Here is a 142,138-nt window from a genome sequence, read left to right as displayed (position 1 = left end):
GAGGAGCGGGAGGAGGGGGACGAGAGGGAGGGAGGGAGGGAGGGAGAAGAGAGAGTGAAGGGGAGGGAGGGCTTGAAGGGATGGATCCAGGCTCCGCTGGCTCAGCGCGTGTCCAGAAGGGAAGAGCTTCGGCTGGGCAAGGGAGCTCACCAGCACCTCCCTACGGTCCAGCAGGACCCTGACCCCCGTATCACAACACCACATGTCTACCTGGATCCACTGGAAGCCCTCCTCCCCTCTTTGTGTCTCCTCTTTCTCTTTCTTCCTCTCCCTCTGTCTCCTTTTTTCTCTCTTTTTCATATTCCTCTCACCCTTTTTGTGTGTGCATACCTATCTATACCTGTGTGCACACTTGTCTCCACGGCCGTCTGGTGCGTGGGAGTCGAAATACGTAATGATCATGTGAACGGCTCCCTTGACAGCGTCTGAACCCCATGCGCACCATTCAAGTAGTTTGGCAGATGGTGAATTTATTTGTGTACCTCTGTATCCTGTGCTGGATGATGTTCAAGTCTGATACTCAAGCTTATCCCAACAGGAGGTTTGCAGGATTAGCAGTAGTAGTAGTAACTGCCAGCCTCCCACAGGAAAGCCTCTTCTCTTCTGTCTGTGCATCACCTACTTGATAGAGTTACCCGTGTTGGCTGGAATATAAAAACATCTTCGCCTTTCTCCGATTCATTTGCACTCAGGCACGACTTATAAGGCAGCGCGATCTGATGTAAAGCTCGCGCCAAAACCACAACACCATTAATCAAACATCACTCTGGAGGGAGATGGCACAGTGCTTCAGAGTGCGTGACGTGGTTATACAACTACTGGAGAGGTAGAAGAAGTTGTTTTTCTTCAACGGATCACTATGAAATACATGGTGATTGCACAATGTAATCGCATTACATAAGTTCCCTATAAACTTCCCTCTCACCATTCGACTTTGTCTGCCACATGGCACGAAAATCTACCAGGAAAATGAAGGCTGGCAGGCCGGCACTGTTACCGAGTACATTTACTCAAGTAATATTTCCTTTTTCTGCTGCTTTAGTTACTCCGTAGATTTCATGCTGTATCAGAGCCGAAGAATCACATTTGATGAAATAGTCTGTTTCCACTTTAAAGGTGCAATATGTAAGAATTTTAAACTCATCAGCAGAATGTGAAGAAAAAACAGGTATGATGTTTATGACAACTGTGTATTGTGTTGCACAGATATCTGCTTAAGTTAACATGATAACCAGCTAGCCCCATCCCATCCTGGTCCAAACCCCCTCAGTCCAGACAGCTAGGTGCAGGGCTAACTGAGCTAACTAGCTAACGGCAACTAGTTAGCAGCTGGTAATGGTTTAAATGGTAAGTTTATCTGCCTGGTAGCTTGTGAATTTCTCCTCAGATCAATAAAGTTTTATCTTAATGTTTGTGTTGAATATATGTTGTATTCAGGGTCGGGAGGGTTTCTTTAAAAATGTATTCAGATACAGTTACTTATTACTTGTTAAAAAATGTAGTCAGTAATCTAATCAAAGTATCACAATAATAAAGTAATGTAACTTGATTACTTTCCATCTCTTTTAAATCACCTCAATGCCAAACATACTGTATGCAAATAAAGACAAAGGAAAATAAATATCAATAAAATTACTTTTCATCTTTATAATGAGCTAAATTCTGTAAAAGTCTAGTTACAGACAACTATATCATTTGTTATTTCAAAATTGTAATCCTGTTAGTAATCCTGTAACTTTACTGGAATACAGTTACCTTTTTTTGTATCCTAATTATGTAATCCCATTACATTTATTCCCAAATCCTGTACACATTGTATTATTAAACTAAATCTGCAAAGTAACAATTAACTAAAGTTCTCAAATGTAGTGGAGCATTTGCCTCTGAACTGTAGTGGAGTAAAAGTGTAAATTAGCAGAATATGGAAATACTTAAGTAGACTACAAGTACCTCAAATATGTACTTAAGTACAGTACTCGAGTAAATGTACTTAGTCATTTTCTGCCAATGCTTGTGTTTAGTTTTTCTTCAGCTGTTTATCCTGACCTGTGTTGCCTTGACTCACATTAAAAGTAATTAAACATCATTTTCCTGCAATATCTTACAACTTTTATTTCGTCATTTCACTCAGACTCATCCATAACCCACTCACACTGTTGCCGAAAATACAAAATTCAGCCCCTTTTGTGATTCTCTTTGTTCTAATGCTGACCACATTCAGCTCTTACAGGAATCAGAGCACGCTCGGAGAGAATGGGAAGACAAAAGAGAACAGAGGGAACAGGATATTAAACCACACCCTGCATGTGAGCCAGCCAGACGAGCAGACAGAGCTGTGGTGATATTCAGCTGACGTTCCTACTTCTCGTATTCATGAATCTTGGAGGCCTCCTTCCCATGATGCACCAGAAGCTGAAAAATAGCTGGAAACTTGTCCATTTTGTTGAATTTTTCTAACTTATTTTTTTTTTTTGGCACATACCGATGGCTTGTAAATGCTGCATGAAAAAACTATCTTGCATGTTAAAATTTTCACGAGCTGCAGCAAGAACTTTATAGAAAACATGTGAATGGGATGTGGATATGTTTCAGTGACAGCATGTCATTTGTGGCTGTTTCTTTATCACATATACAGTTGCAAGAACGACACACATACAGATGCATTTTCTGCCCATCTGTGTCTCTGTTTTCCTTTTCCACACACACACATCTGTCTTACTGTACTGTACCGTGAAATCTTCTACCCTCAGCCCGGCCTTAAACCCAGCTATCTCAGCCAACTTAACCTTGAACCTCAAATCAAAGCAACGCCTAATCTTAACTCAAGAGTACGGATTGACCACGGTGACCTCGCTCTTGTTTGAAATCTAACCTAATCTCACAAGGATATAAAAAAAATCCATGCGAAGGGTTAACGCTGCCGCCTCGGAGTCAGAGTGCTATTGCATGTGTGAGAGGGAGGTGGCGCTTGAGTTAGCCTGAGAGAAGGGGAGAAGGCGAAGAGGGAGGGGAGAGCGAGAGGGAGGGAGGGGATAGAGAGAGAAACCATGGGAGCCAGAGGGACCTCTATACACACACACACACATACATACAGCCCATCATCATCTGCTCCTGGTGTGGACCTGCACTGACAACACACACATGCAGGAGCATACAGTTCACAAGCACATATGCAGGAAGGACGCGCTGTGTATCGTCAACTTGTAAAGTTTTGCATATAAAAACACTTACAATGATGAAGCTATCAAGTGGAGCCTCTCACACATAGTACATGCACACAGTGTAGGTACACATGTGCACTCTTTTATTCAGGGGCTCCACAAGGGGGCCTATGAGTGTTCCTCTTCAGCAGGGCAGCTCACTCTTCAGCTGAAGCCAAGCAGAGCACATTGCTCTCTATAGCTTCTCATTACAATCCTGAATACACCGAGGGAAAAACAGACCGAGGCTCTGTGCAGGCTCTGAAACGTCCTCAAAGTATAAAGTAGAAAGTATCCTTCTGAAGGACATTTCTCTCAGCCGTTTCTTTGCAGAGATAACTTGAACCTCACGTCATATTAACATAATTCAAAGACTATTGAACTTTTAAGGTAGAATTAGTAGGATTTGTCCAAGCTGTCCCTAAACACAAAGATAGCTGATTGATGAGTCTCATTCCCGGGAGGTCAAATACCGACACCACTAGGACGACTTTTCTCCCCATTCAAGTCTCCCTCTCTGTCTGTTTCGGTCTTCTTCCGTCTTTTACGTCTCGGTACGTCAGCCGTGCGTGACATGTTGCGCACTGATAGGTTGAAATCAGTCTCGCGATGTTGGGGAGGTGGTGTGAAATGGCACAAGATTTTAAAAAAAAAAACGATAATTCCCCTAAAACTCAAGAAACAAGGCTGTTTTGAAAATGTGTGAAGGAGAAAGTAAAGATATGTCAGAAAAATAAGTACCAATACCTACAAAATGTACTGAAGTACAGTAATAAAGTGGTTTTACCACCTCTGGAAAATAGAAACAACTACTGTACATGTATCAATTGTCTATATAGAAAACAATCAGCCTGATGAGTGAGGTAAGTTGAGGGTATGATGTCACATGTCAAACTGGAAATCCTTTACTTGTAAGCAGCAATGTACGGCATTAACTCTATTACTAATTCAGTCTTTTCCTTCCTCTCTTTCCTGTAAAAACTGTTGCTCACCGTTCTTTGAGTTGCACAATCATTTAAACTGAAACAAACTGTAAACTCAGCCTACACTACATTCGAGTCAGAGGTGACAGACTCCGACAGTCATTTCCAGTCACAGCGAACCAAAACACCCACTTGCAAGGTTATAGTAAGTGATGAAATATAGTGTACATATTCATATTCATTTTCAACTTGTTTTTATTCAGGGAATAAGTGCACAATAGTCAAACCTGCCAAGTGAGGAGAAATACTATCAGGACTTGCTCACAGGTTCCATGTAATAAAGCTGCCAACTCCCAGCCTCCAAGTATTAAACCTGATGGTTGTTTACCATTAAGTCAATATCTGTTTAGCTTTCAACAGATTTGCCTGCGGCTGGCCATTTGTTTGAGACTGTTTGCACAGGGACTCCTGCAAATAGCAATTACTGTGTGTGCATGGAGCCAACCTGGGGTCTCTGTTCTCTATTCAGGATGACGACGACTTAGATCCTTGAGTCTTTCTCTCCCTGCATCAATTATTACAGAGTGTGTATCTGAAGTTTTGTATTTTATCTTTCCATTACATCTCGCATTTCCCAGTTTGTTTGCAGTGACCTTCAGTAACTGTTGTCGAAGTTCTGCTTTTTCACAAATCCTGGAATCAAAGTTAGTAATTAGCCAAAGACTCTCCTCTTCGAGCCACTCGAGGTCTACATCAGTTTGTTTTTAAAGCCTGTGATGATACTGTGCCTGCTGTAACATTAAAGGATTGAATGTAGACGATAAGAAACGTTTGCCTTTATATTAATGCTTAAATCAAAAAGTTATGATACACTGGACGATTCCTTATGTTTATAAAGATAATCCTCCGTCTGCCTCCGGTGGACAGCCTGTAACTGTCTCAGGAGCTGTTTATCAGACGAGACCAGACTTTGTGAAGGTGCAGACGCACAAGTTAAATTCCTGCTGGTTAGATGTGGCACAGGAATACAATTTGGCCCCTGCACTGGTCACCACTTACAGTATTTAAATTGGCTCCTCAATGCAAGATTTGTCAAATGCATCTTTTTGCAGATGATATGGTCCTTTATTTTATACTGTATCATTTTTTAAAGGGGAATATACGTATTTTTAAACCTGGGCCCTATGATTAATAGTTTTGAAATCAGTGCAATAGATTGCCTCGGGATGCAGCAGCATGATTGAAATAAGTCCTTAATTCACCAACTAGACATAGTCTTGGTCAGAGTCCCTGTAAATCACCTCCTTATCTGTATCCCCTGTTGTCAAACTGACCTCAGTTGGTCTCAGATGCTGTGTCCAGTCCCAGTTTGGTCTCCAGCCATGTTCACACTCACTAACTCCCACTGTGACCCGAGGTCCTGTTTCAGACAAGCTCTCGGGCCACTGGCTCCACAGCTAACAGAGCTAATTAACTAATGTACTATTAGCTACAGCCGAGGATTGCTAGCAAAGAGCAGAAGATGCTGGTTACTCTGGGTATATGCTGCCACCTTTGTTTTTGGTGCTACCCTCGAACTTTGTCAATATTCTACAGATTACACCTTTAAGACTGCTAGAGAATGTATTTAGATTATGTGAAATTATTAGATTAGATTATTGTTTTTCTGTGGGACTGATTTGTAAAGCCAGCTAAGCCTTAGATCACCTTTGTAACCTTCAAGCTGTTAGTTCTTTAACTTTTCATTCTGTTGGCCTGCATTTCTACTGTATACTGTCATGATTACTGTGAGGATGGCACAGTTGTTCAAGAATGTGTGAATAAACGCTACCATCCTTGTTTTAAAATGTGTTCCTCATCAGTATGACCGCATGTGTCTCTTGTGTCAAAGAGGTCTTGTCTATTTTTGAAGTTCTTTATTTAGTAAATGCACAGAAATGACTTCATTCCAGACTTCTTGCTTCTTCTGCTTTGATTTGATCACTTGATCTGTCAGTCAAAGGTTAATCCTTTCTATTGACCGTCTGACAAATCCTGGCTTTACACTTGCGGGCCAGTGAAACTGAAAAACCCCTTAAGCCTTCAGGTGTCCACCGAATGTGAATAAAAACAAGTAAAAACTCACAGACGGGCTTTAATGGCATTCCACTTTGTGCTTATAACACTTTTTATGAGGTTCATTAAAAGACCAACTTTTGGTATTCCCTATTTTGGAAGAGTATTAGTTTCATTATCTAATAAAAAATATCACTCTCTCTATCTGCGGCATCCGAATGAGCCAGTATATCTTGATCAGTTTGTACTCTGAAAGCCATCGGCAGTTCAGGTGGTCTTCAAACATCTGTGTGCCCGAGGCACAGGACACTCCAAAACTATAAACCAGGTCACCGCAGGAAGGAATACCTCTGCGTCTTCTGCTTCCTGTGTTGGCTATTGCCATGGTAACACCCTTAATTAAAGTCTAGACCGGTTCATATGAGGGAAAAAAGCTCCCTAATAACAAAACATTGTTCGAGCAATTCAAATAAATAAGGATTTTTCACTTGTGAGATGAGATGCTGAACACAGGCTTTTCCATGCTGAGCAGCAGACGTTACCTAAGCAATCGTTCCCCCGCTCCCATTTTTACTGATGTCTGTTTTGAATGTCAATGAGCAGAAAGTGAAGCAGACAAAGCCAGTTGAGTCATTAAAGAGGATGTAAGGAAAGAACACCACGAACTGTCCAAGTCCACTTGTTAACATTTCACTGGACCTCAGCACCACATTACATGACCCAAATACATTACAAGGGCCTCATGTAGTAGTCAACAAATCACCTGACACCACAAATCACTTTCTGCCGTCACATCTAACATGAGAGCTGCCAAAACTTCCTGTTTTGCCTCTAATTCGACAGCCATAAAGTGAATTAGTAGCGCTGGCGACAAGATGGCAAATTAGAGGTGATTTCTTTCTCTGATCACAGCGGGTTTTACGCAGCTTTAATGTGAGCAGCAGGGGATGTGACGTAGGCAGAGGAAGGAAGGCTGGGGGCACGGGTGGCTGCATGCTTGGAGGCAAGTCTAGACACAAGAGGGATGCCGTGTAAAGTTGAGCGGAGTGGTACGCTTAAACACACTGTCACGGCTAATTTATTTCCATCAACAGCTTTTAGTGAGATTGACCAAAAAATGACTGACCAACCGGATCAGCCGAATATTAATATGACAGCAAAATTAGTCAGCTGGATTTCTTTGATTTGTAAAGTAAATCGCTCGTGACAGAGACTCAAGTCAAATCAGTGAGCGGAGGACATGATGCAAATGTTATCTGCTTGAATGCATTCATGTCTGACGATTCTCATGTTATCTGATTTCAGCTAAGAGGCTCTTAACATCACCCGGCATTAACATGTGTCTCAAGTGAGGGATCAGATCTTACTTCCCCACTAACACGTACATCAATGGTACAAACACACATGATGTTTTCTACACAAATAAAGAAATATCTTCATGTAGAACATTTGCCGAATCAACATGAAGGAAGAAATAGTTACGAATTTTTTGCAGACAGCGTTTCACAAATTTAATAAACTTTCTTCAAACTCCACTACTCACAAAATTAAGTGATTTTTCAAGGGAATCTGGTGGCATTCGCCACAAGTGACTAAATGTTACCTATATTGGCTACTGTTTACTGTATCTGTGCAATTTGTCATGTTTAACATCAACAAATTGTTGTCTACTATCATATATTTAGTTTAAATGGTGAAATCAGACTGGCTGCTACAGCAATGCAGCGAGAATCTGAAACTTTTTTCAAGGAAAGAAATAAATTAATGTTTTGCATTTAATGACGAATTTACAAGAAGGCACAAATGATTTAAAATTTGTTTTAACAATTTTGCAAATAGTTTTTTTAAGTTCCTCCTCACTCTACAACTCTTAAAATCACGCAATTTGTTAAGGGAGTCTGGGGATATTGTAGCCACTAGCTCAAGGGGTTGGCTCAGTTGAATTATAGCATGTTCACATACATCTGCTGCTTTTATTAGCAGGTTAAGAAAGCCCAAACGTGTAATTTACATTAAATTGATCCACATGGAAATGAGACAGTGTGTGATTGTTGTTGTTGTTGCTTCACCTTAGCAACCCTGCGAGGCTATACTCAGCAGAGCTCTTAGCTAAATGCTAATATTAGTGTGCTCTTAATGAAATGCTAACATGCTGATGTTTACCATGTACACCATCTTACTTGAGCATGCTAATATTTGCTTATTAGCACTAAATGCACTAGGAAACGAGTCATGTTGGACATTTGTTTTGTTTATATAATATCTAAAATGACCACGCTGTGACAGTTAAGGTATTTTAATAGTTTAATTGTCCTGGAGATTTCTTGTGATTTTTATTTCTTTGAGTCCAGGAAGCGCTTCGACCCTTACATTTATTAAAATGTAAACATTTGACAATATTTTAAATGCTAGAATAAAGCAATCATTCCCTGTTTGGTGTCTCATTTGGGTGTTTTCTGCCCAATTCCATCAAATCTTACGCTGCATTTTGGTTTCAAACAACAAACATGGGCCCCTTCAAATGTAGAATTAATGATTCCTCCTTACAGTTTCCTGTTTGTGTCCCAACTCTATGTTTTGACATCGTAACCCCAGTTGCGCAAATTCATCTGGGGTCACGACGACTTTGATACCCTCTTCAAACACGCAAAACTCTTGCTGCATCAGCACAGACTGAAGCAGCTCTTGGCAACAACAAAACACACTTGACTCTTCATCATCGGGCGGAGAAGTTTTGCAGAAAGAAGGAGATGGGAGACAGAAAACAGATGTGTCAAATTTTTGACATCTGATTTTCAAAGGCAGGACCAGTGAGTAACTATTATATCGCTGGTTGCCTTTAATTTTGAGCATCTTTTCAAAATATCACGTGTTTGTTGAAAAACATAACTCCTAGTCGTACCGACAGTCCAAGCCTAATTTGTGATTTATCCGATTCCAAGTGCTTCTATGAGGAGAAACTCACCATAAAAACTAGCAAAAATAGTGTGCAGCTTCAAAGAGGATTTATGGACAGGCGAGCTGTTTGTGCCAGGTATTGTGAAACGCTGACCTGTTGCCAAACACTTAACGGCGGTTTTACAACGACTCACTGATACCGAATGTTATTTAAATCAGATATTTCATCCGTGTTTTGTGTGAAAAAATTCTATAGCCAGAAACAACATCTGCCCATTTTTCTCTTCCTGGATCTTCAGAGTGTCTCGAAGAAGGAATGTTACAGAAGGATTATGGGAACACACCCCAGTGGGTGACCTGGATGTTTTGCATCTCACGCCAGTGGATCATTTAGTTTTTCTTGACTTTGACTGTGGTTCAGGTCCAAACTATTTGTAGTGTCTGTTTTTCCCTATTCACATCTGTGGAAACACAACGACTGTTTGGAGACTTTCATCCAAGTAACTTTTGTTGTAATGCTGACAAAAGCAATATCAAATCACCAGAGAACAACAAATAAACGAAATCGTCATCTTAATCAACATTGTTCGTGGAGAACGTCAATCTCATTCTGCATAAGGTGAGAAATGTGACAAGACAGCATCCAGACGCCGTAGACAATAATTGTTTTTTGGCCATTTAAGGTTAAGTTGTAAAAATGAAATGGACATATTATCACCTTATAAAGCTTTTCAGGTGCACATGTTAAAACAACATTTGTCTATTTACCAGTAGGGGAATATAACTAAGTAAAGTGTAACTTTTCATGCCTTTTGATGTTTTTTCCATTACAATTCACATAAAATTATTGTACTTTTAAATCTACTACATGTATTGCTTTATTTTTACACACAAAACATATGAAAAAACTATAATCCCAAACCCTATTAATTGATTTTGTTTTTAATAATTGCATTGTATTAACAAATGTGAAGTTTGGACAAAAAATAAACATTTTTTTAACTATTTTAAAAACTAAATAATCATTAGTTGGTGCCCAATAGAAAATATGAGGTCAGCGAACCTGGTTGAGGTAACGTTTTCAATGCATGACTTTTAGTATTTAGTATTAGTACTCTTACTTATGCAGAGGATCTGAAGACTTCCTCCGCCGTTGTTATTTACTCAGTGGCGGGCTCAGGATGTTTAAGGGGCAGCGGGCGAAAAAAAGGAGAAGGGCACCAACTGCATGTGGTGGGGCACCAGGGGCACGTGAAGGACACCAGAGTGGGCACTGTGTCGTGTTTTATGTGCCATAGGTGAATCCAAGGGGGCACTTTTGCAGCATGGGGGCACAGGGGAGTTAAAGTTTGCTTATATGTTACAACTATTAACTTAACAGATGTAAGTGAAAGCGTTAACCTTTTGATTTCCCTCGAGACCCCGACCTCCACCCCAACTTAATTGGAAGGACTGACGTACCAAACTCATGCAGAATTAGAGTTTGGCACGCAGTCTGTGCTACGTGCAAATGAAGCAACATGATTGTTATCAGAGCTTTTGGCTGAAAGTGGCTGCTGCTGCTGTGGAAACAAGGTCGATAAGAGCAGTGAGACTGAAACACAATAATGAGCTGAAAGATGGTTAAACACTGAGGGGAAGTGCATTATTAACATAAATTGTACTGATGACTGGAGCTTTGGGATTTAATCATTTAGCTTCCTAGACTAAGTGTGTGCGCCTGTTTGTTTCATTCTCAATGCTTTCACTCTCGAAGCCTCTGAGTCTGTTTTTGGTCTAACCACTTGTTGTACCTTTCCCTATTTCCTTGAATTTTAATGAAAACATGATGTTGTGTGACTCAGCTGCTCTGTCAACCATTACCTAAAACTCTCAACGGGCACAGCCTTTCATGATGCAGACATCTGAGCTACAGACTGCAAAATGGCAGAATGTACGACAACAGATATCCTCAGTGTATTTGTGTTTACAGCCTGCTAGAGGTGCTATAAACGCCTCTATCTCGTTCTTAAAGTTATTTCTATCAGGGTTACCGTTGGAAGGTGGAAACATGGTCTGCTATTGCGGTCATTTTTCTCTTCTGTAGTACACTATGAGGAGGACAGACATTGCAAAGCCACGCAAACTTGGACGTGAAAATGTGAAGTATGTGGAAAGAATGGGGGCAGACTCTAGAGTAAACTCTGACTGCTCCAAGAGCAACTGAACGATCCTCTGGCCTGCTTGTCTTTTTAAGAGCTAGAATATCCAGATTCAACCAGTCAGGCAGAAATCCTGGGCCCAATAAGTAAAAATCTTAGTCATCGGCTTCCAACCCTCTGATTCGCTGCCATACGCTGGCTGCTACAGCACCGGCGAGCTGGTCGGAGGTGGCCACTCCAAGAATATTTAATTTCATTTTACACTGAAATACACATGGACTTTTTTTTTTTTAAGTTTTGGACTGTTCAGGGCGTTTTGGAAAGCTTCATGAGAACACTGGAGAAAAAGTCTGACCACATCTTATCCGCTCCATGCTAAGCTGGTTTGCCAATTACCACAAATAAATTATCAAGAGTCTTGGAGAGAACAGATGTGGCCAAACACCTAATTGGCTCCACCAACGGCGCTTTTTTTTCCCCATCCCGTTGCGCCTTGTTCTGCAGCTTTACTTTCTCCTCTGCACCAGAAATTGGGTGCAGAATCCATCACTGTCTCGACCTTAACATGTGTCTCGCACATTACAAGCACTCGAAAGCTGAGTGCTCCCTCGTGTCGCTGTACAAACTGTTCCTACCACCTCCGAACGCAATATGGACGGGCTCCTACCGATCCCATTTCTGCCCCTTATGAGTTGTGGAATCCATTCCCTGTGCATGCATGTGTAGCGATAAGTGAGATCGGATATGGCTTGATGGTTGCGGCATGATGTCACCGAGGAATTGGGAGTGAAAAGTAAGCATACCTTATCGAATAGAAACACTCCTCAACTAAAATACCCAAACATTGTCTCCTTCTGTCCTCCTGTGTGTATTTGTGTTCACTTTATTCCTCCCGAGTTACAAACCTGCAGGTTCCTACCACACACTCTGAAGAAATAAACCTCGAAGCTAAAAAAGGAAGTTGGACTGCTACCCCTCTGGCACCGAAAATGATAAATGTGGATGAAACAGGAGAACCCTTTTCTCGGGACACAAACAGTCGGTGCCATCCGTCTGTCTTAGTGTCAGTCTGGCTGGAAACAGGCCTCCCAACGTATACAAAGGAAGTGTTTTGTCTGGTGAGGAGAGTTACCAGGCGCTCTCGGTTCAGTTCGGATAAGCGCTGGCACTCGAGACCCATCTGGCTTGAATTCGGAGGGAAGAAAGATGGTTGACCTTCTATTCACCAAACGCTCTGACACACGCTGCCTCTGCCAGGGCAGGGTGTGGACTGTGATGGCTTATGAGGGACTATGTAGGCCAGATACCACATCTAAGTGTTTTTGGTATGGACTTGTCTGAACAAGAGGCAGGAAAATGATCAAGTTGCAGAGGGTTTAACACTAAAGATCGAAAGCAACAATTAGAAAACAGTAATAACTGTAATCTTATTCTTATTCTGAAATCAGCTAATTTGTTCCCTTCGCCTCTCGCTCTCAGAGAAGGATCAATTATGAACAGATCAAGACAGGCTTCACTATCCGTGTCGTCGTTTAATGATTCAAGATGTTTTGGTAGAAACTTTCCAGTGGATCTGCTGAGAATTCAGCCAAATGTAACAAATGCTTTGCCAAGCGAGTGATAAAATCAATAGGGCCTGTAGTGGTCTGCTCGCAATAACCAGGCAGGAAAACTCGGCCATGGCGTACGTACAGAAAGTTCAAGGATCCCACTGAATCGGCAAAATTAAGACGGAATAATCCGGAGGCATCGGTAAAAAGTACCGAATGCACGGCTGACTTTCTGGCTGCTCCGGGTCGGATTTCTGAGAACTGATGGAGAGAAACCTGGGAAAGAAGAGAAGCAAGAGGAGAGTTGAACAAACATACAGATCTAAAATCCTATTAAAAAGTAAATGTGAAGCTAATTGACGTACTAATTACTCTTGTAACTCGTAACTGGACGGAAAACTAACGAACATCTGGCTTTTGTCTTCAGTTGGAAGATGCAAAAATTCCCAGGTCAAATGACTCTGCAGTAGTCACGGTAAATTATCAGCTTCAGCTCCGATCAGCAATTCAAGACACACGACACCTGGGTGGACATGCTAATTTCCCCCCCTTTTCCATCACCATGCTAAGAGGCACGCTAGCGTTACGGACGTTGGCACGTTGATAGTTTCCATTCTGTCTTCGTTCAAGCAGCGATCAGTCAGCGTTGAGTTTGAAAGAGAGACTAAAGTTAGAGATATAAAGAAAAGCATCGTCGACAGGTCAATGAGGCGTTGTCTCAGTCATGAGGGATGGCCACGGGCTGGCCCAAGAACAGTTTGGATAGTTGTCAGCAAAGTTCCCTGTTTTTCGGCACGTTTGTGACGTTAAATGTGAAATATCAGAAAAAGAAAAGGAAACAGCTCAAGACAAGAAATCAATCATCTAATTTTAGCAGGTTTATCAGGCTTAAAAAACTTTTTTAGGAGCTGATTTCCGTGCAAAAATTGTATAATTGTCTTATGAAATCTAATCACAGATCACAGAGATAAAACATGGAGGGTAAAGACAATTTTAAGAATATTTTTAAAGGAAAACACTAAATATCTACATGTGACAGCCGTTCATTTAGCTTAGCTTAGATTAGCTTGGCATAAACACGAGAATCAGGGGAAAATGACTAGCCTGGTTCCACCCAAAGGGATTAAAATCCACAGCTCCAAACGTGACTGATGAATGTGTTATACTTTGTTTCAGACAAGCAAAAACTTTGCGGGGTTATGCACCACCTCAAGCTGACGACAAGATTCCAGGAAATTGTTGCGGTAAATGAGCTGACTAGCTAACGGCAGCTACAGTTAGCAGCTATGATTGGTGTTGTTTTGACCTGTGTCTTTGTCTGTTTCCCAAAATGTCTATAACTTGTCAAAAACAAGCCACATCTCGATCAGTACAATGTTTCTAACATCTTCGACTTTCATTTGTATGCCATGGAAACTTGGTTCCTGACTTGAGGGGAAAACCATGCCATTTTTCCATTTTCATTAGGCTGTAATTCTTTGTTTACTGCCTGTTATTTTGCACAAACAATGTTCTCCTCCACCAGCCTCCTGCTGCGTTTTCCAAACGGATCATAAGCAGATAGCAGTTACGTATGCTGCCCTTCGAAATTCGGGAACATTTTGGACTCGTCTCGCTGACAGATTGTTTACAGTCCACGTCCTCTGCTCTCCGGTCATGTGCTGTTCGAGGTACTGTATTTTGTGTTATGCTGAAAAATACTGGAGATATTTGACATTTTAAGAAACAACTTGCTGGCCCCTCACACGAACATCTGTACGGGGCCGGACAGGATGTTGGAATGGTGCATTAAATATTGCTTAATATTACCATACATGAGTGCGTGGGTGTGTGTGTGTGTGTGTGTCCACACCTGCTTATCTCGTTATTTGGCAGTTGTGTTTCCTCCAAAGTAACAGAGCTGGCTCCTAAATGAACAGTGACTCATTACATTTTACTGTAATTTCATATTCTGAGTAATTAGCAGAGGGGATGTTTCAAAGAAACAAACATTCTCAGTAACTTAAGTCACTCTTCTTGCCACTCTCCCTAATATCATCACCACATTAGCGCTCTTTACATCCATAAACACTCTTTCTGGCTCCAGCAGTCGTACGTGCTGGCGATCGGACACAAACCCAGTCCCTAGTGGGGACGAGCGTCTCTGCCACGCTGAGCTGATGGTGCCATGGTGGGGTTTGGCTGTTAATGACTTTCCCAGTCAGACACTCTCCGCCTCAGGCCGTCCAAAAGACACCCGAGAGCTTTGGATCGCCTGCTGAAGACATCACCCGTTTTACAGCCGGTCTGAATCTTTCCACTAAAGCGCTTTTATATCCTCGACGCGCTCCAAAGGACGTAAATCTGCATCTCGTATAAATAAAAAGCTGCATCCACACAAAAATGGGAAAACAACAGCGAGACAGAAAGTGATTATCACATTGAACTATCATTAACCTTCGCAAACTCATTAATTAACTCAGATGAGTTGATGTTTGAGGACTTGGATGCTAAAACAAGTTGGCATTTCCCTCTTCCATGCCTTCTCTCCGTGTCACACATGATGAATTTCATTTTCCAAAACACACCTGGGGGGAAAAAAAATAGCATAAAATCAATCTTTTCTGTTTAGTCTGTTTCATCTCAGGCTTTTCCTGTCTTTTGATGTGTAACCCTGACCCAAGCCAAGCTTTGCATAATAAATGCCACTCAAGCATTTACTGCATCAACATTCCTGGAGATCATATCGAATTGTTCGCTCCAGCCCATCGCATGACAGCTGTAAAATCTGAACTGAGCAGTGGAGACAGATTCACAGTTTTAAAGACATAGAGCCGAAGGACCGGACACTCCCTTTAAATGTGACTGCTGTCGGATGAAGACTACTTGATTTAGGTTTTTAAAGCTGCAAACAGAAAAATAACAATCTTGATGTAATGTTAAAGACATCTATGTTTTATGTTGCAGAGATGTGTATTGAAGTTTGCATGCTAACCAGCTAGCCCCTGGCCATTTTGTACTTTGTACCACCAACACTCCCCCGCTGCTGCAGGATCCAAGTCCAGGCCAAGTCAGCTAACAGGACTGATAACAGTTACTGTAACTGAGCTGAGAGGCAGAGCTCCATGCATTCCTATATAAGTTGTTCAGTGGCTTCCCGGCTATAAAATTAACCAGGATCCTCCACATTGTGTGGCCCAAAGGGCGTTCCTGGGGGCTTGAACGGCAGCTACAGTAAGCAGCAGTTAGCAGCTATGTTTGGAGTTCAACCGATGACGTGCTAAACAGCAAGTTTAAAAAGTCCAAGGGGTCAAAAGAAATCACATAAACAAAGAGTAAACGTTAATACGTTCATATAAGAATGAATTAATTCTGGTGAATCCCTTAAATTCACATATTACAACGCTCACTGTCAGCTGACTAACACATCATCACACCACCTGGCTGCACTGATTCAGCGGCTTGTTTAAAGGCCTCGTATTCACCATTGGAGCTTTTGATTACTGGCCCCTGTGGCTGCTAACAGGAGAAGCCTTTGATTCATTTCTGTAGGGCAGTATTCACAGTGCTTTGTACGTCATGTTAATATCTCGTGCCCACATGCTGAGTGACTGCAGCACATCAGACCGCATCGCCATCAATGTATGAAATGAGCGATTCGGACAGGACGTGTCCTGTTTCACAAAATGCTGATTCTGTCCTGCCTCTGCTTACCGTACACGCTCTGTCAGAATGGATCAATCCAGCGTCTCAGTGGGATGGCATCATTTAAATCTGGATTATTAGTGATCACGTCCGCTATGCTGACCTCGGGGGATATACATGTTTGAACATGCAGAGGAAATGCACACAAATGCTTTATGTAAGAGAAGAAATTAGCTGTGTTATAGACTAGATAGATTCTGTCCACATTTGTGTTTTTCCAAGTATTAGACTGAAACTCAATACAGTGATTCAGCTTTCATCCAAAGCCATAATATATAAGGAAAGTTTTAAGTCGAAGAAAGCTGATTCCTCACAGCTGAAAAGAAATTGAAACCAGCTTCTTATTTGCAGTCTCTGAACATATCGCCTGTCATCGCAAAAAAGACTTCCATGCAGGAAATGTCCAGATTTTCAGGCTGGTTGCAGGGCTCCTGATAAAGTCACAGGATGTGTAGATAACAGATGTCTGGGCCAAGTCTTCCTCTTCCACGTGCTGGTCATTGTTCACAGTCAGGTTAGATACTTGAGACACAAGAATGGAGTTGGAGTTGAGAAGCGACGTCTACAAACGGAAAAGTATCTACATATGAATGCACTTAAATTAAATAACGAAGCTGGTAACACGTAACAATCCGAGTACATTGATTAACATTAGTTAATGCAGTAATAAACATTAGCAAACGTGCATTTACCGATGCTGTTTTCTGTTAACTATGGTATTAATTTATAGATTACTTAATTTTTCTACGAATTTCTCTTTTTAACAATATTGGTATATGGTTGATGATATTAATTAATAAACATGTAGCCTACAAAGTTCAAAGCTAATCCATTTTTCACAATTAACCCTTGATAAATGTTAGCAAGAGACGTTTGTTTACAGTTTCTTATTGTATTAAATAATTGTTACTTTATTATTTTTTTTACTGTATTGACTTATATTAATAGCATCCTTATAAATATTAAATAATGTAGAAATTAATACCTTAGTTAACATGAACAGAATTAGTAAATGATGACTAGACTCATTAATTTAACGTTACTTACCTGTTAGTTAATGTTTATTACTGCATTAACTAATGTTAAGTATTGTTCCAAAAAGTGTTACCAAAAAGCTATTTAAAAGTTAATCATCAGATTTTAGCCAATGAGTTCTGACATTTCATTTCAGCCGAGGCGTTCGGCCTCTTCTGCAACATGATTGGTCGTTACTACTTGGACTACAGACGGACTACAAATGGAAACCAGATCCTTGCCTACAAGTTTTAGATTCATCTGCAGATATCTGTTTATGAACATTATCTCATTTGTAATATTTTGTGCAGATTTCTTTGGAGAATGCTTTTTAAATGCTTCGATTCTGCCGGTCTATCAACACTGATGGAGTGACGGCACGATTACAAAACATGCACATGATGTTGGGTAACGGTGGAGGAGCTCAAACTGAAAATGCATCCCAGGCACAAGAGATCTGTGAGGAATCAGCCGAGTGCTGCTCAGCCTCATGAATATACAACGTAAAACTTTTCCAAAGACTTAAAGGCTTGGATGCAGGCATATAGATTTTCCATCCTGTGTGTTATTAATAATAATGGTGCTGGCAGTTGTACCCTATAAAACCGTCATTTAGACTTACTAGCATGTAGCATTTGGCAGGTACAGAGTTTCGTGGGTCATCATCATCATCATCATCATCATCATCACGCAGCACAGTTTTGTTTCCATGACATTTAAATATAAGATTGAGGGGAAATGTAGATATGTACATCCCCAAAGCTCCTTTCATTTCAAAACTTGGCCGTTAACGCGTCGGACTCGCTGTTTCTACCCGAACGGCTTTGGGAGGGTTGCACTCGTTTTGTTGGCAGACAAGGGAGCTGCTTGGCTGCCTCACCTCAGCCCAGTAAATCAGAAACAGACTGAAATGGAAAAGAAAGGAAAAATGCCCACCAAACATATCCAGACCCATACGAGAGATTAATGAAGTCTCTCGAACACTTACACAACTTGTACTGCTTTGCTAAACGAGGGGCGAACTGCGGACTGCAGATTTGTGGACTTGAGTAATGAGAAAATGATGTTCTGCCACAATGAAAGGATTATTTGACAGCACACCAAATGTTTATGTGTCCATCATATAAAAAAAAGGTTACCAGCAGTCGGGATTAAAGGAGGATAAAGCAGCTCTGGTCAAGGTTACAATTAGAGTTCGGTGACTCAAACCACAGTGGTTAGAATTAAAGTTAATGACGTTATTAAATAAGAAAAACAATTGGTCACTTTGACCTCTCCAAAAGCAGTCACACGGTATTTTGGTGTCAATTTAGTGCCTTTCTTTTAATTATGTGCTCTCAATGCAATCCTCTTGTGGCGTATAAATGTTTTAAAAAATCTCTCTTCTTTGTGGAAAAGCTACCTCAAAGTGTTGGAACAGAAAGTGTGGGCTTTTTGTTGTTAATTTATCGTACCGGTATTCCCACAACCTAACCTAACATCTGCCAATGGATGTGTGTAATTTCTTTTAATAAGCTTATATTCACGCTGACCTCCAGCCACACTAAAATTCACTTCTTTTTAGCAACTACAGTCATTTGTTTGACCTCTTACAACACTGGGTTACACAACGCAATGACAGTTTGTAGTCCCCTACATGCTACACACATAGAACAAATACACAGGTTATTATATTCAGAATAGGATAAGAATAATTAAATATAGTAAGACATACAGTTAAGATAATTTTTTGTGTTTTTTTTTTTTATTTACAATGTTGAATTTTAAGAAAAACGTTTTTTTAATGACCCTGGTGGCCATTAAGTGAACTGCCTCTGGCGTGCTCGCACTCCGTAGACGCATGCAAGCATCTTGGGCATTAGCCAAAACAGTAATGAGACATAATTAAGACTGATTTTGATAGATGAGATAAGTAAACTCTTCATTAACCTTAATTTTTTCCTCACAATGTTCATGTTTCCGTTCGGCCAGACATTCTCATTACTAAATCCGGTTGTTGTTGACGTCAACAAACTCGATAACCACGTTAGCTAATGTTGAACACTGGTGATTCATATCGAATTTTAAAATACTGTATCGAAATTAAAGATTCCAGTATCGTGACAACCCTAGACCAGACAAGCTTGTAACTACATCATCTTCCACAAAAAGTTTTACGCACCTTTAAGCTTGCTCGTCACTTATATGTGTTTTATCTGGCAGGTTGAAAAGTTGGTTCTTACGTGGGCTTTGTATTGAACTCAGAAATTGCAGTTTTACAAGTTTTTTTTTTACAATATAATCTTCTACAGAAGGTTTTAAGCACCAATGAGCATGCTTGCGACTTTAAATTATGTTTTATATGGCAGATAAAAATGTGATGCTTGTGTGGACTTTGCTGTGTTGTGGTAACCACCAATACTTTGTTGACCTAAGCTAATGTTAGCTAATGTTGCACACTGTTGGAGCTGTAGGGGAGCTGCGAATAAACGTCACGTCTTTTGTATTTCCATGCATAACTATTGTAAGTTCATGACATAGAAATCAATCCACATTCTGTTATAAGCAACTGAGTGATTACATAGCTCTACACAGTACTGCTGAAGTTTCCTTCACAGTAGTAAGTGACTTTAAAATTGAGGTTCCTCCTCAGTGAACATTTTTCAGCATATATTGCAATTGTATGTCCTGATTTAACAGCCAGTCGTCCTCCTTAACACAATAAACTGTAAGCTGTCATGTGTATTCATGCTTTGCCTTCTTCTACTGGCTCTCACTTTCAGTAAAGGTCAAAAGACAAATGAAAAATGCTTTCAAATATCCAAAATGTAACAAAATGGTTTCACTCAGAATGATAAATTGTCTTAATCACTGAACTGTAGAAGGTGGGGCGAGGTTATTCCAAGTCCATATTTTTACAGGCACATTGCCTTTAACAATGACTCAGTAGTACTGGCTCAACCCAAAACAAATATATTTTGTAATCTGTCTACAATATTTCTTGTAATCTTGATAAGCAGACTTTTAAAAGAATCAAGAGTTTACATAGAAATCCAATCCGACACTGCAGACGCTTCCCATCACGTCAAACAAACATGTCTGGAGATGTGCGTCGTCTTAATAATTACTGGCCTGCATCCACTACCCTTCATATCAAATCAACCAGATACGATTTGGTTAATTACTCGACGCAAAGGAAGAATGCATTCCGTTCTGGTCGTGTTGATAAGACCGGACATGTGGATTGGATTTCCAGCCCAGCCTTGCGGCGTACTTCGGTACACCCACTGATTCCTCGCAGCTAAATAATTCAGAAACGCATAAAGGTTTTAATTGGCACTAAAGACGAGAGAACAACCTGAATGAAGGAGCGGGATTTTGTCGAATATCATGAAAGATCCACATAATAATGAGGTAAAAATTCATTTGTTTGCAAGCTTCTTTGTGATTAATCAACTTTGAAGACTCTCTTTAAAAGTCTGCTTTAGCAAATAGCCCGTTCCACATTGCAGAGCTGCTCTTGTTGTTCATAAACCTAATCCCACTTCCACATTTAAAACCATGCAATCACATTAAATCAGCCCTCTAATGCCTTAATATTCAGCTTCCAGGCAGCTGTGTTTGACGAGGTATTTATGTGAATTATTTTATTATGTGAAGGCTGAACTGTGCAGACAGTGTTCCCCCCGAAGATTTGCGTGGTGACCGTATTTGTTCTTATTTTCTCCTTTATTCTAACAGCCTAGGATTGGATCTATAATAACACAGATCCTACCCGTCTTTTTTTAAAAACCATGCAATCACAATTAATCAATGCTTTAATGCTACGCTGCTCACCAGCCAGGCAGCTGTGTTTGACTATTTCACCATATCCTTTATTACAGGGTGTGATGTAAACTTGGCCGCTCGTGAAGCATTCTCCCCTCTTTCACTTCGCTTTCCGCCGAGCAGGAGTCTGTCACCATGGAGACTAAAAGTGCTGCCGGCCCTGAATGGCCACGTTTATACCAAAACACCACTTGAGCGAGTGTTTCCGTCGCCTGTGTGCCTTTTTTTTTTCTCTTTTTTCTTCTAGATCCATGTGGGGCCGAGGGGCGAGTGAGGAGGAACAGCGAATGCAGGAGTCGCCTCCCTGAAAAGACCTTTGTGTGGGTGTACATTATTATGACAACAGGTGATGAACGTTTCCTCTGGTTTACCGAGATGCCTTTCAGCGTCGTCGCCGTCCATATCCTCACAGGACCCGTGGGAGTAAATTGCAAAGAAAAATTGCAATCCACAGCCTTCGTTTTATGGCAGAATTGGACAAAAAGGGTCAAGTATTGGATGATTAACGGCTGCTAATGGGAACACCGCGGCCTTCGACTCAAAAAATTCACTAGCCCACTAATAGCAGAGAGGTTTTTCTTTATATCGCAGTAATGGTTTATCAGGCTGGCAGCGTGGTACTCGCCTCACCTCAAACATGAAAAATACCCACTAAAGCTGCCCGTTTACTGGCCAAGCTCGGTGCGTGCGAGAGTGTGTGTGTGGCCCCTCGTGACTCGAAGCAAAGGCTGTAAACACTGACGGGATTCCTCACACTGTGATTATCATATGAATTGAAGTATCAACACACAGCCTCACTTTGATTGGTCCAAATAAGGTCATTTCCCACAGTACCGCTGGCCCAGAACCCGATTGTCGGCCTGTCACTGCCATCATTGGTGCCTCCTCTCTGCATTTGTGTGTCTTTGTGTGTGTGTGTGTGTGTGTGTGTGTGCGGGGTCTGTTTTGTCCATCACGGCTGAGACACTCCAGTCAGAGATGGGAATGACAGAGCTCGTCCGCCTCGCTGCTGGTGAAACACTTAAAGAGTCTGGGATGGGATTTGTGTGTAAAATCCTGCACTGAGTACTTTAAAGGCTTCTGTTGGTTTGTCACTGATAATTACAAGCATATGACGGACAAACAAAGCTCTCTTTGTAGAGCAACGACACCAATGTGCAGCTTTACCATAAAGATATATTGCAGGGATGAGGCACTGTAGGTCATTTTGGTCGAATTAAAGCATGCTACGGGCTAATTTTGTCGCATTTTTCTGCAAAATGCGACTAGCTGAACCGTACTTCGACTCCGCTATGTGCCATCTGGCTTCACGGTTTCACACATGCAGCATTTCAGAGTCCATCACATCCCCCTCTGCTGCTAAAGCGAGCCACATCAAGGCTCCTCTCGCTCCGACTCTGTAAATGAAACATCATTTTAGCTCGTTATGGGTGAAGTACAGTTAGCCGTCTAGCTGACCACAAACGACATGCAGGGTCACCCTCGGTATATGAGAACATGACGAGGATTTTTTCCCAGTGTTGGTGACTGCGTGGGTTGCACAGCTGGCTTGTTACAGTAAAGTAACCATACAGCGATGGAGAAATGGGCTTTTTGATGAGAATGCCTGCAGTTGATATCCACAAGTAGCTGATGATACTGGAAAAAAAACAAACTACGGTTGACTGATGTGACTTTTTCAGGGCCGATACCGATAAAGATGATAGACAGAAAACCAAGATTTGGGACCGAAATTCATTTGCAGTCAAATTTAAACTCCAGTGATGAAATAAACAATACAAGCAATAAAAATAAATCAAGTGCAATGAAGTGCATGTATTGTTTTGAATGGCCAGATGGCATCAGGAGTATTTTGGGGCGCGTCAAACTGCCTTGACACTCGTACTCCGACCTTGTTTCGATTTTGAAGCTGCAGCTGGAGAGAGCTAAAAGGAAAAAATATTAACATAGGTAGAGAAACCGAGAGCGACCTTGAGGACCCACTGCTGCGAAGTCTCTCATCTGACTCTGCAGTTTTGGCATTTCAAATCTGATGCATTGAAAGAAGTGCTCAGATCGAGGCGCGTCAATTATCGCTCTCAGTATGTGTGGGCCTTTCTGTCCAAATCATCACAAAAGCTATCGCTGTAGTGATATATTAGTTTTATATATTGCACAAAAGACATTCAGTCTGCTCCGATGCTCAAAAGAGCAAGGTGTTAAAACAAGTCGTTCGTGTAGACGTACCCCGAGGCTAAATCTTTTATCTGAACCACACCCTTCGTCTAGTTTCCATTGATCAAACCTGCCTCGACCTAAAAGCTTTTTTACAACAGTATAAATGCTTTCGCCTTTACATTCTCATACATCTTTCCCCCTTTATGGCAACACTGACTGACTTTAATGAGCTTTAAATGGTTGTTTCACAACAATCATTTGTAATAAACTAGTTTTTGTAAGAGGTGTTATGAGTGGTCTTGTAGTATAGAAAGATTGAAGAGAGAGAAAAGATTGTTATCTTTTTACAGAAAAGAAGAAGTAGTGGGCAGAGGGTTAAAAATAGAGAGATACAGTGGATATAAAGAGGTGATACAGTGGATATATAGAGGTGAAACAGAGCGTAGACATAGCCGTGAGCTCTTTCTGGAAAATTGTGTATATGTGTGTGTTTGCATGTTGAGTGATGAGCTGCAGGTAATAGTCTCCTCACCCTCAGCATGTCAGCACAGGCAAACAAACCTATACATAAGTCCTCATGTGTCCCTCTTTAAATCACTTTATGAAACAAACATACTCAGCAGTCACGTCTAAAGTATAATAAAACAAAAGAATCTTAAATCCTGTTCACATATTGTCCGTCATGAAGACTATGTTTTGTATCACCTGCATCCAAAATAGGACATGCACAAAATTTAAAAGTGGAAAGTCTTGTTACGTCCTCAGATTAATGAGACCGGGATGATTTGTGAACTGTGAATACCTGGATGACAGCACCGCCCCCTTTGCTTTTGGGGAATCCTCGATAATTTAGAGCAACAGAAAGAGGTCTCAACGTCGTATGGACCCTTTGACCTCTCTCTGAAAGCTCTTCTCTGCTGAGCACAGGTAATAATACCTGCAAAATCCTGCTCATCTTCCCTCGTTTTTTCATCCTCTCTTGTAGATACACACATAAAACTTTAGGCTGCCTTAAATCTCACTTTTATCAAAATAAGTTTCCTTGATCCCGCTCCCTTATAACTCTTTCTCTTCTCTTCTCTTCTCTCGTTTTTCTTGTGTTTGCCTCTTGATCCTATCATACCCTTTGCTATCCTTCTGAAACTTCTGTCTTCTTCTTCTTTTGTTTCTGCAGTCGGATATTAATACAACACCTGAGAACAAAGATGAGTAGGGTGGCTGTAATTAAAAGTGTCTATAATACGACACTCCTTTGATTCATGCCTGAGGGAGGTTGGACTTGAGTTTCGGCAACAAGACTCAGAAATCCTCCCAAAGACTCTCCTGCAGAGGCCACCCGGTAACTTTAAGGTCACAGGTTAGATCTCCATAATAGCCACGTGTCACGGCAATACCGCCTCCTCACTCCATCGCAAGAGGCCTGCTTTCCATCATCTGCTGAAGATTGAAGGATGCAGATGGGCTTTTCCTCTTTCCATCCTATTTTTGTAAAAAATATGCCAGCTATGATCTCACAGTTTGTGTTGGACACCTGACTTGATCCAATACTCCACATCATGCTGTAATCTTCCTTTGCCTCTGACCTCTTTCCATGCTCCTCTTTCCCTCTCCTTCCTTCCGTCTGTAGACTCAATTTGACTCGAGTCTTCTCTAAGATTACTTAAACCCCAGGCGACACACGTTAGCTAAAGTCCTTATTTTGTACCAAAACCTGAAAGAGCTCAGTGTTTATCCGCCCAAAAAGAGGAGTCTTCCTGAAACCAAGATGGACCGTTTTGACACACTTGAGGCCACCACGTGTGTGGTCTGCCCTTTGCCTTCTGCTGGGAAAGACAGTCAAGTTGAGAAGGGAAAAGCCAGACAGGATGAAACCTGCACTTCTGCTATCTGATCCTTTTTAGTCATGAAGAGAAAGACCAAAATGTGGAGAGAAAACCGAGAGAGAGAGCGGCCGAGGGAGGTGGACGATATTTCTTCCATGCTACAACTCATCTAGCAATTGTTCGTTTAATCCGACGGTGATCAAACTCAAGACTTCAATAAAGCCACAACAAGGAGATCAGACAGGGATTTGATTGAAGTAAACAATCTGAGGATACAACAAAAGGTATCCACAGGTGTTTGATTAACATCCCTCGTCATCAAATACCGACGCTTGGGGTTCGAATTTTAAGCCTTAAACCGAACCAAGGCGCCGGTATTTGTCGACCTGGGAATGAGACTCAACAATCAGGTATCTTTCTCCAGAATCGCCCTCCCTACCTTTACATTTTCCTGACCAACAGCGAACAATCCCTGCAAGTGCAAACATCAACTTCAACAACTATGATCGAGAAAGACGTCACTCAAATGTGTCATTTCAGCTTGGGAATGCCCCTTTAGTAACTTCGGTTTATGACGCATATCTGATCGCTGACTGTATGGAAATTTCAGACTTCATTAGTGGTATAAAAGCGCAACTTAGTCTGGATTTACACAAGAATAGAGATTACAAATACAAAGGCTTTATCCATGTATCATCATTTCCATTCAAAGTTCAATAGCTGCTTTCCGTGAGCCAGAGTGATTAACAACACAGAAGCAGATAGAGGCCGAGACGTGCTTGCCAACTTAGCACATGGCTGCGGATGGAGACATTGGCTAATGCAGAAGCTAAACTTGTGACCTTCTTGCAACAGCATGACACAGTCTCTAAAAAAAAACAGTTAGCCACTCTAACGCCTTCCCGTCACGGTGATAAGGAAGAGGTCTGGTTCAACAGACCCCCCCCCTACCAGCTCTGCTCTGATTAGATCCAGTTTTGGCAGGTCCAATCTAGCGAGCAGAATATGGATTTAAAGACACTTTGCTCAATTTCATAGAGTGAAAATAAAACCCTTTCACACTGGATTAAAACCCTCCAACATCTGGCTTTTGTCTTCAATGGGAACACTGGGTTCAATTAGCATTCACCACCAGGTCAAATGCCTCTGCAGTAGTCACAGGTGTTTATTGGCCTCAGATGGCAGAGATGGAAACATGTTACCCAGGTGAACATGACACTGAGATGCTTTTCCATCCATCTCTGCGCAAACATTGACCAGTCTGCATTGAGTTTGAAAGAGAGACTGATGTAACAGATATAAAAAAAAGAAACCACTGTCATTGGCACATGCCTCTCTGCTGCTGACTTCTGTTGTTACTGTTGTCCGACGCATTCGTGACGTCAACAAGAAGAAAAAAAACAGAAAGGCAAACTTGTCTACTGGCAAAGAGAAAGGTGTCTATTGCCGATTCCCATGAAAACCAAAATATTGTGATACATCTTTATATTTTGATCGCACAGAACTATTTGTATTCGTTGCGTTAGATATTTCACGAAACTAAGATCATGTGGACAAAAGGATCAGTTCCCTCTACCTCCCACACAGTCCCCCACAAAGTGCTCCTTCTCTGCTTTTGGCCAGTAAACTCCAATAGACCCAATGGTCCATTAAGGCAACAGACCTAATCAAGATTTGGGGAATGGGGTTAAAACAGAGAAGGAGGTCTGCTGGGGGGGAGGTGCCCGTGTGAATAGATTAGACAAAAGTGTGAATGTGAATGTGTTGTTTTTCTGTTTTTTTTCTCTCTCCTTGGGACAGTCACTATGGAGGCTGAATGAGAATGAATGACAGAGAGAGTGTGAAAGAGGGAGAAAAGAGAGTTTGTGTGCAGCGATCTCTGCTCAGCTCCACACCGGACCTATCATTACCAGATGTCACAGTGAGGGTGGCTGCCAGCCGAATCACTGCTTATAGCCTTAAACTCAAACTCTCTGTCTCTTCTTCTCTTTCCTTCTTCCTTCTTTTCTCTCTCTCTCTCTCCCTTTTTTTTCCCCTTCTCCACTTCTTCTTCTTCTTCTTCTTCTTCTTCTTCTTCTTCACGCTGTTTTTGGAGCACGCACAGCGAGAGCGGGGCGACTTCTCCACCAATTGTTTCGGTCCTGAGAGGAGCTCGGCGGTCAGACCCCTCCCTCCTTCTGTCTCTCTCCCCTCTCTCTCCTCTGTCTCTCTCCCTCTCTCTCTCTCTCTCTCTCTCTCCTCCCCTTGTTGTGACAGAGCACACCTGCTTGATCTTGGCTACACGCGCTCCGAGTCCAATTACCCCATAGGCCCTCGCAGCCACCTCACAGTCTCATCCCCCCCACTCGACTGGATTTTTGGGAGTCAAGCCTCATCTCTCCTTCAGCTCCTCTTTGCCTTGCTTCTACTGAGAACAGGTAGGTTAATCCTTTAACTCTGGGGAAAAGTATGGGTGCGAGGTGGTGAGGGTGGGAGTGAAGAGTTAGGTTTCACACATTTTTGAAGAGATAGAGGATAATCTTGAGAGAAAGGCTTGTTTTTTTGGGTGGATAAACTGTTAGTCATGGTTGAAAAAGTCACATTATTTGCTGATGATGTCATTTTATGAAGCTGAGATTACTGCCCGTGTGTCTTTCTATTAAACTGGATTTAAGTGTGTTTTATTCACTTTCTTCACGTGTGTATATTCTGGACATGTTGCCAGGTCTTGTTCTTAAGCGTTCCCGGTCCAATCTGCACGCAGCTAAGTCAAAAGAGCAGCGGCTAGCGAAGGGGGTGTGGTAGTAGTGCACAGTTGATGCTGGTACCTCACTCCACTGCCAAGAAAACGTACTCATCTGGCCCGTCGCTAACGTCCAAACAATCCTCCACTGAGTGCCGCGTGATGCTCTCAGCAGTTTTTAATGCGTTGCTCCTCCGCGGCCAAGTGTCTGGACACTTTGTTTGTTGACTGCTTGGATGTTTCCCATATGGAAGTGCATTCCTCGAGCTCGTGTTAGTTTTATAAAGTGAATCAGATTTGTAATGTCAACATGAACGACAAGGGGATGAAGGAGGGGAAGGCAGAGGAATTAGTTTTTCTGCATCCTAATCAGGTTGTTTGTTGACGTCAGTGGAAAAGAAATCAGGATTTGTTGCATTAATTTGCTCCCTTTCTCTCTTTGTTTAGTTTTCTCTCATTCTCTTTTCCTTCCCCTGCGGTGTTTGGGCAGTCTACAAGCAAATGAGGGGGGAAAATAAGCTGAAACAACAATGAGGATTTCTTTATGTGCATGTCAAGACTCTGATTTGGAAAAAGTTGTTTCTGCAGCTCCTCACACTTTCCATTTCAGCAGTTCATTTAACCCCAATCTCTTATCTGTCTCGACTCTGCTGCCCTGTTTCTTCTCAGTGTGAACCTCCTCTCCTTTTTTTTTTCCTTTTTTTTTTTTTTTTCTGCTGCTGTGTTTTCACAGGAGCTAGAACAGGACCCAAATTGCTAGGGGCAACTTAAAGTGAGAGAGCTTTGAAGAGGAGATGAAGAAAAAAAAAAAAAAAAGCTGTACCTGGCAAACGCACAGTGCCATTAATCCCGTAATGGTACAGCTTCCTCTATCAAAGAGAGGTCTGAAGGCTTCCCGGCAAGCCACCACACAACTCTCAGCTAACTCATTACATCCTTTTTGCCAGCAGGGAAAAAACCTAATAAGGCTCAGCTGCTCTGAAAGAACCAGAGTGGGAAAAACTGAGACAAACAAAATAGAAATGTGGGACTTAAGATTAGAACGGAGGCTAAACGTGGCATACACACTTTTTACTAAAATACGCTCAAGAGCTATAAAAGTGCTTCCACCAGTTCATATTTTTGAGTCGAGCTGAGCAGATGTTGAGCAGGAATGAGCGAGCGGAAGGGTTGGAGGAGACAAGGCCCAGATTTGCACTCAGGGGCTGCATTTTTTCCATCTGGACTTCAACTCTCTGGGTCACAAAGAGGCAGAAGAACAATGGGATTGAATGGACATCAGCCATGAAGGCTTTTTCCCCCTCCCTCACTTCACTTCACTTCTGCTCACTGGAATACCAGAAAGTTCCACATGTCGGTGTTCCTCGCCAAAGTTTTTTAAGGGTCAGACAGAGAAAGAAAATACCATAAGCTATGGGTGAAGGAGGGAAAAGAGCACAGAAAAAGGGAGGAGGAGATGGAAAGAGAAGAAAGGGAGAGAAGGTTGGGCAGTTCGTCCACGTCTGTGCGGCGCAGACTGTTGATAATGGGACTGAGGTTGATGGCAGGCCGACAGCTCTTCTCATGGAACAGATGAAATGCGGTTTAACCGCTCACTGGCTTTTCTCATGCTATGTCTACAGACAACAGGCATGCTTCAGTAAAGCCATCTTTACATAATCAACATGGCTCTGACACTTAATATCATTCTGGAGGAACTGATTGTAGTGGTCAAAAGATCACAAGGAGTGTCTTGGGCTTTCTTGACGCCAGACACGACTCCTATTACAAGAATGTTTTGGCTCTGAAATTGTTTGTTGGCCGCGTCTTCACATACTTTCAGATGTTCTCACTCACAAAATCCCCCGATATATCAGAAATCTGTTGACGACCACCGTCTCCTGCCAGAGATTTTGGCGTTACTATCAATCACTCTTACATGTCCGAGCGTATGTGTTTCCGTAAACCACGTGGGAGGAGCGCTCACGTTAATTTGCTGATCGGGTTAAAAGGGCCACACGTGTTTAAAACGTCCTGTGGCCTTGTAAATACCTTCCAGTGATTCATTGCTGACAGACGCTCTGCAGAGGCAGACGCAGGCCTGCGGAGAGTTAGAAGGGAGAGGGGTGGGATGGGATGGGAGTTGATGTCTGTTTCATATTGTTCCCCCTCAGTGTGAGACACGATTCGCTAAAATCAAGACACCATGTTGCTTAATATTCAAGTCCGTCCCTTTCATGCCGCAGAAGTTTTAATGAAAGATTCGTCAGGTTCGGTTGATATGGTAATCGCTCCGGTGTCTCATTGATTTTCTAAGCCTGAGAGTTTCAGTGAAAAGGCAACGACAAAAGAGGAGAAAGTGACAAAGCAAAGGAGGGAAAATTACTTGACTCCCTCATGCGAGCTCTGCTTCCTGTCTGGGAATCATTAGTAATGCTGGGGCCAGACCAGGGGGAGAGAGTGAAGGGGAGGGAGGGAGGAAGGGAGGGAGGGGAAGAGAGAGAGATGAGACAAAAGAGGGACGCAGGAGAATTGACAAGGATGCCGCCGCCACAGGAAATGTCAGCCTACACCCCTTTTTTTTTTTTAAGTCAGGCACCGGGATGATGGATCGCAGGTTTTTAAGAGACACCAGAGAAGAAGATGGAGATGGTTGGGGCAACATTTACCACATGTCCTTTTCTGGGAAGTGGTAGATTGTAAATCTTTTGAAAATACCGACCTAACTTTCTCACAGATGCTCGTGCTGTTCCTACTTTCTGATACATCATGTCTTTAGCCACCATAGTCCCATGTGGAGGCATCTGCTGACCAACAAGGCCCTTTCAAACCCTTCGAAAGGCCTTAGATGTTTGAGGTTTAGCATGAGATGAGTCACAGATTAACTTAAGAACTTTTCATTAACTTCATCACCGCTCCAAAGTTTCCCAACGGTCACCATCGAGGCTAAAATTGCCAAATCCATCAGAAGCGTCCCTCCCCAGCGTGAGACTGTGGGGTGAATGCCTCAAGTTGACCTGTGTTGTTGTTCACACTTCGCATTCCTTCGGTGGTATTTTCAGTGACAGGAAACCAGACTGTGTACCAATTTATGCCACATTGTCACTGATTAGTGTCAGTCCACTTCTTGAGAATAAAGCCTGTCCTATTTCCGTCTTGTATGCTGGCATACAGCTGGAGATGCGCACCATCAAGAGAGCCAAACCAGGGCAAATGTTTGGGGCCCCTTTGCTCGGGACCACTCAAAACTGACAACTATAAACTGCCTTAAGCCTCCTATAAAGACACTATACCATGCATAGCTGCTATCTCCACCCCTAGAATGACCCCTGTACAGCCGTGCCAAGATTTGATACTGACCGTGTCCTCCGAATGAGGCCACGCTGAACGGATACATCACGAACACAACTTTTAGTATTTGTTGTCTCCAATTGGTAATAACTGTAAGAAACAAGTAGAGATACAAATCAAACAACTACAGAAACACGTCAATGTTTCATCTCAGCAAGATATACATTTTAAGAAAGGGACATAACAAGTCAGACCATGTTTTCTAAGCTGGTTTGATCTCCATGATTCCTCGATAAGGAACACCTTTGATTCAAGGGCACAAAGTTGCATCTTCTTCTTCAGACTGGAAATGCTGATACTGACGATGTCGAAGTTTGTCCGATCGGGTCGTGTTCCAGCCTGCACACATACACAAACACCGTGTCATGTGTGTTCAGTAGATTCTTCACGTGTGTGTCTGCGTGGAGGTGGGGGCATCGCAACCTGCGGCGCCTGTGGACACATCTGAGCAGACTAATAATGAAAGAACCGACCCTCTGGGCACGGCAGGTTGTCTCATGCATCGTCTGCAGAGGTTCATCCCAGCTGGGAAAAAAGCCTTGAATTTCAACTCGTGATTTCACCACTGTGAACAGCGATAAATATCCACAATGTACACCCCTCCATCTCTAAATGCCCTTATTTAATCATATCAATACCACTTATAGAAGTTTATTCTGCGGCTGTGGCCACAAATTGAGAGTTAATGTCCCCAACGATAATCCCTAAAAGTCTCTCGTACTCCTTTTTCCTGGTTTTATTTCAAAATCTTGTTCTAGTCTCATCATCAACAACTCCTGGGTCTGATTATGACTCACAAAGTCGTAGTAATGCCGAAGCCATTAAATGCTCATGGAGCTTAGTTTCAGATCGCTCTCTTCTTCTTTTTGCTTCTTCTTCGTCTGGCTCACATTAAAAAGCTGGTGAAACGTTTATGGACGAAGCTTGACGGATTGATGGCGGGACACATGGAGGGTCCGTCTGAAATCCTCCACCGGTGCACATGTGCATGTATATCTGTTTATGTGCTTGTGGCCAAGGGTCAAAGCCGGGAGATAAGGGTCATTAATCAGCGGTGAAACCTCTGTTACTTTGTGTGCATTGCTGTTCGCCGGCTTTGTAGATAAACCTGAAAGATCCAGCCTGCAAGAAGTGCCAGATGTAAGCAGTTCGGGACACAAGTACCTCCATGAGAAGTGACTTTCAAAACCTTTCCAGTTTTGGCAATTAATGCATCGTACTACGAGACAAGCCCAACTCATCTGGCATCAAAGCCAGAATAAAACAAACCATCAAAGGCATCTACAAGCATTACTTGACCCTGAAGTGCTTTATACCCTAAATCCAAAGTGACGGCAGAATGCTGAAGCCAAGTTTGCAGACAAGGTTTTCTTTGGATTGAGCTTTCGGCTACGCTTAGATAAGAGATCCCGACATAGCCAAGATTACTCAGTCTGTCGAGGAGCCTGGAACAACGTGTCCTCTGGATCTACTGTATGTTCAGACTCTTTGTTTCAACGCCTCCCACTGCGTACTCCATGTTTCCATGTGTGTTTTTTTTATTGCAGGGAAAACTGCATCCAGACATTAAACATTGTGCGCTACGGTTCCAGGCTCGGTGAAATCACCCTTTTGAGTGTTTCTCAGGTTTTTCTGCTTCGTAGCAAACAGGGCAGGAGTGAAAGAGGAGCTATCCCATCCAACACAGCTCCCTCCTGAATGGAAGTGACTTCAAGCTTGGTCGTACTGTATGCAAGCACTGCAACCACTGGACCGAAGCTGTACAGTGTGTCAAAGTGGCGGCTGTTTTGTGGACAGCGACTATAATTACTGCTTGTGTTGAGAAGTCCCCTCTGAGGCGTGATCCCTGTGACCTGACGTAGCCTGAATTTCAACTACATCAGCACATCGCTTTCTCCCGCCGCCTCTCTCGCTCTCAGGGAGACACACTTGAGAGCATTTGAAAGACTTAAACCTGTGCATTTATTTCTTTTACTCAATCAACTTTGCTTTAACACGCTTAAAAGCACAATCTTTTCCTTTGTTCAAACCTAAAATCATGCAAGTAGCACAATTTCAAGCACAGATGCGTGCACATTGGCCGTATAAACCAGCCCGGAGTCACTTTCAGCTCTGTCCAACTGATGGTTTTGGGTCAGTTTCGTCATCCTGCTCATGATGTTAAGGTCAAGGTCCACTAAAACGCCAGCTGCGCCCAAATCAGTTGTTAGCAGCTGTGGCTCAAATCCGCCCTTCAATTATTGTGGCACCAAAAGGAAAGGAGCGACTCCTGGCTACGCGTATGACAAGCAGATTGCTGGGTCCTTGAGACTGTGCATGCATTTCCCTGTGCGAGTGTGTGTTGTCGTGTAAGAGGTCAGGGAGTTTTGTGGATCTCCACTGTACTGTTTGAGTTCGAGAGAGAGTTGTGTATGTGTCATCTGGGTTGTGGTTGTGTTTAGAAATAGACGACTACATAAGGCGGCAGGGTTCTCCCGGTGACAGTCGCTCCTCCGGTGTATTTTGACACACATGGACGATAAAATACTTTAATGGCGAACAAATTATCTCTGTGATTCATTACTTTTGAACACAAACTGTAGTTTGGTGGTATAAAGTGGCAGCCGTGATATTTCCCATGATGTGTATCAGTGTCAAAGTTAAAGCAGATGTTGCTCATGCAGCAGTCGATGTTGTCTCTGTCTCTGTCGCAAAAGCAAATTACATAGGCTGTTATAGCATCCAGATGACTCGACAGTAAACAAGTATCCTTTAATGAACCAACAGCAAAACATTAGTACACAGTTTCATCTTATAGTACAATGATTTCCAAACAGGGGCACTTCTTCAGTCAATCAGCTGATTAAATAAAATTAACACGCACATACTTTGATTAAAAAAATGTAATATAACGTCTAAATATTGCATACTGTGACTGACATTGTTTGAAAGCTAGTCAGCTGGCGAAAAAGCTAGAATAAAGTTGAAATATAATCAGAAGTATAAATACTTAATGTATTTTTGATAACATAAGCGTAGGTACCTCTACTTTGTCCCTGCTGACAAAGTAATATTGTGTAATTTTCTCATTTTCTCCACCTCTGCTCTCTCACCTTTCACCTTCTGCCTTAAACTGACCAGTCAGAGCTTATTTGACCGGCCACACTAAATTGTTGCACCCAAGTGTTTAACCCTCTGGCCCTCCACCTCTGACCTTTGCCCTTTGACCCTCTGGACCTCAATCAACGTCTCCTGTTCTGTCTTTCTCCCTCTCTGCCGTTGATTCACTGCCACAAAGTCAGAGTATGGTATTTTCAAAACTAATCATAGACGGACTATTTTGAAAATGTATCCACCCAAACCTTTTGAACTGTGTCCTCTCGTCCTGCAGGCTCCCTGCTAGCGGCACCATGAGGTCAGCCTGTCTCTCTCTGCTCCTTGTCACTGCGTGCTGGGCTCTGCCGCCCTTCCGCCAGTCCGGCTTCTTAGACTTCATGATGGAGGACGAGCCGGGATCAGGTGATGCAGAGGTGCCAGATGTGAGGTTCCATCCCATGCCTGAAGGACCCAAGTGCCCCTTCAGATGCCAGTGCCACCTGCGCGTGATCCAGTGCTCTGACCTCGGTAAGACGAGACGCCTCCCGCTCATGGTTCATAATGTGCAGAAGCCAACACACTCTCTCGATATATGTGGGGCTCTTTCTTTGCTTTTTGGACTTCAGCGCCTGTAATTAAATGCTTAATATGGAGCATTGTAGCATTAATGGATTATTAACCGGGCTGATTGTTCACACAAAGGTGTAATTAGTGGAAACAAAGGCAAAACATGTCCAATACAAAAGGAAACGGGTTGCGGTATCCTCTGCTTTACATAAATCCTCAGGATGAAAAACGCTGATCAAGCTTCAATGGTAGTAAATCACCTGAGTATTCACACTTTTGAATTTACAGTCTCCGAAACTACTCTACGCCATTATCTGCAGATACAACAACCACCACCTACGAGCTCGCAAAAGGCCAAGTTACCCTGACGCTAACGGTACGAATGAAAACAAGCGCGGAGGTGTTGCCTTTTCTTTTGCAGGAATTTAGCCATTTTAATGCCGGGGAGCAAAACAAGTTCATCGGTGACACTAATTTGCAGGGGCCTGAACAATGCATCCTGGGATTTCGTCAACCAGGAGGACTGTGATTGGTTTAATGAAATACAAACAAGCCCGAGCGTTATTTCCCCTCTAGCAGAACGATAATGGGCGAAGTCAAACCTTCCTCCAGACTGACGCTGACACAGTTTCAAGCTAAACTACGACGCTTTGTCATTTTTTCCAAAGATCCCTAGATTGATCCCTAAAATGTGTCAGCGGGACTCGATTTGAATCGTAACGTTCAACAGTTCACATCCATTTTCTTGGTCCGCGCCTCCATTTCGTGTTGTGAGCTGGATTCCAAACAACTGAGCTCACTCTGGTGGATCACATGCTGAGGCCAGTTTTATCGCAATTTTATTGTGCCATGAGTGACACGAGCGGAAAAAAGTTCACAAACTGAGCAGCGTGTACCGTCAACCCAAACCCACGGGGTCATGTGAGGGTTACATTATGTTACGCGTTATTGTGATGTCCTCCAGAGAACATGACACCAGTGTTGATATCTTAACAGCTGACAGATGCTATGAGCTATACTCCACTTCCTGTAACAATTACATTATTTTCCTTTTCTGGGTAAACAGCGTAGAAGATTAAAGGTTATCATGCGCCACTTTTAACAAGTTTCTCAATGTAAAGCTTACTCACCGAGCTCCAAGGGCCAGATTTATGTCGTCTGCTTTTTCATTCAGCTCAGTCACAACAGTTTACTCGATTGTCATCTTTGTTGTTTGGAGCTTATGCAGTCTGTTTGTTTAATCTGATACACAGCGTACACAAGAGCTTGAGTCATCTCGCAAACTTTGAGATAGAAAAGCCCCCCTGAACTCGTTTGTTGTTGAGTATTACAGGAAAGTGCTTCGCTCTGCAGTCGGGTTTGATGGTTTTTTTGGCTCTGGTTTTGTTTGGAAAGGAAGGGGCGCGAACTTCTAGGAGACAGACGGACGGAGGGAGGGAGGGAGGGAGTGACACAGATGGACAAACTTGGAGGATAAAATAAAAAAAGAGGAGTGGACGAACAACAAGCTCATAACCACTTTAGTTGAGTAAGCTCAAAAAAGGGTGAGACGGTGACATAAAAAGCCTTCAGAGATTCAGGACAACAATTACAGATAGACAGACAGGCACCACGGATAGGCAGGTGGCTCAGCGGCTGGAGCCACAGACAGGCAGTCAGAGCCACAGACAGCTGGAGAGAGTGATGTTCAGGAAAAGGCCGGTTCCATTACATCAGTCCTGCAGCCGGGGCCCCAGTCGTCGGCAGCGCGTTCCCCCTGGAGAGGCAGCTCCATGGCTGGATTCTCAACTCCTGCATCAGCACTGCTGGCCCCGAGCCTCCATCTGTTCCCCAGACCTGCTCGCATGCACGCAAACACACACACACACACAGGATTGAAACTTATATGCATGAATTTGGACACACACAGGCCTGAGCATGACAGAAGAGTCTGCTCACCACCCCTCAGCACCCTTTGTAGCTGGCAGGGTGACAGTAAAAACATTCAGGAGGGAAAATGTAGCCTAGAGTACAAATGAGTTGTGATCATAGATAAGTTCAAACTCTTTCTAACAAAGTGGACAAATATAAACTGACGCAACAGCCTTTTGTTTGTTTTATTTTTTTTAGATTAAAGGCTCAGCCAGCTTCTATAATTAATTAACTGTCTTTTATAAACTGTGATTGTGTAAGGTGTGCGGTTGGAGGGCGTCACTTGTGAACGGCCTACCCAAAATTTCCCAACTTACCCAATCCCATGAGGCAAACAGGCCTCTGCTGATGCAGCGAGATCAACTCGACTTGGCCCCGGCCGCAGCGCCAGACAACAAGAGGACGTTACATAAACGCTGTCATTAATGCTTGGAAGTGCTGAACATGAGTCCGGTTCAGTCCAAAGCAATCATACGCTTGATGTCCCAATCACACTGATTTAAAATGGAGTGATTAATGGTGACTATAATAGTTGGTGCAAGACTGAAAAGTCCCATTTTTCCTTGCTCATTTCCTGCCAAGAGGCTAACAGCTGAAAACGGAGATGCTGACCGAAGCATGACGTTCAAACAATTTATATGCACTCGTCAGTTCATGCTATTGGCGTCAGGCACTGATTTTTATTGCAGTGCTAATCAGTTTTATGTCATATGGCCAAGTACTTGTCTGAAAAGCTGCGCTCATTTGTCACTAAATCAAAAGATCACCTTTCTTTGTACAACAGCTCCTCCAGTTTTTATTTGAAATGCAGGAATAATTTCTACTGATTACAATAAATCCTGAAAATCCCATTAAAATGAATTTGCGCTGGAAGCTAGTTTATGTTAGCGGACTCTATTTCTAAGCTAACGTTGCAGACCGTCAACAGGCACTGGGATGAGGCTGTCGTGCCTGGAAATAGTCAATAGCTCATTCGTGTTTTCCACTCATTTGTCTCTAAATCTTCTGGTACAGGAAGCAGTTTCAAGCTGTGTTTGTCATGAGATCATTTATTCCTGCTGTAAACTGTTGTGAAGTGTCTTCTTGTAGCAGGAAATGCAACAAATTGGATGCAAAAGGACATCAAATCTGGATGAAAATGCTTTTTCCTCACAGTCTGTTGATGATTTCAGTTAATTTTTTGAATGTTTTAAGCTAAATTTATTACATATTGCACCTTTAATATGTTTGTTTTTTTAAAGAAAACTTTGTGTGACCCTGAAAAAAACCTTAAAACTAAACAATCAGCCTCTTTGCTATGCTACAAACCCTAACGGGGCCATTTTTAACTTTACGATGACTAGAAAATGTATTTTTAAAGGGAATTCCAGCTATGTGGCAAAAATAAAAAGAATATTCACAACTGGAGCAGTAAATGCTGAGGTGGTCTGACTTTGAGAGACGAACAATAAAAAACAACGTGTGTGCAAGTATAGAGGTATACAGTGTGGCGCTGTAATGATGGCGGTGACCACAAACAGCTGTGATGGTTTGTGGGTCATCCACTGCCGAGTTGGAAAAAGCTGACAGAAAAGCAAACCTAGCTGTAAGTAATGTTTGGGTGAGCTGAACAGAGGTCGTCACAAGCTTTCAGGACAAAGTGTGTCCAGACACACGTACGTAGTCTGGAGATACAGAGTGTAAGCTTCTTTGTTAAACAGTTTACTCTACGCCTCTTCCTCTGAAATGTAAACCAGCCCATGCTGAATGTATTTTTTGTGTAACCACGGATGCAGAAGTGCATACACCACGACTCCCAGCTGTCTCCGCTTTTTTTTTTGTTACAAAACAGTCCACTCAACCAAACAGTCTTTCACTACAGATGCCATTTTCTGTGTCACATCAGCCATGACGTGCCACGATAAAGTCCAAGCAAAACGATTCAGAGTGAGCTCAGTGTCCAGGTATGCAGTCGCTTACTTACTCCAAAGGAAATTTGTTTTAAGGTCCATTTCCACCATATGTGCCTCAGAGCAGAATGGGGTTTTATGGTGACATTCCAACGGGACCGGATAACTATTTGATCTGCTCCGAACCCCTATCATTGAAGCTTTGTGTAGCATGCTACGTTGACGATGCAGGCCTTGTAATTTCACGTGTCGCTGCCGTAAACTCACTTTCTCTTTCCTGCCCATCCAGGTTTGATTTCTGTCTCTTAATGTATGTGCAGCCCATAACAGTTTACAAGAGCTTAAAGCCCCGGAAAATCTAATTTACTTCCCCGTTGCATTAAATATGCACGACTAAATAAGCAAAGTTTTAATTCAGTTCAGTTCCTTTTTGCAACTGAGCCCTTCCCACACACTGATACGACAGTCTATCGATCAGTAAAACTTCTCTAACTTTGACAGGAAATTGTGTCCATTGCTTAAAGTAAAGAAACTTAATGAGAAAATATATATTCAGAACCTTTGACATACAATAGACCTTATAGTATCCATTTCCTGTTGAGGTCAGAGTGTGGTTAACCTCGGCTGTCATTACCTCGCCTCAAACTCAGTTTTCCATCGTCCATCATTCTGACGGATTTATTGCATTTTCACGCTTCTAACCCTCATACCCTTCTTCTAATTAAACAATCTCTCACAAAAATTCCTCCATCAGGACTGAAGGCTGTTCCTGGGGACATCCCCGATGACACCACCCTGCTGGACCTGCAGAACAACAAGATCACGGAGATCAAGGAGAACGACTTCAAGAACCTGAAAGGACTGCACGTAAGAGACGTTATACTTCCATGTGTGCAGCTGCACGTCTGTGTGTTGTTCTTAAAGTTATGTAATGTGTTCTTATGTAAGCATACAACTCAGCATGAACCCTTTACGATCCCCATGAGGACACGTCTTGTTTTTAAACGATGCATTTATCGTCCCCCGACTGTTCTTTAAAGTAATTTCCCATTCTGAAACACGGACTGGAACCTTCCTGAAAACTTCCATCCAAACCCTAACCCTAATATTTTACCCTAAGTTATTGGGAATGATTACATTTTGACAGAGCTTTTCCAGCCTTTAAGGCAAGAGCGATTATCCGTCCTCCCCCTGTTCAAAACTAACAAATCTCCCACTGTAAGTCCTCAGCCAAACACCGCAGGATTATACTGCTTACTAGTCCGACTTACCACATGTAGACTGTTGGTATAAAGCCTGTTATTTGGCGCATTTCCCGCTATCTGAGTGTACTGTTTTTAAAATCCCCATCCCCAAGTGAAGCAACAAGAGCAGCCTTCAAGCTAGTAACCTGAAACCTGAAACTGGCAAGTTACTCTAACACCAACCTGTTTGCTAACGGCACAAACATATACATGATAGCAGCTGTTACCGTCAGCTGTCGCCTCCCTCGACATTATTTTGCAGGGGCACTGTCCTTGCATCCTACGTTAAGCGCCGCCAAAGACGATTGTGATTGGTTTAAAGACATGCAAACTAGCTTTTTTTTGCCAATTTCACCACAGATTTGTTGTTCACAATGTGCATCCCGTCCCCCATCAGTGGTCCCATCAAAAATCCCTTTCGCCCCCCGGTGGAAGATCTATGTGCCTTCCAAACGCTGGGTCTATCGACCCTGGGCTACAAGAAGCCCCTGGGCTACATCCTCCTCCACATAGCCACCCATAGCACCCTTTTCCACCCGTCCTTATCATCATTACACCACCACTCCTCCAGTCACCAGGTGCATGGAAACTATTCACCCGTAGGCTTTAAACCCTCACAGCTTCAAACGCCTCAAAACTTTGCAATAAATACCTCTGTCTGATGGCCAGAGCTGTTTCCAGTGCAACTGGCCTCTTAAGGGAACTGACCACATACCTCACATTGCCTTGTGTCTGCTTACATGAGAGTGGAATAGCAGGAGAGAGATTCCTCTGAAAATGCATTAGCGATAACTCCCGAGTGCACTTGAACTTGGCCCTCCATCTTGAGAGCGCAGACGGGCTGGAGTATCTAACATCTGCCGAGCTCAGAGTGTCTTGTTTTTCGTGGATTCTCATCTGGAAAGAAGAGATTATTTTTTTAAAGGGCCCATGGTGCATTTGTAGCAGCGAATGTCTCTGAGAAAGAAAAAACAGTGAAAGCCACAAAGGTGTAACGTTTCAAATAAAGTTCAAGTTCCATAACAATAGAAGTTTAAACACTGATGTGGATTTAAACAGGAACAGACTGCTGCAGTGTGTTTCACAACCACAGAGTGCTCTGGTATCCAATCTCACTGCTGCTCTCCCTCGTAGGCTCTGATCCTGGTGAACAACAAAATCACCATCATCCACGCCAAGGCCCTGAGCCCTCTGACCAAGCTGCAGCGTCTCTACCTTTCTAAGAACATGCTCAAGGACGTGCCCGCCAACATGCCCAAGAGCCTGCAGGAGCTGCGCATCCACGAGAATGAGATCACCAAGATCAAGAAGTCCTCCTTCCAGGGCATGTCCCATGTCATCGTCATGGGTATGGAAATTAAAACATATTTATTTGGATAGCACAAGCAGTTTGAAGAGGTATGACAGTGGTAGGTAGGTCACATCTTCAGAGGTACGTCCGTGATTTTGCCATCATCAAATGGCGGCCAATGATGGTGGACAATGAGAGACTTTAGAAGACGCAAAGGTCAGTTCCTCTGAAGATGAAACCTACGGCAGGAAAATAAGTTGTAGATGTGATGCTGCGTGCAACATGCTACAGAAATTAGTCGAGGATTTTCTTCAGTCATGCTCCTAATTTTTCCGAGGCAAACAATGAACCCACTTGAATGGGGGAAAATAAGTGTTTCCAAACACATAACCTGCCTCTGGTGAACTTCAGCAGCTGTAACAAGCTGCAGCCTTCACCGAGGGAGGATGTTAACAGTCATTTTGTCCAGACGTTTTATTTATTGGTTAAGTAGGTTCTTGCGTGGGAATGGGAAATCTGATTGATTTTCATTTGGAAAGACCAGAAGGAAAGTTTGCTTCATGACATTTAACTGTTGAGACAAGATTCACAAATCACAGTGTGGAAGTGCTGAGGCTGCTACAGGCTGTGGTAGCCTGTTAATGCGTAATTACACAACATGTGTTTTCTTTTGATTTCAACCAAAGAATCAGATTATTTGTCCTTGATCCTCCTTCCCCTCCTTTTGCTCCACTTTGACAACTCATCTCTGACTGTAAAACTTCCCGTTCCACACATTAAAAAGTGTCATTGCCAGGTGTGAATACAGTCACTTTTGAAAATGCAACGATATGAGAATCACGCTCCGAGACAAATCAGGGGAATCTGGCGTGGAGAAAGGCTCCGTTGAAAACACAAGCTAATCTCTTGCCAGAGACTTTGTTTACTCATGACTCAGCTCGATGTTCCCGTAACACACCAGGAGAGGAATTAACTTCATAGACGTGATCAATTACTGCTGTTCTCTCTTTCCTTTTCTTCTTCCTTTTTTTTCTGTGCTCTCATTCGTTTTTTTTTTTCATTCATTTCTTTTCAGAACTCGGTTCCAACCCTCTGAAGAGCGCAGGAATCGACGCCGGTGCTTTTGCCGACCTGAAAAGGGTGTCTTACATCCGCATTGCAGACACTAACATCACAGATATCCCCAAAGGTAACGCTCTTTTATCTATATCCACAGAATTAATACCTAAATAAGGAGAATTTGGCCTAATTCATGTTTTGATCTGGTCAGGCTCTGCCAAAAATAACCATCAAAGAATGCATGCTTGGATTTAAGTCTGCAGTGAAACAATGAGCTCAATGTGAAAAAACACACAAATTGCACCGCCTAGAAATGCAAAAGTAGGTCAGGGTGGGAACAACTATGGTGTATTTAGTAAAATGATACATGGACTAAGGATCTTTTTGGAGTTTATAGACTTAGAAACAGCCACTCTTTGATAATTGGTCTGCACTTTTTGAGCTGAAATTAAATGCTACACATTGCCAACCGCCTGTTTTCAAGCTTAAGTGGCTTCATAATGTCATGTAAGCTTCTAAGGTAGATGTTACTTAAGTCATCACCATGTTCCCGGTAGTAATTCTTGTCTTGTGGTTTGTCAGGTCTGCCCAGCTCCCTCTCTGAGCTCCACCTGGATGCAAACAAGATCACCAAGGTGACAGCTAGCAGCCTCCAGGGCCTGAAGAACCTGGCCAAGTAAGAATTATGATTCGTGTTCACCTTATAATTTGATTTTAAGACTTAAAACACACCTAACTATGGCTGAAAAGCAACCACAATGGACGCAAATGCCAATTACAGTGCAGTTGTGCACTGACGAGTCATGTCTACTGTTGACATAGCCGACTGTGTTTACTTTTACTTTTGAAATACAACCATTATAATGTTTATCTGTATCAATATGTAGCACAAGTAGGCAGTCAATCAGTTACACAGCTCTTTCAATCCATCTACAGTATCTACCTCAAGTCGATATAATGCTAACATTAGCTATCATAAGCTACTGGACAAGACCAACTGAGGCTGTGGTCGTAGCAGACTGAACTGAATTCAGCAAAAAACATTTTGTTGCTCGTGAAATTCAGCTTTTGTTTTGTTCAACTTGAATAAAGCCTAAGCTATCCATCTAAAGTTTGCTAACATTAGCCATATGCTGCCGCTCATAACAAACTATAGTAAGTTTGGTTTTAGTGTGACAACACACAGCTGTATTTATGTGTTATCGTGTAATTTTAAGTTTATTAATGTCAGTTACTATCTTAAGTTTGGTAACATTAGCTGACGTTAGCCACCACATGCTAGGCTACTGGTCATACCAGACTAAGTACGGTTGTAGTGTGAAAACCCCTGACTGTTATTAGCAAGTTGTATTTTGCTGCTAATGAGTTCAGCTTTTCATTTTCTAAGAGCAGGAATGTTTTGTTCAAACTTGAAAAAATTCTCTCTAAAATGTGCTAACAGTAGCTAACGTTAGCCACCATATGCTAGGCCTACTTGTCAAACCAGATCAAGTAATGTCTAAAGTTTGGCTAACGTTAGCCTCCAGGCCTGCTGTTCACACTATGACTAAGTAAGGTTGTAAGTATGTAGTGCTAATGAATTCAACTTAATATTAGTAAAAGAAAGTTTGTGTTATTCCATCTCTCGTCTCTCAAAGTTACATAGTCTTGCTTTAAAACTTCATGTGAACATCCATTTCTTATGCTGTTGTTACCTCAGTTCTTCATGCTGTTTTCATTCTCTGGTTTGACTTGTATTAACTTTACTAGGAGTCCTCGTTCTTAACTGATTTACTGTAACTATAACAAAACCTAAGACTTAAACAGCAGCTTTGGAATAATCAAAATAACTGGTTAGCTCGGGAAAAAAGTGGATAAACTGTGTTTATAAGATCACTGCTTGGATTGTGCCAAAGATGGCATACCAAACAAGAACAAAGAAGGCTTTGATGAAGCATTAGGAGAGTATGTTGGAGAGGATACGAGAGAGGGATGGTTTTTCTTTTCCTTTTTCACTTTATTGAGAAATAAAACTGGTAACGACCTCGATGACAGGTGTAGATTCTTGCTGTTAGGTAATGATAATGTTGGCAGCTGGAGACAAACATTCATGTAACTATCTTAGTTTTCTTGCATTCCTGGTTCTACACATTTGCACATTTCCACGTCTCATCTTACTTGATTTTTCCTGCAGGCTGGGTCTGAGCTACAATGAGATCAGCTCTGTGGAAAATGGCACGCTGGGTAACGTCCCCCACCTGCGAGAGCTGCACCTCGACAACAACGCCCTGACCGGCGTTCCTCCCGGCCTGTCCGACCACAAGTACATCCAGGTACGTACTGTTCTGATTGCAGTGATATCAACTCTGGTTTGATCGCAGGAACGTTGGTTTTGTAACCATTTAGTTCCAGCAAATTACCTCTGCATGGGCATTATAGTTATGTTTCTCATTTTCGTACAGCGTGACCACACACAGCTCATTTTCCCTGATCTGAACCATACGGGAAAGGTTTACTTTCGCATTTTTTTGCATTTGGTTTGTTTAGGTTAACACTGCCCCGATTACAAGTCAGCCAAGGCTTCCATAACAAAAGTCACATGGATTCACTTAGTTTGTTTATTGGGTAAAGTGTTGGTAGCCTTTAGGACTATAATGTTACAGATTTTAGCAGCAGGGGGGACTGTAAACAGACTCGATCTGAGGCCATTTAACTTTAATGTCATAATTTCATTAAGCTTCTGAAGCTCGTGTAACCGCTGCATCAAACCCGTCCCCAATAAACCTTTTGCGAGGTAATTTCCTGTAGTTTACGTGGATTATTAGTGCAGCGCAGCACTCCTTTCGAACATCTTTTTGCTGTTATTTTGTGAGTGCCCAAGCTTTAATAGTTCGATGTGGTTCTACTGAAAGCAGGTGTTTAGTAGGGTCTTTATTTCAGGAGCTACGCTCCCAGAAGGACTTAATGAGGTGCTTACTTGTCACGTTTTTGTCATCTCTTCATCTTCTGTCTTCTGTTCGATTGTATGTATATGATGGAAATTGCGATTCATTATGACTTTCTATAGCGTGGTGTTTTTGTAATCTGTAATTAGCATTACATTGTCCGTCCCAGTGACTTTGTGGCACTTCCCTCCATTCGTTCTCACTTCTAGGATCCTTCTCGTCCCCCTCGGTGCTGCTTAGCTGCATGATTGTTTCAGCCACTCTTATGTTCATATATGCTTTTTATGTGCGTCTGTTTCATACACATAAAGCTGTGCTTGCACTTAAAGGTGCACTATGTAGTTTTTGGAGAAGAAATTTCAATCAGAAGAGACACGTGTCCTTAACGACTCTGTAAGGACACTCCCACACAGAGTTGAAAAGCCTGCAACTCCCCTCCAGTTAGTCAGAACTGAAGATGCCTTTTGCTTTGTTTATATGTGGCGGACCCTGCCACCTTTCTAGCTTCAAACAGTGTTCTGGGGACCTTATTTTCCTCAGAGAACAGTTTTTTTATTCAGTTGGAAACATCAATATCTCTGAGTTTTGTATCATTACCTCATTAATATTGTTAATATGGAAACAATGAGTTTGAATTTCTTCTCCAAAACTACATTGTGCGCCTTTAAGCATCAAGCGGCTCTGCAGTTAAACAGAGAAAGAGAAAAAGAATAATTTTAGCTGTCTTGACCTGTTATTATTCATTTGGTGACTTATTATTATCTTCTTAATCTGCTTTATTTTGGAAAAACTAAATTGTTGCTGTGCACATCCCACTCAGCGACTGAACGCTGTCATTATTTAAAATCCCTTCTCTAGGTGGTCTACCTCCATGCCAACAAGATCTCCGCTGTGGGAACAGGCGACTTCTGTCCTCCCGGCCTCAACAGCAAGAAGGCCATGTACTCCGGCATCAGCCTCTTCAGCAACCCCGTGCCTTACTGGGAAGTTCAGCCAATCACCTTCCGCTGCGTCTTCGACCGCTCCGCCATCCAGCTCGGCAACTACAGGAAGAAGTAGAGCGCGTTTCCCGGCCGCGCCTCCGACGAGGAAGTGTGTTTGTAAATGAGTGTGTGAAAGTTTTTGTAAGCGTGCGTGTTCGACCGCAGCCCCGCAACACTGACCCCACCCCACCCCCCCTTACCAACACTGCCTCGCCCACAAACCATGATGTCATTAATCCACGCACTCATTTCAAAACTTAAGTGGACATGGACCTCAAACACAACATATCATTCATTATTTAGCTTCAAGGTTAGTAGACACAGCTTACAAGCAAGCAGACACCAGCATACTATGGTGATGCTTTCACACACACACACACAGCACATCAGTCATAGAAGCAGTTAACCAACGATGTAACATATTATTGTGTATAATATGTGGACAAATTAAAAATTTAAGAGGTGATCACTAAAAGAAAAGATTTGAAAACATCCCAGTTTGGCAAATTTTCTCGACATTAAGTATGAATTATATAAGAGAGCTGACCTGTAGAGCAGGCGGCGAAGGGGTTTTAACTTGTGTTTTACGATACCGTTAACAGCTGGTATACTAGAATGTACTAGATATTACCTGTGTACTAGGACTAGCATTCAGAGTGTAACACTACCACGCTGCACTCCGTGAAAGAGCTCCGAGTTTCTATTTGTATTGTGCTCAATTCAAGTAGAGATAAAAAAAAAAAAGAAAAGAAAAAGCAACCAAGACGTCTATCACATTTTTGATTTCTTGTGCTTACTTCAGTGTTGATGATTTTTTTTTTTTTTTTAGTCTCTGGGTTTTCTTCATCACATTCCAGCTCCATCTTCATCCCTCGCTCCTCTCCTGGTGTATGTTTGTTCCATAAAAATCGAGGTGAAAATAGCTTCTCAAAAAAAAAAAATGTAGAATAAAAACCATATATGTTTTAAACAGAAGCCATTCCCAAAGATTTATATGCATGCTCTTATTTGTTTTTTTTCCTTTTCAACTTGAACCTGGTGCTTTCTGGAATCTCTTGTTTAATGCGTGTATGTATTTCTCTCCATGTTTCCCTTTTAGTTCCCTTTTTCTTTTGTTTTTGTTCAAGAGTCAAGAAAAAAATTGGAGGGTGCACGTGGACTGGCATGCCCACTGCAACCATGTTGGTGTGAATGTTGTATGTATAGACGCTGTATATAAATGCTGTATAAAAAAACCTCTCATTGCTTAAAGGCACAAGCACTTACCATAGCTCAGACTTAATATATCGGCTACAAAAGGTGTTCCTCTTTTTTTTTTCTTCCCGGAGCAGGGGCTCCAGCTAAGGTGTCCTCAACAAAATAAAAATACTAATGGAAAAAGTAGCTGTTTTTGATGGATGTAATGAGCAGAACTTGCATTATTATCGATAGCGTGCATAAAGATTTGTGCTCCCGGTCACTGGATGGCACCACCGCGCAAAAACAAAGAGGGGGCAGCGGCTTCCTGGCGAACAAGGTCAAGAGGAGGCACAGGTAAAGTGAACTGAGAAACAGGTGAGACACTTTCACCAATACGTACAGTGTAAAGTTTAAACCTTGGATTTACAAGTCAGGAAACAGATAAACTCAGAATTACCAAGTCAAGGAGACTATTGACTTTTAAGTGAAGTCACTTTGTCAGATTTTACAGTGTATATTACATTTCCTCTCACACCTGTACTGTAAATATGAAGCTACAGTCATCAGCTGATTAGCTTAGCTTAGCATAAAGGCTTGAAAACACAAACTAGCCTCGCTCTGTCCAACAGCCAGCACTTCTAAAGCTCACCTATTAACATGTTGTACACTTTAAGTTTTAAAAGCTGACTTAACTCAGTAACTTAACTACGTCAGGAAACCGATTACCTCAGAAGTACCAAGTAAAGAAGAGCTAAAAAGTTTCAACAGCTTAAAATTATTAGTCTACTTTGTCAGATTTTACACATCAAGTCCTTCAGGTACTTGATTCTCCCAATCAAAGATATTGACAAATGATGGACAAATAATTTTAAGTTGTTTAAACTTTTTAGTTTGTACAACTTAAAGGTAATAGTCTACTTTACTTGGTACTTCTGAGGTCAACTTTAAAAATGTACAGTGCAGTAGTTTTCCTGCCACATTTCAACCCATATACCAAAACGCATCTGCAAAGCTGGTGGCTGCTGTTTGAGATATAAATAAAAATCTGGCTTTAAGCATATTGAGGCCTCAATATGCCTCATGAGCACAAAGTCATTAACCAATTTTCGCTTTTATGGAAGACTTTATGTGGTTTCATTCGAACAAATTTCTGTTTTCTTGTCATCTGGTAAGAATGAGTCACATCGCAGATGTTACAAGATGAAATCGAGGCCGTTCTTCGTCAATGTGACTAAAGAAGATTATAACATGGAGGCCGGTCATCAAATTTTGGCTCAGGATATGAATTTCATGGAGCGAAAAGTGTCTTAGCTACTTTTTTGGGGGAAGAATTGGTAATCAAATCGATGAGTGTCCTGTTATAACCACTGAAAAATGAACAATTTCATTCATTCGTTCCCTCTGAGGCTTTGAGAACTGTATTTAATGGGAAAAGAAAGAATTATATAACCACTAAGTGACATACAGTTTCTTTTTCCAAGTGCAGTTTTCCATCTATTTTCTATATTCTCTTATCCTTGGAAGGGCTCCGGGGGCTGGAGCCATTCCCAGCATGCATTGGCTAAGAGTCAGGGTACAGTCCATGACAAGCTGCACTGTGTACATTTACAGGATACTATATGCATCTATATACACAAATAGACAGACAACGCATTCATTTTAGCGACTCCAGTCCAGCGTGTCTCTGGTTTGTGGGAGGAAACCGGCGCTCCCTGTGGAAATCACACCGACACAGGAAGAAGATGCAAACTCTGAACGTGCGGCAGGTTTGATAACACAATATGTGGGGAGACGATGTGAATCGCTGAGCCACAGAACCAAAACATCCATGAGTGAAAAAAGTCAAACGTATGGCAGAGTAATCCGCTGCCCGTGCGGCCTCTAACTTATATTAATGGCTTTTGTGGACTTAGGTAAAGAAAATATTTGCACAAGGACCATTTCTGGCCTCTGAGCCACAGGTGATTTATAATCCCTCAGTCGTTTAAGAGGCTGCAATGGGAATATTTAGGTTAAAGAAAAAGAGAAATGAAACTCCCTCGAGACATGTGGTGGTTGAGACTGCTGCCTCTGGAAGCAGGTTGTTATTTTGTCTGCTGGTCGGTGTTCGTACGGATCCAGTTCTTCTAACCTTGTGTCTCACATTGTATTGTAGTTTATGGAGTCCCAGAAGTGACACGTGTCAATAACATACTATCTAATGAACAAAATATGAGAGTTAAGACATTAGGTTGTTTTCAGCACAAACGTTTTTAATATCTTGCTTTTCCTCTTTTGGCAGGACAGTGTGGACCTAATAATTTATCTAGGTGTTGTTTTTCCCTTCAACACAACTTTACTTGTAACTGTTTTCTATTTTTAATCGAGCAGTTGATTTAACTTCTACTCCTATTATCATTATCATCATTATTAAATTCTGTTTTGCACATTTTCTCAGTTTATTTATTTTTTATTCACCACTAGAAACACACCTCGACCGTTCAGCTTCTATTTTTATGCAACTGTTTTTCTATTTTTCACAGAAAAGGTGATAACAAAAGTATTAGTGTATTACTGGCACCAACTGTTTATTTATATATTGCCATTAAAACACCCCTTTCCATTTCTTTGTTTTTTATTTACCTATAATGTCAGACATGTACATAGACCGGCCAAACAATTCATATTATCATGTCAGCAACAGCAAAAATGGGATCGATGACTGGATGTGTGCTATTGTAACTGTTTGCTAATTTAATTAATAATACCAAAATTGTTAGTGTGTTACTGCCACACACTGCTTTCTTCTTCCTTCTTGTTAGACCTAAACCAATCAAAAGATTCCCATAATCATATCAGCAACGACAAGAATGGGAAATGTCAGATAATGTGAAAATATTGGGAGGAAATTGAGGTGAAATTGTCTGGATAAAAAAAAGTATAAATAAATGATTGGTTGTGTTTATGTTTTATTTTATTTTATGAAAAATGGGTTGTGAAGTTTGTCACTTCTGGGACTCCGTAGAAAACCTCCCTCATTTACTTAAAACCCTCACTTTGTGGAGTTAAATTACAAATAATCCAAACGAGCGACCCCAAAAAAAGAAAGCAATGAAAAAAAAAGAAAACATTTAAGAGTTATGATTGGCTCAAAATCCTCCCCCTCTGATATGACTTGGGTTTTTTCTTTTAGCAGGCGAGGACAGACTGAAAAGCATCAGTGTATGAGAGCTGGCGCTCATCCCAGCGCCTCAGAGTCAGTTCAACACAGCAGCAACATGAATGTACTTCAACATGTTGCCCCCATGTGGTGGTTATTAGTACGGCACGCTCTGTCGTCCGTCTCTCCGCCTTAAAGCACACACATGCATGAGCACGGTGCAACCTGATCTCCTGAACAGACGTCTATCTCCTCCACCATAAGCACTTAGACTTATTGCTTTAGGCCCGTTGCCAGTGTTTGTGTGTGTTGTTGGTGCATGTGGACTGAAATGTGTCTGCAAGGTTTCAATTAATGTGTAAAAAAAAAAGAGAAAACGAGATGATAATTCTGGGGGGAAATGTCTGCATATACATCGACTTAATCCGGAGCATATTTGCACAGTCACTTATAGCTTTGTGAGTTTTCACGTGCACATGTGAGTGTGTGTTTGTGTGTGTGGGTGGGTGAAGTGCCTGCCTTGTGGCGCTTATGCAACCAAAGTAACCTGAGCTGCTCCACCATGTCGACAGCGGGGACTGGTGAGATTCTGCAGGAAAGCAGATGTTTCACAGAGTTTTGCAGACGGTTAGCTCACACTGCGACTCCGAAGTTTTAATCAAACGCAGCAAACGCTGATAACTGTGTGAGTACCTGCGATGGATTTGCTGTGGTGATCGACACCACAGCAATGTGCTGAGCCCTGCAATTACAGTTTCTGAGCGTTTTACACAAAAACAACACATTTTAGCTGGAGTAGTTCGCACTTAATCCCATAATCCCTTAAAGGGATTGTAAGAAAAGGTTAGTTTGTGTGCTACAGGTAGGTGTTTCGAACATTAGAGGAACAGAGGTCCGTCGCGTTAAGCAGATCTTCCAGTCTCGTTGTAGTGCCAGGCCTCTCCTGTCGCACATGTGAGCCCATGCGCGGAAAGGTGAGAGAATGACTTGGCCCGCCTGCGGATGAGTCTCTGTTTTAAGCACAGTGCTTACCACGCGGCCACATGGTAGGAACAGAAGGTGGTGTCTGGGTGCTGTCTGAGATTTTATTAGAAGCCTCTGTGTGTCGGTGCCAAGAGGTCCAAGAATATCCCCGTTTGCTAATATGCTTGCTTGGATCTCCATCTGTGCAGCTCTTGTCAGAGCATGTGCACGCATGTCTTAGTTGTGAAGTTTTTTTTTTTTCTGTGCTCATGTGCTCTTATCTATGTATATGTGGATGCGACTGTGTGAGGTGCTGACAAGGAAGAAAAATCCAGGGACGATGGTTTGCTCTGCGATCTGACACGTGCCTGTTTTTATCTCTTATGTGTCGTCAATCCAGCACTGACTCACTGTTCCTGCGAATCATGCAGGGAGGCAGAAGTTAAAATCATCGGATGGTAATGTTTCGATTAAAAAAGCCTGATGCAGAATAGATAAAGATTAATTCCAACAACTGACTGTATGAAGCTGCATGCTCTGAGAAGGAAGCCTATATTATAAATACAAATGATCAAATTATTGTAACTCACAGCGACAGAGGCAAAAGCATAACTATCTGGTGGTTGCAAGCTTGTAATTAAGCTATCACTAGCTCCATGTGTTGGTTTTAAGGGTTAGGGTTGTGGCGATGACGTATTTTTGTAAGCGAACCCAGAAGTTAGCATCGCTCAACGTAAAGTTTATGGGATTTTTCAGTTGGATTTTTGATTATCGTCGAAAATAATCTATGTGGTAAACACAAGTTTGTGATACTTACAGGTTTTGTTCAGCAAGATAATCTACACAGATGAACACCTATTTCGGGATTTTCGAAGCGTAACTTAAATCGCTAGAAGTAAAAAGACCACCACTGTCTTACTACACAATTACTAGACAAGTTTTCTATAAACTGATGAATCTCCAAGATGTAAAGTTAAAGTTAGAACACTTTTTAATTAAAGTCGACCTGTAAAGACAGACTAGTGAGTAGATGAGTCTCCGTGTTCGCTATGATGACGTTTAATGTCCGTGACGACCTCTGTAGTCTCATTTAGCCACTTGTTAGCAAACGCCGTTTTTAAGACACGTTAGCATTTTATAATTAAATTGCGGTACATTTAATGATGTATTTTATGTCGATAGACAGAAAAAGCTGTATGTGCTAGTCAAGGCCAAGGCTTTTTTACATAACCTTTAACTGCAAATATATATATATATATATATATATACTGCTAGCTTAAAGCCTTAAGTTCAGTTCAGTTAGCTGGCCTTGCTAACGTCTTACATTAGAGTAGAAGAACACAATGTTTAATCTGTTTCTTACACTTTTTAAACTTTTTTTTTAAAGGCATATAATATGACAAAACCTTTCATAACCCTTTGAGGGTCTGGCGCTCGGACTGGCTGTGAGCATTTTGTTTGGCAGTATTTGACGGTAGAGTTGCTTTACTGTTTCTTTAAAGTTAGATTTTTATCAGAAACCTCAATCTTTAAAAACAATGTGGAATGCTTACATGAGGTGGACCTTGCACAGATTGATACCACAGCCTTTGCTAACTACAGTCACATTAACTACAATCAAAGATATAATGGAGGATATGGCGCCATGTGAGCCTGATTTTTTATCTCTGTGCACAGAAACACGAGCGTTTCCAACTGTAAATAAACCCAGACCTCTGACTTTTTTGTTCGAGGTTCCATAACTCGGTGTTATTTTAACATTGTCGTAAAAAAAAAATAACATAAATTATGAGAACAATAGTATTAACAGTGAGAACACATCTGAGGGGAGGCAGCAGGCTGACTAAGCAGAATAACAGCCTCCACAGTCAGATCAGTTTGGACCGGCTCCACTCTGGTCTAGAAAACCACAGCCAGGAACACAGTTAGAGGCGACCAACCCCCGAAGAAACAAACATTCGGGGCAAGTTACAGATGAAGGGCACACAATTGTGTGTACAGTGGAAAGAGCTCTCTTTCTCCTTTATCTGATGGTTTTTGTGTGTAGTTTACCTCATAGAGAAATAAATATATCCCGCACCACTGCCGCTCTCATTGCATCCATAGAAATGCAATAATAAGTATGCAATAATAAGCCTTGTTCCAGTTGCCACGTTTACGTTAAATCCACATTTTAAATCCATGTTCGGAGTATAAAAGACCTTTTTAAAGCTGGAAATTACAAGACGCAGTCATAAGGAAGTAAAGAACAAAACATTACAACACTCAAACTCCATTTTATGAGAAACTAGCAAAGCATCACCAACCCAAAAATGAGTGAATAATGACAGAATTTAGATTTTTGGGTGAACTTACCCTTTAAACGACAAAGCATGAAATGCAAGGAAGTAAGATGGTAGATAATGATTGAAAGTATCCTTTAAATTATGATCAGAAGTCGCCATAGTGTATCATTTTTATAACAGAACAATAACAAAAACATGATATATATGTGATATATTGCTTAATGCATCTTTAAATCATGTCAGTAACATTGTAGTCTTGCACAGGGAAGAACAGGCCTTCTTTGACATGCTGGTGCAACAATTACTTACTTTAAAACTTACTTTAGTGAACATTTCTTTGACCTATGAAAGAAAAAAAAGGGAAAATAATGATGGATCAAGTCTGTCTGGGTCAGCCACTCAAGTCACATGTAAGGGAAACAGTTGAATCGATGTTTCTGCTGTCATCATTGTCCGCGAATGTTCTTATATAATTCATTACTTGGCGCCGCTACTGGGAAATTAAACAAGTTACAGTTGAGTACAAACAAAGTATTAGAAAAACAGGGTTGAAAGCCAGTGTCTGCCATCTGGTCTAATGGAAAGGATATGAGAGCATTCGGCAGACATCAACCGAAGAGAAGAAGCACAGTGAGTAAGCACAATGACAAAATGTCTGTTTTCCAGCCTGTACTCTTCAAACAGTCTGGAACAGCTTAAGTCTGGGTTCTCACCAAAACACTGCCAGTAACAGAGGTAAAACCACACCTACCTCAGAGAAATAAATATTTTGGGCAGTTTTCTGATGAAGGGCATGAATGTGAACTGTGTCTGGACCAATAAAAATGTGTTTTTATTCAGTATTCGATCGGTTTATCAATTATTTGCCTTTTGAAATGTGCACGGACGGTATCCAGGGTTATTCTTTTACATAAAGGGTTATTACACAGCTCTCCAGCGCTCCTCGTTCCCCTTATGCATGTTTAACGTCATCGCTTTGGTTTATTGGCACACAGCTTTACTGCCTTTGTTCAGTCTCACTGTTCTCATCAACTGCTCCAACAGTAGTAAACAACTTTATTGGCATAAAAAAAAAACTACTCTACCTGGATATAGAGCTTGACAGAAGGGTTGATATTTTCCAGAAACTCCAGATGAATGCTACCGTTGGTCTGCGTCTGCTGAACTTGTAAATTTCCATCTGTTCACCACAATAACTTGATAATAGGTCAGTCTAGTGTTCACATCTTGCTGTGCTGTTCCCAGGATGCCCAATGATCTGTTAATGCAGGTTTACAATTAGTTGTGACACCAGGCGGGGCTTGTTAATTACAATGAAAGCTGCACATTTAACTTGGCCTTCCATTGCTTTGCACGGGGCACAAGGCATATAACTGTTAAACTTCTGGGTTTAGACTGTCCTAATATACTTTTATTAACAGACACCAGTAAAACACAATGAGATGACACTCCTGTGTCAAGTGTTGTGTGCCTGATGGTCTGTATTTGTGAATGCAGACACTTCTTGATAGGAAAACACAAATAGCGTATTCACAATGCCTTCTTACTTGACATGTATCGAATAAACTGATTTTATATTGCATGTATGAATCAGTTTGCCTGATTTTCCAAGCTAGAGAAATAAAAACCAGGCCAAATTTTGGCACCAAACCCAACAAGTCCAGCAAGTTTATCATAGAACAAGTACATCAATGGCACATACTGTAGTTTGACAGTCTGATGTTAGCATGACAGGATATTGCAAATTTAAGCAGTAACCTACAAACTCAGCCTCCATCGCAGAAAACTAATGAACGTGCACTCAGATTTTGGTGTTGATTCACAGTGGGATTAATAGCACTACCAGCCCCTTTCCAAATATACTGCTCATTGAAAAAATAACTTTAAAAAGTCCGGTTGAAAGTGGCGTTTGCTTTCTCCTGGCCGGGAATTTTACTCTTTTGTACATTTTTCCGCCCGTGGCGAACTAGAACCAATAATCAGCAGGGCCACGATACTGGAGGATCACCACTGTTAGACACTTTAATGACTATGACTGAGTTATACTGCATTTTACTACAATTTGGTTTGAGACATTTACAGAATATGATAGTATTTATGATAAAATACGTGTTGATGAAATGCAGGAACTCAGTACACAGTGGGTTTCAATGTCTGCAAACACCTTTGTTATTTCTCAGTTAATGGTGTGTTAGGTGATTTTTTAGGGGCTCTGAACTGTTGACCCAGCAATGCTAATGAGCTGCTCACACGGCCTCTGGGGCATCTCCTGTGACACCACAGTCATCTATCACTGATGTCAGTAGTGACGCATGAGTGGGTAGAAAAGGGAGTTGTCTTTTTATCTATTATACAGAAACAAAGTTCCAGAGACAGAAATGACTCACGGAAACAAAAGAAACTCAAAAAAATGATATACAGGGCTTCATTTAATGCTGCAGAAAGAGATGCTATAAGTTTGTCCAGATGACTGTTGGAAAGCACCATTGGGTATCTTGTTATGTAGGCTTTGTGTACTTGTTTACCAAAATCACAAACTGTTTTGGTGTTCATATTCCTTCCCACCGCATTGTTTTTCAGTGTCACAGTTAGTGCAACAGTTTTACATCAGCATCTTTTAGGCCACTCAGCACCAGCCTTACCCTTCCCCTCATGCCACATGCTTCTTACATTTTGTGACACTCTGTACTCTGGTTAAATCAACGTGGGGGGCCATGAAAATAAAATGATTCGCAACAGTTTTTTGCACCGCTGCTTTAGTCGCACAAGCTCGGCTAGACTTACACAACAGTAAGAGTTAAAAGTGACACAATAAACAGCAAGACATCGAGTGAGTTGTTGGCAAAAGATAAAGAACAAAAACCCAATGGCACTCAGTAGGGTGCATACCGCAGCCATGGCCCAACAGTCCCATTTTATTCAATCGGGCCTTGTCTAAATATATGTAAGTTAGAGATATTTGGATCCATATCGCTCATAGATACCAGCCACTTGAACACGCCAGGATCCGTGTGTTATTCCCTGAGAAGTTAACAAAAAGGAGAAGAAAAGAAAGTGTGACAAAAATTCCTGGATCCACACCAAAAGTTAATTGGGTCTTTGGAAATGGAAATCCGCTTTGTAGTTTTTGTGTTATCCTGCTGACAAACCAACCGACAAACAGACACAGGCAAAAACATAACCTCCTTGGTGGAGATAATAAGGTAATAAAAAAATACGATTTAATAAAGCTTGCAGATGTGAGCAAGGACAAAACAATTCTAAATTGGCGGTCGAATGACTCAAATTTTCTGAGATAAAAAGGCTAAAAAGAGCATATTTTCTTACACATCTTGGGAAAGCAGATATCTTGAGTTAGTGAGGTATGAAAGTTTACCACACACATGAGAAATGCATCCAAGATGGACCCTATGTGAGCTGAGCAGCAGACCGCACTGCGACCAATTGAATCCAGCCGTCAATTCCCGGCATGCTGTGATAGTGTGATGGACGTCTACCAACAAATGGGAGAACCATTTGGCTAATTATCTCCCCCCCAGCCCCCTGCTCCAGTTGCATCTGTCAGATCAGTAAAACCCTACCCTGGTCCATTTCCCTCAACTGTCTCTCCATTTGTATATAAGGGAGAAGAATGTGGAGGTACGTGGAATAATTCATAACAAAGACATATGGGATCAATTGAATGTGCTTCAACCTACAGTTACCTAAAGTGCCATGCCTTTGTTCGAAAAACAGAGGAGAGATGTTTGCGTCAAGCGTTACGCAAGTCTTCTCTGGCCGCCTCGTAACCTTTTTGTCAGATTTTCCAAAACCTTACTCACAGCTCGAGAGGTACGGCTGAATTTATTCTTCTTCATAACTGGGGCGTCTGGGTTAAATGGCTGCCAAAGATCGTTTTCACATTTTTCCACACTTCTCCTACTCTTAAGATTTTTCCACAGCCTGCCAACCTCAACTTCAACTGGAGTTTTAAACTTGGGGGTGGTTGTTTGGAGGATAATTACAAGAATGCACTAGAAGTGGGCTGTGTTTGTTAAGGGCATAAACGCTGGACAAGGTGGAGGTATTATACATTTTTTAGCTTTTTTGAGGTAAAATATTGCTGTTTCTTGTTGCACCTGCTCTTGGTTAGTCAATAGACGTTTTTGGATGATGCTCCCGCAGACATTCATACTGATGACACCTTCAATTTTATATGACGACCTGACTCCAGCCTGCTGAAGAAGAAGCCTCCCCCCTCCTCCTCCTCCCTTTTTTCCCTCTCTCTGTCTCTCCATCTAGCCTCCCCCCCTCTCTCTCCTCCCTCTCTCTCCTTCTTTCCCTCTGTGTTTTTCTCCAGAGACTTCCAGTTTTTGAACACCACACTGTTCTTACCTACTGGCCCTCCACCCCACGCGCACACGAAGAGAGAGAGAACCACAGGTAAGCTCGCATTAGGGGCACGGATTTGTGATTTCCTGTTTGATTATTCCTCTTTTATTTCTGTTTTCTGGATGGGATTATCAGCTGCCACTGCTGGGCTTTGCTAGTGCTGCAGCAGAGAAGACAAGAAATTCCAGTGCATGAAATAAAAAATCTTAAAAAAAGTTGGACGATTTGCACGTGATTCTGAGAAAACCAACTTAAATCTTACATGTTTGTAAAGATCTGCACCGCCCTTTGAGGACTGTTTCATAAATTTCGGCGACTTTAGACTTGGGAAAGCAATCTGTTGCACTTGGATCCAGCTTCTGTCTGCATTTTTCATGGGTCTGGAATGAATCACTCTGGTTTTGCATTGTCTGAAGGAATTTGATTTTCCACAGTCGTGATCCTAAACTCATTATACATCTGCTTTTTACTTCCTTCTTCCATGTGTTTGCCTACCAACACACTTCACTTGAGCGTTTCACACGTAAAACAAGATTTAAACATCGGTGTGATGTCTGTGTATGCACATATATTGTGTACTCTTGGAACATCTGTGTTGCATTATTGGTCCCATCGCTGGTTTATGTAGAAATGTGCCTCATGTATAGATGAAGTGGTGCTGGAAGCACTGCAGTTTGGTTTAAGCTGCAGCTGTAATGATGTGGCTCGAAAAAGATAATTGAATCAAGGAATCTAGGACTCACTGGACTCCAGTCGGTTTCCATGAACTCTTGACCGATTATATAATACTCTGGGGAGTGGGTGTGGTGATATGGTGCATGTAGGGGGTGGAGGTTGTTAGTTTGACATCTTTTGAGCATAGCCGTTTAAAAGTTGTGGTTTTATGGGTCTTTTGTCCTTCAGTTTTCTTTGAACAAATCAGATCCATTTATTACTTTTTATTGTGTTGCTCTTGTCCTGTCTAACTTTTCTATGTTATCCCCTGCCTCCCCCTCCCTTCTGTCTCTTGGATCCCCAGAAGCCATGTTTCCTCTCCGTCTACCCCTGTTGGCCGTGTTGGTCACAGTGGCCCTGTGCCAGTATTATGACTACGACTACCAGCCTAATTCCATGCTGGGACCCTCAGGGCCCAATTGTCATCAAGAATGCGAGTGCCCAATCAACTTCCCAAGCGCCATGTATTGTGACAACCGCAAGCTCAAGTTCGTTCCATTCGTCCCAACAGGGATCAAGTACCTGTACCTCCAGAACAACCTGATAGAAGAGATCAAGGCAGGTGTGTTTGATAATGTTACTGATACACTTCGCTGGCTGATACTTGACAACAACCAGATTACCAATGGTAAGGTCGAAAAGGGCACGATCGACAAACTCACAGTCCTGGAGAAGCTGTTCTTTAGCAGCAACAACCTGACAGAGCCAGTCATCCCTCCCTCAAAGTCCCTCGATGAGCTGAAGATTATGCACAACAAGTTGTCCAAGTTCCCCTCTGGACTCTTGAACGACAAGGAGAATCTGACCTCCATCAATCTTCAGTACAATCAGCTGACCTCCGATGCCATCGCAGGGGCGTTCAAAGGGCTGAAGAAGCTGCTGTCCCTGGATGTGAGCCACAACAAGCTGAAGAAGCTGCCGGCCGGAGTCCCCAGTTCATTGGAAATGCTCTATGCCGACTACAACGACATTGACGGTGTTGGAGCAGGATACCTGAACAAGCTGCCCGTGCTGCAGTACCTGAGGATCTCCCACAACAAGCTGGTGGACTCCGGGCTCCCTGCTGGAGTGTTCAACACCACATCGCTGGTCGAGCTGGACCTGTCTTTCAACAAACTGCAGTCCATCCCTGAGATCAACGAGCTGCTAGAGCAGCTGTACCTCCAGGCCAACGAGATCAACAGTGAGTGGCAACTGTCAATCTTTTCTTATTTATGTTTTACAATACCATCTTTATAAAAGCAGTCTTCAATGCTTAATGTCTTGTTTGACTATTGTTGAAAGGTGTATGTAGTGGTATTTAGTATGTCTTACCAAGGCCCACTCTTAACCTTTTCCGACTAAGGCGGTTCAAGTGCCAGTTCCTTCTCTAGAACAAGTTCTTTGTGTTTTTCCAGTCTGGTTCCAGAGTGGCACCAACACTTTGCTGGGCCAAAACAAAAAACTACTTGCGTCAGTAGTTGGGGGCGGTGTTCCCGAGACCAAGGACCAACTAAAACCGCTTATGACCGTCATTTTTAAAAAACAAAGCTAGTGTAGTGTGTTCTGACTTATCCATGGGAGAAAAACAAACGATTTTAACTATTTTCACTAATCAATGATGTGACTTAACATCGATTCTTGGTTCACTTCAGTCGAAATGAGGTATCTGTGTATCCTTAAGGTCTAGCAAAAGTTTACTTTCCTTCCTGTCCATAAATTTTTTTTTTAAATCATGCATTGTTGACATCCATTATTGCTCGCAGTCCTCCTCTTTAATGCCATTATGCAGGCACATTACTACAGTATGCTTGTTTATGCATTATCGCCACTGACTATCGATCAACAGAACAGGGTAAAACCAGATGCACACCAAAAGACATGGACTTGTAAAAACAGTACCCTTGACCCCCATTATAAGAGGGCTTAAAATTCGGTCATAACGATTGAGCATTTGTTTTTCTACCATATTGCCTAACCTTCTCTCTCGATTTCTTAATCTCCGTAGAGTTTGACCTGTCAAGTTTCTGCAAGTATGTTGGGATCACCAGCTTCTCCCGCCTGAAGCATCTGCGTCTGGACGCCAACAACATCACACAGAGCAGCATGCCCCCTGAATCCCCCAGCTGCCTGCGCCACGCTTCAGATATCATGTTTGAATAAGGCCCTCCCTCCAAGCCATGACGTTTCCATGACCCCCTTATCTACTACCATGGCACAGCTCAGCCCAAAGCTTTCTGGATTTAAATTAGTATCGCTCCTTTCGTAGGACACGCGTGTCTTTGCACATAAGTAGTATGCAAATCTGGGCTACTGTAAATGCATCTTCATCAATTAAATGTATATCAAGAGCTGGGCTGATTTGAGATACGATGCTGCAAATCGTTTTGCAACATAACATGTTAAATTTATCAAGAATCAAACAAGTGTTTGCAATATTTGGCTCTGAATATGAAGTATTCTGATTGTATGTTGGCAAATGAAATAGAAGGAAAAAAAAACAAAATATATAACAGTCTATGAATAGAGAATAATTCATAGTCAAACACACACTTTAAACATTCCTAACTTGCATTTGATTATATTGAATAAAGACACAATGGGGTAAACATTGACTCCCAATGTCTCAGTTCAATAGTAGTGTGTCATTTTGTTGTCTGTCTTGTATGTTCCAGTGTTTAGCATGTATAATAGAATGTGGGTACAATAATTAATCCATTGCTGTGCAAAGGACCAGCAAATAAGGACTGCATATTCAGATTTCAGTGTATAAAGCCTAATGTGATAAGTGATGAACAAATATAAGATAGCACATAGCGGTCACATTTGCAACATCTTGAATGAATCAAAGTGGTTTTAAGGGAAATACCAGCGTTATTTAGTCATGTCCTGCCTTCTCTTCTTCTTGACAGATTGATGTCTTTGAACTATGAGGTTTCCATTCTGAAATAAGCGTCCTATTCCTTAAATCAATAATGTTAAGTAGGACTTTGGTGTTTCTGTGGAAGTTGGTGTTCAAAAGAATAAAAATACTGGTATTGTCCTTGAAATGACTCAGTTAAACTTTGAGATGATAGTATTATGTTTTCTTGGACTCACAAGTCAAATTCTTTCTCTACCTGATTCCTCGCTGTTACTTTCATGCGCATTGCTGATTTGTATACAACATTTGCATTACTTGCATGCAACCAATGGTACCATTCTTTGATAATAAACTACAGCTTTTGCAGTTAAGGTGCTTTCATTGTTACGTTGTTGTTTACCCTGTTTGATGAATGCTACCAATACAAAGTCAACTTGGCAACAGTGTCACGTTGATTGTAGTTATGTTATTAGAAATATCACGTTTTGTTTTGCTAGTTTTTCATTTCATCGTCATGTCTTTTGTGGCCTTTGACTCAGTAACTGGATTTGAACTTGGATTTAATGTGAGGAAACCAAAAACAGTTGAATAAACTATATTTCCAACATATTTGTATGATATCGCTTTTTAAGCCTGCTGTAATCCATCTTCAGCATGTACGGAAACAAACTGATAAAGCCATCATACATGACTAAATGTAGGTTGAATATAGCTGAATAAACTTTAAGGACAACTTTTTAACCTGCCATCCTTTATAAAAGGTTTATCATTTGGAATAAATGGTTTATTATCATGAGCATTAATCCTAAATTAACTCTTTATAAATCTGGAACAACTTTTCTTTGGCTGGTGTAATAAATCCATATGTTACACAGTATTAAGTTCATAAAGTTTTCCTTGTTTTAAAGTGGTACCTTTAAGGTATGCTGTAAATAAAGTAACCATCTTTGGGTACAGAGTGCTGAAGGAAGTTAGCATCGCCCTGGTTCCCTGGACAAAAAGCCATTGGATTTTGGATAACTGTAGAAAATAATACGTTTATGATACTTACATGTTTTGTTCAGCATGATAATCTTCACAAATGCACAGCACTCTTGGTGACATTGATTTTAGAGGCGTAAATGCATTTGCTAGAAGTAAAAAGGAAACATTAACGCTATGCTACAAACAAACTGCATCATGGTTACATGACTTAAACATCACCACTACTACTTCCTACTACACTATATCATACACACCTTACTATAAACTGACCAACCTACAAGTTGGAAAGTAATAATAGTTTGCGACTGAGGTCCACCTGTAAAAATAGATTAGTGACGAGATGAGTCTCCATGTTCAGCCTGACTATTAGCAAAAATGCTAATTTGCTAATGCTTTCCTTTAGGTTTTAGGACTTATTCCGGTGGCACTCCATTCTCTGCAAATCTCTGCATTTACAGTATGTCACTGACAAACAAGCTGAAGCTCAATGAAAGGAGCCAACAAACAAAAGACCATACAGTCTCCAGTCAGCCTTATCCATGGAGATAATACAGTATATCAGGCAGTTATGATTACCTGCAGATTGCTACTTACTTGGTTAAGTGTGCTGTCTTTTTTGGCTACAATTTTCCTTACTGGCCTGAATCTTCAGGATGAAATCATAGTGACGTGTTCATAGCGTTGTGTTCCCGTAATTAACAAAAGGAAAATATTGAGTTTTCAAGATGAATGGAAGATCCATTTATTTAGTCTCCAGTGCCTGTTGCTATCTTTCAGATATACCGTTTACATTCACGGCCCAACTGTTTTTAAGGAGCCATACATTGTGGTCTCAATCTGTATCTTGTATTCCCAGGATTGCACTTTGTGCCTCTCAAGTCATTAATTTACAGTAATGACAGAGAACCCATCTCTGTTCTGTCCTGTTTCAATGAAGCTGCAGAGTGAGGCAAAATAAAACTACTGGTCCTGGAGGGATGCAGGGGTTGCAGGGTTTTGCTCAAAACCGCAGCTTTAAGATATTTTCTGTGTAAATCTAACCTTCCAACTGTCTCGGACAGAAACCACAAATGTCCCATGACGATTTAAAAGTATTTTATTTTTTCAATAAAGCTTCCCAGTTGAGCTTCAATACAAACAGTTAAAGTTTCCTTAAGAAAGGACAGTCCTTGTACTGTTTCAGTAAGATACATTTTAGGCTGCATATTTGGCTTGGCTGTGTGCTCGTTGCCCCCACATGTGGTCAATAGTGATAAAATTGTTGTCATTTTTCTAAAACCCAGTGTTTTCTTTTACAGCCAATACTGAACCATTTTTCAGTATGATTTATGCAGGTACAACGAAAGGGTTTGCATTAGCATGGCTATTTCCCTACAGAGAAAACCAAAGTTCTACTATTTTGCATCTCAACAGGACACTTTAAAACAATAAGATAGCAATTGTAGTGATTTCTGTTCAGATTTGTGGCCCTTTTGTGAGGATGAGGTGCTCTTGTGATTGTAGGAGTCTGAGAAATGTTTGTTTCCTGGTGTACCAGGGGGAAATATAATGATTTCTGCATTTACCAATATCAATTTTTCAATAAGAACAACCCAATAGCAAGAATAAATGTTGGCAATGTGCATTTCAGCAAACAACAGATACGTTTCTTTTTGGTCAATGTTCCACTTTATGATGTGACAACGCTGTGTTAACAATAAAGAATTACTTGGTTAGGGTTAGGCAAAGATCACATTCAGGTTTACCCTGTTATATCGCCACAAACTGGAATTTGTAGCAATGTTTTGTCAAAAATATCTAGTTTTGTTGCCACTCACACAGCTGGAAAATGTCGTCTCGTTAAAAATATCATGGGGTTTTCACGCTAAAAAGTGTTAAAACATCTTCTCAAACAGTGGTCTCTTGTCACAAAAACCCAGTGGTTTCCCTCTAACAGATGTCGAAATGCCATCTCAAGATGTGGTCTCTCATTCGAATGCTGCTTTCCAGTCTCTCATAAGAAATGTCCAGTGGTTTCACACTTAGAAATGCTGAAATGCAATCTTTAAAAATGGTCTCTCGTCAAAAATATCCAGTGGTTTTCCCAATAACCCATGCTGAAAACCCTTTATGTTTTGGCTTACCTGGTTCTATCGCCACAAACACAGCTGTTAGATGTCCCAACGTCTTGTTAAAAATATCCAGTGGTTTCATGCTTACGAATGTTTAAGTGCCATCTCAAGCAGTGGTTTCTCATCAAATAAATCCAGTAGTTTCCCTCTTAGAAATACTGAAACACCATCTTGAACAGTGGTCCCTTGTCAAAAATAACCAGCAGTTTCGCACTAAGAGACGCTGAAACGCCATCTCAAAGAGTGGTCTCAGGTCAAAAAGATCCAGTGGTTTCATGCTCACAAATATTGAAACACCGTCTCAAACAGTGGTATCGCATCCAAAAATTTCAGTGGTTTCCCACTAAGACAAGCTGAAACGCCATCTCAAACAGTGGCCCCTCTTTAAGTGCATCCAGTGGTTTCACACCAACAAATGTTGAAGGCCATCTCAAACAGTGGTCTCTTGTCAAAAAAATCCAGTGGTTTCCCGCTAAGACATCCTGAAACACCATCTAAAACACTGATCTCTCATAAATGGTTTTTTTTTTTTTTTCCTGGTAATTGCTGTTGAAAAGCCATTTCTAACAGTGGTCTCTTGTCCCCCCCAAAAATGCAGGGGTTTCCCACTAACTAATGTCATAAAGCCATCTCTAACAGCGGTCTCTCACTTGACAGCTGTCTCGCCTAGCTGTCGCGCCAACCGCCATCCCCTCCTCCTCGTGACATGAAAGTTAGGACATATAATCAGAATGTGATATGAGCCGTATCGCAGAAATGTTGGTAGAAATGAGAAACAGACACTTCAGTCCTTGAAGTGTTGTATTATATTCTTTAGTATGGCGACTAAACTAAACCAAATTGTGTCTACATCATCAGAAAAAGCCTTAAAAGTCTGCTATTCATTATCAGGTCATGTGTTCCAAAATGATCAATGCCCATAAAGTCTGAAAGCAACAGTAAAAAGTTATTTAACACTTAAGTTGTGCTCATTTAAAGTTTTGAAATAACACAATTTATGATCTTGTACATCATTTGGTCTCATCCCTTCCTTTCGCAAGACAATGAAGACAGATAAATGTCATCGCTGACAGAATAAAATGTTCCTTCCAGACCACAGCCTCCTGTTACATCCTCTGCAATGTCCTTTGTGATATATGAACGCACTGACACTGGATGATAAATCAGAAGCGAGTTTCATAGTCATTCCTTGAGTGTGTACTACACAATCGCTTCTTTTTACAGTATCGAGAGCGCAGTTGCGGAGCTGTGCACTAACTGTAACAGCAACACTAATCCTAGCTGATGTGCACCACATGTGCTGGAACCACTAGTTCCCGCTACGAGTATTAGTCAAGAGTTCCTTATTAAAGCAGACACTATTTAAAGACAGTAGGTTAGGTGATTAGATACGTGGCATTTATGGTTATTATCTAAATGGCTTCCAGATGTCCCATTTGATTCCTGCTGGTGTTTGCAATGAGATCCAGCTGTAAAGTTCTGTTAAACTTCAAATTTGATCCACTTGTGTGAAAGAAAGTCAGTCTGTCTATCAGAAGCTGCTGGGAGGTTATTTAAAATCCCTACACTTCCCCATGCCATCCAATACAAGTCAGGAGGTAAAGATATTAGCAGTCTGCTCACTTCCACTACCATTACAACATGCTACATGTTTGTTTTAACGGCTTTTTTCACATTTCACTTGTTTTTACACCGTCATTTGTACAGATTTTCAATCTAGGACAATTTCCTCCTCTTCCTCCTAAGTCGCCCTTATTTAAATCCTGAATGGGGCTCCTGCTGCTCGTGTCTAGACAAAAAAGTCCTTTATAAAGACCTAAGCCTCACAGCCTCCTGTGCGAGACGATAGGTGAAAGTATAATCAGCTGTTGCAGCCCCGGCAGCCCAACTCCAAAGATCGTCCTTCAGTCCAGACCATCTCCAGCTGTTCTGTCTCTTTATCTCTGTATTTATTTATATTCTGTGTCCATCCAACGTCCCACTGATCTGGGCTCTAATTTCTCTCTCCAATTTTTCAATCAACATTTCTGTTCTCTCTTAGTTGCTGTCGGACATTTCCTTTTCCCCCCTTTTATTTGAAACTCTCTCCACGTATCTTTTACGTTTCTCTTTTTCTCACCCTTGTCCCCAAAAGTGTGGACATGGGCTCCAGATGTCACATCTGCTGCCTTAACGCAGACACGCACAGAGCTGAGATGAGAAACGGGGTAAGACGATGGGGAGGGTTGACAGAGATAAAAAGTATAATCCCTCCTCAAAGGTTCCTCGTTTGAAAGTCTCAATATCAAAATAAATTAAGCCTTTTTGAACAGTAATTAATTCATATATATGTCGAGCAGTAATGACCAAATAAGAACAACTAAGAGACTAAGAGACTAACTAACTAAGAGAGCCTGGCTGTATCCTTGCGTTCAAGATTTGATCCCTGGTGCGGACAGTGGTGGCGCAGAATATGGCAACTTCTACCCTCATTGCATGACGCAACATCATTCCTAAAACCCATACATAATCATCGGAAAAGGAGCAGCTGTCTTCATTTGCTCAATAATATTTGAGCCATGTAATTAAGTCTTTTTATCCCATTCATGTGTGCAGGGAACCAACAGGAAGTTAGCTGGCTCGGCCAGGGAATGTATCGGACGTCCGTGTGCTTGTGGGCCCAAGACTGCGGAAGCATGAGAAAGCCACTGTCTTCGTAGCCAGTTCTCCTCGAGACATCCACAGTGGGAAACCAGTGAGGGATCACATCTTTGTTGTTGCACAAGTGACTCATACTGGATCGTCAAAGTGGCCACAGGGAGGGGGGCTAGCATGAATTTATGTGAAGGTCTGAGCCAATGGTGAATGCTAGTGATTAGCAGAAACAAGGACCATCTTCAAAAGGAGCTGAATATTTAAAAATACTTAGTGTGGTATCATCATTTACCCTGAGAGAAACATGAATGTCTAATTTCACAGCAATCTGTCTAAGAATGTCGCTTGGACCGCATTTTTATCTCCAAACCAAACCGAGTCTGAAAGAGTAGTAGCTGACAGGAACTCGACGGGCCTTCTGTTTTTTTATGTCTGGACCAAACGGCCGATGCAGTTAATGTCACAGATTTTGTGTTTCCCTGTCACGCAGTTGTGACCGTGGTCACAGCTCGTCTGATTTCAAACATATGAAATCAGGTCCCCGCATCGATTTTGCTTCACGTCCTTGGCTCGCTAAAACTTCATGAATGTTTGTCGCCTGGAAGTAACAAACAGCCTCTGTGTTGCACTTATTAGCAGTTATCACTTGATATCACTTATCAGATATTTCAGATTATTTATATCGGGACCATAGTGATGGCAAAACAGTCGCACTCTTGCAGATAACTTCCAAAGACAAAGAAAACCCATGAAACAACAGGACAGTAGGTAGGTGTGCTTAAAATAATAATGTACACACAGTTTGATTTAGATCTTTGTCTCTTTTGGGTTGATGTCTTTGAACAAATATTGGCAAACATCAAACCAGAAATGCACACAAAACTTGTACTAGTCTGATAAATGGTTGCCAGGTTTTCTGGCATTAAGAGTTTCCATGATATCTCACAGTTGAGTCACTATAAACATAGTTTAACTTTCACTTCTAAATAAGTGGTTAACTTTAATTGTGGTCTGGAGCTCCTGCATTACCACAGTAGACAGTGTCGTATTGTGAAGCTGCGTCTGGCAATGACCCCGTGTAAATTCACTACCATTACGTCAGTGGGTAATATATCAGTGATAGGCCTGATGGGAAAAACTACAAACAGAAGACTCGGCTTGTAAAAGAAAGGGAGTTTTCCTGTAAAAAGTTGGGTGTGAATGTCTGCAAACCCCTCTAAGCTCCTCGTGAGCCTCACCTGACAGCTTAGTAAACACTCCCCAAGGCCTGTAAACTGGTCATGCACCCATCCCCCAGAGTAATGGGTGAGGAGCAGATCATCCACGGCAGACCAAATGGTTAATATGGGTGGAGTGACGGCAGTTTAACCCTCAACACTGATGACTTCAATCTCAACAAAAAAAGAGGAAAGAGGCGGTAAAAACTGCTGGGCTGGCAGAAAAGCAGGCACGACAAAACTCTGAAAGGACATCCCAACTCACACACAACCGTCCTCCCACCAACGACACATGCTCCATCCTCTCTGTTTAACTGGTACATGTCCAAGGTGCAGCCCTTGGGGAATCAAACCAACAACAATACGAGTCTAACTGGGCTGGTTTGCAGCACTGACCACATCAGAGCCACTGACACTGCGGACAGTCGTCAGAGCTAATCAGTGGAGAAGCAGGGGAACCAAACCTCACCTGGCTGCATGCAGACCGCTCACACCAGCTGGAGAAGCAGGTAAAGATGATTTGCTTTTATGTAATAAATCTGTTTGAGAGATGAGGAGTGGAAAGCTATGACGAGGGACTGTGCAGTGTATTTTTCAGATGGTTTACATCTGATTGGAGTTATCTTTACCTTTGATGTGGTGCACCTTGCTAGCATCTGTCTCAGAACTTGCAGGTGAAAGTGGTGAAGCAACCTCGAGGCTTTGAAAGTGTTACCATGCAGTTTTTGTCTGTTTCTTCCAGTCACAGTTCACTTAAAGAGACTATTTTAATAGACACTTTTGGTATCAACAGTTTTACTCACACCTGGAAATGAATGAACAAAGAAAAAACAACTGTGGTTATTTTCAAAGTTTGCAAATGACACACATGTTTGGAAAGTAACTGTTACTTCCAAACTTGTTTTTTCCACATAATAATTATCCATAAACACAGTCACTTTCTCAGCTCGGGATGCAGTAAGCCATGCAGACTCTTTCCAAATGATTCAAAGTCATGAAGTGGATTTCAGCAAAAGCCATCTGCTGGAACCGAGCCCACAAAACCGATGCAGTGCAAATACAACCCGTTGTGTAATTAACATAGCTGGCTCAGACACAAAGTCCCTGGCAGGAAATTAGCATTATCATATTCCTCTGCATGTGTTTCTCCTTAGTCTGTCAGGCAGATTTTGACAACATTTGTTTTCAGTCATATTTATTCCATCTTGCAGAGATCTGTAAAGCCCTGACTCACCTTTTTTCAACAGTTAGGTCATTCAAGTGTAAATCTTGACACTTTATAAATGCCTATTGTGTTGTAAAGTGAGTGGAAGGGTGTAATGTGTTTCCATCAAATCACAGTTTTACTTTAATTAACTGTAACCATGGTTCAGTGCTTTACACATCATCAATTGCAGTTTTAAACTTTACTCACATGTCTGACACCTAGAGTACTTGTCTTAATACTTGTAAAAAGACAGACGTGTCAGTGACAGATGGACAACTTGACTCTTGATTTTATCCCAAAACATTTTACATGTCTGCTGGTTGGCAATAGTCTTAGCAAGGCTCAGTGGAAGCATATTCTTGGAAATTACAAGCTAGCTGTCCAGTTTCTTGACAAACTGAGCTGCATGCCAGTTGTAAGGTCAGCAGCCTCTGCGGTGTAACAGCATGCTCAGATACAGGACATTTGTGTTGTAGTTCATTATGGGTGTACTGGTATTAAAAGATAAAGGTAGGGAGAACAGTCGGCTATGCAAAGAAGGGAAGTCACTTAAGACTAACCTGCTAACAAGTCAAGCTTGTTAGGATGGTGCAGTGACTGATACAAACATCGCATGTCCATTCATCAAGTCAGTGATTTGTCCTTGACGCACAGTTCCTGTAAATGTGCTCAGGACAATCTTGTGAATGTGTGACTGATCATACGAGATTACAAACATGTGTAAAGGAATGACCCCTGTTCACAAATTCAGCGTGGCAATCACAGGAGGAGCTCTAATGGGATTGCACGGCTGATCATGGATAAGTGTTGCCCCTATCCTCACACAACTCAGCTGGGATTATCCCGTTGCATTCAGTCCACTGCCGTCATCACTGGAAATTAGCGCAATCTCATGCAGGGCATGCTGAAAGGGCACCTGACCTAAGCGAGCTTCTACAAAAACAATTTGCCCGATCAGCTTGCAGTTAAATCCCCCCCAGATTAGGTCTGACCTCCCTCCCATAACACTATTACATCTGTCTGAAGAAAATGTTTTGTACTCACGGAGAGTGCGTCACCTTTGTGCTGGACAACCTTGAGAAAACGCTCCCTGCTCTTTGCTTCCTAGCATCTTGCAGTTCCCTCAGATTTTGATGTAGATATTAGTGATGCTTCACTTAATCCAAAAAGTGTTTTAGAGTATTTCGAAGCCGCTGAGTTCACAGATCTGCCTTCAATCTGGTTCAAGCAATAGCCTCTTGGTATAATTCAAAATAAATTAAACTAAAGCCATGACGAGACTCGCATACCAAGAAATTATGGATCTAATGTGTGCAAAGAAAACCCTCAAGACTAATTTCTTCCATCTCAACTGTTTCTCACAGGCCAGGAAGGTCCAGGTGTAAAACATCTAGACACATTTATTGTCAAATAGTCCAATTTTGGTGATCATGTCCTTACAATGTTAGTAGACAGGATTGATGGCCTCTTGGATCAACGAAAAGGTGTTAGGTGTCCTTTAAAAGTTAAGCTGTATTTGTGTACATTTAGTTGAGCTGTATTTTTGTACTTGTTGTTTATTCTACAGTCTCCGTTGACTCCAAATACTGCAAGACCTTATAATTCGCATAAAGCAGATTAATGAATGCTGATCACACCGTGGACGGCGGTAGCACAAAATTAGCGCAAAGGTCAGCAAAGGACTCTGAGGGATTTGTGAGTGGAGTTAAAAAGAGATCAAGCATGCCCGCCAAGGGAGGAAGGGTTGTCCATGTGGAAGTCAGCAGACAATGAACAGGTAGGATTGCATTAGCCTGTAAGTGGGCCATGTCTCAAGTCTTGAAAAGGCTTAGCGTACTATACACCACCTCCAGACCTTTGATCTCGGGGGAATCTAATTGGCCAAGAGAAGCTTTGGTGTCATTATGAGTGACAAGCTGGCACGAGTTGAATGAAACACCAGTGGTACAAATAGAGGGAAGTGCGAGGTACAGCCTCATCATTTGGGACTACGCTTGATAGCTTGCTGAGAAAGGACGTAGACAAGACAGAACCTACGGAGTTTCAGGTAAGCTGGGTTCTTTGAAGGCGATGACATTGACACATGTGGGTGGTAGTTTGGTAGATGTTTGTCGTGCAGCTTTGGGTTTTATCTTTATGGAAGATTTGCGCTAGGTCAAGAAGTTGTGACCCTTGTACAGTGAAAGAGCAGGGGCGCGTCTCTTAAAACAGGTGTGCTGGCTTTGTCTTTGAAGTGAGGCCATCCATGGAAAAGCGTGGCCTACCCGAAATGAGTTCCAGACAAACGCGGAGTGCATCAAGAATTTAAACAAGCACCAGATGGCAGCTGAGAGGAATCAAGTAGTGCCTCGAGAGATGGGTGGATGGAAGGTGGAAGAGCTGACTACAGATTGTGTTTGATTAGATTCTCTTTTTTTGCGCTGCCTTGTTACACAGCATATAATGTGTCCCATCTTTGGCATCTCACTTTTTCTCCTTTACCCCTGTCAGTGGTTAGAACGAGGCCATCTGGCCATTCCTTGAATTGTTGTCTCTAAAAAGGGGAAGAATTCAGTTCTCCTCAAGGGAATCTGTGCATGCTTGCACATGTGTTTATTTGCATCAATCATTGTATCAGCTGTACAAACCAAAACAGATGGACTCAGAGATGTGCGGCAGGCGTAGCCATCCTCTACATGTTGCATCAAAACCTGATGAACAGTATGCATCTTACAACTGACATGCAAAGTCGTCATGTCTGAGCTTTCAGGTTATCCTAATGCTATTAAAGTTGACCTGGCTCTGCATCCTCTCTGTGGAGCTTTAACTGTCGTTGGCAGGCAAAGGAGTGACCCGGAAAGAGCAGTTGACTTTGCTCTGTTGGCAGCTGGCATTGGAGTTTAATGATAATGACATTAGTGGTAGAGTAGGCTGCGTACTCTGGTGGTGGCTAATTTGGGCCAGAGTTTTTACGAGTTCATTCGTAAACACTTTGACATTTGTTGGATGTTAGCCGTCAGATCGGAAGTGACTGTTGTGTGGGAAAGGTCTTACCAAGACTGTTGTTGAGATATGAATCACGAAACAGACAGTGTGCTCCTAATTACTCAAAGTTCCCAATCCTTTGCATCTTATCTGATCCTCTTTACCATTGATGTCTAGAACTTCCAGATGTCTCTTTGCCCTACCTTGTCTTATGATTAACACAGTGTAGCACATTACACAACTGTCTATAATGATATTTTGTCTTCCTTTCCATCATAGGTTGCACAGCGAAATGGCACTTCTCCTGAGTCTTCTCTGCATCTTGTGCCTGGTTGGGCCAGTTCTTGGCCAGGACATGCAATATGAGGAATTTATGGCCCAGATTCAAGCCTGTCCTAAAGAGTGTCGCTGCCCCGCTAACTTCCCTCGTGCTGTCTACTGTGACAATAAAGGCCTGACGAGCATCCCCAACATCCCTCCATACACGTGGTACCTGTACCTGCAGAACAATCTAATTGAAGTGCTGTCAGCAGATGCCCTACGTAATGCCACATCGCTGCGCTGGCTGAACCTCAACCGCAACAAAATCACGAGTGAGGGAATGGAAGCAGGGGTCCTTGAAGCAATGCCTCAACTGGCACACCTCTACATGGATGACAACCTCTTGTCTTCTGTGCCATCTCCACTGCCAGCCACCCTGGAGCATCTACGACTCTCTCGCAATCGCATTTCCAAGATCCCTGCTGGTGTCTTCGTTGGTCTGGATAAGCTAAACCTCTTGGACCTCCAGGGGAACAAGCTGATGGATGATGCGGTGACTGAGGTGAACCTGAAGGGTCTGAGCAATCTGGTTCAGATCAATCTAGCCAAGAATCAGCTGAGCAGCATGCCCCTTGGCTTACCACCAACCACCACCCAGCTCTTCCTTGACGGCAACAACATTGAGAAGATCCCAGCTGGCTACTTCAAAGGTTTGCCAAAAGTGGCATTTCTGAGGCTCAACCACAACAAGCTTGGCAGCGGTGGAGTCCCCAAAAATGTGTTTAATGTCTCCAGCATTTTGGACTTGCAGCTATCCCACAACCAGCTGACTGAGGTTCCCCTCATTCCTTCAGGCCTTGAGCACCTTCACCTCGACCACAACAATATCAAAAGTAAGTCATGGACATTTTCCCAAAGCAAATATTGCTTTTTTTCTGATTATACTGCTTAATATGTTTATCAGAGAGGCAATCTGTAATGCTATTACAGTCTCATGATGTTACTTCCCTTTGTGTTTTTACAGGTGTGAGTGGCTCCAACATCTGTCCGGTAGCCGTCGAAACTGTGAACGAATCTGTCAACGATAGCGTTCCTCGTCTGCGCTACCTCAGACTGGACGGCAACGAGATCAAGCCACCAATTCCCAGCGACGTCATTCTGTGTTTCCGTCTCCTCAGGTCCATTGTCATCTAAGGAGCAAACAAAACCAATCAGCGTGTTGTAAGCTAATTCCAACTTCGGACAACTGATGACTTCATATTGTGGACACTTCTCTGATAAATAAGATGTGTGAATCTATGCAACAGAAATGGTGACATGAGTATTATTTGCATGTTTGTGACAAAAAACTAAAATATCTGACGGTAGTTGGCACCAACTTGTTTTATTGCCACGACTTTGGAAAAAGTGCTTTCCAGTTCCAGAGAACATAGAATTTTCAGTGGAGTTTTAATAAAATCTTAAAGACAGTACAAAATTGTCAAGAAAGTGGTGGATCAGAGGCTTTATTGAGGCTGCAATCTGTTGACCACTAGCTGTGCCTTACGTCGGTACATCTGCATGTACAGTTCAGAATAAAATATGAATATAGTTTAGCATGACGGTGATTTAGGACAATATGTATGAATGGCGTTTGGAGCTCTTTCGGCACTCATGTCATTATGCTTCTTTGAGCAGGAGGCAGAGCTTATAATATCAATTGTATTTTTTTTATTGTTTCAGGAAAACCTTTGCTTTATTTGCTTTATTTGTAGACTTGAAGCCAACTTCATGGTCTTGGGTTCTAGGTTTGTGGTCTTATTAGCTTTTTTTTATTAATTACTCTATTCTACAAATAGACACATTTACTGTAGGTAATTTATTTTTTATTTAATATTGGCGAAAAATGAGTAGAAACCTGACAGTCCTGTGAATATTCATGGCCAATATTCCTCACTGTTTTGTATACAGAAATGTAAATGTAAAAACAGTCTTTAAAAAAAATGCCAACTCACTTTTTAATTCTGGTTATTATTTTTCTGAATAAACTGTGCAAGAGATTTCATTTGAATTGTCTTCAATTTGAATAAAACTTTTGAAAATTAACATGCGCCCTTGTGTATTTTTGTCATGTTTTAAATAACTCCAGCTGTTTACATGAATGTAACTTAATTATAATTATTTGCCACATATAATAACGACAACATTTGTGCAAGTCTTTCAGGATGTCTTGAATAATTACTTTAGGGAACTAATGTCATTAGGTCATCATTCTGGTCTCATTCTGTAATAACATGAGGCTTACTCCTCTAAATGGCCTCTAACATTACACGTTAGCTTGCCAGATAGGAAGCATTGTGCTTACATTAGCTAACCTAAGACGTGACTATACAATGTGATGTGTCCATTAAGATCATAGCAATTATATAATGTGAATGTACATCGTAATTTTACCTTTTAACAAACATACAGTTGATGCCTTTGGTGATGGTGTTGATGTCCAGCTGATGTTGAGGTCTACCACACAGCCTATTCCAGTCTTTACACCGGACAAAATTTGTCTTTGGTTTTGGGGAAGGGGTAAACAAAACGTGTTCCACATGGTCAGGATTGAGTGACGCTTTTAGAGGTCCTTCAGCAACATCTTTGAACCATCAGCTTCAAACCTTGAACCTAGCATATAAGTTTAACAGTAGACAGGAAGTGTGGCTGAGGTTCGTCCAGGTACCAAGCTTGCTCAAGAGCAAAGAGCGAAAATGGGCAGGACTCAGGAAGGGTCAATTATGGAAGTCTAGTTCATGTTACTGAATCCATCTTGCACACAAGCACACGGAGAGAATGGAAAGCAAACCAGACCCCCCAAAAAGGATTTTATTCTCATACCAAGTGAATTCATCATGTCACTGAAGTTACCGGTCTTGTGTTTGAACTAAAGACTGGAGAGATAAGTCTTTCTAAGATACAAAACAAGGTCATAAATGTAATTGTAGGTTCAAACGTGCCAGTGGTGTTGTGGCTGTATAAACATAGGGAATCAGACAAATTGAAAAGACAAATCCGGAGGGACATTGGCTCATTTCTCAGCATATTTGATGACCCATTAGCTTCTGCTAGACAACAGCTAACATTAGCATTCAACCACTTCCTGACTGTTCGATGCTGTTACACAATACCATGAAAAAAAGGCATAAATTGGCTCGAAAATATGAACCCATATCTTGGACACATCCAGCCGTGATGTTAGCCAGAAAGTGGTTGAATACTAATGTTAGCAAAAGGGCTATCAAATATATGAGTGATTATTAGTATTATGTTCTGATACTCAACAGATAAGATCAAGATGGCGAGACAGTACAAAAGAAAGATAAATGGACGCTCAGCTTCAGTGGTAACAAACCACAAGTTGGACAGAAAGAAGAAGAAGCAAAGAGGAAGGACTTTGAACTTGCCAGTCACATCAAGAAACGTCTACTTCGAGAATAAACGATCAGGCATAATCAATGTCTCTGCTAGCATAACATTTCCATTTAACTGTCAATTATTACACCAAAGCTCCCACAGATTGGACCCAACTCCGCAGGGCCTCTCGGGCTCTTTACAATGCACTCGGTCATATACTGTGTGCATCAATCATTGTGTCAAGATAATGTTGGGATGATATTTTATTCAGTTCTTTGCCTTTTCAGAATGCTTGGCAGAAGAAAGGCCCTGAATATAAATCCCAGCTTATATGGCAGGTGCAGAAGGATGTCTGGCACTCCCGCTACGTCCTTTTCCCCTCACTCATCAAAAGGTCTAGAGTTACCATGGGAGTGAGAGAGAGAGCGGTGGGCAGGTTGAGACAAAATCGGGGCCAAATAAAGCTGACAGGGTAACGCTAGCCAGTAGCTGTGTGTGTGTGTGCGTGTGTGTGTGTGTGTGTGTGTGTGTGTGTGTCCTATTTTTTGTTTGGACAATGGACACTGAAGACGATCTACAAGTGCATGTAGCAAGGACCACTTTCCGTGCGTATCTTCATCCTTGACCTCCCCAGATCAGCTCATTCTCCGGACAATTATGGTCTCCAGTGACAGAACTCAGATCTGTAGGTTAGGCAGAGCGTTTAGCGAGCGACGGTGCAAAGAGAAAGCAGCTTCAACCAAAAGGGAGGGCAGAGGCCTTCTTCCAAGCGGGGACTTCCTCTCACCACCATGCTAACAGGGGCTCCTCACAGAGCTCCCATTGTGTACAAGGGCCCCGTAGATCCCCCCCATACATGAAAGCAACACATGCCAGAGTTTCACCTCAGGAAAAGGCGGACAAATATTTCAGTCTGATTGAGCCACACTCTTAGAAAAATAAAGGATACTCTTGTAAGGGATAAAAAAGGTACTTTGCCATTGGGGGGCCTTTGCTCTCTCTTTCTCTCTGTGTCTGATGTGTGTGTGTTAGTGTTTGACAGGGTCGTGCATGTGTGTGTGTACAGTGTGGGGTGGGTGCACTGCGAGTGACCAAAAGCAATCTGCTCTGGTCCAATCAGTCTCAGTGCCTACCTTCACACATAAGCGGCAGGGCACTCAGGTCTGCCACAGCGCACAGACCTACACATACACACACACACACACATATACACACCTTTCACACACTAAACACACCAACCCTCCCTCTTCAAGGCACCCTGCGCGACCTCTCACCATTGGCCAAGTCCCGGAGCCCTCAGCATCTCCATCACGGCTGAAGGGACCATTCGGGAAAGCAGGAGACAGAGGTAAGCGTTCTTGGTGCTATCTATCATGCTTGCTCAGTGGCTCTCTGGTGCAGGGAGAGTGGCTCGACTTGCCCCTCCAAACACACTGCAATTCAGGGTTTGCATAGAGGCCACTTGGCTAATTGGTTGTTGGTGCAGCTGCTTTATTTTCACTCAGGGATTTGCTTTGGGAGCTTGGGAAGGGGACTGAAATGTGGATGTCTTTGTGGTCCTTTGGCGTTCTTGTTGGCTGATTTTGTAGGTGTGATTCAGGTGTGAGTGTTGGACAGGTGTTTTTTTGGATTAGTGACAGCCTTGGTGACTCATTTTGCAGTTTTGACAGCGTTGTTTTCTGATCAAGAAAAAATCATTTTTGCCTCTAGAAGTTTTGAAGTATTTTTGTCCATTTTTGCTAAAATAAAAAAAAAAGAAACTCAGAAAAAAAAAATTCAGAAACTGTGATAAGAATCTTATTTTTGTTAGGGTTAGGGTTACATTTTCTCTCAGAACAGAATAATGTGTATATTTGTTTAAACATTTTTTTCGTGATACACACACGTCAGCTACCAGTTCACCCGTAGCAAAGGGACGTCTGTCGAGTTTGTTTATGGCTTTTGCGGAAACAAGGTAGAATCACTGGATATCAGGAATGCCCAACGCGGAGCCAAGCATAACACGGAGGTAGTCTAGAGGCTACACACTCATACACAGTTTCAACACACTGTACACTGTGATGGCCTGTATAAAAGCACACCTCTGTCTTAAGTATAGTCCCTCTTTCAGTGTGACCATGCTGGATTTCGTACCCTCATGACAGAAAAGCCTATTTCAGCGAGGATGCTAACCAAGCATTTCTCAACAGGGTGCACTCAGTTCATGTTGGACACTTCCAAGACACAATGGCAGGATTGATTTGCATAATTTGCATAAGACAAAGATTAGATTCATGACTTAAATAGCCCTTGAACATGTGTTTCTTTTTTTGTTTTATATCTGTCCTCATCCCCCCAAAAATAGCAGCAGAGGTTTCTCAGTTTTCTCCCTCTGAAAGATAGGTGTGTTAAGACAGAGTGTGCATCTGTGCGAGGATGTGTCCTTCCAAGTGTGTGCGCGAATGTGTGTGAATGTGTGCGTTTGTGTTTGTGTGTGTGTGTGCGCGTGTGCGTGTGTGTTTGAGCACGCTCGCTGCTGAATGAAGCTTTTCCTTGCAGCCGTAACTCACTGCCATCCTGTCCACAAACCTCGGAGGAATTTGGAGTTTGAGTGCTGAGACAGGCAGCGACTGGGCCTCATAAAGGCCCTCTGTAAAGGGCGAGGGGTCGAGTAAGTGAGTCAGAAACCTGTCTCTCTCTCTCTCTCTCGCTCAGTCTTTTCCTCACTCTCTCCATCTAACCCTGAGGGCCAACATCTTGTCCACGTCTCTGCATCTTTTCTTCCCTTCCTCCCTCCCCCCTTGCTCTCCGTTTCTCTGCCCCGGCCTGGAGGACTCTCTTTCAACTCTTCTGCCTCTTCTTGGACTCGACACCTTCTATCTCACACCGCCTCAGATGTGGCTACACCTGCCATCAGCGTGCTATGAAAAATTCCCGACTGACACGTTGATTGATTCCTAAGGCTAAAGTCAGCTGTGCCGGCTAATTAAGCGGTAATTAACATATGCTAATCTGATTAGCACTTCCCATAAGGGATTCTCACTTTTGAACTAAATCACTCTCGTTCAGCTCGGCGGATCTGTGCTACTAAGGAAATGAACAAGATTATGAACAGGAGCTATCTGGGTCAGGGCAGTGCATAAAAGATCTGCGCTCAGTGAAAATCATACATGCTAATTTTAGATTCAAGCACAGAAAGACCCCTCTTGTCTGCGCCCTCATTTCAAGTTTCTTGCCAAGGATTTTCTTGCCAAAGCCTTTTTGGTGTGATTGGGAAAAATAATTAAAGCACCGGCCAAAAACACAGGAATCTAAAGCAGCTTTAACGGTGTGTTATTGGAGAAGAAGCAAAACCCAAAAACCTACAGGCTGAAAGCAGATTTGTGTTTAACCCTGCAGACTGAAGGAAACGTTCCCATGGTTCCTTATCAGATCAACTCTGACTTCTGACCTTTGACACACCACAGGCGAGCTTTGATTTGAGCCAAGATGGCTGCTCCCCGGAACAGTACGCCTCGAGCTACAACGAGGCAAGAGGCCCTCATATTTCGATCTGTCGAGCTGTCTGCACCTCAGTAATGAATTCACTGACCTTAGTGGTGTGACCCAATGTCAGGCCCTGGTCTAAGTACAGTAGACTGCTTATACAGCCCATATTTCATGAAGACGAGCCTTGTTGAAGTGCACCTATTGAGCTATATTTGAATACATAGCTGAATACATTTTTGTTCCTTTTTCAACTTAGCAACTTGTAAGCTACACGAGGCAAACGAGAACAAAAAACAAAGTGCAGACTCAACTTGTGACACCATGCAATGTCCTGTGCTGCATCTACAACTGTCTATCTTTCAATGGAGGTCCACCCTCTGACTTCCCTTCTCTCTGTTCCATGTCAAGGTGGACTATGAGGATGCTCGTGCGGCTCGTGTTGGGACTCTTCGTCCTCAAAGCGGTGGTGGCCAGCCCCAGATTTTCCCGACAAGTGGACTTGGACTCGTATGACAGCGCCAACTACGATGCGGATCTAGACAATTTAAATTCGGAGAACCAGGATATCTATGACTACGACGATGGGCTGACGATTGATGATCCTCAGGTAAGAAACCGAATCGGTCAATCAGTCAGCACAAGAGACGATGCTCCAAATGCTCTGGCCTTTGATTACTGCATTACTGAGGCAACCCTTTTCTTTGTCAGTACGACACATTCACTGCAATCAAAGAGATTCATAGTTTGTATTGGCAGTTCAAGTAAATGAATATTGCTGTTGGTGCTTCTTACTACAAAATCAACAGACTCCATTGATGAGATATATCAAATTTACTCTTGATGGTTACCAGTGCTCACTTTTTGGCTGAAGGACGCTTCAAACAAACATTTCATTGTAATGTTCACAGGGTTCTTGCACCTTCTTAAAGATCAAATTCATAAATTTCCAGGCCAAAATCCCTCAAATTAATTACCCAACATGGCATGGTTTGAGGTACGGATCAAGGTTAATTACAGAATTTTCATAAGAACTGGCAGGCTTTACAGAAGCTAATCGACTTGTGCTGTGTTACAGTGATGCCAGAAAACTGCAGAAAACACTTCAGACGGCAGAATCGGCCTATTTACGACGAATCCTCATACCTAAACCACTGAATAGGTCAATTGCCAAAACGACTTATACTGTATCACCGTTCCCAAAACCAACATGACGCCTGCAGCTTACCAGCGTCAGGCGCACCCAGCCTTTGTCTCGCACTTTGGTTAGGCTTAGGCAACAACACTAATTGGTAAGGTTTAGGAAAACATTGTGATACCTTCATTACGTATGTAATGTCAGTTAAGACATGTAATTAAACAAAACAAAGCTGCTTTTTGTAAGAGAGTTGATTAATACTGATGCTTTCAGATGGCTGGTGACCCAACCTACAATCCCAAAGCGTCAGTCTTTGACAAGTTGGGAATGAGACTCAAAATCAACATGAGCTTTAATGTACGAATATTCTGATATTCATAAGCATGTCCATTAGGGTGAAAGACACTGACCTGCTCTGAAAGTACAACAGTGCAAAGCAGACTAGGTTCCTTACGTAAGTTACAATGCTGCTGTGAAGAAGTTGAGCCAGGACGTAATATAAATCACCATTGACTTTCGTAAATGGATTTGTAGCTCTTGATGCTACTTTACCTAACTTCCTCCTTTGCTGCTGCAATAATTACTATGCCCACTGGAGGTCGCCGCCTAACAAGAAATGTAACTATGGGTTGTAATAAGCTGCTTTCACAGTTGATCAACTGTTCATTTTTCCCTTTGAATTCACAAACTTTTAAGGAACTCTGTCATCACCGTAAATGTGTAAATGTAAATGATGTCACATCAACATGATCTACAACTCACACTTTAAATCATGGAGGTTGATATTATCCCCAGAAGTCCTGATTTCCATCAGATTACACTAATCACAGCGTTGATGGCAAAATACTGGTTAACTGGCTGGTTTTGAACCGAGGTCACAAGGTTCATGGAGCAGACAGACATCCCGCTGATACTCAAAGCGGCCATTTGGAAAATGGCAAGCTGCTTTCCAATTTTATGCGAGATCGTAGCCAAAGTATTCCACTTTTATTCCTCGGCCAGTGTCCATTTAGGTTACATGCCCTCGAATCTCCACAGGCTGAATTCTTCTGCCTCTGGAGTAGTTTTCATAGAGTCAAGCGGTATGAATGCCCCGGTGATGGAAATGTTTTTTATTTGCCTGCAGCAATTGAGGAAGGAACAACTTCTAACCAAACATGTTGGTGTTTAGTGAGTGCAGATTGCAGAATTTGGAGCAGTAGCAGGTGTATAGAAGAAAATAGAGAGTATGGGATCATTTTGTTGTAAATGTAGCATGCCTTTACTGGTTACTCAAATTATGTTGAACATAGTGCTGCAAAATGAGCAAAACTCAAGAACTGCTGCACCTTCTGGGACTTCTTTTCTTTCCTACCACGGCTTTTAAAAGATGAGCGGAGAACAAAGTCGGCAGAAAGTCTGGATGATGGATTCCAGAAGAACCTTTAAATCAGCTCAAGTTGACTGTGATGTGGCAATCCTGCAGGGCACGCTGGCATGGCACGCTTTAGCAAGGCTTCATGTTCTCATTTATACCTCTTTGTAACAAGGAAATTAAGCCAAGGCGGTGTCAAGACGGCACGAGGCAAACAGTCCACATCGGATTTTCAGCAGGCTTCCAGCGATTTAAGTTGAACCTGATGTGGATTGAACTCACACCACTGCTGTTATCTAAACCCAAACCCACAATCAAACGCAGACTTAGCAGATTGGACGAGATCTCGTAGCTAGAAACAACATAAATCGGTGAATTATTTTGTCATGCACCGTGGCAAAAAGGTACAACCGCAGCCTGAATTTGAGTTTTTAAAATGAGCCGTGGTGCGCGAAGATTTACAGCCGAGTGTTACACATGACAGTGCTCGGTGTGGGAAAGTTGTAATGTGTTGCAGGCGAATGGCTTTGATAAAGTCTCTGTGTTTAACAAGCCTGGATGTGACACAGCACATTGCATAAGATTTTGTGGGAGTCTGTGGGAGCAGGAAGTGGAGAAACAGAACAATTAGAGTTACTGGAACCTTTCTCGTCCTGAACAAACAACAGCATATTGCACAGATCTGTCACTTTGTGTCTTTGACAGCACAGTCAGAGGTGAGAGGGCAGATCCTCAGATAGACTTGTTGCTTAATAAGAGAGAGGATTAAATGGATTTTATTCACACACACACATCAGATGTCAGGGGAGAAATGAAGCGATGATGAGCTCCATGCCTCTGGAATGCTGACTCTTTACTTTCCACATCCATCTGTTGGTATTTCTGCTCTTTCTCCTCGGGGCTTGTCTCTTTTCAGAGAAGTTAAGGCTCATCTTCAGTGTTATCCAAGCAGTCTGCTGCACTCAGAAAAGTTTAGACTAAGTTAGGCATCTTCTGATCTTGCATCGTTTCGTCTTGATTTGAATTTCAGGTTAATTAATTGCAGCTGGTAATTTGAACGTTTAACTGTATTTGTACAAAGGCTGGGCGAGATAACATTTACACCTCTACAATATATATTGAAATCCAGATGTTCAGACTGCGTCAAAGCAGTTTCTCAGGAATGTCCGAAGCTGTTTTTTTGTGCTGCAGTATCATAGTCATGTCTGTTCAATCTGACTTGAAAATACAGTGATTTCTGAGATAATGGATACCACTCTCAAGTCTGTGCGTTAGAAATGAAGCTACAGTCATCAGCCAGTTAGCTTAGCTTAGCTTAGCATAAAGACCGGAAATGGAGCAATGTTCTGTCCCAGTATACTAATTACATCACATTTATTAAAAAGTCGAAAAGCGACAGGTTGTCATTTAACCGCATAGTGTCTAGGCTAATTTCTGCTGCTAGGGATCCCTTAATCAAAACAAAACAAAAGACTTAAGTAGCGTGGGATCATGGGAGTTGTTGTCCTCACTGTTAAGCCACCAACACTGACCATATTCACACAGCGGCCATTTTCCTCTGACATGGCGCTCAGGGTGGGAAGCTCATCCGTCCTACTGCTGTGTTCCAGTTTGCAAGTCCCAAAAATAGATAGTAGAAAGTGAAAATTTGGAGGGACGTCTGCCATATTTCAAGGTAAAACTGCATATTTGATAACCTATAGTATTCAACAACTTCCTAGCTAACACAACAGTTTGATAGTATGACATGATATGACAGGAAAGGCGTAGATTAATTCTAAAATATCAACAGACGTCTTGGACACATTTATTTAAACCAGGAAGTGAAACGCACAGGATGTATTCAAGCAGGAATGTTAGCGCGAAAGTGGCTGAATGCTAACGTTAGCTAACGGGTTATCAGGGAAAGTCAGGTCCCTCCAGACTTTCACTATCTGTCATCTTTTCAGTTGCTGATCAATCAGGATGTGGTGAAATTATAACACTTTGTCCGATTCCTTATGTGTATACAACTTGCGACCTGGAATACAGTAGTACGATATTTGAGCTTCCCACCCTGAGGAAGAGGTAAATGGCCGCCACGTAAATACGATCTATTGCCAATGAAAATTGATTTACTCAGGCAAAAATGTTCGTAGATGAGGTTTATTTGCGTTACACTTACTTTCATTCACTGACTTCCTCCCTCAGTCTCTCACTCTTGACCAATAGCGACAGACGACCAACTGAAACACACCGTCACCTTGTAAGCCTAAAACTTAACAAAATATAGAAGAAAGGTGTCGTCCTTTTTTAGACATTTTAATAAAGAAATGTTACGTATTATATCTTTAACAGGTTATGTGTCACTATTTCTTGATCGCAGAAACTTCCTGAAGATTATCTGTCATTGTGGCCGGCGTTTATTTGTAGAGATGGACTGTTGTCAAACTTTTCATCAAACTCTCACTAAGAAGGTGGATAAATGTATTGCCCAAAATGTTGAACTTTTCCTTTAATCTACATCCTTTAAGCACAGAGATCCTGTTGGCGTTTGCTTTCACAGTGACGCATAAATGTGACTCAAATTTTGCCGCATGCCGTTTAATTAGACCGAAGACTTTTTCCTTTGTGGTCAACGCTACTTCAGCAGATCATTTTGTTTGCTGTTAGGGGAGCAGCTGCTGAACCAGTGTGAGATTGTTTTGGAAAGATTGAGTTGCTAAAACTTTACATACCTGGCTGAATGCATCTACTGACTGATAAACTTTAACCTACAGCAGCAACATAACATTTGGCGTCAGCCTGATGCTCACATTCACCGTCTCTCCCTGTTCATTCTGTATTCCCATGCTGCTTCCAGAGCTCTTTTTTTTTTTTTTCAGTATTTTTGGTTGCCAGCCTTTCGCCTCTTCTTTCCCCTCGGGTGTATATGTTTGCTTTGGGGAAAGGGGGAAATGAAGGGGAGAGCTGCAGCGAGCTAACTCTGTGCAGGACTGTTCAATGGCCCACCTTGTTGTATCTCAAACTGTCTCCCTGCCAAGCTTTAAAATGTGACTTTCAGTGCTGGCCATCTTTTCATTGCTGCATTAAAATTCTCTGCGTGACTTTTAGTCAGTTATACTTCTTGTAACCCATCTTTTAAAGGCTGTTCCTTTTTGACTTGCATGATTGTACTGATATGCATTTGTATATTTGGCCTGCTGACATCTGATTTCTGTGGTCGAAAGGGGCTGAAAAGACTAAAATATGGATTCTTGCAGCTACCATGTGAGTCTTGGTTCCACAAGGACCATTCCCTCTTTCGGAGGGTTGAGTCCGCCTCGTTGGCCATGAGAGAGTGTCAGGTGTTACCTGCGGCGGTGTGTGGGGGTTCGTTGCCCTCGTCTGGAGGACGATGGAACTGCAGGCTGATCACACACCAAAACATGAAAGAGTTATTGCAGTGACTGCAAATGCAATTGTAAGACCAGATGGATATACCTGGAGCTTTTAATGAGGGAAACAAAGAGCACTGTAATTCATAACGCTTGGTTGGTTTGGCAGTGTTGTCTTTTAATTTATTTCAAAACATAAATTCTGGTCTGCTTGATAAACAAAGGTGCTAAGCTGTAGTTCATCAAGTAATTTGATATTTTCAAATGAGGTAGAGGAGACGTAAACATGGTTGTGCACTTAATTCCTCAGATTTACCTTCTGCAGTTTGTCTAGTCCTTAAATTTTTATCAAAGCGCTCCTTAAACCTGAGCTGGAATGTAAATATATACATTGACTTTAGTACAGTTTTGAGGTGTCTGTACTTTATTTGAGTATTTCCATTCCCAGTGATGGAATGTAACAAAGAACATTTACTCAACTTGTGCTTTATACTTCCAATCCACTTCATTTAGAAGGCAGATGTTGGTAATTTATTACTACATTTATTTGTCTAACTTTAGTTACTAGTTACTTTGCAGACTACAGCATCACAGCCAAAGTTGCACCGAAAGATTCACTGATTCAGATAACCGGAAAATATCGGATCTGGTAATCGGACAGGCTGATCTTTGGCAGGATTGAGGAGCAACAGAGTACATGTAACTGGAAAGATGTAATTAGATTACAGTTGCATTCAGGAAGAAAAGACACGCTCGTTATTAAGATTAGATAAAAGCCATCCCATTGATTTTTCTGTTTGATATTGTGGTAATCCAGAAGTAACAGAAAGTAATCAAGATACATGACTTTAATATTGTAATACATGGATTACCATACTTATGACATTTTTTAAAAGGTAATTAGTAACTGTATCAGGATACATTTTTAAAGTAACCAACAAAACCCTGATCATTGCTCACCCTGAGTATAAAGTACATACATACAGTTAATTATATGTATAATTTACTTTTAGTTGTACTTTTAATAGTCAAACACACTCAATATCAAATATTTTGTCTTTTACCAAAGTAATATTCTTGCACAATATCTATACTTTTACTCAAGTATCACTTCTACATCCAGGTTGAGCATGTACTGTAGCACGGTGCCTTATATATTGAAATAAATATGTAAAATATATGCTGCTTCTCCACACAGAGGAATGAATTCAATACCTTTAAATAGAGACAACAAAATAAAATAATGTCCTGTCCTCACATAAAAGTAATTTGTAAGCATCCCTCCATTAGTAATGAGTTCACGATGAAGGAGATAACTGAATGCATATAAAGGCTAAAAATAAAGATGTTTTTCCCTGTTTCCCATCTGTCACTGTTGTTATGGAAAAAACATATTTAATAAATAAATGCACATTCAGAAAGTGCTAATGTTTGGTGCCAAGTGTGGTCACCAGCTGTTTCTGCCATGAAAATGTCCTCTGTGGCCTTTCATAGAGAGTGGTCAATGCTGTCTCTATGCTTGATGCTTAAATCCGGTCACTTTGCTGCCATCTAGTGGTGTGAATAGTGGAGATGCTGATCTTGTTCTGGATCAAGTTGAACTGTTGTCACGTCAGATCATAGAGTTAATTCTCCTGTTGTTTGATTTCCGTTTTTGTGTGTTTTGACTGCTGTGAATCAAAGATAGCAGATAAAGAGAAAGAAAGGGAGAACTGAGTGGTGATGAGATGAACTGAAGGGGTCCCAGAACCACTTCATCTTACATGCAGACATTAATAAGTGAAGGAAATTAATGAAAAACCATCTGTGATGAATGCTTAACTTCTCTCCTGCCTTGTATCCATCAATCCATCCTCCATTTTCTCCATCCTTTTGCAGAGGACAAAAGTTGTTTTTTTTCTCGAAGTAAGGTCCCATGAGGCAAACCTGAAGGGTCGTGACTTCAGCTTTCTGTAGGGAAGAACTGATTTTCTGATTGATCTCTTGAAATCAGTGCTAGACATTTCAATAACTAAGGCTTGTATTTATGTTTCATTATAGAGAAGATGGTAAATGGACTTGATTGCTACTCAAAGCGTTTTTAACACACCCGTGTATTGAATTCGTATATGGAGCAATTTGGGGTTCATTGTCTTGCCAGAGGACAGTTTGACAAGCAGCTGGAGCTGGAGATTGAACCGCTGACCTTTCATCTGATGGATAAGACACTCACAGTCACAGCTGCTGCATTTACATAGGCTAGAGTTTTACATATATTGATATGTGCAGGTTAACTATTTCATTTTAGAGCAGAGCAAAAGGTGATGAGAATGAGTAAAAATGGAACCAACACAAAGCCAAGTGATTACTTTGACCAACTTTTATAGATTTATTTCATGTAGAGACGACCTCTATCAGACCAAATATGACTTTTCTGATGCTCCTACATTTTTGACTCACTGCTGCTGTCTTTCCCTCAGATAGAGATTGGAACACTGGCCCCACCCGACTATAACTACCCTGTACCCGAAGCCTCGTTGGAAGAACAAGAACAGGAAGAGGAGGAGGAGGAAGAGATGCCCCTGAAACCCCAGCTCATCCCTCAGGGTTCAGGGGGCTCCGGGGTTCTCATGGGCCCAGACACACAGAAAGGTCTGAAAAAGCACACACCTTTAGGTCTGCACGACCATGAATAGTGTCACTCGATACCCAAAGTTCTCTCGGTTTGAGACGGGCCATCGCTCTTTCTTGGGCCTGTGGAGTTGTAAAGGGAGCATCACCCACAAAAAAAACACTAATCTGTTCTCTAAAATCATCGTCAACAATCATCTTTTCCATGTGCATGTTTTCCATTTAACTAGCTGTTCATGGTTAAATGTGTCTTTTTCAATCACAGTGTCCATGTGTCTCTGATCATTAACCTAATCATCATCGTGTGGTCCATTTCAGTGTCCTCTGTCTGTTTATTAATCCCTAATCTTGTCTCTAACAAGAGGTGGAGCTGCGTCTGACGCCCATTGACATCCTTCATGTCTCCGGGGATTTTGGGGGCTCCGTAGGATCTGGGGCCTCGGGAGCTTCTGGGGTTTCTGGGTCTGGAGGCTCTGGAGACCTACTGGTCTCTGGCGCCTCTGGGGGTTCTGGTGACATTGTCCTGATCTCCGGAGATTCTGTGGAGCTCCTCAGCTCTGGGGGATCTGGGGAGTTCTTGCTATCTGGGGATCTATTGATATCTGGGGATATGTCAGGATCTGCCTCTGGAGATCTTGGCTCTGGAGGGATTTCCATTGATCTGGGCTCTGGAGGGTCTGGGGACCAGTCTGGTTCTGGGTTCTCTGGAGATCTCTTGATCTCAGGAGCCTCTGGAAGCTCTGGGGTTTCTGGGGATGAGTCCGGTGACTCAGGGATAACATTGATATCCGGAGGTTAGTTCTTTCACAAAGCAGATATCTTGATCTGTGTAGCAATAACCTGTCTTGAAGGTAGGGAAGGCGATTCTGGAGGAAGATTTTGAGTTGATTGTTGAGTCTCATTCACAAGTCGTCAAATACTGACGCTTTGGGCCGAAATTCGGGTCGGTATTTGACAACCTGGCAATGAGACTCGAGACAGAATCGCTTTCCCTAACTTTAATCAATGTGATTTATGTTGATTTAATGTCTTAAATTCCATTTAACTGTGTTAAATGTTGATTGTTTCACTTATAATCTTACGTATTTGTTCCACTGTGTGTCACTGAATTTGTGCTTCTCATAATCATGCTTCTTCCAAACTTCTGTCTTATCTGAAATGTGTGTGAGATTGATTGATTAACTGGCTGATTGATGGTCCATCTCACCTCTTGCCCTCCTAATCTCATGTCTCCTAACCCCAACCCTTGGCTCTAACAAGAGGAGGAGCTCATTCCCGAGACTATCCCCAGCGAGGCATCAGGTGCTTCTGGGGAGTTTTCAGGAGCTTCAGGAACCTCAGGGTTCTCTGGAGCTTCTGGGGCTTCTGGTGTCTCTGGCTCTGGAGACACAGAGGTCCCTACAGTAACTCTGGTCCCTGACATTGATAAAGGTCAGTATCTAATCTAGTCTTGTGTGAGATATGTTAAAGGCAGGGTAAAAACTAAAGACTGTACCTCACACGCAAGGAAGTATATCAAAAAGGGAAATATTTGAACAAGGTGCCAGTGCCAAAGCTGGGCCAGGGAGCCAATCAATCTTTTGACGAACCAGTGTCTGTCAGTTTTGTAAATATCTTCTTGTGAATCAGCTTTGAAAGCTTTAGTATTCTCTTCCCCGGCTTCGACATAACTGCATACTTGGTGGCATACTTACGCATTGGTTCCCGTTTCTTTGTTCCGTGCACAAGGACACACAAAAGCAATCAGCGAAGAAGACTGCTAGCTAGTTATTATGGATGCCAATTGATGCAAGAGATCCCAGAGACTTTTGCAAAGCTTTTGACAGGACACTTCCAACTGCAAACTATATCAATCATTACTCTTTGTTTTATGAAATTTTAGCCGATGTTGCATGTCAAGAACTTTTTTCAGGAAACGGAAATGCTCAAGAACTGGCTCCAGCATTGGCACCTTGTTTGTGGAAAAGGGGTAGTAGCATTACTTGAGCAATGATTTGAGTTATAACTGCAAGAACCTTTCTCGTATAATAATTTATTCTACGTCCACTGTTGTAATCTATCCTGGTCCACCACCACGAAGGCAACTGATACTCTAACTACCAACCATTTCAGCTGGCTTACCCAAAAAATGTTTTTTGTTCTTTGCTAACAAGCATTTTGTCTGTAACCACTCAGCAGATCACATTTCATGTTATTAACACATTTTCATTTAACTTCAATTCATCAGTTAAATCCCACAAACAATTGGTTAACACTGCTAATAAGCTAATATACTGTATGTAACTTATCACTGCGGCAAACAGTGGGCTACTGATTGCCAGACGTCCTGTTCCATGTCCATGCTGATCTAACCTGTTTCTTTAACACCTAATCTTGTCTCTAACAAGAGGAGGGGCTGCTTCCGACTACACCAGAAACCCCTCAGGAGGGTGCTGGCACTGTAGAAGGGTCAGTGGGCTCTGGATTGCCAGACACTAGTGAACCTGATGAGCCCGATGAGCCTGTGATTGACAGGACAGGTCAGTATTGAACAACACAGGCATTGAATTCAGAGGAGCATGTTAGAAACGTCAGGTCTTTTTGGAACTTCATATCCTGACACCATTTGATGGACTTTGGCCTGGATTAGGACCTGTTGTTTGTTTTGTCTTTTTGAGTGTTAAGATGACGATATCACGATATTCGCTGCATGTTTATCGTGGCCAAAAGATTTCACGGTAACAACATTTTTGCAATATCTATAGACTAACGCTATGCTAGAGCTAGCTTTGTCAGTGTCCCTACCCTCGTTTGTTTGTCATCTCCTCCGACAGTAGCCACACACTGCGATAGTAGCTAGCTAGTTAGCTGCTTCTTTTTTTTGCTGTATTATGGCGGTTGGCAACCAGCGTTAGGGTCCATTCCTGCCAACAACTATGACAAATCAAGAATGGAAAGAAACAGAAGTGATTTAAGAGGTGTTGGATTATTATGTGATAAAATCAAATGTGTATTTTTAAAGGGGCACTTTTTAGTTTTGGGGAAGAAATTTTAATCAGACGAGAAAGATCTTAATTGACTTTCTCTTACTCTTACTTATCCTCCCTCCCTCCCTTCGTCTCCTTCTTATCCATGTGCTCCAGGTATGCCCACTTGCTTGCTGTGCACGTGCCTTGGTGGTTCGGTCTACTGCGATGACTTGAAGCTGGATAGTGTGCCACCTCTTCCCAAAGACACCACTCACTTCTACGCCCGCTACAACAGAATCACCAAGATCAACAAGTCCGACTTCGCCTTCATGAGTATGTTTTCAATGAAAATAAGAGCAGGGAACCAAATATAAAGGTGAATTTTAGGCATTTAATTGTTGTACCTTTATCTTTCTCCTTCCAGACAAGCTGAGGAGGATCGACTTAACCGCCAACGAGATAACGTCCGTCGATGACAGAGCATTTATGGGTCTCCCCGAGCTGGAGGAGCTGGTGATTCGAGAAAATCACATCGCACAGCTGCCTTCTCTCCCAGAGACCATGACCCTGATCGATGCCAGCCATAACAACATCGGCACCAAGGGCATTCACAACGAGGCGTTCAAGGTATGTACAGCTGCTATCGCAAGTTTCTTTAACAATACTGGCACCTACAGGCCAGAGCCAATAATGATTTAAATGTTTTCTCCTTGTCTCCAGGATATGACGAGCCTGCTGTACCTGTACCTAACAGACAACCACGTTGATTACATCCCTGTGCCTCTACCAGACAGCCTGCGATCTCTACACCTACAGGTACATCTGCTCAGACCTCATGTCTCATCAACCACTGGTGAACACTGAAAGTAACATGTTGAAAGGATAATGCAGGTTCTTTGCATTCCCGGGGTTTAAAACACTTCATAGTTCAGATTTGATATGAAAATATTCAACTGAAAAGGTCATCTGGAATAATAATTTATCTAATTAGACCCCTGCTTATGTTCAAGTGGTTGAAGCTACGCTGAAGTTACATGATGAATTACATGATTTGTCTTTATACTGCGGAAAGGAGTGTCATGATATCACGATATTCACGTTATGTTAGTAATACACATATGATCAAATCTTGTGAGTAATGAGTTAAAGGTGCACTATGTAGTTTTGGGGAAAGAGTTTTAATCAGAAGAGAAACATCTTCATTGACTGATTTTTTATTATTATTTTGTATCTATCTAATAGGTAACATGACTGCCCTAATTGCAGTACATATGTTTACAACCTGGCTTTTAACAAGTCCAGATATTCTTACTAACCCGGCATCAAAACTCTCCTCTGAGGAAACAGATTTGATTCCTGTGCAACCAGACATTAAATAAATTAAGAATTCATACCACGATGCTGCGTACATGCGTTATTCTAATCTATAACGACCTAATTTCTCCATCATGATAATACTTTTAATCAAAGTCTAATATGCTTGGTGGTGTTATCTCACCGTCTGTCTTCCTCTGTGTCTGATTGCAGCGTAACAATATTCAAATGATGCACGAGGACACGTTCTGCAACCTGAAAGATTTCAACTACATCAGGAACGCACTGGAGGACATCCGTCTGGACGGCAACCCCATCAACCTCAGCAGGACCCCGCAGGCTTACGTCTGCCTGCCCCGTATACCCATCGGGGATCTCATCTAACCACACAGACACATATTACCTACACTCTTGCACACTGACTCACAACCACATGCACACATCTTTTGTACATATTGACACACACGGCCACACAGGCAGACATGCATACCTATTTTTTCACCTGCTCTTTATTGCAGTACCGTATTTCAAAATGCTGCTGATGAATACTACGGATCAGTAAAACTCTGTGTGGAAATTTATGTTACATAAACATCCACAAACACAAATTACGAGTCAGATTCTGGTGATAAAGCACATATAAACCGCTCTTCTGCAACTCCTTCCTGTTTTTCAGATATTAATGCCAGGTGCAACACAGCGACACACGCATACACACTGAAACAGTCATTCTCTCGTTCCCTCACTCGCCAAAATGCATGTACACACACATACAAACACGCGCGCACACACACACACACACACACACACACACACACACACACAAGAACTTTCTCAAAAGCCAAACTGTTCCACGACTTGATGAAGAGTAAACAACCGGTGGCATTTGGAGAAATCAGTTTATTAAAACCCTCACGTGGCATGTATGTTTCTGTTCAGTGTCTGTTCACGACTGGCAAGAAAAAAAAAAACACCAACCAGTAACATTGTTTAAATATGTTTGTTTTGTAAAAATAATAATATTAATATTAATGACAAATCTAACACTTTTTGGAAATGTATACTAGCATAAACTTATTTAAGCTGAAGCTTAATGAAAGGTAAAATTGAGTATCTAATGCAATAAAAGACGCATTTAAACACAATCATTTGTTGTAAAGTCTGTACTGTAATATAAAAATATATATTCTGGAAAAAAAACAAATTTTTTTTTTTTTTTACATGAACTGCAATATTTGGTATATTACATTTCAAAAAGTGATGTTTTCAACCGTGCACAATAGCTTAAACCAAAGACTCTAATGTCTCGAGTCGATCAAATAAAGACTATTGTTTGATTTGGGAGGGCGGGGGTTGTTGATTTTGATTGTGGATGGGGTTAAGAATAATGCTAATAGCTTGCTATTGTGTGCTCTGTATGGAATAACCACAAGTGAATAAAGTTGTTTTGAAGACCTCTCCGAACTAGGAGTGGCTCAACGTTTTCATTGACAACTCATAGGTTAGCATTTAAAGGAAAAGTTCACCTAAAGATGAAGATTCAGTCCTTATCTACTCGCTCTCAAGGGGCTGGAAAGAAACATTTCTGGAGCTTCACAGCAAAACAGCATTCTCCTTAACAACTGAAGTAGATTTGTTTTAGAATGTTTTTTAAAATAAAGTAAAATGGCTCCAAACAGCTCATCTGGCAAAAAACTGAAAAGACTGTCTGTCTGAAAAGACATTACAGACGCCGCTTTCAAAGCTGAAATCTTCACTGTAGCTGCTCAGCTAAAAGCGTGACACACACTATCTGACTGCACATCAAGGTTGTAAATATTGTCTTTGCAAACCAATCTAAGGTCTGTTTAGTTTTGGTTTTGATTTGGCTTGTTTAGACTTCAGAGTGTGCGCTAACATATTTAGCTCAGCAGCTATATTGAACATTTCATGTTTAAAAATTAGATAAATAACATCTTCGCAAATCAATTTGGGATCTCAGGTTCTTTCAGACACTTGATGAACTGTATGGAGCCATTGTCCGGTTTTTATGTGTTTAAAAAAAAGTCTCAGCTCAGCCTCAGCTGTTTAACACTGTTTTGCTGTGAAGCTCCAGGAATGTTTCATGGACTACAAAACTTCCCCTGACTTTCCGTCAGCATGGGGCGAGTAGATAATGACTGAATTTTCATTTCTGGGTGAACTGTTCCTTTAAGTATAATGTGTATTTTGAATGTGCCTCAGGGAAGGTTTTGTGCAAAAAAACAAACCAAAAAAAAACACACAAATCAAAAGTTTTCAATAAGTTTTTCGAACATGCTGAGGAAGCGCTCCTTCCTGTCCGAGTCTGTCCGCTGGCTGCTGTCCTCTGTATCCCCCTCAGTCCTTTCTTTAGGTGCACAAAGTTTCTCCAGCCTGGTTTTGTCTCGCTCCAGAGCCAGCCGCTCCCTGCTCACAGTGTCTCTGTCCTTATCCACCATCGCCCTCTCCCTCTCCAGCACCGCCTTTTCTCTCTCTATCATCGCCCTCTCCCTCTCCAGCGAGGCTCGGTCACGTTCCAGAGTGGCGACCTCTCTGTCCAGCACGGCTCTCTCCCTGTGCAGCACCAGCCGCTCCCTCTCCATCACCTCTTTCTCCTTCTCCATCACCTGTCTTTCGCTATCCATCATGTCCCTCTCTTGGTCCACCTCTTGCATCATACGATCTATCTCCTGGCTTCCATCAGGCTGCGCCTCCTCCTCCAATTCCTCATCTCCGTTCAGGGAAACCTCAATCTCCGGCCCGTTCGCCAACAAATCTGTATTGGAGTTTGTCACCATGGACACCTTTCTTTTCTTGGGTTTGGAGGGTAAGTATTCACTATTGTCGTTGGGGAGGGCCTTGAGGATGGGGGCGCTGCCTTCCAGCCGACCCTGCATGGCGTCTTCCATCAGAAAGAAGTAAGGCCATACCTCGGGGGACACTTTCACCCCATCTGGAGGATTCTTCAGCCCCTGAGGAGGCAGAGAGAAGAAATGGTGAAGGAAATCTGTCAAAATGCTGAAATAACTGAAATTAAAAAAACAAACATAAAAAAAACCCCAAAACTGCACCTTATATCTTTTCTTCATGTTTTCCCATTTTTTGGATGCTTGACTGTGAGTCATCATGTGCTGCAAGCCCATATGTTTCAGGATGGCCCTGAAAATACAATCATGTCAACGGCACACAAAAACACAAGAGCTGAAACAATCAGGCGATTTATCTGCGAGTTGATCGACAGAAAGTGTATCGTCATTATCTATTAATTGTTGCAGTCATTGTTTTCAAGTAAAAATACCAAAAAAGTCATTGATTTCAGCTCCTCAAATGTGAATGTTGACAAGAATTTTGAATTTTGTCACGTGAGCTTTGGGAACTTTTCTCTGTTTCCTACCTTTTTAGAAAGGGTAAACAATTAATGATTAAAAACTCATCTTCAGAAACAAAATAATTGTTGTCACGTATGACGAAGACAATTGTAAACCCTCACCAGATTACTGTCATATGGGAGTAAAGAAACCAGAAAGTATTTAAAAAGCTGGAATCAGATGATCTCCTTTTTTTTCTTGAATGATTTCTCACACTGATGAACCGACGATTAAAATAGTTTACAATGAATAATCAATTAATCGTTCCAGGTACATCATGGTACTTCCTGCAGTGTTCATGCATCTATTTTGTATTTTCACACAGTAAACCTGCCGGCATACCTCCACGCCCACATGGAAGTGTTTCTCCTCCCAGAGAAGAGGTTATTATTTGTAACTCTCAGCTTCACAAAGTCTTCAATTTCCTTTGAACTCACTAAAGAGAGAGAGAGAGAGAGAGAGAAAGTTAGTTAGAAATGTAATACATGCAATCAGCGCTGGTTGTTTTGCAGTGTGCAGACTGTGATTCAGCCTTGTGTGACCTCAATTGTCAGTATTTGTTTTAATATTCAATGGGGCTACAGAATACCTGGGCTCTTTCCTATTTCATTCAGGTGAGACACTATCACCATCTTATCCTACTACGACATCACCCTGTTAGATGAACTATGCAACAGGTGTTAGCTCACAACAACAACTCAACTGTTAGTCACTTGTTATTATCTTAGCTTGGTGTCGTGGCTGTTATGGTGCATTATTTGTTTGTGTACACAACAAACACAGCCTCCATTATAAGTGGAGGCCGGGCTGAAACATGTTGTTGGATGAAAGCATGCTTCTTGGGTACTTCCACCGCGGAGCCCACTTGCTAGGTGCCCTCGCTAACGTTAGCTAGCTCTGTTAAAACTTGACATTTCTTGTCGCCTGTACTTACTTTTATAAGTGAACTCCGAGGGGCTGGCTTTATCATACGTGTTGTTCGTGTAATCGTGATCCTGAAATTCCATTTTCCCTGTTTTTCTGTCCTTCCTATTCGTCTTTTTTCCTCAAGTACCCTTCGTAGGAAAAGGTCGCTCGGTCGTTGCTCCTCCAGAAGGACCCTATGTTCTTCTTCGCGTGTTTTTCACAGAACGCCTTGACGTCACCTTCAGACGGGGTAGCGCCAATGGTGGGACCAGCTCACTATCGCCACCCGGCGTTGTGGCTGTTTCGTGTACTCCAACATATTGTGATCAGACTGCAGTTTTTTGTGTATTCCACCCTGTTTATATATATTGTTGGTCTTATAATTGATTGCTTAATTTAATTTCTTTATTTTTTGATTAATTTGTATGTATATAATTAAATTTATTACATTACCCAAACAATATCCCAGCACTTTTTGAACTCCCATTTCCCTTTGCATTATTTATAAACCTGCCTACAGTTTACAATAAAATGTTGACCTTTTTTTAGACAATGCATGTTGTTTTACATGTATACATATGTATCTTTATGTATGTCTGTGTTTACTAATCTGTTTAGCTTTGTTTTCCTTGTTTCAGTTATATGTCACTGTTATTTATTTATATTTATTTCAATTCCATTTAAATCAAACTTTAAAACAGACTCAGGGTCCAGATTAAATACATCCCTTAATATAAATTACATACTGAATCACAGTAAAAGATCTTGTAGTATATATTAGTGTATTACAGAGACAGCTGTACCAATGTCCGCACAACTGGGATCAGTAGCGTGTTGAGCTAAAAAGTCACATTTGATAAAACCAGGGGGATTTCATTTTCAGAGAAATAAAGACACAGACAAGAAACGTTTATACATGAGTTTTCTTAAAACACCAACAAACTCCTTCCCTCCTTAACTTTATAATAAATAATAATAATAATAATAATAATAATAATAATAATAATAATAATAATAACTTATATATCATTAAAAAAGTCATTTACAAGACAAACAACATGAGGAGTTCCAGATAAAAGATTAACAGCAGTACAATTCATACAGTAATAAAACAAGATAACTCAAACACATTAAAATCTAATTATAAAAACTGTGTCCTGGATGTTTGGAGATTCCTTCAGACTTGAACCAGCCCGTGACTGAGGGGGGTTTTGCTCTGGGGCACTTCAGCAGAGCCAGCCTCTTGGCAAACATCTGTGGGTGTGGCTGCAGCTTATCTGAAAAGTATGAAACGAAAGTAGGCTACTGCAAACCAAAGAATGGCGACTGCTCACCGTAAGTACCCTTCAAACACTAATTACTGTTGTTACTGGTTTATTATTTATCTGCAGTGTTAAATCCATTGTCACCACTTCCTTCTCGTTTCCCTTCATAATAGGAGCTATGTGTCCACTGTGTGTGTGTCTGTATGTGTGTTTATTTACATGAGACATTCAGTGATAGATCTTCACATCAAACCAAAACTCAGAATAAGTGCTGACATGCGCCGTATTAGTGGAAAAAAACGATGTAAATGTTGCAGATCTTAAGTGTTATGTACACATTTATTAGTTAATATCACCGTGACTGTGAGTAACTTGAAAAACTTTCACTTTCGTTTCTTTAAAAGGGAGCCCTCTGCACAGGATCTGCATACAACTGTTAACAGCTTCAACCTCTATAGTGGGTTAAAATCACGCTTTACTGTAATATCTCATTTACATGGTGTTAAATCATTATCTTATTATCTTTACTTTATTTCTCAAGTGTTATCTAACCAGGTAAATCACGACCATATAGTCTAAAACAAGCTTTTAATTATCCAGCAGGGGGCAGCAGATGCACTATATATGTGTTTTAGGGGCACTATGTTGTTTTGTAGAAGAAATCCAAACTCAGATTTTAAATATTTACAATATTAATGAGGTAATAACACAAACTCAGAACTATTTATTTTATCCATAAGTGAATAAACAAGCTGTTCTCAGAGGAAAATAAGGTCCCAGAACACTGTTTGAAGCTAGAAAGGTGGCAGGGTCCGCCACATATAAACAAAGTAAAACAGTATGAGATTGTTTTGAGTTATTTAGTTTGTTTAGGCATTAAAAAAAAATTGCAGCTAAAAACTTTCCACAGTGATACCACAGATGGCTGGAAATACAGGGGATTTCCTCACAGTGTTTTTAGTGAACAAAAACCTGGAACAGAGAAAATTCCGTGAATGGTCATGACACTTATTTAAAGGATAAGTTCACCCAAAGATAAAAAATCATCAGGTCATTATCTACTCACCCTCATGCCGATGGGATGTCGGGTGAAGTTTCGGAGAACTCTTCACTGTAGCCGCTGAGCTAAAAGGCTTCCCTAAACTTTTGATTATTTTTTTTCGTGCCATTTGTTTCCAGAGTCCGACGAGGAACGTCCCTCTGAGAGTGAATCTGACGTCAGCGAGGAGTCAGACAGCGAGTCGGACGGATCAGAAGAAGAAAGTGATTCTCAGGTTTGTTTCTGGACGGAGAAGATTTCTTGAGCATGCAACTATAACTACGTCTACCTCTCCAGTAATGAATAACATCCTCTGTGTTTTCCTTTAAAGTCTCCTGGGAGACAGCCCTGCAGGTATTACAACAAAGGCAGCTGTCGCGATGGCAACAAGTGCTCTTACCTGCACGTCTGCAAGTACGCACTGACAGGAAACTGTCGCTACGGGTCTAAATGTAAGCTGAAGCACAGCGCAGGTGGAGGAGCGTCCTCTGCTGCAGGAGGCGGGGCTGCGGACCAAACGAGTGAAGACGAAGAGAGCGAAGGTTAGATGGATGGGATGTATATATATAAATGCTCTCTGTGGCTTCGTCACCACAACCATCACCTTTCACAGTCCATGTAGTCATTTGATTCATTATTGATCCAGAAAATATTGATTGGTGCAGCTTTAAATTAAATCCTAACCTTTATTTGTTGTTTTCAGCACCAAAAACTAATTGTTTTGTATTTATTCCATCCAGCCCAACAGCTGACCGATGGCCGATACTACCAGTGGCAGCTGAACGACGGACGGGGCTGGAAGGACATAGATAACGATCACATCATCGAGGCCCAGTACTGTCTGCCCCACAGCAAGAGCATCAAAATCTACAACACACCATATGGGTAAAAAAAACACAGTGTTTAAACATTTAAACATGGACAGAAACATGTTGATTATTGATCTAACTTTCTGTGTCTCTACAGGGCAGTGAGTATAGATTTCAACAGGATGAAAGTGCACGGGAAAGATCTGAAAGTGAGACGTCTGGACGATGGGAACACCGTGTGGCTCTGGTACTGCACCTTGCGTCGCAAGTGGCACAAGTATGGAGAAAAGGTATGCCCGAGTGTGACATGATTTATTAAAGTTTTGATTTCTTTATCTTCTTGTCTGCTCTATTAATGAAAATTCATTTTTGTGGACAGGACTCGAAGGGCAACACCAATCCCGTGAAGTGCTCCGACATAGAAAGGAAGTTCCAGAGTAACCCGACGAGCTCCTTCACGTTCAACATCAGTTCTGAGACCTTAGAGATTAAATTCAGAGGTGGAGTACGCTCCTACAACCTTCACGTACAAGGTTCTTCATGTAAAACATTGTTTGTTTCTTCTCAGACACCAGCTTGATTTTCTTTTTGTTTGTCAGAAATGCGGCAGGTGGGAAAAAACAGGAAGAGGAAAGTCACTCGTCGACCACTTTACCGACAGCAGCAGGCAGCGGCAGGGTGAGTTTGGATTTTGTTTTGGTTTTTCGCTTGTTAGTCTTCTTGCAGAGTCAGAATTGATAGTGAAGCTACAGTATGAAGCTGCAACCAGTAGCCAGTTAGCTTAGCATACAAATTGGGGGGTGTTTTGACAGGGCAAGGCTAGCTTTCCCCCCCGTTTCCCGCTTTAATGCTAAACCGAGCTAACCTGCTACGGGCTCCAGCTACAAATTTGTTTAAGTCTTGGTAGGTGTGGAATAAATGTATATCCCGAGATGTTAAACTCTTCCTCTCTCCTGCATTCTGTCACGATGTTCAGAGTTTCTCAAGCAACCTCGGCTCTCAACAACGTTTCTCTGGGCACCAAACCAAAGTGGCAGTTCGAGGGGGACAGCGGAGCGTGGCACGACTACAAGCGCAGGGTGAGTTATCGGCAGAGCGGAGGAGATTATTTGTCTTTAAGTCATACTGCTAAAATAAACCCACCATGATTTGAATGGCCTTGTTTCAGCAGAGCGGCACTCAGACTGAATGCTCAGTGACCACCGAGGACATCGAGAGGAAGTACCAGCAAAACCCCAACGGCAGCATGGCCTTCAAAGTGAAAGGACACCCCTACAAGCTGGACTTTGGAGGTTGAGTCATGTTTTTTTGAGAGAAGATGATAAAGCTTTATTTCACGGGTTCACTAGTTCCTCAGATTTCTTCTAAATCTACTTAATTCCTCACATATGTTGAATTGTGTGACACAGTTAGCATTTTAGCATGTTCGGACCTGCTGTGCACAGACTCAGAGACTCTCTACGATGCACCAGAACATAAACTAATAGTTTAACATTTTGGGAAATAGACTTATTTGCTTTCATGAGAAAGTTTGAAGGAGAAGATTGATACCACTCTCGTGTTTGTACGCTAAATATGATGCCACAGCTAGTAGACGTTAGCTTAGCTTAGCATAAAGCCTGAAGACTGGGAAACAGCTAGCCTAGAGTCATGAAGAGTCTCCTTTAATTGTATGATAACGTGACTTTGAGCATTTGTTTATTTATTCCTTCATATTTTTTTTTCCCACAGTGATGAAACAAACCAACCTCAAGACCAAGCGTTCGCGCAACATCCGACGTGCGCTGGTGTGATTATTAATGACCTCAAGAAGAAAAGACGCCAAGCAACTGTGCAATACTACCGTTCAGACAATCACTTCAATCTGGGACTCATTTATTTTGGGTGTTTTGTTGACTCATGGAGGTTTCATTTTGTGTTTACAGTAAGTTGAGGGTAGGATTAAATGAAACTGAAGGGTGCTCTGATCTTTTATCTTATTAAAATGTTTTTACTCGGTTGCCAAACAGCGGATTGATTGAAACTTTACCAGCTCACAACTCAATGCTGCCTTACTAACCTGCACTCAGACTGTGTTGTACCAACCTGCCTAACAAAACTATTGTTTGACCCATACTTACATCACTCACTCGCCCACTGCCGCTAGTTTTTTTGTTTTCAAGTAAGTAAACTGTACGATAAACATTCAGCAACATATCTTAACACAGCCTCTTCTGATATAAATGAATTCACATTACCTTTAATGTGTTGTTTGACTCAGTTACATTATGCAATAAAAATCCATATGGTGGTCGATGTGCGACTCTTTGGTTCAGTTCATATGATCTTTTTGCTAAAGGTTTGAAGTTCAGTCTTGGATCTTAAGTGTTTATTCTGCTCAATACGAATGTATTGTCCTCTGTATTCATGCACCGATGTGATCTGAATGGAAGGAAGCCTCAATAAAAAAATATATATTCCCATGGTAAGTCTTTATTATGGGAGTAACTATGACTTCTGATGTCACTTTTCATTTAATAACTATGAGTTTTAATGTCACAATTATGACTTTATGTCATATTACAATTTTTAATCTCATAATTTTGACTTTTTATGTCATATTACAACGTTTTATCTCAATTATGAGATAACATTATTTGTGTTATTATGACTTTGTACGTCATACATATGACTTTTTAGTTATAAACTTTTCTCCCATTGCCTAATTATGACTCAAATGGGCTTCCACAGATGTGCACTGAGCTATGGGTACAGATAATAACTATAATGTACTAGATAATAATAAATATTCTGTAATGGAAATGAAAAATTATTGCAAGTAAAGAAAAAATATCCAATATTTTTGTGTGTGTCTGTTTATTTGTTTGCGGGATAATATACATTGTTTTTGCGTTTTTTGTGTTTCGAGGCTTGTTCGAGTTATTTACGTCACTTAATCAAGATTAATGTTATGATCACCCCACCAAAATAAAAGCCCGGCAGACTACATGCACTGTCTGCTGGGCTTTTAATTTAAATGAACGCTGTTTCCGGAGAAGCGAAAGTGAAAGACGAGCTGTGGAAACGTCCACATCAGCTTCCACGAAGGAAAAGGACACAAACTTTAACGCTTTAAAGAAATGAAAAGTACATTTAATAATCTCTTGACGTTTGTTTAAACTGCCTTTTCTGACAGTCTACCTTTACAGACTGTTTCCTGCACAGCATGGTGAGTAACTATCACGGAGTCACTCCCTGGATTACCGACAGACAGACGAGTTTCAGTCTGATGCTTGTGTGTTTATTTGTTGTTACAGGAATATGAAGCGTTTGATTATTCGTGGGAGACTTCAGGTGTGTATGAGACGACATTTAGTGACAGTGACTGGTGTTATTACTGGTAAAAGTACTAATACCTCAGCTGAAATACCCTGAAGTACTGTTGGAAGTAAAAGTCCTGCCTTAAAAATGTTACTTCAGTTAAAGTGTGTGAGTATAACCTGGAAAATACACTCAACTTAATGTGTTAAATATATAAGTCTACACAATGCAGGAAAGTGTCCCCTGTGACTGTTACACTATTATATATGAAGTCATTAGATTACTTCCACTCATGTATTCATGTAAAAGCAGCATTTTAAAGCTAATTTTACACCATTTTGTGTCAAACTGCAGCTCTTTACTTTAATTATGGATCAATCAGCTCAGTTTGATTCAGTTTGTATAAAAAAATCAGGAAGTAGTCAGAAATGCTGCCGCATGTTCCCCAAAGTGACGCCTGCGCAGTGTGAATGAATGAACTACAGTAACAGCAGCAAATCCTCACATGTGGACAGCTGACAGGTAAATGTAGTAAATGAAGTTAAAAGTACATTATTTCCCTCTGAGATGTGCTGGAGTAGAAGGAGAAAGTACCTCAGATGTGTACATACTGTTACCTTCAGCCACCGGCCTGGACTGTAACTGAATCAGCTCCACACCCAGACAGTAAAGAAACAGTCAGTGTCAAACATTAACCAGCCTGAACTGACTTCTGATCAGTTGTATAACCTGTGTGAGTTACTAGATGAGTAACTTCTTTTAAATGACTTTTATAGACTTGTTTTAATGTGAATTCACTCTTTTAAACTGATTTTTTTTGCCCTTTTTATTCCCTTTACTGCTCTTATATGTATGTATGTATATATATGTGTGTGTGTGTGTGTGTGTGTGTGTGTGTGTCATTAACATAAAACATAAACCCATAATAAGATCCCATATTCTTCGACTTCACAGACGATGAGAAACATTACGAGTGGCAGCTGTTGGTCGGACAGCAGTGGCTGCGGATCGACAACGACCAGGTGATCGAGACCCACTACTGCCAACCTGGAGCCAAAGGAATCACCATCAACACCAGCCATGGGTCAGTGTTGGTGACTTTTACTTATTTATGATCTTAAAGTTCAGGTATTGTATCCGGGAAGCACTTCGGCCTGATCTGGACGTATTCTCAGTCTTTAAATTATGACCAGCCTTTGAAAAAGTATCTAGACGAAGGGAATACAGGGAACATTAATATATTATGATCCTATGTTTCCTCCACAGGCAGGTGTTCATAGATTTTGATAAACTACAGACAAGGAATTCAGCTATGAAGGTGCAGAGACGCAGCTTCCTACCTCAGGGCCAGACGGAGGACGTGGGCTGGTACTACAGAGACGACCAGCTGTGGCGTGAATATGGATCCCAGGTGAGGACGGTTTAAACCCGTAAAACTCATTAGATTCTTGTGATTTCCAGCGTCTCCTCACTCTCCTCCTCTTCCTCAGAGCACCAACATGTTATCCTCCTCCATCAGCAGTAGAGATGTCGAGCGCCAGTTCGCTCTGAACCCTCAGGGATCCTTCAGCTTCACCGTGGGCTCCACAGGCTACAGACTCGACTTCTCCAGTGTGTGATGTTTCAAACAAATGCGACTTCATAAATGTCTTTCTGTACGGCTAAATCTAACTGATGGTGTTTTATCGGCAGCCATGAACCAAACAAACTGCAACTCAGGCATGCCCAGGAAAGTACGCAGGCGACCGAAGTTCAAATCCAACACAGGGAGGTAAGATACTTTCGTCTAAAACCTTTCTTTCCAGGCAAAAGAAGGATTTTGTATGTAAAACTTTGTGTTATCACATCTCTGCAGCCTTTACGCCGCCTCAGGTCTTCTCACGGCTTCCTCATCCCAGCTCAGCGACGGAAGCTACAAGTGGGAGTTCATGGGAGAAGAGGGGGAATGGACCGAATACCAAGCGCATGTAAGTAACAATGTCGTGTAGGTATAGGAAAAGATAGTAAATGAAAACTAGAGCTGCAACGATTAGTCGATCAAAGAAATAAATAATTGCCCATTAGTTTGATTATTGATTAATCGTTTCAGCCGTTTTCAATACAGAATATCATGTCTGCTGGTATCAGCCTCTTAAATGTAAGGATGTGCTGCTTTTTAAATATTCATGACGGTAAATGAAGAGTATTTGGGTTTTTCAACTGTTGGTTGGACAAAAGAACAACTCTGGGACATTGTGATGAGCATTTTTGAGATTTGAGTCGTAATTATAAGATATAAAGTCACAATTATGAGATTAAAAGTCATAATTAGTAGGAAAAAAAGTCATAAGTCTGAGATAAAATGTCATAATTATAAGAAAAAAAGTCATATTTATGAGATAAAAAAGCAGAATTATTAGATAAAAAAGGCAAAATTGAGATAAAAGTCATATATATAAGAGATGAAGTCACAATTTTGAGATTAAAAGTCATAATTAGTAGGGAAAAAAGTATTCAGTGTGAGATAAAATGTCATAATTATAAGAAAAAATTCGTATTTATTAGATAAAAAAGGCAAAATTGAGATAAAAGTCATATATCTAAAATATAAAGTCATAATTATGAGATAAATTATCAATATTTATCTCATGATTATGACTCACCATGGAAACTTTTTTTCTGATCAAGGCTTAGTTTTCCTCAGCTGACAGAAATGGGTCTATATGTTTGCCTAAGTTCCACTTTTGTCCCTCCAACGTGAAAAGTTTGTGCTCTATACGGTTTATCGATTAGTTTTTGTGTGCAGGTGTGTTCATTCGACAGCGCTGCCATCGAGAGACAGTACCAGCTGAATCCACGCGGCCAGCTGCGCTTCACGATCAGGAGATTCTCCTACACGCTGGATTTTTCAAGTAATGCGCACACAGACACCAACAAAGCTGCTCTAGAGCAAAAACCAGACAATGTATTGTTTTGATTTTTGTTGAGGACGACAGTTTAAATTGTCACTAAACCGTCCCTCTGGTTCATCACAGCAATGCATCAAGTCAATGACTCTATCGGGACGAGGAGAGCAGTGAGGAGGACTGCAGACTGTGAGAGTCAACAGAACAGCAGGTCGCTTTATTTACCCCGACCAACCCAGCCAACACCACATCAATTCATTTGAGCATCATTTCTGAACATGTTACTGTGTTACAATGTTTTCAACTTAAATTCTTCCTTTCCACAGTTCGGGCACACCCAGGTGGCAGTTTCAGGATAATGGCGGCATATGGAAAGATTATGCCAAAGTAAGACACAAGTTTCTTTTGTTGGCGTGCGGTTAAACACCGACATCGAGAGCAGGAAATCCAATAAATCAGTAAATAAGTGAGGGACAGTGTACCGCCATTGCTAGCAGCCTCACTAGGCTTCACACGGTACGGTAGTGCTTTTAGCTAAATGCTAAAGCGAGCATGCTAGCGTTAGGGATGCTCCTAACAACAAAAACAAGATAACGCCAAGAAAACAGTCAAAAAACCACAAGGTTAAACATTGTCCGAAACAATATTGCATATATTGTAGTATACAGATGGCTGCTTAACATCTTAGATGCAACAGCTAACCACATTAACATTAGCGAGCTAACGGATGCTATTTTTTTTTTTTTTTAATAAAGCAGCATTTGACAGGACATGTTAGTGCAAATTGTATCACCATGTGATTTAAAGCTGTAAATAATAATACATTTTAAAAAACAATAATAATAATAAGTTTAACCAATTAACATTTCTGGTGCTAACTAGCGTTGGTGCCCTGGTTCCTAGCTCATTGGCTTTTTCCCATAATTTTTTTCCTTCAGACTGTTTTTTCTGTCTTTGTCATGTAGAGAAATCATCGGTGCAGCATGTCCAGTCAGGACATCGAGCTCCAGTACCAACTGAACCCGTCAGGCACCACAAAGTTTACCACCAAGAGCTTTAACTATGAGCTGAACTTCTCAGGTGAGCCGCAAACATGGACGCAAACAAAAAATACATATTCTAAGAATCCACTACAACGTGGTGATGTCAAATTTAAATCTGTGTTTTGCAGCCATGACTCAGAGGAACCTGTCCACAAACACCACCAGATCAGTTCGACGACTCGACCAGTGAATGACTCAGGACTTTTCCACAAGCTGTCTTAGTGCGCAACGTTATTTAAAACCTGTTAAACAAACGGTGTGAGAGATTATTTCTGTTCTTTTATTCAGGGCGAACGATCAGAATGCATTTTGTCCTTTTCTGGAAGCATCTGCCAATTTGTTGTGAATGCATTTTAACTTTACCTTCTTACAAGACACTGTACCTCTCTTGTGCTGAGGTGTGTTTCCCACCCCTTTGAATAGTGTTTTCCTCTACCATTGCTCTCCATGGTGGGGTTGAGGGATTGGGTTAAGTTAAAGGTAGGCGTCATAAAGATTTATTTATTTAAAAGAGTTAAGTTAAAGAGGAACTTCACTAATGTTAAAGTCTGTTTACAAGTCTAAGAAATAAGTGTTTACCAGGCTGCTGTAACTTGCTCCTCATCTCCACTTCAGGCAAAAGGCTCGAGACATCATGAGGTGCTTTTTGCGTAACAAACCCAAATGTCTAAACAAATCGTCAGTGGACGTGTTGCATTGTGGATAATGTAGGCACCAGGCTTCAGCCATTCCCAAACTCAATTTGAAATCAGAGACCTTCTGGGGCCCATGCAAACTTTTAGTCACAACTCTGATCAACACAAAACTAAGATGAAGTATTTCACGTAATGTAACTCCCTTTTATCAGTTATAACTTTTCTAAATGTAAATATTTAATCAGGAATTTTTTATCATAATTTCAAATGAAAATTGAAAATGTATTTATATTTTTGTAGTTTATTGTAAGTTACCTTCAAGGCCCACCAGAGGGCAGAGGACAACACTTTGGGAATCACTGTGTGATAATGAGTCGACAATAACATGAGTTTCCTCAGGGAAACACGGATTAATGGGGAAACACACTTTGACACCACCTCTTTTAACCTAAAAACCAAAGGGCTGTTTACCAATGTTTCATAAAATCCTGCCTAGTTTGTCTTTTTACATTACCATCTAGCAAATCTTAAAATGTTAATGATTGAATACTGCCTTGTAAACAATGCACATGTAAAGAAAACTAATGTTTACCTTTTGACAGGATACCTCTTTAAGTTAACTTTTAAGTCCCCCATTGTCTTCTTTCTACACACTGTGGACTTTACAGTGACGTCCAGCAGTTTCACTTTGTTGATTTTGAGACACACATTCGAGAACATTTTGTGTGGAGGAGGATCTTTAAACACTGCCTACAAATAGTGTGCGGGAAGTATGTATCTTAAAATGTTCATTATTACTGCCATGCTATCTGCACTTTAGCTTGTCTTTCTTTCCTAAATTAAAGTTACCTAAACTCCACTGTCTTGTGCAGCGTTTTCTCAACACATCACACAAATAACGACCACCACTTCGAGAGGATTAGATTGTGTACTTTCCTTTATATGTACAGATTTTCATTGGACCACCTCAGAGACCAGCACCTCAACACATAAAACAAGGGCCACACTACACGTAATATGACAGCAGTGGTATACAAACAATCTTGTAGAAGAATAAGCTTTTTACTTTTCTGCTTTGGGGGTTCTGCCGGGATATGTGACACGCGCACCACAGATCACGTTCACTGTGCGATGAAATCAAAAAACTGCCACGTACTGTACGTCAATCTACAGGTGAAAATGCTCCAGTCAGAAGAAAAAAATGAACAGAACCTGACGAGTCAAATTCACTAGCAAGTAACACCTCGAACAGGCGGCGTTATTTTCACAAAAGAAAACGGAAGTCAACCCAATAAAAGACGTTTCACATCAGCATGTTAACAACAATCATTGTCAGCAGAAACACAGTGTGACCAAGGTGCAGCTAAAAACCCTAAAATGGTGTAAATCTCTTCAAAAATGTAAGATTCAGAATGAGTACACATTGATGTTAAGCTGTTTTAGAAAATCTGACAGACCTATGTAATTATTGTAGGTCAGTGGAGATGAAGGTACGGACGCGATACGCACCCTTCACGACCGATAAGGATTATTGCACACGACTCATCTAAGGCCTCTTAACCATTATCACAAGGACATAAAAATGCCAAGGCCCTCACAGAGCGATCCATTTTTAAATAACTATATATTTACACTTAATAATAATAATAATAATAATAATAATAATAATATTGTCATCAGCACAGGTCCTCCGACAGCAATCAAAATATAGAGTGAAAATCTTCATCGTTGTACAAATTTGATCAACAGAAATGGTGCTCGGGGAGGATTTGGAGCATCTTAAATACCTCTTCAGAGAAAATGCAGCTGGATGCGTGAAATAAAAATGGAATAATTGTTGGGAAAGATGCTAAAAATCAAACTTTAGATCTTCTGTGGTCAATTTCAGTAACATGCAACGAAGCAATGTGAGAGCAGACAGCTGATTAAAAAGAGAAAAGTATTAATACTTGGGTAACAGATGATTGCTGCCCGTCTAGTTCTACACATGTACCCACGTAAGGCACGATAGCCTAAGCAGTGCGTATGGTCCTCGTTCATTGACATTAGCATCTTGTTAAAAAGGACACTGCTGTAATAGCTACTCCACAGGAAAGTCATTCATACTGCCATTTACAGAAATGTCAAATTAAGGAATGGGTAAAAGCTAGATCTGCAGGCGTAGAAAAGCTAACGATAGAAGAACGAGACCAAAAATGGCGACCGGACTGAATCAATAGTCCAATTTGTGTCCGCGAAATGGAGGTTTCTGGTGCTGCAGAGAAACAGTGAGGCTCAGATTTTTCTCCACGGAGGAGCCTCCTGGATGCAGATCAGTGACTGCAGGCTAGTTGGTGCTACACTCAAAGCTACCTCCCACAGGGCTCAGACATTTTGATGTATGCTGCATTTTGTTTTTTAAGCCAACCCTCTGATCACTTTAGACATGCAGCAAAATCCCCAAATAGTCTGGAGAAGCAATAAAAAGGTAACGAAGCCTGAAACTGAGCCGCTTTCTCCCTCCCATCATCTTTTTCTGCCAATTTTAAGTGCCGATTCTGAAGAAACGCGTTTAATCCACTTCATCCATTCAATCATTCATGATATGAACACAAAACCTTTCCTGAATAAACTCAGTGGGGATTCATCCCAACCTGTGTTATTTGGACTCCCAACAAGTACAAAACAGTAGGAAACCCCCAGCATTTAAAGAACACAGCATTAGAAGAAGAAGAAGATGTTCCCGCCCCCCAACAGTTTGTCCTTCTGGTCCAGTACAAATGGAAATTGCCAGCTGAATGTGAGCGAGAGTCAGAATTTAAACCAGGTCGGATTAAAAATACAGACAGCGACACCCTTGAAAGGATTTTTTCAGTTTTTTTTGTTCTGTGAGAATTCAAGGCTCATCCATCCAAAGTTATTAAAGGAATATACTTCACTGGCATCTCTCTTTTTTTTTTTTTATGCGAGTTTAGCCGAATAAGTCTTTCAGATCATTGTTGACAGATGCACTCTGTTTAATTCCACTTTGGTTCAGACTAGCAGCAGCAGCAGCAGGTTGAGAAAAGTTCTGCGGGCTGAAAAAAGGGTTTGCTTGCATCCCAAACCCGCTGGGCACTCCTCCCATACCTACTGACGCGCCCTGCATTGCAGTCTGAGCGTTCTGGGGTGAGCTAAACTGATTGAGCCAAGGGGTGTTGGTTGTAGGCTTTGGGGCCATTTGGTTGAGGGAGACTTTGGGCTGGCTGGTTGTAAAAAGACTGTCCAAGGCTGACATGTCGGGGGCTTTATTCGTCTGTCCTTGATTCTGCGTCAGGGCTCCAAAGTTTGGGGTGCTGGTGGTGGTGGCCATGCCGCCGTAGAGGCCGGGGCCTGCGGGCCGCATGCCCATCCCCATGCCTCCAGTCTGAAAGCCCATTGGTTGGTTGAAGCCGTTGGAGACGGGGGCGCCCATGGGGCCCATCATGGGGCTGGGGGAGGGGAAGGCAGCGATGGTGGTGCCCTGTACTGGGGCTGGTCGGGCTGGGTTTGCCAAGGAAAGGCTGTTCAGAGATGTCATGTTGTTGAGAAGGCTGCTGGTCAGGTCCTTAGTCTACAACATAAATTGGAGAAGGATTAGGGGTGTCACGAAGCCAACTGATTTGTTTGGGAAGAGGGTTCACTTGGGACAGTCAAACCATTGTTGTAATTTTCGGGCGTTACCTTTGTGTTGTTGGTGGAGGCTGGTTTGACAGTCTGTGGTGCTAGTGGTTGCTGGTTCCTCAGTTTGGCTGCCTGCTCCTGCTCCTTAGCCAAGCGCTGTTTCTCCTCCAGAGTCAGAGACATCTGGGGAGATGCAGAGGAAGAGAAGACGGACCGTAAACAAACTGGACTGCATGCTAATTGGACGAAGGTGAAGATTTGTGTAAATTGTAAATGAGGCATGACATTGTTTCCGTACTCTATTAGGCTGCGGGGCTGCTGCTGCAGATCCGTTTTCTTTCCCATTAACCCCGCTGCTGCCAAAGATATCATCAATCTGAAAGCAAGAGGACAGAAGACTAATTGGAATCACTGCAGCAGAGACACATTCATTAGGCAAGTACACCCCTGTTGTCATTAAATCGACCTCCTACCTGGTTTCCAGAGCTAGGTGGGCTCTTGGTGTCCTCTGATTGGCTCCCTGGGTTTGAGATGTTTATACTCCTGTAAAAAGAGACGAAAATAAACAACAGCAGAAGGAATTTGAATCGAGGGAATCACACAAGCCTGGCTAGTCACACCATTATCAAATTCATGTGGCCAGTATCAACAGCTAATTGCTTCCTATGACAGATCCAATCTCCCCAGATGTTCCAGCGTATAAAATCCTCATTAATATGTAGAGCCATTTTATATTTTAATCAGACAGAGTAAAAAAAGGAGACCTCTGCTGCTCCTGCATGACGTGCAGCTGCTCCAACTTGGTCTTGTGTTCAGTCTCCATACGACTCAGCATGTCCCGTATGACCATCATGAACGAGTTAAACTGAAACATGGAACATAGACAGAAAATGCATTAAATATAATTACCTTTGCAGGTAAAGAACATTTAAAAAGGTGTGTGTTAGGGAGCGTATTACCTGGTTAAGGTTGAGATTGTTGTCTATACTAAGAGAGACCAGGTGGGGCAGGCTCTTGCTGGCGAGATTCTCTTTGGGGATGCCCAACTTCTTGTGGCTGAAGGTGCACTTATAAATTCCTAAAGTGAGGAGAGGGAGAGTCATTAACCCATCTTAACGTAATTTCTGGGCATTTTCTCTGAGTCAGTCACATTTTTACTCACTGTTATATCATTTTTCACTGCACTATATGCAGTGGAAGATGTTTTGCACCTGGCTAGACATAGAGAGAACTAAAGGATGTCTTTATGCAGTATAACAGAGTTATAATGCCATGAATTATAGAAGAAAAAAAAGACGAAAGCTGAATTTAAAATAGTTTATTTTACAAAAATTGATGTGATTTTGGTTAAATATCAGAATTTTAAGCTTAGATTTGGTTATTTTCATCGCATACGATTTGTTCAGCTGAAATTGGACAATCTGATAATCTTCTGTCTGCTCTTAGTTACAGTAGTCATTGTTCTTAGTCATTCTTGATACAATCACTGCCTGTAGCGGTGCTGGTATCCGTCTCTTTTATTGCTAGTTTTTATGTCTCTGTTAGAGTGTTGTGTCGTGTGTTTTATTCCTCAAAAGCCTAACCAGGGACAAGGACCGCAAATTAGCCAAGCCCTACTGTATATACACTGCAGCGGTTGCATTTTCGATGTTATGATGCCTACATGTATTGTCCCTGTCAAATACACTGATTTATACATAATTAATATCAGTTTTCAATATTCTGGAAGAATTTTGCCCCTTTTTAAAAAAAAAAAAAAAAGACAACATGCCTTTAAAACCTTCCTATGGGTTTAGGAATGAAGAGCATTAAGCAGACCCAGAGGTTGCTCGACTGTTAGTGTTAAGTGTTTTTACCTAGAATGCCCATGAGTACTGCAGGTTCTCTGGAGGGGATCTGTTGTAGGAAGGGCAGGATCTCATCAATGACATACCACTTGTCTAGATACTCCAGAATCTTCCCCAGACACACCAGAGAGTTCACACGAACCTACACAGTCACAAAGGAAGATGCAAACATAGAGTCAAACATGCATCTACAGTTTCAAAGAGGTAACATTTGACAATCGTGAGACATCTAAAAAAAACTGTATCTATGCGCAGGCAATGCAGCCTGAAAGGTACAAGCTGAAGGAGACTCACAGCAAGTGAGGAGGTCTGTAGGCAGGCTGATTTGATTCGAGGGATGAGGGAGTTCTTCATGGACGGGTAGTCAATCAGGTTGGCAAACGTCGGGATGATGTTGAGGCACAGCTCCTGCTCGGCCACAGATAAGATGTTGTGACATTTTTATGATGCAGAGAGCATTTATTCTCGCTGTGCTCTCGAGGTGATAAGAGAGCGTGGAGTACAGAAGGTGGAAAAAAATAACGCTCCACGTGGGATGATAAAAATATACACCAATGAAGTAAAGATTAGTATTCTGACAGTGTTTTTACTTCAGAAGATGAGGTGTCAAAGCAGCAAAGCACCCAGAAATCTCAACTAGGCCTAAAAATATTTTTGACACAGCATCTGGCTGATATATAAAACAAGCATACAGTAGCTCTTGGCTGCAGCAGCTGATGAGCCCCATTTCCCTCCCTTTTACCTGGATCTGTACAGAAGGGGCCTCCAGAGCTCTGTAGACCATAGGTAGCACGCAGTTCTTAATGTCCTCCGCCGGTGTCTTGGTCAGCAGGAGATCCATCTTCTGCAGGAATATCAGCAGGATCTGCACAATACAGGCACCCAGTGAGGCAAATAAAATCAAATGGAAGAGAAATTGATGCCACTTACTACAGATGAGTACAGCGTTAAGTGGAAGTTAACACAGGCAGTGCATTCAGCAGGTTTAGTTTAGCTTTTAGTGTTACGGACAACACAACGCACAAACTAGCTGATGTGACTGGAGCGAATCAGCAGAGAACACTCACCATATTACTAGCCTGAAGGAGCATGGAGAGAAAAATACAGAGAGAGACAAGTCTTGATAAAATGACATGCCGAGCACAAACAGATCTCTTTACTCGGTTATATTTATCTGATTAATGTCAAACATGCCCAAAGGGAGAAAACATCATGCAAAAAGTTTAAAGAGGAAAATCCCACTTTTCTGAGTCTTTTTCAAAGGATCATGTCAGTGATTGAGTGCATTTTGAGCTTACCAACTCATGCTTAGATTAGAAAAGGTAATGTCAACACACAACAAACCAACTAAGGAACGTGCCTGCGCACACCGCATGTGTCGAGTTCTGTGCTCTACCTGAACTGGCTCTTGCTGCTTGAAAACAGGCGTGAGGTCGGGCAGGATGAGGCGGACGTACTCGTCCTTGGTGCACTCCTCGGCGATCAGCAGCACGTTGGGCAGCACGAAGGGAACCATGTCCGGGTTGATGAACTCAGAGGTCAGCGCCGGCAGGATTCGATACACCACCACTCTCTGAGAGAAAAAGAAACAGAATGAAGCCATGAGCGGGATACCAAGATACCAACAAATTGTAAATGCATTGACAGAGTCTTCACATTTCAACACTTGCCACGTTCAACCATTCATACACTGATGGCAGAGGCTGCCAAGCAAGATGCCAACCTGCTAATCAGGAGCAACACAGCACTTGCCAATTATAGCGCCCCACACTCAACACACCAAACTGTCATTTGGGAGCAATTTCACATGCAGCTGGAGCGAGGGATCGAACAGCGGTTCAATCCCCAGCTTGGTGTGTGTGTGACTGGATGTGTGAATGGCTGACCTTCCAATTAGTGGATGGTCTGCTCCGGAAGAATTGTTTCACTGTAAAATGTACACTTGCTTTGTGGTAAAGAGGGCTATCAAATAGCTCAACACTTGGAGTACCTGTACATTAAACAAATCTGGAGATTATCCATTCTTAAATTCTGGGTTTTTGACCACTTAGCTCAACATTTGTACCTGGTGAACGCTACATTTCCTTTACAAAATGTACATGCAAAAATGTCCCCTTTCATAGGGTATACACTTTAAAATTTTAGTTGCATCTCCTCTCATTTATTAATATTTTGAAAATGTGACAAAGACATTTGGTTGTACTACCTTGGGTAGTTTGGGCAGCACTTTGGGGAGGCCTTTGTAGAACTGGGACTTCTGTAGGTTGTCCCTTTGGAAGAGGGAGTCAAAGTACTGCAGGGTCACAGCACCCACGTCGTCAAAAAATGGAATCTGAATTTCGCAAAAAGAAAACACAATAAGAAAGAAATCACCGCCATTTTGTAGCACACGTTAAAAATATAAAAATATGAATTTCTTGGTATCTGCATACATTTTGTTACAAATCAAACCTTGGTCATCTGGTCCGCATCCGGACGGACGTTGGGTGTGACGCTGAGCAGCATTTTGACATGCTCCCGCACCTCCTCTGGGATCTTGTTCAACAGGGCTGGACTCATGGTGCTCAGCTAAAGATTGAAAAACAGAGAAAGAATTGAACAGAGCAGACAAGAGGAGAATAGTAATAGTAACACACTCCTGCGCTACAGTGCACCATTTTGAGCTGTGATCTGCTCCACGACTTGATTTTTAAGAATATATTAAGTCCTCGTTCTGTTGGAACAGCAGAGCCCGAAGTGTGTCAAGTCGCAATCAGCAGGATTATTTCAAACACGTTTCCGTTTTGCCAGTCAAATCAAATCTGGAAAAGACAGCCGCCTACACTACGGATGCACAGTGACACATATCTGAGCAGACGGCTGTGGCTGTCAGAGAGATGAGCGTGAGAAATGGAAAAAATTAGCACGAGTGGAAAGACAATAATTCCCAGATGCTGCTTGGCCCTGATTGAAGCAGCATGTGAGTATTTTTCTCAAGAAGAGCAATCATCCCTGACAAGTTAAGGCATCATTTCATTATCATTATTTCATTTTAGTCTGTTTACAAAGTACAGTTCTTATAATTTCATTAAAAGATTTTTACCTGGTCCAGTTGCCTGCTGAAGCTCTTAAAAATGTCATGCTTGTTGACTTGGAAAACGGGCTTGCCCTCGTTGAAGACGGCGTGCATGACCACGCCCAGCGAGTACATGTCGGAGGCTGAGTCACAGCTGACGGACAGGATGTACTCGGGGGCCAGGTACTCAGGGTTGGGGAGGCAGAGCGGAGGGAGATTGGGCTCCCACTCTTTACATGTGTACTTAGGCTGAAGACGACAAGAGATCATAAGAATGTAAATCTTGAAGCTTGAAGGCAGTAAGCTCTACCCGTCAAGACTATACTCAGGGACGAAAATCCTTTTCTACACACCTCAGCGTCCGAGGGGTTGGTGGAGGAGATGCTGAAGTCGAAGCCCATGATCTTCCAGGCTCCGCTCTTGTTGAGGATGATGTTCTCCAGACACAAGTTCCCGTGGACCATTTTCACGCCACTGTGGAGGAAGGACAAACCCTCGGAGATCTGGAGAGAGAGAAAAAAACAGAAATGTCAGGGGAAATTAGAGCCAGACAGACAATAAGGCATTTTCATTTTTGCAATAAGCCGCAAACAGTCTGACATTTAACAGATTCGCAGATAAGTGCGAAGGTGTTAATTTGAATCTGACACGTCTCAGCTTTGGTATGAAAATGTTTCAGCAAAAAGTTGCTGTGGCAGACACTGCAGGCGTTTTCTAGTCCTATCAGCCATAAATAATCAAAAAATAAATGACGAGGCCGAAATATCAAGTTAATTGGCGTAACACTAAAAAAAAAAGCGAGCCGTGAGAATGACCTGGTTCAACTGGCTTCACAATACGAATGTGTGTTGGAAGTGTTAGTGTGCTCTTAATAACAAACAGACAAGTGCTCGTTAATAAATAATTCATCATACATCGTACACGTCTGACTGTCTCATACATGATGTGTACAGACGACCAGAACAGAAAGCAAACCTGTCTGCACTCTCACCTGTAGCAGGCCATACTTGGTCTCGACGTCATAGAGTTTGTACTCCTTGATGTCGTTGGGCATGGGGCTGGGCAGGTTGTCCCAATGACCCATCACGTTGGACAGACTGGCGAACACCGGCTCTGTACAGAACGCCAAGCAGTCTCTGAGGGACAAATACAGCAACAGCATCAGTGTCATTTCAAAACAACTGCGTGTCAAATGTTGATTTTATTCTCAAACAGACGGAGACGATTGATAAAACGAGCAAAAGCAAAAACGGACACAAGGAAGTGTTTTGAATTTAGAGTAGCCAGGGGTGAAAGTTTAACAAAGACAGGCTGGTAAAAGGAAAACAGGCACAAGACAGCCTCAACCTTGTTTTGCCCACAGGGGACATGCATTATTCAGAGACCAGTCTACCGAGTCTTTTGATCATGACAGCTTCTGCTCGCATACGCACACACAGAGGCAGACAAATAGATTTGTTATGCAATTTTTTACTTCGAGTGTCAAGCCCCTCTTTGAGCTCTGACTCGTTGAATTTGTCCTTGGTCTGTGTGTGTGTGTGTCTGTGTGTGCATTATTCACCGTGATTCTTCCAGGGGATGCTGCACAGTCAGGAGACGGGGATGACGCAGTCTAGTCAGCTGTTGCACTCCTTTTTTCAGCGAGTCAATTATTTGGTCCTTCTCGAACTTCTGATACTTGTCAACCACCTTCTTATCAAACACAAACACTGCCACTTCCTGGAGGGTCGAAGCCGAACAACAATTAGCACATTTTTATCTTTATTAAGTCTCACGGCAACTTCAAAAACAGCACAAGCATAGTCAGTTGTCTATCATTTAAATTGAAACGTCTTATGATTTGGAGCTGGAGCTGGTATTAACACATCCAAACCTGTTTGGTGGACTTCTTGGTGCCGTTGTAGATCCTCCAGCACAGGCCAGGACCCCCGCTGGCAATATGTCGTCCAACCTCAAACTCCCTCGTCACCGGGTTGCCCATGACAGCACTGGTGACGTCCGCCGTCACCTTCGTGACGGTGCTTTTCAGCTTGTTCAGCATAGACTCCATGTTCACGCCTCACCTGGCAGCTGAAGGTGGATGACATACCAATCAGGATACTTAAACAAAGAGTCTGTCAAAACAATCAGAGTTTTTCGCCATCCCTGAAAGAGGCTGAGGCCAAAACCCTTTCCAGCGAAGCAAAAGCCTTCAACAATCCTTTAGACGTCCACTCTAATGCACCTGCCTGAAAATTTGCACATCAAAGTGGCCCACCAGTGTCCTGCCTGTGACGGCTGAGGAGAATAAGCACCATAACAGCCCAAGCTGTCCCCAAAAATATAAAATGACTCAGTGAAAACTCAGCCACACCACATTAAGGCTCCCTTTCAAAATCCTTCAGTGACTTGACAGCATGTTAGGCAACAGGAAGTCAGTCAAAAGAACATGGCCGATGGTCGCAGAGCACAATTATTTCTACATGACCAGTTTATTCCGGGTTTGATTAAGAATGCTTACAGTACTTTGATGTTTAATTCTCTGCACTGCAACACAGTTGAATAAGCAATTTTCTGGATATTGAGATGCCCGCTGTACAGTCCGCATGATTAATACCTTCCAGATTTCCACATAAAAAATATGTTAAGCATCGCAATAAATGGATCAAAGCACGATGAATCTCGACCTACATTTGTAGGTCCATGCCAACACCCAACTCGACTAATTCTGGTAATGAGAAATCCCTGCTTGTACTGTGTATACATAGTATATAACATTAATATACAGTATTAAACAGTATCTTCCTCAAGCTGCGTGACTTACAGTATCTGTTAAGAGCCAAACTGAGGGTGCACAGCATTATGAAATCTATCAATAATTGATGCATCTGATGCTGTCAGTTTTTATGTCAGTCTCAGTTCCCTTCAGATCCACCCAAAACAATAGTTTAATTCAAATAAGACAAACTGTGCAGAGAGATGTTGCAGGATTTCTGCCTGGTTTATAGGAGAATCTGCTGTAATATTGCGGCATAACTGTGTCATTGCTCATCATTTATTTACCATGTGATGGACAGAAGGTATAAGCCACTAATACATGCCAAAGAAGTCAACAAAACCTAAATATATATCTAAATCATTAATCATTCCCTCCTGCATGAGGCTGTTAAAAGCTATTATCTGCAACAGGTTTGAAGGATGTATGTGGCATAACTTTATCTTATGTCAGTTCACTTTATACAAACTGACATTGATCATCATTAGCTATTAGCTAGCTAGTGGCCAGACTAACAGATGTAAACTGAGAGCATCGTTTTGGACATCACCTCAGCAAAAGCACCTGCACTAGCACAGTTGTTAGCCAGCTAGGTAGCTAGCTAGCTAGTTAGCCGTCAGGATGCCAGGCAGTTTATCAACAGCAGCTTTGCTAACATGGTTATGATTTGACAAGCTACTCGTGTGGGAATAAAGAATACATTTATCGTTGGGTTGGAGCATTTCAATGTTGTGTTTGTATCTCAGCGATGACTGTCAGGTCTGATTGGGAAATAGCTTGATGTTAGCCAAGTTAATCGTCTTGTTTAGCCTGTACGCACACATCAAACTGGCACAGTAACGCGCTGTGACACAGTTATCGTTAACGGCTACCCTCCAAAAACCCTCTTTTTAACCCGTTATCTACCTAAAGGCTGACATCATCGTTTGCCTCCGTTGGCTGCCGTGAAAGACTTTTTTAGACAAACAGATCACGGTAGCTTCCCGAGCTAACTAGCCAACAATGCGCAAAGAAGACAGTGACGTTACTGTCAATACAGTCAAATACCGTCTGTTTCAATACAAAAGTGTCACCCCGACACCCTCCAGCTGCTTACCTTGATATGAAAAGGGCTCTCGGTTGTATTTCCCTTCAAGAAGTCGACTCTCGGCAGCAGCGCTGTCAGTTATGGCTGTGAAACACAGCCCCCATGTCTTCCAGGAGCATACGAAATGAGATAGCTTCAAACGCTAGTGAATGAACAACCCTACTTCCGGGTTCTTTAATGGAGTCAGGTGCATCAACGTCACCTGTTTTTTGTTTGTTTGTTTTTTGAACAATTTGTCACTATGAATAAATAAATTGTACATAAAATGTTTTGATACACACAGTAAACAGCCTGAATTCGCTTTCAGTGAATAATTTTATTTGATCCCTTGCTAATTTTGAGTAGTGTATGACATGAAGTGGTCCACTAAACTAATATGCCCAGAAGTAAATAAAAAAGTTGCTCATACTACTGTTGTACTTTGAATTTTTCCATTCAGGGCTTTAACTTGTAATGGTTTTCAGACAATTGCATTTTTACATTTACTTAAATAAAGGTTCTGAGTACTTTATTCCACCACTGGGATCCATGTTTTGATAAATGTCTTTGCAGAAACTGCAGTTTAAAGGGTAACTCCACAAATGATTCACATTAAAGTGTATTTACAGGTCTTGGGAGAGTAATACTGCATATGTGTAAAAAGCAGTATAAAAAGGTTGCAGAGGAAGCTGCATGTAATCTGATAAAGTGCCTCCAGTGATGTCACTCAGAAGCTAAGTTGCATTGTGGGTAATGTAGGTGCCAGGTTTTGTGTGGAATAAAAAAGCAATATCTCTGGTTTTGTTGGATTGATTTGGATTATTTGTTTATAAACCGTCCATAACGAGTCAAACAGTATAAGTGTAATGGTAGACCAGTGGACTGCTTTTCAAACAGGGCGCCTACATTACCCACAATGCAATTTAGCCACTGAGTGACATCACTGGAGGCAATTTTTCATTTTACATGCAGCTTCTACTGTAGCCACTAAAGGCTTTGTACTACATTTTCCACATATACAGTAGTACTTGAAACATTTACAGTGGCAACATACCTGAAATTCTGAATAACCGTACCTTAATTAAGGTTACCAGATCTGATTGGTCACATCATTTGGTGAACTATGGGGCAGTATGTGGATAAGTTGTGAAAAATATTACAGGGACCCAGGATCCAGGACCGCTGAGGGTCCATAGACTGCGCAAATACACATGCATGAAAAGAAATAGCAGCCAAGTCTTGTTTGAGAAAACATCAATTAGTCTTTTATTAGTTACTTGTTATTGCAAAATAAAATAAAGCATGTTGCAGCATCGTAAAGTGCATTCTAACAAGATTTCAATGTCTGTAAAGAACAAAAGATGCTGACTGACATGAGATTTGACTGTAAATTACCTTTTGTCTGACCATAGCCTCACAAATTGGTTTCATATTTCCCAAAAGATTAAATCAGTAGGCTAAAATTATTACGCATCTTCCATCAAAACACATAATGTCCAACTTTCAAGTAAAATCCTAAAAAGTTACAATTAAAACATTTGACCAAGATACTGGTATTAAAAACGTGCTTCAACCTCCAAAATATAAAGCAGATGATATTAACCTGAGCTATAGTGAGTCTAACACATTATTGTACCCTTTCTGCTTTAATTTCATATTAGCTTTAATTTTAAAATCTTCAGAGATCTTCATCTCCAACAACAAACAAAGCTACAAACTGTTAAACCATTATTCAGCTACATTAGTGTTGCACTTAACAGTGTTTATCCTTAACCAGCCTACAGCTGCTACAGCTAACTGAAAAAAAAAACAAGAAACAAAATGGCTGCTATAATATTGTTGTTCTTCATGCCTGATCAAAAGTGCACAGTATTACTTCTACAAACCAATGTTCCATCTTCAAAGCCCCAATTAACCAAACATAAATATCTCTTAAAGATAACAACAGACAAAAGGAATATTCATTAGTCCACGAGCTGTTCACTAATTGTCAATAATCCCTTTTAAGTTTTCACACTTCACATTTACTGTATTCTACAGTAACGTCAGAACATAAAGCAAACAACATGAATAACCTTTACGACAAAAAATTAGTGTCATGTACAATTAAAAAAACGACTACACCTGATGTCATAGATGAGATGTTTCGTTAATAAACGAGTGCAAAACAACTATAATTACGCCTATGATTAATGCTTCATCAGACTGCAATATTTATCCGACAGATAATGCATCCAATACTACAGGACAGTGAGAAGTATAAGAACAAAACTGAAAAAAGACATAACAGAATATCTTCAAATAAAACTTTTAAAGGCATCTTGTGACTTAAAGGAAATTGGGGAGGCTGTCAATCCCTCTCTTAAACTAGACATTAGGTGGGATTAGAGGTGTGACTGAGTGCCAGTTTTCGAAGTATCCAAAAATTAGAAAAAAGACAGCAAGTTTAATTAAATTATTATCCTCCTCCAGTGTAAGCGCTGTACCACTGCAAACTAGCTTTGTGAAGTGCATCCAGGAAGCCAACACCCTTCAGATGCATGTTTCAGAAGGTGCAGGAGAGATGCTGGAGGAAGACCACGGGATGATGCTTTTCAAACTCTTTGAGCAGCCTCCTCCTCTCCTTCACAGGCATGCTTCTGCTGGAGGAAATGTCACAGAGGAGCTGTTTGAGGCTCTCCAGGGTGGTAGCCTCTCGCTGGTCCTCGTACTCCTGTGGCGTCACCTGCTGGCAGAAGGTGAACGCTGCAACACACGGTGGAGAAGAGGCAATCAGTTTTTGAGTGCAGCGTGTAGTTAATGTTCGGTGGGGCTCTGGAGCAATAGTGCCACCATGTGGTCATTTCTAAAACACTACCTTTGGGTTGTAAATCCTCATATGTAGGTGAGTTCCTCACCTTAAGATAACTCAGTATAAATATACTGTGGTGCAGATCTGAATGAAGATGCAGATTAAAACTTTAAAACTATTTCTTAATTCTAATATACTAAATTGTAAGGATTGTGCAGCCTCCATGGAGATAATTACAAACAACTTTTAACCAGCATTTAAGTGGGACAGATTAGAGACTTAATCTTCCACTGTCGTATATATAAGTTTGAAGGAATCTGTATAACTCCTGAGGGTTATTTCAGGTTGTGGCGTAATGAGTGAATAATTAGTTGTATTTAACTTACTGGCAATTGAGTCGGGGTCCTTTCCCTGCTGCATTGTCCTCAGTGTCCTCCTCACAGCTTCAATGAGGGATGTAGGAGTCTGTGTTCATGACAGGAAGAAAGAGTAAAAGGATATTTCAAAATGTTGAATCCAAACTGAATTGAACAACCATTAACAGGTATCTGTAGATCTACTTCACTTTAATGATCAATTAAGACATTGAGGACATGTGAACCTTTTCTGCTGTCTTTAAAAAAGAATGTTTATGATGCATTCATTAAAACATTTAAGTGTACCTTGAAGAGCTCAGTGCTATTGTCCATGAGAAACAGCACCAGGTTTTCACTTTGGGTTCGAGTGATTTCATTATTCTGAACAATCGCCCTTTGAAAAGTGCGACAGACCAAGGCCCTGTTATTAATCTGGAAGCAAACATAGGATGTGGTCAACAATAGATTTCAACCCAAAGATCAGCGATCCAACCTTAGATATGATGCCAAAAGAAAAAGCTGTAAGATGGTTTTTAACGGTACATTTTCTTCCCGTTATTTAAAATATACTGCATTTTTTTATTATTTCTTAAATTATGTGCACAGAAGACTAGCGATGACTGTGGTTTGGTGAAGGAGATGAACTACCTGTTTCTGAAGACGACAAGCGTCTGGGTGAGCTGCTGTGTCCATGAAGGCCAGTAGTCTCCTCAGTTCATCTCTCACACTCGTCTCCAGCAGTCGCAAACACAACTGAGATGCTTTGATGGCCTCCTGCAGTTTCCCTTCATCTGGAAAGAAACAAAATGTGGTCAAGACGGGAGGTGGAAAAGGAATAGCGTGCTTTGGTTGTATAATCACTGTATCTTTATCTCATCTCACGCAGCAAATTCAGAATGGCAGCATGTATATCCAGGTGCCGTCCTGAGAGAAGTGGAACTTTTTCCTGTCCACTGTAGTACTTGGCAATAGTGTCAAAGAGCAGTTTCTTCTGGCTTTCCATCTGCTCTGCCTGGTCATCTTCTGAAAAGACGCCACCACCTTGTTGGCTGAGCTGTTCCCCTGCAACCACGATCAGCTGGTCGGGAAAGAGCTCCAAGCAGTCTGCCGCTGCTGATAGCCACCCGTCCAACCTGTAAACAAAGTGCGGCGAAACAGAACACAATGCATTATAATTTCTGAAAATGCAGGAACATGATCAGGTGACATAATTCAAGTCTATGTCCACTATGCATGAAAAAAAAGCTTTTAAGTATTAATCACAGCACTGACTGTGGCATGTTAAGGGTGTCCCGCAGCTCTCTCTCCAGGCATGTGTTAGATATAACCAGGTCCTGAGCTGCCAGAGGAGTTCTGCAGGCCTGGAGCTGACCCCTGACAGGAGAAGTCAGGATGCAGTCCAGCATGGGCACCTCTACTGTCTGCAGCAGCTGCAGCAGCGTCTGCTGCTTCCAAACCTCATCCACCACTAGGGAGTACAGAGGTAAACAATATTTGAGAGAAAAGCACAAACTCTAATGGACTGTTGGTCCCTTGTATTGGGCACCCACCACACTGCCAAGTAGTGGCAGATAAGCTCAGGCTTACCAGCTTTGGACAGAAAGGCAGAGGTAGTGGGGGTTGTGTTTAAAGCTTGAGATAAGGTTGGTCGCAGGTTGATGGTCTTCAGCAGCCTCTCAACCCTCCTGTCTGAAGGTCCGACAGCGAGGGGGTTAGAGATCGTCCTCAGTTCCTTCAACCTTCACAAACAAAACAAAGTTTTATGGTAACTAATAAACACACTGTGTGTAGAGGGTGCTGGGTAACAGAGCTTTACAATGTTGTGAAAATAAAGTTATCAGAATGATTTTCACTGAATAAAACCATACATTAAAACAAGGTGATAATATTTTGGGTATGACTGCATAATAATGTGTAGTTAGAGGGGTGTTTAAATTCAGAAATCACTATTGCTCAACAGTAATGCTGCCTTTTAAGACCTCGTAAACACAATGATAGATAAAATTAACCAAAATTAAAGATGATAACTTGAACTATTTGCCAATATCATATCATGTTCATTCGTCTCCCATGAGTGTTTCATTTCAATGCACTGTTTCTTATTTTGCAATACAGCTTCTATATTGAACATAGTAAGTCAGTTGAGCACCACTAAAACCAACCTAGAGCTCTTCTTCCTCTTCATCTCCTGTTCCTCTGGTGCCATGTTCTCTGTGTCACTACTGCACTCCTTCATGGCAGAATTGTGTAACACTTTATATTCCAGAAAACGGTAAAGGCTGCAGCTGCTGTCCTCGAAGGTCACCTCCTTGTCTCTGCGAAACAGCTTTGTGCCCACTGGTTCGAACACCTTGGCCTCCATCAGTGCCTGGCAGAGCCGGGCAGCTTTGAGTCGAGACACTTCGCTGGTGCAGAACACCACATTTTGCATCAAATAACTGAGGACGGCATCCACGGCGTCTGAGCCTGTGAAGCATTCAGCATGAACACAGAGATGCCTTCTACAGCGTCGCACCTCCACCTGGGTTTGCAGAGCCTGGATGATGTTGTGCCACAGCTGGGTGGCACCAAAGGGCCCAGAGAAACCTAATGGAGAAACCACAGAGTTAAAAGAAAAGGGGTTGAAAATGGCTGTGACTGCAGCTGAAAAGGGAATAAAGTTAAAGTTTTTAAATTACTTTTAATAGGTCTTAAAAAATGTCCATTACAAATAAGCTGAGTCACACCGATTTACTCCTACTTACTTTAATGTTAGGATTTTTTATTATTTTCAGTACACGCGTGCTACAGACTCCTATCGATATATTCCATATAAATAAAAGTTATACAGAACTATTACTATCTATATGAATATCACAGGCAAAACAATATATACAAACATGTACATATATTTATAATTTACTTTTACTTGTACTTATAATTACACATTTTATATTATTAGTAGTAGTGGAACATTTATTGCCAGAAAATTTCATATCAGATACTTTAAGCCTTATACCCAAGTACTAATCATATGGGAGACTTTCACTTTTACTAAAGTAATATTGTAACGATATCTTTACAGATATACCAGACAACTCTGGTTACGTACGTTTAATAAAGTACGTAAAGCAGTCACGCATTTTATTTCCCACGTAAAGCTTAACTTGCAAAAGATCGCTTACTTTTCAAACGTTTTAATACAGGACTTTTACGTGTAACAGAGTGTTTTAACAGTTTGTACCGCTTCTTTTCTTTAAGTTAATATTAAGTGTCAATGTCAGTGTCTGTAAACGTCTCGGTTATTAAACATTTTCACCAAATAACGTCATAATCAACGGTTTAAACACAGTCGTGATGTCTAACGTACGTTACTGATCTGTCAATGCTAAACTCCACCGCGTCTTAGCATACACAAATGTACTCTGTTTACGTGGTTGTATTTATATAAAAGAGATATTAGCTAACTTGAAACGTATTTAGCGTTGATTTTCGGGTCTTACCATGCTGTATATTCTCACGAAAACTTCTTGTTTGGCTGTTCAACCTTCTGAACCGAGGAGTCAAATCAACCGCCATCATGAGCTCTCCTTGTGACGTAAACAACCTTCTTCTTCTACTACACATAATCGACAGGTAGCACGCTGCTGCCCCCCACAGGCAATACAACACACTGCAAGCTGTTGTTATATATATAAACCATCTGGATGTTTGTTGAAGCCAAACCACAATGACTCAGTTGTAAAAATGAATGCAATGACATCGCCCCAGCCGTTTTATGGCATTTTAACAGACTCCAGTAAAGAAAAATGACTTCCCACCCATCTGTGCTTTTTTGCTGCCAATTGTTATCTAATTCTTCCAATAAAACTCTTACAGTCTCTGCTCTCCATAAAAAATCCCTGTGAACATCTACATTTTGAACAACTTAAGCCGATAGAAAAATGCTGAGCACAATTCGTGCGAATGACTTCTGAGGGATTTCATGTTTAAACCACATTAAAATGCATGTGGAGGTGAAGTTTGGTCGTGTTAAGAGCATAGGGATAGGTTCAAGTTGGTAAACAGATGAATTACAGGACTCTAACCCAGGAGACCAGGGTTCGCGTCTGATATGAAACCAAATGTTGACACATTATTCAGTTTTCAGTGTCACTTTGGTTAGGTTCAGGTACCAAAAGTACAAGGCTAACTAAAGGCAGAAAAAAAAACTATTTGGTTAGGTTAAGACACCAAAGCTATGTGGTTAGGTTTAGACATAAAAACTTCTTGGTAAGTTTTAGGCGACACAACTACTTGGTTTACTTTAGGCAAGGAAACTGCTTGATTACCTTTAGGCACCAAAACTACAATATGTGGTTAGGTTTAAGCACCAAAACCACTTGGTTAGGTTGAGGCCACGAAACTATTCGGTTGGTTTAGGCAACAAAACTACCTTGTTTGTTTTTTGTTTTTGTTTTTTGGTATTTGTTGAGAGATTTGCATGGAATATGGCCAACGCTCACCACTCAAAGCTCCACTGAACTTTGCTATACAAGAGAACAAATAACAAAGAAAGGAAAATGAACACAAACTAAACTGCTTTGAAGAACACTGTTTCCAACTCAGACATTTTGTACTTCATGCTGACAGCAGCCGATGCAACAGCAGTTGCAGACCACACTTGACCACCATCCTGTCTAGAAGGCAGCAGTATTAATGTGGTCTTTGTGCTAAAAAATAGTTTACTGTCTCTCACGTAGTCTAGAATGTTCTGTGATCTTTACATCCTGTGACATTTCTGCTGTCACAGGATGCTAATAAGCTAGACCACACAGCCTTACTAGAAGCCCCTTTTCTTTCTTTTTTTTAAAGTTTGGTAAGCCATATATAAAACACTCGGACCAAAGACCCCTGCGAAATTGCAAGCTGATGACCAGTTGCTGAACTGACTTTAAATTGTTGAACGGATGCCAATCTGCTATATGGTGACCATTCACAGTTTAACTACTAGATGCTCAACAGAACATTGTCATGTTGATTATTTGATGCTAAAGCTAATAGATTTACTTCAAAATGACTGTGAGTTAAAGCTAACATGATCTCTCTGGAATTGCTTCTGAATTCAAACTAATATGTGACTTGTTTTTTCTGAACCACAACTTCCAAGAGTTAAAGGTGCAATATTTAAGAGTTTTAAACTGAAATTATTATTGTACTGAATTATGCTAAATGCTGTCTTGCTAGGCTGATGCGCTGGGAATCTGGGACACGTGCACGACGGACGGTCACGTTGTCACGTTTTTATTTCTTTTGTCACGGTGCCTCTATTAGTTTGCGGGGCCCTGCGCAACGTGCATAGTGTGCGTATTGGGTGAACCGGTACTGATGAAAACAAACCGGTTTATCCGTAGGTGTGTCTGACTAACGAAAACAGGTTCACAGTGAACATTCCTTTGCTTCCTCAGAACTTCATGTGATGTGGGTTAAGAGTTGGGCATGTACGCATGAACTGCAGCATAAGTTACACAGTCAAATTTTGTGTTCTCTTTGGATTTTACGGCTTCTCTAACCCTGGTACTGCTGGCTGTTTCCCTTAAGTTTAAAGAAGAAGTATAATCTTAAGAAAGAAAGAAAACACTCAAGAAACAGTCAGATTTGAGCACAATTTAAATCTATGAGGTGAACCTATTATAATACATTACAACAACATGACGGCCGGGTGGATAACCGTTAGCGACGTTAGCCAGCCACATGCTGACGTTAGGTCGCTATGGCTCTTTTTTTACACTTGGTGCTTGGAAGAGCTACCAAATATGAAAGTGACTGACGTGTGCAGTCTGGTGAAATGGGGCAGTAAAGCTTCAACCTCATTGCGACAAAGAGATTTAAATCACAAATCAGAGAGAGAGAAGGGTTACTGGTTCCACTAGTATGTGTATATGCAGGAGTCAGCTAGGCTAGCTGACAGGAGATATTCACAGTCAGTGGTTTGTGTTGTTCATGGGTGGAGTGTGAGGCAGTTGGGAACAAAGCAATAGGACAAATGTAGCCAAACCAGTATGTTGTTTTCATGAGAAAGTAATTATGTGTTCCGATCAACGTCAGAGAATTTCCGAGTCGAAACTTCCTCCTATTATTTAACAAATATATGTTATGGGTTGGATTCACGTTTCTGGAGATGGTGAAATTCGGATCACCGCATTTTCCGTAAATAATGATGCTGGTGTGATATTTTGAAGGACAAGCATTCCTGCAATAACCATGGAGTTGCACAAAACTTTGAAGCATAGTAAAAAAGGAAAAAAGGAAATTAAAGCATCATGCTTCAGACACTACTTTTAAGTGACCTGCAAGAAAGGAGAGGACTCAGGCAATTTCTTCTAGGGATGGCTCGATACAACTTTTTCATGTCCGATACTGATACCAATATCAATCCGATACCGTCTTTTCTCCTGTTCATGTTAATAATACATATCATTTGTATAGACGTACTTTGCTTAATATGGACATCTAAAAACATCATGTTCAAACTGTGCAACAAATATTCTGCTCCCCTAAAGGAAGAAATAAAATCCAGGGTTTCCCCCAGAAAACTTGTTAAGCCCGGTGGTAGGGTGGCCCACCAGCGGCCCACCCGTGCCCAAGCGTGTTTTTTTGTGTCAGGGGCCTGACCCTGACCATTGACTGATGGCAGGGCCCTATAGGTAACAGAGTCATTAATGGAGTAGTAGAATTTAGAAGGAGTGATTCCATAAGGCTTTAAGATCAATGTTAAAAGTTGGAAATTTGAAAATATTATCATTATCATGTGTTATTATAAGACATTTATGTAACACCAGGTCTTACAGATTGCACTCTTGAAATGCTGTTCAACCAACCACAAAAATAAATAAACAATAAAAAATACTATTTAGATAAACTGTCTGCACTAAAAATTTTTTTAAAAACTGCCTGGTGTCTCCAGAGATTTTTATTGTTTTCCTCAGAGATTTTTACAATCTGGAGTCCCATTGACTTCTGTGTGTGTGTGTGTGTGTGTGTGGCACCAGGCATTGTAACCTAAACTGAAGGAATCTCATTCATATTGTCATAGGGCTAGTGCATTTATGTGCTGCAGGGGGCTCAGGGGGAAACACCAGGAACATCCAGCGAGAAAGTTGTTATATCTGATCCCCCCCCCCCCCACACACACACACATAATTCTAAGAAGCAGTGTAATAAACTTGTGTCAAAGACAAAGTTTGGTTCTCAAATGTAATGTGCATAATGTCATTGTGTTTTCATGCTAATTTCTATTCTTTTTCTTCACAGATTCACAGCTGAAGTTCAAGATTCACATTGACAAGAGCATTCTTTTCTTATTTAACTCCTACCCTCTTTTTCAGCCTCTTTCTGAAATAAAGGTGCTTTTTCAAATCTTCAATGGGCTCATTTTATGTTTGTGACATTGGTGAAGTGGCTGTAGCAGTCTCCGTGGTAGCCACAGTTAGCTGGCATAGCAGCAGGTTCCTGAAGTTTGAGGTTCACAGTTAACTTCTTTAAAAGGACAATTAATAAACGCACGCACACACATCCCTTCTTTTGAAAACTTCAGTCTTCTGTTACATTAATGATGTCCTCAAAATGTCATTGTGAATTTTGCACATAATATTACCAATTTCCAACATCTGAGGTCCAGTGAGTTGTTTTCTTTCCACCTGACAAAAAAATGGAAATTAGCTTTGATATATATACATATATATATAATCTCAAAGCTAATTTCCATTTTCAGTCTCTTTGCAAGCTAAAGCCATACACATAACAACCACTATATAGTATGACAACAAAGCTGGGTTGTAAGGTAAAACCTCAGCACTGCCTCTTCTGCCACAGCACTCACAGCAGTAATACATTTCTTCCATCCTGTGTCTGTAAACGGGGTTACAGGAACATCTTTTTCAAAAACATCTCCATTGTTGTGTTTGCTAGCAAACGTAGTTAGAGAGGTGTAGTGTGTGTGGCTAATTTTTGTGACGTTATGCTCATCATTTTTGTCAGGTGGAAAGAAAACTCACTGGACCTCAGATGTTGGAAATTGGTAATATGTGCAAAATTCACAATGACATTTTGAGGACATCATTAATGTTACAGAAGACTGAAGTTTTCAAAAGAAGGGATGACGGGACATTATACATTTTCTTCCTTTCATCAAGCTTAATAACGAACTTTATAGACCGTTAATTTGATTAATTTTACCTCCTCTTAAAGTGATTGATACGCAAAAGTTATATTAGCAATGTGTGTGCAAAGTGTTGATGTACTGTACTCCGATGCCGGTAGCTTAACCGCAGCGGCGAGTTAAACAACAGATCCATGCTAACCATGGTAACCGGCAAACAAAGGGAAAAAAAGTTAAACTCCGGGAAATTTCGAGGCGTGTCATTGGACAATACCTACAATGACGTCATACATGTCGGTCTCCGAGCATAGCTGTCCGCTCGGTTTGCCGGAACTGGTAACTCAGACAAAGTTACCAATAAACAAAAAATGTGCAAGAGGTTAGAGTGCCAACAATTTTTGTTTAATTTGTTGAAAAATTAAGATGTTGTCCACAAAAAATTAGGTCCTCCCTCGGTGGGGATAGTCTAAATACACGTAATCTCCCCTTGGCCCACCGCCTTTCTGGTGTTGGTGGAATTTGACTGAAGCTGAGCAATACAGACATACAAACATGTTGCTTAACAACTGCACACCACCTCATGATAGAGTGACAGACCGGTTTTGCTGCATGTATACATTTGATTTAAAGACAAGGCTGGCATACATATCCCGGCTGCAGTGGAGAGCAGACCAAGGTAAGCTCTTAATCTTACCCATTAAAAGACTTAAATTTAATACTATTTTTTTATATTTTCAATGAGATATTTTTCACATTTCTACTTTCTGGAGAATACATTATCTGTGTGAATCGAGTAAGCGTAACATATTAATGTCAGGAAAGTAACACAGCACACATTGCTTTCCACAAGGCCTGCTTTTGGGGAGAGCGATAATTAACACCAAAGTTGTACCAAAATTACTGAGGATGAGGATAGATACGCATGATACACAGGTGGAAACAGCTCATTTAATGACAAAACTTCAATTCAACCTTCTCCACCTACCATAGAGTCAGGGGCGGTTCCTCATATGGGCAATATGGGCATTTGTGGAGGGGCGGCATTAGCACCCGCAAGAAAAAACCTTTTTATTTTTTGTTTGTATTAATTTCATGCAGTTTTTGTATTGCTCATGTATATGTCAAGTTAATTATGTCATGTTGCCGTGTGGGGAGTGGACAGCTAGGCGCCCTCTGTTTTGTGAAGGTGCGTCTGAAATTCAGTCAGTATCGACTCACCCTCATGCTGATGAGAAGTCCGTTGTAGTTTCTTATTCCTGAAAGTGCAGCTGGAGACCCACGGGGGTACCCTCCGGCAACAATAATCCATATAACGAGCGTCAATTGTGCCCGAGCTTCAAATCACTAGTGCAGGCAGATCCCTCTTGTGTTTTTGTGTCGCTCGGTCGCTCAAAGCAGTTGCCGTGTTTCATTTCTTCTCTCTGACAACATTGGTAAGGTGAGCTTTAAAAATATTTATAGTAATATCAGTGTTGTATGAAGTACCCAAAAGTCATACTTGAGTAAAATAAAGATATCGTGTGAAAATATTACTTTTGGTAAAAGTGAAGGTCGCCCATACGAATAGTACTTGAGTAGAAATCTTAAATTAATTAAAGTCTTATCTGATATTGAATGTAAAGTATCAAAAGTAATTTTCTGACAAAAAATGTAATATGAAATAAAACAGTAATTTATACATATATTTATATGCATATACTGTATACTGTAGGTCAATCGATTATCAGCCTGGCCAATTAACGGATCCGATAGTCAGCATTTTTCAGATTTTCTTTTTCTTTTTTCTTTTTTAAAACTTGGTTGTCGACCAAACAAGTTAATTTTAACATGCACACATTTGGCTCTGATGCAGCATGGAATATGAAAAGTAACCAGTAAATAAAGCTATCAAATGAATGTAGTGAGTATAAAGTATTATTTAATTAAGTAGTAATTATTTGTCTGCAAAATGTAGTGGAGTGGAAGTATAAAGAACCAGAAAATGGAAATACTCTAGTAAAGTGCAGTACTTTAGTACAGTACTAAAGTAACTACTAAAGTACTATGTTTTTACCCTAAGCACTTACATCATAGCACTTATGTACTTAAAGTATCATTGATAAATAGCAGCTCCTATGCTCAGACAAGGGCTTGAAAATGGTTTCATTCTTACTTTATCGACGGTGATATGTTGTGCTTACTTTCTTAATATTTGTACATTTACTTTCACAAAATCAAAAAGTGAACTTGAATACATGAAAAATTAAGTCTCGTTTGAGTATTTTTCTTCCTGCTTCTTTGAGTTCTCTTTATGCTCGAACTTAACATGAAACTATAGCAACCAGTATTTTATTTCCTGTTCACCATCGGGTTAAAACACTGAGCAAGTGTTGTGTTGTTGGCGGCATATTGCTGGCGTGAAGAGGACGGCTGTAACAGACCAACAAAAGGAGGACGAGGAGGACGATAAAAAATAAAAATAAAAAAAGACGTTTTAATACGAAGTGGAAAGTAAGCGTGGATGGCAAGGTTCGCGACTGGCTGGTCTACGATGTCACAACAGAAGAACTGCACTGTCAGGATTGCTGTATGTATGGCATACAAACATGTGTTTCTTAACAAGCAAGTCAAACCAGAGGGAAGTGTCTGCTCCTCCTCCTCTTTTGAGGACTCAGAGCCCTCAGTCTATGCTCTGTGACAGGGTTTTTCAATTGTTGCCTGACCTTGACATTACAGGGTAATATAGTTTGGTTTCTGTTAATTATTACGATTGTTATTGTTGTTGTTTATCTAAATGTTATTCAGTCAAAATAGTCAAAATATTAGACTCTTGTCTTGAAAAGCAACATAAACTCAATATGTACAAACTTAGAGTCTTTTCATATAAATGTAATGTTAACAGTTAATCTAAAATTCAAAAAAATGTCGAACTTGGATATGTATACACTACCGTTATTTTCTATCCTAAATGCCTGCCACACCAAGTCAGATACAGCTGTAAGTCATTATGTAGGTCTAGTCATTAATGAGATTAAGTTGGTTAATAACTCGACAGCACTTTAATGTGTATTCTGTACTAGTTCAAGAACGATTCTTATGCATTTTCTGAGTCATTCACCTTTATTTTAGGCACAAAAACTGGTGGCTTGTAAAAAACCACTGTGGCTTGTGGCCAAGAAAGTTAACTTCAGGCCCTGCTGGCATGTGTTCAATCTTTCATGTGTTTTTGTGTGTTGAGGGCAAAAGCTTGCAACTGAGAGCTCCTATTACCTCTGAGTGTGAGGTAATGACACAGAATCAAACAACATAAAATAAAAAATTTAAAAAATCCCCAAAAAGATTTTTGATTTGAAAGAACATTTTATTGTAATTATCTGTTTACCCCCTTGCTTTTTGATGTGTTTCTTTCTACAAATGTCTCGTTTTTCTAAGAGTCACTCCATATCGACTGTCACTTGGGTGACTTATACTTGCGTATCCTCTGCTCCATGTTGGACTGTTTCAGTGTATGACCAGATGCTTATAATGAAGCAAATGGCAGTCGAAATTACATTTGGTAGAGTTAACTAAGTATTCAGTATGGTCAAGTAAAGTGTATTTGTATGGAGTCCAGCATATTGTTTGAATTGTTGTCAGAGCAGCGCTGTGTATTTACACTATGCCAGAAACAACAGCAGCGCGATAATGAACTGAACCGCATCCTATGTAAATGATGACACAGTTAACTGCCGTATCAAAAGTTCTTTCTACAATTAATGGATCTATTCTCTCTCCAAAGGTGAGCCATGTCGTCCTCACGATCCTCCCCATGCCAGAGGACAACTCTACGCCCATTTGTCTTCAGCAGCTTCATGGTGTTGTGTTTTGTCACTCTTTTCTTCACATATAACAACTTTGAAATGAAGTTCCCTAGTCTTAATATTTTTGTGGAGAGAGGCCGTCAATCCTGTCCTCCAGTTGTGTGTGTAGCTGGAGAATCAAACTGTTCCACAAAGCTGCACCACAATCACACCCAGGAGATCCAGGCTGCAGCAGTGGACACTGAGCCTGACACCATCGTATTGATCTGGATGTGGCCGTTTGGTCACAAGTTTGATCTGACTTGCAGCGATTTCCACATCAAAAAATGCCACTTGACTGATGACAAGACCCTTTACGACAAAGCCCACGGGGTTCTCATCCACTACAGGGACATTTATAGAAATGGAAAGATGGAAAGCTTACCAAAAAAGCCACGTCCATGGTTTCAGAAATGGGTGTGGTTCAATATGGAGCCGCCTGCAAGCTTTGATCCAATCCCTGAGATTAATAACTTATTTAACCTGACATGCAACTATCGACTTGATTCAAATATTCCTGTGCCCTATGGGCGCCTGGAGCCTGTGACACCTGAAGATGAAAGGTTCAAATTGCCAGTAAAGGACAAGTTGGTCTGTTGGATTGTGAGCAACTGGAAAGAACATTTTAGGAGAGTTCAGTTCTACAATGAACTGAAAGAACACATCAAGATTCACACTTATGGAGGGGCATTTGACCATGAACTAAGTTACAAAGAGTATAATAATGTAGTTTCTAGTTGTAAATTCTACCTCTCCTTTGAAAACTCAGTTTACAAAGACTACATCACAGAGAAGGTATACAAGCCAATGATCCTCGGTACTGTACCAGTAGTTTTGGGCCATTCAAGACAAAGCTATGAGGACCACATCCCAGGAGATTCTTTCATTCATGTCGATGACTTTTCCACTCCAAAGGAGCTGGCAGACAGGCTACTGTACCTCGACACCAACAACTCTGAGTACATGCGATACTTTGATTGGACCAAGAGGTATAAAGTGCAAAGGGCTAAGCTTGGCAGGACACATGCTTGCGAAACCTGTAGGTACCTACAGCATAACAAAGGGTATCAAGCCTTTCATGATCTTAATAAATGGTTCTGGGGCTAACTCAAACAACAAAAAGAAGCATTTTGCTCAGTTTTCTACACACAAAACCGAATGCCATGGGAATCATTTTAAAGATGTTATGATCAATCACAATCAAAAATCTACATGTTGTACCTTGGATTGACTTCTTTACCTAAATCCTCATTCATCCTCAATGCAGATACAGAAATTCTTCAGTGACAGTCTTGGCATATCCCTGTTTTCGACAAACAAAACTGCGATATATTGTCCTGATCTGCACCTGCTAAACTGTTTATAAAACTCACTCTACCTGAGAACTGATCTTTGTATTATACTCTCTTCTAATGTCAGGTTTAAAACTAGGATAACCTTGGTGTGGCTCTGACTGAAAAAAAATGGTCAAAACCACCCAAGAAGGTCCTTTTTGTGCATTATATATTAGACTTGTCCCCCAAGGCAGCTGGATCTCACAAATCCATTGTTCCAGACTTCCGGCTTGTCAAACTACAATTGTTCGGGCCAATCAGTGTCCTCTCAGGGAACTACTGGTAGCTACAGGCGTGATTTAGGTCCGACGACAGCAAGAGGAGTGACTGTTGTGAAAACAACAATGGCTGCTTCTCGTCATATCATAAAAGCTGTTATAGCATCGGTGATATCAGACCTAGAGACATTTTTTTCATGGAGACGAACAAACAACAGCACTGAAGGATTTTCTCTGGAAAGATGTTTTTGCTCCTCTCCTGACTGGCTGATGATGATTTCCCAACAGGCTGCGATGATAGCGCTGTCCTACCGTTGATCTGATTAGTTGTCTGACATAGACGCTGATAGAGAGATGTTTTTTGTCCAATCACCTACCAAGTTTTTTTTTTTTTTTAAATGCCTCTCAGGTGTGGTCATTAGAAATTCATAATTATTGATGATAAATCACTAAATTAAATGAATAAAAGTTAATAAAATTAATTTGGAAATCGTTAAAACGGGGCACCACCGTGGAATTAGGGACCAATAACAAGATCAAAAATTGTCTCAAAAGAAGGGTTCACTTTAAATGTAAATATCTGTAAACAGTTTCCAAAGACAACTTCCATGTAACAAACCATCTGGCACAGTAGCTTAGTGTGAGACTGGGACTCAAACAGTATAAAGCTTTTCACGGGGTTGATTTTAAGGAAAGATTTCTGATAATAAGATATGAATAATTTATTTACAGAGACCCAACATTTCCCCCATGAGCAAGCACTTGGTGACAGTGGTGAGAAACCTCGAGCAGAGCCGGACTCAGTGGTGGGCGGCCATCTGCCTCGACTGGTTGGGTTGAGAAAAGTGCCAGTGAAGTGCAATGGCTCAAATTTTGTGGCAGGGACAGGTCTCTGTAAAGATGTGGTTACAACAGACTTTGGTTTTCCTGTTGCTTGGTCGTTTGAGTCCCATTTGTCCGCTTCATTTTCCTGCAAACGGACATTAGCCAGTCGCAGCCTTAAATCCAAACTGGATCTTGGGCAATCCAGCTGGTCAGGTAGGACGGTGAGCTCAAAGTCTGCTGCTCTTAATCTAAAACTCGCACTTTCTTCTCCAATACTAATGAATGTATTTCCTGCATACTTGTTTCAGAAATAAAGCCAAAAAAAACCCAGTTAAATACAGAAGTGTAACAGAAGTTGAAGGAGATGCTTGGCCACTGTCATTGTTTGGTCTCAATACAAGTAGATGTGTTATTGTACAACTCTGGGATTCAGTAAACGGCCACGATTAGTGATTATTATAGTGATTATTATCCTCTCCTCCATTGCAGTTCATGAATATGCAGACATCAGCAACGTTAAAGTCATGACGTCAGTGCGAATGTCAATGCTGATAGGCCTCTGTCACTCAGTGTCATGCGCAAAAGTTCAATGTTATTTTTACTTGAAATGGGAACCTTTCCTGTCATACTTATAGAAACTTAAGGATCCATCCACTCCATGAAGACATTTGAATGTCGGCAGTGATTCACTTTTTTCTTTCTTCTTTTAAATGATTACCTTACAGGAGGTTTGATGTATTGTAAAGGAGTTAATTCTGATCCATCTAACACACGGTCAAATATCTGGGCAGAGTATAGAGGTCTGGCTGTGAAAATGTGCACTTGTGTTTGTGAAATGTTCTCTGAGAACAACAGCTGCCAAAGTTTGTTCAGGGAGGGTGGCTGAGGGGAATTTTTGAAATAATACTGTATTGGTTTTCTGAATAAATGACGGGTAATGTTATGGATTATGTGACCTATACTGTAGCAAGGGGATTCTACATATTGTAGCTTTGATTTACTTATTCGGTGAAGGAGATAATGCAGCCAACTGTGATGTTCCTGAAATGTAACAGAAAGTCTGCAGTGAATGTAACCTTGGATTCTGTGGTTGTGGTTTGTAGTTGCACATATCCTTAATTGTTTTCTCTGTTGTTGTTATTTCAGGTACTGTAATTTACAACAATGTTCTTTGTCATACAATGTTGTGTCATATAATTGATTTTTATGTACTTTTCCATGGCTGCGGCAACCTTTAATAAAATGGAGGTGGATGGAATTTCGTTGCCATTGATCAAAGTGTTGAAGCATTATTTCAAAGCTCGTCTGCATGGATAGATGTAACTGGAGGTAAGTTTTCAGTGTCACTTTGGTTAGGTTCAGGTACCAAAACTACAAGGCTAACTTTAGGCAGGAAAAATTAGGTTGGTTAGGTTTAGGCATCAAAATTTCTTGGTAAGTTTTAGGCAACAAAATTACTTTGTTTACTTTAGGCAAGAAAACGGCTTGATTACCTTTGGGCACCAAAACTATGTGGTTAGGTTCAAGCACTAAAACTACTTAGGCAACAAAACTATCTTGTTTGTTTTTTATTTGTTGAGAGATTTGCATGGAATATGGCCAACGCTCACCACTCAAAGCTCCACTGAACTTTGCTACACAAGAGAACAAATAACAAAGAAAGGAAAATGAACACAAACTAAACTGCTTTGAAGAACACTGTTTCCAACTCAGACATTTTGCACTTCATGCTGACAGCAGCCGATGCAACAGCGGTTGCAGACCACACTTGACCACCATCCTGTCCACCATTATTGTCTCTCACGTAGTGTAGAATGTTCTGTGATCTTTACATCCTGTGACATTTCTGCTGTCACAGGATGCTAATAAGCTAGACCACACAGCCTTACTAGAAGCCCCTTTTCTTTCTTTTTTTTGAAGTTTGGTAAGCCATATATAAAACACTCAGACCGAAGACCCTGGTGTTGATTCTCTGAAAAGCAGACTGCAACAGCCTTGCAATAAACAGTCTGAAACTCCCTTGGATAAGCTAAACGTTTAACTATTTGATGCTAAATTGCAAAGCTGATGACCAGTTGCTGAACTGACGTTAAATTGTTGAACGGATGCCAATCTGCTATATGGTGAATATTCACAGTTTAACTACTAGATGCTCAACAGAACATTGTCATGTCGATTATTTGATGCTAAAGCTAATAGATTTACCTCAAAATGACTGTGAGTTAAAGCTAACATGATCTCTCTGGAATTGCTTCTGAGTTCAAACTAATATGTGACTTGGTTTTTCTGAACCACAACTTCCAAGAGTTTTAAACTGAAATTATGACATCTATGTCTTGTGTTGCACAGATGTCTGCTGAAGTTAGCGTGCTATCCAGCTATCCCTGGCCCATCCTGGTCCAAAGCTCTGAGCTTCCAGTCCTGACTGCTAACTGCACAACTAATCAAGCAAACTAGCCAACATCAGCTACAATTAGCAGCAGTTAGCGGTTCCTCTGGTGATATGCTGCCACTTATTTGTTTGAGGGATTTGACAGGCAGACAATTCTTACAAATTGCACCTTTTATCAAGTATTTTTTTGTGCATAAATTTAATCAAACTCAACCCATACTGTTGCTAAAATGAAATCATGCAGCCAACAGGGTCATTAGATCAGAAAACGCTAATATTGTTGATAGTTTGGCTATTTTGGCAATGACGAGCAACCTTTTTTGGCATTTTAGTTTGGAGGACTGTGATAAAGTATATATTATTCACTCAAAACACATTATTTAATTCTTGATTGTTTCGGCTCATTCATACCCAGAACAATTCACTGTAATGGGGAAAATAGTCTCATCCAGGGCAACTGCTTTCTGGACAGGACACTGACTGAAACACATTTCTGAACCATGAAAACCAGAGCCGGTTCAGACCTCCATGGGGCCCTAGGCAAAATTCTGCTAAGGCGCCTACCTAACTGAACTCAAAAAATGTTCAACAGTCGCATCTGACACCCAGTGCTTCCACTCATCCCAACTGACTGCATTTGTTTTATTTTCATATACTTCAAATGTAGGTAATTAGTTATAGTATTATTTATTTTATAATTATTATTTATTTAGCACCATTGTCATAATATTTCATGAGTTTTATTTATTCACTAAGATATCTGCATCTTTATTTGCCTGTGGGCTATCCAAGCAAACAAAATTCAATCTTAGTCAATATTTATCTATTACTTTCCATTTTGTATAAGTGCAGTTGTAACTACACTACAACTAAAATGATAGAAGCCAGCAAGAGGCACACGGAGACCGGGGTTCACCGGGCTCACCGCCCTGTTAATGTAGGTCAAACACGGACTAGTCCCTCCCACTCTCCCACCCGGAGAGGAGAGTTACCTGACTGCTGTTCCCGCAGTTCATTGTCATGTTGTTTCTTCCTCCTTTTTTCATTCCCCCGAGGGATAACTCCGCTTCATCCTGGCGTGCTACACGCTGTCTTGCTAGGCTGATGCGCTGGGAATCTGGGACACGTGCACGACGGACGGTCACGTTGTCACGTTTTTATTTCTTTTGTCACGGTGCCTCTATTAGTTTGCGGGGCCCTGCGCAACGTGCGTAGTGTGCGTATTGGGTGAACCGGTACTGATGAAAACAAACCGGTTTATCCGTAGGTGTGTCTGACTAACGAAAACAGGTTCACAGTGAACATTCCTTTGCTTCCTCAGAACTTCAGGTGATGTGGGTTAAGAGTTGGGCATGTATGAACTGCAGCATAAGTTACACAGTCAAATTTTGTGTTCTCTTTGGATTTTACGGCTTCTCTAACCCTGGTACTGCTGGCCGTTTCCCTTAAGTTTAAAGAAGAAGTATAATCTTAAGAAAGAAAGAAAACACTCAAGAAACAGTCAGGTTTGAGCACAATTTAAATCTATGAGGTTAACCTATTATAATACATTACAACAACATGACGGCCGGGTGGATAACCGTTAGCGACGTTAGCCAGCCACATGCTGACGTTAGGTCGCTATGGCTCTTTTTTTACACTTGGTGCTTGGAAGAGCTACCAAAAATGAAAGTGACTGACGTGTGCAGTCTGGTGAAATGGGGCAGTAAAGCTTCAACCTCATTGCGACAAAGAGATTAATGATGCTGGTGTGATATTTTATTTGATATCATCATGCTTCAGACACTACTTTTAAGTGACCTGCAAGAAAGGAGAGGACTCAGGCAATTTCTTCTAGGGATGGCTCAATACAACTTTTTCATGTCCGATACTGATACCGATATCAATCCGATACCGTCTTTTCTCCTGTTCATGTTAATAATACATATCATTTGTATAGACGTACTTTGCTTAATATGGACATCTAAAAACATCATGTTCAAACTGTGCAACAAATATTCTGCTCCCCTA

General features: G+C 41.4%; 10 protein-coding genes across 16 annotated transcripts; 7 read left to right on the top strand and 3 right to left on the bottom strand.

Moving 5' to 3' along the window:
- The first annotated feature begins 27,166 nt into the window (after positions 1–27,166).
- Positions 27,167–47,630, top strand: dcn (decorin). Its single transcript, XM_084346211.1, has 8 exons — positions 27,167–27,669; positions 34,675–34,907; positions 39,501–39,613; positions 41,125–41,338; positions 42,357–42,470; positions 42,923–43,016; positions 44,514–44,652; positions 46,123–47,630. The coding sequence occupies exons 2-8, from the start codon at positions 34,694–34,696 to the stop codon at positions 46,321–46,323; spliced, it is 1,089 nt and encodes a 362-aa protein (XP_084202337.1). The 5' UTR covers positions 27,167–27,669; positions 34,675–34,693; the 3' UTR covers positions 46,324–47,630.
- Positions 47,631–58,101: 10,471 nt separating this feature from the next.
- On the top strand, positions 58,102–62,345 carry lum (lumican). The gene is made up of 3 exons (XM_084346236.1): positions 58,102–58,235; positions 59,203–60,081; positions 60,886–62,345. The coding sequence occupies exons 2-3, from the start codon at positions 59,208–59,210 to the stop codon at positions 61,038–61,040; spliced, it is 1,029 nt and encodes a 342-aa protein (XP_084202362.1). The 5' UTR covers positions 58,102–58,235; positions 59,203–59,207; the 3' UTR covers positions 61,041–62,345.
- Positions 62,346–69,112: 6,767 nt separating this feature from the next.
- On the top strand, positions 69,113–75,171 carry kera (keratocan). Of its 3 annotated transcripts, none has more exons than XM_084345419.1 (3): positions 69,113–69,195; positions 73,137–74,011; positions 74,143–75,171. In XM_084345419.1, exons 1-3 carry the CDS (start codon positions 69,164–69,166, stop codon positions 74,310–74,312), a joined length of 1,077 nt encoding a protein of 358 aa, XP_084201545.1. In that variant the 5' UTR covers positions 69,113–69,163; the 3' UTR covers positions 74,313–75,171. The 3 variants fall into 3 exon arrangements, with proteins under 3 accessions (XP_084201545.1, XP_084201546.1, XP_084201547.1); XM_084345420.1 differs by lacking the exon at positions 69,113–69,195 and adding an exon at positions 71,627–71,670; XM_084345421.1 differs by lacking the exon at positions 69,113–69,195 and adding an exon at positions 71,857–71,940.
- Positions 75,172–77,648: 2,477 nt separating this feature from the next.
- On the top strand, positions 77,649–93,463 carry epyc (epiphycan). Of its 3 annotated transcripts, none has more exons than XM_084346535.1 (8): positions 77,649–77,844; positions 80,373–80,571; positions 88,269–88,440; positions 90,807–90,938; positions 91,542–91,700; positions 91,792–91,994; positions 92,088–92,183; positions 92,895–93,463. In XM_084346535.1, exons 2-8 carry the CDS (start codon positions 80,380–80,382, stop codon positions 93,063–93,065), a joined length of 1,125 nt encoding a protein of 374 aa, XP_084202661.1. In that variant the 5' UTR covers positions 77,649–77,844; positions 80,373–80,379; the 3' UTR covers positions 93,066–93,463. The 3 variants fall into 3 exon arrangements, with proteins under 3 accessions (XP_084202661.1, XP_084202663.1, XP_084202662.1); XM_084346536.1 differs by lacking the exon at positions 77,649–77,844 and adding an exon at positions 79,419–79,468; XM_084346537.1 differs by lacking the exon at positions 90,807–90,938.
- Positions 93,464–94,697: 1,234 nt separating this feature from the next.
- On the bottom strand, positions 94,698–97,286 carry LOC311252903 (uncharacterized protein). The gene is made up of 4 exons (XM_084346540.1): positions 96,984–97,286; positions 96,392–96,485; positions 95,753–95,840; positions 94,698–95,653 (listed from the first exon to the last, which is right to left on the bottom strand). Exons 1-4 carry the CDS (start codon positions 97,054–97,056, stop codon positions 94,949–94,951), a joined length of 960 nt encoding a protein of 319 aa, XP_084202666.1. The 5' UTR covers positions 97,057–97,286; the 3' UTR covers positions 94,698–94,948.
- LOC311252902 (uncharacterized protein) lies at positions 96,610–102,561 on the top strand. 2 transcript variants are annotated; one of them, XM_084346538.1, is made up of 11 exons: positions 96,610–96,663; positions 98,186–98,290; positions 99,400–99,494; positions 99,591–99,801; positions 100,000–100,144; positions 100,226–100,358; positions 100,448–100,568; positions 100,668–100,746; positions 101,045–101,147; positions 101,237–101,360; positions 101,800–102,561. In XM_084346538.1, the coding sequence occupies exons 2-11, from the start codon at positions 98,275–98,277 to the stop codon at positions 101,859–101,861; spliced, it is 1,089 nt and encodes a 362-aa protein (XP_084202664.1). In that variant the 5' UTR covers positions 96,610–96,663; positions 98,186–98,274; the 3' UTR covers positions 101,862–102,561. The 2 variants fall into 2 exon arrangements, with proteins under 2 accessions (XP_084202664.1, XP_084202665.1); XM_084346539.1 differs by having other exon boundaries at positions 96,617–96,663; positions 101,240–101,360.
- A 570-nt stretch (positions 102,562–103,131) lies between these two features.
- LOC311252770 (uncharacterized protein) lies at positions 103,132–108,790 on the top strand. The gene is made up of 12 exons (XM_084346297.1): positions 103,132–103,276; positions 103,365–103,401; positions 104,323–104,452; positions 104,635–104,779; positions 104,859–104,979; positions 105,061–105,139; positions 105,224–105,335; positions 106,154–106,259; positions 106,383–106,464; positions 106,580–106,640; positions 107,219–107,333; positions 107,425–108,790. The coding sequence occupies exons 1-12, from the start codon at positions 103,274–103,276 to the stop codon at positions 107,484–107,486; spliced, it is 1,053 nt and encodes a 350-aa protein (XP_084202423.1). The 5' UTR covers positions 103,132–103,273; the 3' UTR covers positions 107,487–108,790.
- A 74-nt stretch (positions 108,791–108,864) lies between these two features.
- On the bottom strand, positions 108,865–120,440 carry scyl2 (SCY1 like pseudokinase 2). 2 transcript variants are annotated; one of them, XM_084346295.1, is made up of 19 exons: positions 120,306–120,440; positions 118,328–118,524; positions 118,016–118,173; positions 117,446–117,590; positions 116,808–116,957; positions 116,482–116,703; positions 115,851–115,967; positions 115,606–115,731; positions 114,796–114,972; positions 114,467–114,478; positions 114,142–114,264; positions 113,694–113,807; positions 113,409–113,541; positions 112,512–112,630; positions 112,317–112,417; positions 112,026–112,095; positions 111,851–111,928; positions 111,613–111,735; positions 108,865–111,502 (listed from the first exon to the last, which is right to left on the bottom strand). In XM_084346295.1, exons 2-19 carry the CDS (start codon positions 118,502–118,504, stop codon positions 110,882–110,884), a joined length of 2,766 nt encoding a protein of 921 aa, XP_084202421.1. In that variant the 5' UTR covers positions 118,505–118,524; positions 120,306–120,440; the 3' UTR covers positions 108,865–110,881. The 2 variants fall into 2 exon arrangements, with proteins under 2 accessions (XP_084202421.1, XP_084202422.1); XM_084346296.1 differs by lacking the exon at positions 114,467–114,478 and having other exon boundaries at positions 108,866–111,502.
- A 1,074-nt stretch (positions 120,441–121,514) lies between these two features.
- On the bottom strand, positions 121,515–126,999 carry depdc4 (DEP domain containing 4). The gene is made up of 9 exons (XM_084345415.1): positions 126,905–126,999; positions 125,585–126,008; positions 125,010–125,161; positions 124,695–124,890; positions 124,305–124,555; positions 124,071–124,213; positions 123,729–123,854; positions 123,453–123,531; positions 121,515–123,020 (listed from the first exon to the last, which is right to left on the bottom strand). The coding sequence occupies exons 1-9, from the start codon at positions 126,981–126,983 to the stop codon at positions 122,821–122,823; spliced, it is 1,650 nt and encodes a 549-aa protein (XP_084201541.1). The 5' UTR covers positions 126,984–126,999; the 3' UTR covers positions 121,515–122,820.
- Positions 127,000–134,907: 7,908 nt separating this feature from the next.
- Positions 134,908–136,747, top strand: LOC311252526 (4-galactosyl-N-acetylglucosaminide 3-alpha-L-fucosyltransferase 9-like). Its single transcript, XM_084345725.1, has one exon. It carries the CDS (start codon positions 135,306–135,308, stop codon positions 136,464–136,466), a length of 1,161 nt encoding a protein of 386 aa, XP_084201851.1. The 5' UTR covers positions 134,908–135,305; the 3' UTR covers positions 136,467–136,747.
- Positions 136,748–142,138: the final 5,391 nt, after the last annotated feature.

This window comes from Pagrus pagrus, assembly GCF_965226575.1.
Source record: "Pagrus pagrus genome assembly, chromosome: 23".
NCBI classification, from domain to species: Eukaryota; Metazoa; Chordata; class Actinopteri; order Spariformes; family Sparidae; genus Pagrus; species Pagrus pagrus.
This window is presented reverse-complemented; position numbering and strand designations above follow the sequence as displayed.

Coding starts and splice junctions, on each gene's coding strand:
- dcn (XM_084346211.1), top strand. CDS start 34,694: ATGAGGTCAGCCTGTCTCTCTCTGCTCCTTGTCACTGCGTGCTGGGCT. Junction 39,614..41,124: donor AGAACCTGAAAGGACTGCAC/GTAAGAGACGTT, acceptor TCTCCCTCGTAG/GCTCTGATCCTGGTGAACAA. Junction 43,017..44,513: donor GGCCTGAAGAACCTGGCCAA/GTAAGAATTATG, acceptor TTTTTCCTGCAG/GCTGGGTCTGAGCTACAATG.
- lum (XM_084346236.1), top strand. CDS start 59,208: ATGTTTCCTCTCCGTCTACCCCTGTTGGCCGTGTTGGTCACAGTGGCC. Junction 60,082..60,885: donor CCAGGCCAACGAGATCAACA/GTGAGTGGCAAC, acceptor TAATCTCCGTAG/AGTTTGACCTGTCAAGTTTC.
- kera (XM_084345419.1), top strand. CDS start 69,164: ATGCAGACCGCTCACACCAGCTGGAGAAGCAG. Junction 69,196..73,136: donor CACACCAGCTGGAGAAGCAG/GTAAAGATGATT, acceptor TTTCCATCATAG/GTTGCACAGCGAAATGGCAC. Junction 74,012..74,142: donor CGACCACAACAATATCAAAA/GTAAGTCATGGA, acceptor GTGTTTTTACAG/GTGTGAGTGGCTCCAACATC.
- epyc (XM_084346535.1), top strand. CDS start 80,380: ATGAGGATGCTCGTGCGGCTCGTGTTGGGACTCTTCGTCCTCAAAGCG. Junction 80,572..88,268: donor TGACGATTGATGATCCTCAG/GTAAGAAACCGA, acceptor TCTTTCCCTCAG/ATAGAGATTGGAACACTGGC. Junction 91,995..92,087: donor TTCACAACGAGGCGTTCAAG/GTATGTACAGCT, acceptor CCTTGTCTCCAG/GATATGACGAGCCTGCTGTA.
- LOC311252903 (XM_084346540.1), bottom strand. CDS start 97,056: ATGGAATTTCAGGATCACGATTACACGAACAACACGTATGATAAAGCC. Junction 96,486..96,983: donor CTCGGAGTTCACTTATAAAA/GTAAGTACAGGC, acceptor CTCTCTCTTTAG/TGAGTTCAAAGGAAATTGAA. Junction 95,841..96,391: donor ACTTCCATGTGGGCGTGGAG/GTATGCCGGCAG, acceptor TTGTATTTTCAG/GGCCATCCTGAAACATATGG.
- LOC311252902 (XM_084346538.1), top strand. Junction 100,359..100,447: donor GGCACAAGTATGGAGAAAAG/GTATGCCCGAGT, acceptor TTTTGTGGACAG/GACTCGAAGGGCAACACCAA. Junction 100,569..100,667: donor CTTAGAGATTAAATTCAGAG/GTGGAGTACGCT, acceptor TTTGTTTGTCAG/AAATGCGGCAGGTGGGAAAA.
- LOC311252770 (XM_084346297.1), top strand. Junction 105,336..106,153: donor GGACCGAATACCAAGCGCAT/GTAAGTAACAAT, acceptor TTTTGTGTGCAG/GTGTGTTCATTCGACAGCGC. Junction 107,334..107,424: donor CTATGAGCTGAACTTCTCAG/GTGAGCCGCAAA, acceptor TGTGTTTTGCAG/CCATGACTCAGAGGAACCTG.
- scyl2 (XM_084346295.1), bottom strand. CDS start 118,504: ATGGAGTCTATGCTGAACAAGCTGAAAAGCACCGTCACGAAGGTGACG. Junction 116,958..117,445: donor CCAAGTATGGCCTGCTACAG/GTGAGAGTGCAG, acceptor CTCTCTCTCCAG/ATCTCCGAGGGTTTGTCCTT. Junction 112,418..112,511: donor ACAATCTCAACCTTAACCAG/GTAATACGCTCC, acceptor TCCATGTTTCAG/TTTAACTCGTTCATGATGGT.
- depdc4 (XM_084345415.1), bottom strand. CDS start 126,983: ATGATGGCGGTTGATTTGACTCCTCGGTTCAGAAGGTTGAACAGCCAA. Junction 125,162..125,584: donor AAGAGGAAGAAGAGCTCTAG/GTTGGTTTTAGT, acceptor TTGTTTGTGAAG/GTTGAAGGAACTGAGGACGA. Junction 124,556..124,694: donor GACACCCTTAACATGCCACA/GTCAGTGCTGTG, acceptor CTTTGTTTACAG/GTTGGACGGGTGGCTATCAG.
- LOC311252526 (XM_084345725.1), top strand. CDS start 135,306: ATGTCGTCCTCACGATCCTCCCCATGCCAGAGGACAACTCTACGCCCA.